Source organism: Oenanthe melanoleuca, chromosome 7 (assembly GCF_029582105.1).
Source record: "Oenanthe melanoleuca isolate GR-GAL-2019-014 chromosome 7, OMel1.0, whole genome shotgun sequence".
Taxonomy (NCBI): Eukaryota; Metazoa; Chordata; class Aves; order Passeriformes; family Muscicapidae; genus Oenanthe; species Oenanthe melanoleuca.
In genome coordinates, this window is record NC_079341.1 from 16,663,811 (window position 1) to 16,800,919 (window position 137,109).

Consider the following 137,109-nt stretch of genomic DNA (forward strand, 5'->3'; position numbering starts at 1 on the left):
GAAGATACAGGCAAAATATGACTACTATTTTCCTATAAGGAGATCTGAGTTGATAAGTGTATTGAGGTTTATGTTGGGTGGACTTTCAGTGATACAGAATCTTCCTTGATTGTTGAATGCCTTTAAAAGTAGCCCGTGTTTCTGCTGAGATCATGCAGAAAACATTAGCTAACATGAGAAGTATCACAGATAATTGCAGTGAAAATGGTTAACTTTATCTCAGATTCATCTGTGAAGTTATTTGGATTTTTATTCAGTGAAACACACAATGAATATGTGAGCCCTTATTTTTGCTCTGAAGTGTATTTTCTTCATTTTTAGCGCATTTTTAATGGGGTGAATCTGTGTATTTTAATGATTCTTTTACTTTGAAAAAAAGACGTGGTTTGTCTCTTTGCATAGTAAAATTAAGAATGCCGTCTCAAGTCTGCTGAACTAGGGAAAACAACTTGCATACATTGAAGCATTTTTTAACTTTTGTTTTCTGTAATAGGAATTAAGGCTGATTGGGATAGTAGTCACATACTATTTGTGCTAGTAGTACTCTGAAACAAAGAATGATGAGGACTGGAACTTGCAGATTCAGACAGGGTAAGTATGTTTCCAGTCCAAGAGTTGAGAAAAGAGAAGCAATCATTCAAGTTATTATTTAATGATGGACTGAAGCTTGCATTTGAGAAATGACTTCATAACTTATCCCAGATAAAATGAAAAGAGTAGTACCTTTTACCTGGAAGACAAAAAAAATAGTAGTATTTTTCTCAACCATCTACTTAAGAAAATTGGGTATAAATTGACAGAGATTGGTTATTGAAGCGGAGGCACCACTAAAACTGTGACTGATTCTATTAAGTCTTCTCCTACTTTGTGCTGTGAAACAATCTCATCTTTTCATTAGAATGGCTGGAGACAGCTCTGTGAGTGACTGTAGATTTCTTTTCCAGAGTCTGTAAATGTTTCAGATGCATCTATCAGGCCATACAGTTACACGTTAACATTTGCCAAGAATAATGACACTTCATTGCTACAGAACTAACATAACTCAGCTATTCTAACTTGGCCACCTACCTACACACATTCCAATCTGCAAAACACTGTGAGGGAAGAAAACTGAAGTGGGATCATCGTTTGGAAGATACATATCATAAATTAGTGATATTCCCAAGGCTTTTCACTGAAGCAGCAGTGCAGCTAAATAGCTATCACTTGAGGCAGTATGCTCACATTAAAAGGGAATGGAATAAGAAGAAATCATTAATACAAACATTATTAAACAGTCATTGATTCTTTGGAAGATAAAACTGAGAGGGACATAAAAGCATTCTCAGCTGTATCAAGGTGCCAAGGTAAGGAGTGTCAGTTATTGAAAGCTGCTTGAGTCAGGGCCCTGAGTGAAGCATAAGGGGTCATTTATGGCATGACAGCCTTTTTCCACCTGTTGAGGAGCTTGGCTGCCTGTGCTTGGAGCGAGACTGTCACCTGGGATCAGGTGCTGCGAATAGACCTGTGGGAGAGAGTCTCTTTGGGGACTTCTCTGTTGAGAGGTGTGTTTACACTGAGGTGTGAGCTTGTAGGTGTTCTAGTTCTGTGACCTTCTGTGAAGATCATGTGATCTGATCTCCAGTCTGGTGTCACTTGGCTACCTGGCTTGACCACACACCTGGTTTATCTGTAGTGTTTTTTCTGGCAGTGAATGATTTCTGGCTAATCTTGGTTGCCATTGCAAACCTGCTGTGCTCTTTTTGCTTGTGTGTTGTGGGGGAGCTGTTCCCGCTGGTCTTGCTGTCACCCTTTTTGCCTGGTTGGAGTTCTGTGGGTGGCTCACCTGCTCCAGGCCACCAGCTGTCCTGGTGAGAAGGAGACAGTGCTTCCAGCCCTTGGGCGGTTAGCTGGAGCCACCAACAGGGGCATTTCATTCACACTTGGCTTCCTTAGAGAACTTCAAGAAATTTCGATACTTGTATTTCAAATGGAAGGGAAACAGGACACATAGGAACCAATTTTTCTCTAATTAATACCACAAGACCCATTTATTTTGGTGGGAGAGACTGTAGCCAATTGTAAATTCCATTATAAATATTTTTGGAAATGATGGTCTACTTTTGCAAGCCTCTCCAGATCTTTAAGACCTTCAAGCTTTCCATCTGTTATCCAAAATGAAATACTAATGGATATACTTTTACAGAGTATATCTAAAACAAAGTAGTGCTGAAATCACTGACACACTTGGTTAGTGTTTTGTAATTAATATTTTTCCCCCTTTTAAACCACTAAAGCACTTTGTGGACTAAGTTACTGTGCCACTACTATCAAATAAGGTAGGAAATATTTAATAACCTTTTGATTCCTATTTTTACCCCAATTGATGTTATGGCATATTAACGATTTCCATTGTTCAAATTGGCGAACTGATGTTTAACTTTAAATGTCTTTACACTTTTGGTTTTCATCATGGATTTGACATAAGTTTAAATAATGCATGAAAGAAGGCAAATTTTTAATGCAGAGCAGCATAGTCACCAATAGCCTACAAAATACACTTTAAAAATCATGCTTTTACAAACATGGCACAGACTCTGCTGTGGCACTGTATGCTCTAAAAGCTGCTGATATATTTTAGAAAACACTGATGAAGCCATTACTGCTTCATGCATTTGTTCATAGTGTATATCATTATTCAAGAAATTTAAGAACCATAATGATGGAAAATCACACAGAAAGAAAAGGAACATGGACTTTGTCAGAAACAAGGGCTACATTTTTATTCAAGAGTCCCATAATGATGGAAAATCACAGTGAAAGGCAGAGACGAAACAGGGATCCCATAAAGGGACTGACACACCACAGTGGCACAAGTAGTAGAACCGTCATAGCAAGTGGATAAAAATAAAGAAAACAAAATTAACTAGAGAAGAGCTGGATTCAGGGATGAAGCAGAAAACAGAAACAAATCACAGTAAATGCTGAAGATTAATTTCAAAGAATCTGCTGAGAATGAGTGCAGAGACAAGTTCCATCAATATTAATGAAACTGAAATAGAACTCCAAATGACCATGAGTACAAAATGGCACACAAAGCATTTTCTTTTAAATAGGTTGGAGATTAGATCATAAGACCTTCCCAAAAATGATCGGAATACACAAAAGATGTTATTATGGGAAAAACTATAAACAATCACAACATAATTAATATTTCTATAGTTCTTTTTTAAGATCTATCAGCACGCGCATTTATTATAAAAGGATGTTTCATAGAAGAGATATTTAGGAACATAAGCAGAGAAGAGTATTTTCTCATGTCCAATGTTCTACAAATATCTTAAAGGCATCTTGTATAAGTTCAAATAGCAGTCTTTGACTCTTTGTTTAAAGCAGTCTAAAAGAGCTAGATATCTCAAATCCTTAATAATATGTTCCACTTTAGGTTTATATAATGCACAAGAAAATATTATTGCCTAGCTTGAAGTGAAAAAAGAATATCTGTTATATGTAACTTGACTGTCAAAGCTCCGTGCAGTCAGGAAATAAAAGTTTCTTCCTGCATTACTTAAGCTGCCCATTCCTGTTAGATAGCTGTGGGTACAGGCCATGGATCTTTCAGAGATTCTTTTATTCTTGACATTAAAAAGTTTTGCCCCACCAGCTGACAACTGTATTCACTTATCACCAGATAGCCTGGAAACAAAGGGTCACACTTTACAAACCTAATTTTTTAAAAAAGACCAACACAAATGTGTAATTTCTTGGATGATGCTGTTATGAATCCTGTAAATTGTGACTGGCGTGTCAAATATTGTAGAGTCTTTAGCAGAGTGAGTACCTTTTCTGATAAAGATTGCTCTTCCCTAGGAACGTTCATTGTGACAGGCAAAATTTCAGTGTCACAGACAGAGATGCTGTCAATCTGTTTCACTTATGTAAAAAATTAAACTATTGAAGGTTTTGTCATCTGTCACAAGAGTGGCCATGTCTTTCTTCTCATAGCAGGTCACTCATGTTATTTCAGTGCCTTGCCACAACTGATCAGCAGTAGTTCTTCTCCATTTTAGGGTTCTTGATGCGCTTGCTGCCAATGCACAAACCTTTCTTTTACATTGTAGTAAAAATGTGATGGTCTAAATAAAGCTATTGAGAGCAATAAAAATACTTTGTAAGGCAAAATTTTGGTTTAAAAGGGAGACTGGGATATAAAATACTGGAATAAGTGTAAAAATTGTATAGATTAGGTTTGGCAGAAAAACAGTTATTTGTGGTAAGCCATACTCTTGTGTTTCTTCATTGGGGCAGAAATTACATAATGGCAGCTAATAGTTAAACTCTGGTGGAAAATCCCTCCCCAGAATTTATTTGGGTTCTGAAATCCCTAGTGAAATCTGTGTCCAAGCAGTCATGCTGTTAAGTCAAACTTTGGCTGCACCCACAAAAATATTACAGTTGTGAGGCAACAGAATTTCTATGATCACATGTATTTTGTAACATGGTGATAGTAATCTTTACCACTTGATAAGTAATTTCTTAGTGTTTGGTAATATGGTTTCATTGTCCTTCCAGAACTCCTCTGCAGAAGTGTTCTCAAGCTTTGGCTGCTCAGCAAGCACTTCTGGCCTGCCCAGTCCTGTCCTGCTCTGTGCATCCTCCAGACCAGCAACCAGCAGGGCAGGGCAGTGACCTCTTCCTGATATGGATGTGAATGTAACTCTCCTTTAGGACAACAGGGCATGGGATACACTGGGAAGCTGACTGCTGAACAGGTTTGTATCAGGTGCACTGGCACCTGAACAGTGGTTGCCAGATGATGGTGGGTGCAAAGCAACTGTGACAAGGCACCTTTAGAGATGGGGACTGCCAAGGGTCTCTGCAATCACTGTGGACTCTTGGTTTATGCTGGCACCACCAAAAGTGTGTGTATACAGGTTGTTTTCCAAGTTAAAATATGGCAAATTCCACTTTTACAGATGACAGTACTGCACAGTTGAGTATAGAAAGAATAGAATAGAAATTGAGAATAGAAAGACTTTGTAGGTCGATTATGGGGAAAACGTTGGTATTGAGTGAAGCTTTGCTGAGCTTCTAAGCTTTCTCTGAGTAGAGAATTAAGAAATTACAAAGTAGCTAAGAGGTCCTCTCCTGAATGCACAAGCGAGACATAATTGCATTGTGACTTTTTCTTATAAATAAGAACACTACCATGAAATTAAAGAAAAATTATATATATGTGATCAGAGTTTTAAATTTAATTTTATTGGATTTTTGTAATATGGTAGCTGAGTTATGAGGAAGGATTGATTGGATTCTTACTATAACCACAAGAATGCAGTATCAGCAGTATGCTATTGGTATTTATATATAACTGAACTATTGTATAGAATAAATAGAATAAATCTCCATTGTATTTACAGAGGTCACTAATGCTAATGTAGAACAGAAACTGTCACCCCATCTTCTCTAGGAGTGCGGTGCTACCTGTGACAGTGTTTCTGAATTGGACTGAGGTGTACACTCATTTGTCCATGCTAAACAGTATAGCTTCACAAGGCAAAACTGCTGACTGAGTTGTAAACTCTTGAAATTTTCCTCTGCAATCCCATCTTGAAGGTATAGTCTGTATCCCTGTTACCATCTCTCTAGAGCTGGTGTGCTTTGGGGGTGAATGAATAAGCCAGAGGAACATGTCCCTCCCCTTTTTGTGCACCAGGCTCCACATCCAGCCATATATGCCATTTTGTGAGCACTCTGGATGACCTGGTAAAGGTTGCAGATTTTCCAGAGCGTAAAAAATTCTTTGCTATTTTGCAAATAGTGTCCTAACTATTTCCCACAAGTAACTCTTTTTCTAGGCCTCTAGAAATGTAGATTACTGTTATTAATCCCTTTTATCTGAACTTTGCAGGTTATAAAATACTTTACAATTTGAAGTTAAGAGGTAGAATAAATAAAATATGGAAAAAATTTAAAATACTTCCAGAACCTGGTGCATGATGTCCTTCAATGTTTTGTTTGGTTTTCATTTTTCAGTCGTTTTGCAAATACGTAGTGTATAAAATGTATCATTATCACCTAACTAACACACTTTATTAGGTATCTCATTTTGTTCTTCCATCAAAATAGAATGTATCTTATCAGGTTAGAATTGAACTGCTTGATCTGCATTAGATCCAGAATGAGGTTTGTGGCTTTTTTCCTGAGATCGTGTTTTTAAGTTCAACCATCCAGATCTCTCTATACATTTTTCTGCGGTGTTCAAGAAATGAAGTCATTCTATTTATCATAGAAGTTGCATCACAAACATTTTTGTGCCCTAAAAGAGGAAGATGAAATGTCTTTGAAAGCTAACAAGTCTGCTATTCTTGCATAGACATTTAATTTCACACAGTTAAAAATCTACATTAAATGCCAAAACTTACATTATTTAAGCTTTTGATGTTGTAACTTCAAACTTGTATCTCACACAATGTGTAGAGTTTAGAGACATTTATAGAGAAGTAATTTTATTTTCCCTAAAGTTTCTTTCTTGCTGGTGTCTCTCAGGCTGCTGAACATTGCTCAAAGATTGTAAAAAACTGATTCAAGAATAAGTCCTTCTGTGGGGTTATTCCTAGTTAGTATTCTTGCAGGGTGGGCTGGTTTTCAATTTTTGTTTGCCTTCTTTTTTTGAAGTACACAGGTATAGTCGAAATTCAGAGACAGAAGTCTCCCTGCTTGTAAATGAGAGGATCTTCTTTCATGTTCAATAATAGCCTTGAAGGCATGAGAAGTATTTAATGCTTAAATTCCTTTTTCATAGTTTGTTGTTCAACTATCAAGCAACTTGATTAATACATAATTCAGTGCTACCATCTACAACAGTAAGTAAAGTGAAATCTACACCTTTTTCTTAGACTACTACCATTAATTTTCTTTTAACAGTTCTTTCATGTCATATGGTTTATTTGTTGAAAACAAAAGGTCATGCTAGAATGGTCCTAGCCTCTTGGAGGCTGGAAAAACTGTAGTGTTGTTCACCTCATGATCAGTCCCAATTTATTTTTTTCTCTGTTTTTATCAGTATTAATCATAAAAAAAATTTTATTTTATAATGATACTCTCATTTTGCTAAAGTACTGAAATGTTTAAAGTAGACCTGTCATTCTTAAACTGAAATTTTATTAATTCAGTGGCAATTTGTCCTACTATAGAAGCTCTCTCTTCTTGGCTTTCTCTCTTCTTGTGGGCAAATCTCTTTCACTATTCTCACTGTGAACATCTCGGTATGCATTATGCCTGTTAGTGACATTCCCTATGTTATAGTTATGAAATTCAGCTGATACTTCCAGAGTTATGATCGAGAAATATTAATAATACGTGGCAGATCGGACTGTTCTGCACTAGCACTACATGCTTCTAGACTGACAAAGTCTGGGATGCCATGGAAATGGGTGAGACAGATGCTTTATGCCACCACAGCAGTCCTGACCATCTTTGGAGCTGCACTAACCATTAAAGCAAGGACAGTTATCACAATACAAAATAATGAAAATGCATAAATATAAAATGCAAAGGGTGGTATAAATATAAGTGTATAAAGACTGGAGTAAGTTTAGATTCTCTATGAAACCAAAACTATAACTAGAAGAACACTATTGAACTCTACCAAATATGATGTTTAAAATATTGTATTCAAGCACAGTTCAGCTGTGTGATGACTGCCTTTAAAGTTCACAGAACTCAATGAACACCATTTAGTTTAGACCATGCCCTTGAGTGGTGTTTCTTTTTAGTACTGAGTGTATTTATTACTGGGAGTCATCTGGCTCCCTTCAAGTGGCAGGAACCTGGGTAATTCCAAAATGAGGTGCACAAAAGCAGCTGTGTTCTTCTCACCCCCTGGCCTGCACTGAGTATTACCTGGTCACAGCAAGGGTCAGGGGCTGTCTTTATTCTTTCAGTTCTACAAAACTGATTATTTTTGCAGTTAATGGTGACTTTGCTGTAAATACATGTTCTGGGCAGCAGAAAGCAAAGACTCTTGGTGGCAGAAACAACAAACTGTTTTATTGCTGTCTCTTAGACATTGCTTTTAATCAGGTAGAGTTGCTCCAGGCTGTTTGGCTTCTGCACATGATCCAGCTGTACAATAAGCTGTGTTTGTGCAGTACTTCAGTGTTGGAGAGTTGACATTGAGATGATTGCTTTCTAGATGTTTGTGGTTTTTTCTGTTAAACTTATAAAACACATTTTGTATGTAATATGGTCAAGATTATTATGGTTTAAACTATGTATGCCAGTTTAAAATGAGGTTTTCAGCATTATGACAGATTTGGATAGAAAATTCAGCCAAATAAGGTAAACCTTGACTTTAAAAGCAACTTGACATCAAAAGCATGTAAGATGAAGTGTTACACTGCCATGAGTCGATTCCTAGCTGAAGGAATCAAATGCTTTGAAGTCCTGTATCTGTATTTAGTGAAGTGGCCATGCTAACAGTAAGTTAGATATAGGAACTATGGGGGGAGGGAAGGGGAGAAGTGGGCCATTATTACACTCTGTTAGATGAAGATCATAAATTAAAACCTTATATTCAAACTTTCACATTTTTTGTACACACAACACTGACTTCGGTACCATGTGTAGCCACCTTGAAGTACAGCAACAGAAGTAGGCAGGATTTAAATTTCTTTTTCACTTCCATTTCAGCTGTTTTTCACAACAGCTAAAATCAAAATTATACTTACAGTAGGCTTTATTATTTGTGTATGTATATATACACAAACACACACATAGTCTCCTTTACTTCATGTATCAAATTGCTTATGTCTTATGCCTGTATTGTGCTTACAAACTGGTAAGTTAAATATTTTTATTTTAAGAAGACAAAAAGTTAATCTACTAAGAGCTGTTGTGCCTAGGCTGGACAGCAAAGTTGTCTGACAAAACGTTTGGATGTGGGAAAATGTAATAATCAGAAAAGCTCTCCAAGAGTAGTCTTTCAGAAAGTTTGTGGCCCTATTAATAGAGCTAGGCAAATCCATCCTGTATTGTTGCTGTGAAATAGTCTTGCTAAATGCTACTTTCAGGACAAGTTAAGTGTCTTGAACTTTAGAAGTGTGAAAAGCTATGATGTTTTATTTTGTTCCTGAAAAGGAAACTAAATTTGGTTACTGAAGATTGTAATTTATGGATGTGAAGGATGCCACTGAATTTATTTATAAATAATTTCTGTTAATTTCAATTTTACTGAATGTTTGGTATAGTAATAAATTAGCTTTATTTAACAACTAAGTAACTGTATCTGAACTAGATATACTTTTTCCCCTCTTAAGTGTATAGCAATAGATTCTAAAACAGTAGAAAGACTACATAAATATATATAAATATATTGCCAGCAAGAACTGTTATTATCACTATACTAATAGAAAAACTCTGAACAGATACAGTATTCTCTTCCTCAATATTATTGTTGCAAAAATCGAATGTCACTGAAATATAAAAGTTGTAACAGACATTTTTAATGTATAATTTCAAATTAGGCTTAGTAAAAGTGTCCTTTCTTAAAGAATTAAAAATACATTCAATATTATATTCATTTTACTGTGATTGAGATGATATATATCTGATGATACTCTCACCTTGACTCCTTCACTCATGTTTTTCAAGTTTTGAGAATTTTATTTTATGGACTTAAAATAGGGCATGCTATAAGAACAGTTTTTAGTGCCTTCTCTCCTTCAATTTTCTTAGCAGGCAACACTTGATGGTACCTATCTTTAATGGTTCAGAGAAGCAGAGCCTGAGTTAAAGAAAATGTCTAATTTTTTTAAGAGTCCTGATCTGACTTCTGTAAGGTTTTCTGCAATTATTTTTTTCAGATTCTAAATGTTTAATCTGTTCTTCATAACCTATTTTATTTTTAGATTATTTTATTAATTTGCCGAGTAAATTGTTATAAATCAATCACAGTGTTTTTACAAGGGTCTCCTCCTGACCATACACTTTTTTATCTAGATAAGCATGCACAAAAATCTAGTGGTGTGCCTAAGCACCAGCACTCCTTTGAATCCAGAAAGCCCACGGCAGTTCTCTGGGCATTGGGTATTTCACCTTCCCAGTGGTTCCTGCTCTGGGGCAGGACTGATGGGTTGGCAAACAGGACACCAGCACCTTAGCCTGGAGAAGGCTGCTCAGGGGTGATCTCATCACTCTGCAACTCGCTGGACATGGTCTCCATCCTTCTTCAGCTGTGCCAGGGGCGGTTTAGGAATTTCTTCACAGGAAGGGTGGTAAGATATTGGAATGGGCTGCCCAGGGAGGTCTTTAAGACTGGATGTGGCAGGCAGTCCCACAGTCTGGTTGCCAAGGTGGTGTTTGGTCATAGGTTGATGACTCGATGATCTGGGAGGTCTTTTCCAGCCTCGTTGGCTCCGTGATGTGCGCGCAGGGTTTCCGCCGCCGCTCCGCCCGTGCGGGCCCGGGCCGCGCGTTCACGGCCGCGGGCGGGGCCGCGCCTCGGCCTCTCCCCCCGCGCCCTTTGCCCCGCGCGGCGCCGCCCCTTCCGCCGGCGCGTCCGCGTGCGAGGCCGCTGGCGCTGCCGCTCCGCCGAGGTGAGCGGAACCGGGCCCGGCCGGCACCGCCCGCGGGGCGCCCGCACGGCCCCGCCGCTGCCGCTGCCGCCGCCGCTGCCGCCGCGCGGGTGCCTCGCTCGGCTGCCTGCGGGGGCAGGCCCCGGCTGGGCCCCTGCGCCGTGCCGGGAGGGGACGGGGCGTGGAGGGGGCGCGGGGGTGTCGCGGGGAGCTCAGTGTGCCCTCCTCTGTGCTTGCAGATGCCCCCGAAAAAGGGAGGCGACGGGGTTAAGGCGCACCCGATTATCGGAAGGTTCGGGACGTCCCTGAAGATCGGGATCGTCGGGCTGCCGAACGTGGGGTAGGTGTGCGGGGCCGGGCCCGCGCTCGCCGCTGCGCCGGGCAGGGCGGGAGGCGCTCCGGGCGGGCGGATGCGGGACGGGCTGGGGGCGCGGGGCGCGCTGCTCGCCGCGGCACTTCACCTGCGGCTGGAGTACCTGCGGGTAGCCACAGGCAGGTGTGCGGGTCGGGACTAGATCGTAGCGAAGGGTTCAAAGACGGGAAAAGTAATAATTGCTGAGTTTTATAAAACACTGTCCTCCTTTGCATTTCCTTACTCCAGCTGTTGTGTATGTGCAGTGCGTGTTTTCATGCAAATACTTAGTGCACAACAAATTCCTTTTATATGTTGGGATGATGTGCGCAGGAAGGGGTTAATTATTCCGTGTCATTAGCAGGAAAGAGGACTTTCTTGAAACTTCTTCGGAGTTTGTAGTGGTACACGCCTAAGTGAGAGTTTGGAAGGGGTGATGGAATGTTAATAATTGATTTCTGTCATGCATCTCATCTGCAGTTGTTACAGCTGCTCGCAGGAGCTGTACTTAAAAAGGAGAATTGATTACTTACCTGGAGGAGATTGTACATGTGAAAGTTTTTGGTATTAATTTGTATATCCTATTTACTAAGAGAAGGTCTCAGCATTCTCAGTCTTTAAATCCTTAACAAATTAGAGGACAAGCTTTTGTTCATGTCTTAAAGCTGGAAGCATTGCTTTCTTATATTTTCATTGTCTTTTATTTTTCAGGGTGTAGCTAAGATATACTCCATAAAGGAAATAATTAATTGTAGGATTGTACTGCATGCCAGTGGGGATAAATAGCATTTTCAATTATGTTATGATTTAACTTTCAGAGAAAATTGTTAGTGACTTTTGAGATGTATGCATAGCAGCAACATGAAATGCAACAACCTGAATATTTATTGTAGAAGATTTGGGAGTTAATAAATGAAGAATTGCTCTTTTGGCCTATGAAATGCCACTTAACAAAGTCGTCTGTTACTTGGTTTGAGGGAAAGTGTTCTCTTTTTCCCCCCTGCTAGACTACCTGTAGGCTTGTTTCTGCTGATGTTTAGCAAAGATGAAAATTTAGTTTGGTGAAGTATAACTGTATCTTCATATGCAGGAGAAATTATTGGTAATTGATTAACTGATGTGGTTTGCTTTCTTTTTTTTCCTTTTCATTGTTGACTTTTATTGTTTGGGTGCTGAAATTGTGTTACAATGTAAATAAATCTGAAGGAACAATATACTTGTAGAAAAGGTGAGTCATGGCAAAACTAGTTAAAAAAAAGTTTCAAGCATCTTTACCTCACCTTATCTCACTGTACTTGCAGAAAATGAGAAATATCCACTAGGGCTGTGCAGTTGGCTTAATTTTTTTTTTTTTTTGTTAACGTGTGCGTGCAATATACTTAGGGGAATTTTAAAGGGGAAGGAAGAGAGGTAAACATCACTGGGCTTAAGTGAGGCATTCCAGATGCATGTGTCTTCTTCTGGAATCAGGGGAATGATCACTGCTGTTGAAGTAAATTGAAAGCTTGGTATCACTTTGGGTAAGAATAAGATGTGGTTTAATCCAGTACTTGTAAACACTTTAAGCTGAATTCCTTTAAGAATGTTTGTATGTCATTTATAGGAAATCAACGTTTTTCAATGTGTTAACAAAGAGTCAAGCTGCAGCGGAAAATTTTCCTTTCTGTACTATTGATCCAAACGAGAGTCGAGTACCTGTGCCAGATGACAGATTTGACTTCCTATGCCAGTATCACAAACCTCCGAGGTAATTCTCAATATTTTTCTTCAGTTGGGCAGCTGAAGTATTATTACTGAACCAAAACTTTTCATAAAAGTTTAATGCAACTGTAATATCTAGAAGTTTGTTGCTGACATCTGTTTTAGAATGTGAAATTATATGTCTGCCTGGATTGTACCTTTCTCATGCCCCCAATATGACCTTTACTGTATAAGAATGATGAATGTAGGAGCTCTCAGTTGTTGCTCAGCACCATTTGGTGCTTGGTGTTCCTGTCTTTGAATGTGGTTGCTCCTAGGTGGCTTGGAGGATCTTCTGAAGAGATTTGGAAAGTGAACAGTAGTGGACATACCTAACTTGTCATAAGGTTGCTCATTTGTAAGATTTCCACCCTATGCTTTGAAACATTCAGAATATTGCATGTGCTTTAGGTAGCTAAACAAATACCTGTTATTATCCCTCCATCTTCAGTTATATGGCAATAAGTTTTATGGGCAGTCTTTTTTGTCCCTAATTTTCTCTCCTTTTAATAGGCTCTGCTCCTTGTTCTGTGGTATATCCGAGGATATTCCTACCTACACTCTTCTGATTCTTTCATTATTCTAGGAGTATATTAATTTTGTCACTTTTTTTTTTTTGCTACCAACTGTAATCTGCTGTGTATATTCAATGTGGAAACTTTTTTTAAAAAGTTAAGGTGCTTTCAGAAAACAGAAACTTATATAGGGATTTGTGACTCATTAATTTTAGCTTGCAGTTACTTGCAGAGGTATCTTGATTCAAGTGAGTGTACATAAATCACAGAGCAAACAAGCATGCACTTGTGTGCTCTTTTTCAACTCTCAGGCCTCAGTTCCAGAGCCAGATCTCACTCACAGTTAAAAAAGATTGATTAGTTGCTTGTCAAAAATCCATTTTCTGATTTAATTTCCAGATCTAAGCAAGCTATTTCCATCTGTAACTATTGTGCAGTTTTTAAATACTGCATTAATATGAAGCTGTTTGTTTAGGTAGATTGTTATGACACATTATCTTGTTTTTCCTGCTCAAGTCAGTGTTAAGCATGATGGTTACTGCATGGATTTTAAAAACAAAACTGGTGAGTTAGAGCTTTCAGGCTGTTGACTGTGCAGAGATAGTGGTGTGACTTTTAAGTTTTGTTGACAGTTTTCTTCTTAGTTGTCCTGTTAGTGCTTCTTTGACCATGTCAGTAATCCTTTTTCTTCTCACTTAGCTATCAACAGCTACTCCCAAATTAATAGCTGAAGTGACAAAGAGATTATTACTTATCCCCTCACCCTGCCTTTGACCATCTATCTTTACAGGGAGTACTAAGATTGTAAATACTGTGTAGATACTGTAAATGGATGTGTGTTCTCTGACTAGCAAATTCTCCTTCCCTCCCTCCCCCCTCATCACTCTAAAATATTAATGAAAATAGTATATTTTCTAAACCTGTGTTCAGTAAATATACTGAATTTGATAATAAACTGGGTAATCAGCTTTTGTTTGAATGGTCTTTTGACTTTCTACAGACATTTGGTACTTAAAGTTAATGAATATGGGCATTAGTGGATATTTATAGCTACTGAGTTATGCTGCTTATATGATTTTTGTTTTTCACTGTAATGATGCAGAGATAAGTAGTGATAGTCCAGTAGGACACTAGACTTACTAAGAGGTGACTTACTGGGCTGTTGTGCTTGTCTGCCTGAGACTAACTCTGGAAAAGGAGGCTGTTGTCACAAAGATAGGCTACTGAATTGTAATTTAAATGTCCTAATTTCTCTGTATAGTCTTGATTTTGTTCTTCATCTTTATGTAATACGTTCTGTGGTAATTTTGGACTTGTTTGGATTAGTAGATGTAATCCATCTGTGCACACAGAATGTTTATAAACAGTGAATTCTCTTTAAATTGGACTCTTGTTTAGCCTCAAGATTTTGTCTTCCAAAGTCTAAAGGATTTGAGTTTTTATTTGCCATATGTTACACTTTGTCTTCACAGTCATTGTTGGGAGGTGGGGAAAAGAAAAAAGGGGTGACTGTCTGAACTGCAATAATGTGTGACAGGACAAAGTGATCTTGCCGTGGTGCCTGGTGTGAGCCAGGGGAGGGGAGAGGGTCATGGCTGGGCTGGCAGTTGCTGTCTGTGTCACTGAGCTGGGATTGCTCTGCTGCAGCAAGGCTGACTGTTACCAGGGGCATTGCTGGTATGAGTTAGTGGCTGTTCTGCCATTGGAGGAAGAGTTGGGATCTTCAGGTAGTTTATTGCTTGAAGATCCATTCCTCTCTTCAAAAGAGAGGAGCCTCAGCTTGATTGGGACTGGTGTGCTGTTAGCCCATGCTGAAGCTGACTGGTATTAATTGGAAATGAAATGTTTGTAAATGAAATCACGTAGGCAAAAATTTAGAGACTATCATCTGTAGGCAAATCTGTACTTAGTAGATTAAAGTACACTGGCAGAACTTGTATATAACCTGTGCTTTTTTCCTTTCTGCAGCAGTGGGATGTTATGTGACTGTTCACAGTAAATAAGTTGAATGATATAGACTGTACACAGAAGGTGGGCTCTAAGAACTTACAGTAAAAGCTGCTATGTTGTTGTGTGTGTGATATAGATGATTTCTTTGAACTTTAGTGGTACTAACTGCTTGCTTTTTGGTGTGAATGAAACTGTGGATACTAAAAAAAGAGAAATCTTTAATATATTAAACAATTCTGAATGCTTGTAAAGGTATTTGTTTTTATTATGTTACTAACTTAGTGTATGTATTCAAACTACTTATTTGTTTGTTACAAATGTCATACAGTATTCAGTGAGAACTCATTTGTTACATTGTGCCCATGTGTAGCTTTCTCAGAAAGGATATGGTTGATTTTTTTGTTCTGTTTTCCTCCTACCCCTGTTACTGCAGTACAGGTGCTTTCAAGCAAGGTTTTACAGACTAATGATTGGATTAGTTCCAGTTTAGTAACTAGAAAGAGAGTATTTTCTGTAGACTTGATTCACTTCAGCAGGAACTAAAACAGAAAGGTGTATTTCCTTCCACCTATCTATGAATACTAAGTAGGTAGCAGAGGATGATGTCTGCTAATTCTGTAATGGAAAAGAGATGTTTTTCATCTCAACAAGTGGCTCTTGACATGAAAATTATGACATGGAAGCCAGAAAGAGTTGCTCTGTTAACTGCAGTTACTATTTTATGGGACACTGTGTGTTTAGGAGTGATGGGTATCTCACATAAAAAAAGATCTGTGTGTAGAGTGGATCTGAAGAAATTTTAGTAACATATTAAAGGCTTTAATGAAGCTATTTTCTTGCATATTTTTTGTTCTAAATTTAATTAAAATGCTGCTTAATTACCTTACATGTAGGACTATTTTTTTAGTGTATGTCAAACTCATGTAATTTGAACATGATTTGTGCCCTAACTCACAAATAGCTTGAAAGTCTCTGGGTGAATGTACCCATCACTCTTAGCCCATAGGTCCCCCAACCTATTGCCACAGTTGTAGTGCTCTGTGCCTGACCAGGAGATGTGCCTCAGGTGGCACTGGAGTCCAGCTTCAAAATGATTTTCACTGAGGTGGTAGAGGAAACTGCTATTTCCTCTTTATTTCATTTATTTTGTGCTCCAGTAATCTCCTCACTGCAATTATTTGCATTTTTTCTGCTTTAAACTACACGACTAACTAGAAGAAATACTCAGGAAGAAACACTGTAAGTATAAGGTAATTAACCTACAACCTAACTGGAAGTAATTACACCAAATGACTGCATTGGCTGATAGAAATCAGCCTGTCTGAAAATATTAATAAAAAGATGATTTTAAAGTCTTATGTTTCTGCTTCCTCCCTTGCTTAAAATCAAAGAGATTTTAAGCAGGAGTGAGCTGATAGAAGGAATGAATCAAGCCACTTAAAAAGTTGTCAGTATTTGGTTCATTCCTTGTTGGCACCTGTGAGTTGCCTTGCACACGTATTCACAAACACAAAACTTATTGCAGCCACAAATGTTTCTATTTCACCTAGACTATTTCTAATCTAGCTTGGATTTCCTTTTCAAACTTAAATTTTGAATCAGTTTTGGTTATCTCAAAGGAGGATAATATCTAAATTGCGACTATCCTTCCTCAACTCTAGCACTATCCATTATGTTTCTTTTTTGTCTGTAGATTGTTTTTGATTTTTGTTGCGTTGCAGATTGATAAAATCATTCATTTAAATCTTTAGTGCTTAAGTGATTACTGATCTAAATCTGAGTAAATCCCACTGCTGTCTAGATCATGAAAGTCCTCTGCAATATTAAATGAAAGTTCCCTTGAACTCATTGTAGGATAGCATACTCACACACATCATAACGTTTTAAAGTCAAAATTATGTAATCAGTGCTGGAAAGCATTTAGTAGAAACCAGATCAGCAGTGGGACTTGCTGAGGGACATCATGTGGGACTTAGTCTGTGTTTAAGAAGAGCATTTGTGTAAATGGAAACCACCTGTAGTTTCAAAGTGAGAGATCAATAACTTAGCAGGCTGGAACTCTAACATATTAACATCTGTAAAATAATCCCATTTTTTTACAGAAAATTACTGGAAAATGGTAGCTATATCCTGTTGTTAATGTTCTTTTTCCTTAGGTGTTACTGAGTTTGCCTGCTCTTTGGTTTGTTCTGAGCCTGTGTATATCAGCTGGGCTGTGATACGTGTTCTAGCATTACTTATTTGCCAGCAGTGAATGAAAAATCTTAAGTAATGCTGACTTGAGCCATCTTTTCTGCCTAATGGGAGAAGGCAAAATTTAATTAGTTGTATTTTGTTTGTGTAATAACTTACTGAATAGTTCTGAGAGTGCAGGTATTTGATATGTACAGGACACGGAGTATATGTTGTAATCCACATTGAATCTCTTACCTTGTTTATAATTCATATCAGTGCAATTTAATTAGCAGATTTTTCACTTCTGGTTCATATGCCATTAGGTTCAAGTCTTGTTTGTCACTATCATGGATAAAATCCTGTTAATGAAATCATTCTTGCATAGAAATGACCAGGGTTCATCTGCAGTACCTAGTTCTTTGGAAGCAGGTTCCTTTATCTGCCCAGTGAGGAGTTTTGCTTACATTGGTCAGAACTGCTTGCAAGATTGATTGTGGGAACTGTAATAGGGAGTACAGTCTCCTGGAAGAGGGAGTTCCAAACTGTTCTGTTTGGAAATGAGCCAAAAATAGCAGTGGGGAGAGACTGAGAGTTGAATGGCTCTCAAAGAGATTGTCACAATATACATGTTCTCTTTCTGTGTTGCTGCTTTTACTTCAGGTCATTTGTGAATGGTAACAGATGACTCAAGTTTTATGAATTTTCAGGAAGGAGGAAGAATTTCTCTTTTCTGCAAAATATGTACCCCTATGGATGCATAAGCCTCTTACTCCTGAAAACACTCTAACCACCAGACTGCAAAACTGTACTTTGTCTGGCCCAGCGAGTCTTGTGCTCTTTAGTGCATGGTTGCTCACACAGTGAAGGTGGTACAGTAACACAAACTCAATGCTAATGTTTTTCAAAGCGAGAAAAAAAATCCCTACTCAAGGATTGTACCTGTGGTTAAAATATAGAGATACTTCAGGATTTGGTGCTCTGTTTCATGTTATAAATCCTTGTGACATGCTTTATGGTAGATTGGTGTTGCAGTGATGTTACAAATGATCAGTTGATGCCACCTGTTCCTGATGATCATTTGAGGCTCAGTGACATTATGCTAATGCTGACTAACGAATCTTAAGAAATGGAAATTAATTTGTTTAGAGGAGGAGGGGAAAAAAAAAGCAAAATGCAGTTAAGTCTTCGATAAACCATATTCAAGATACACTTTCCCCCATTCTGTGCAGCATTCTCTGTTTATTTAGTTTCATAGTGTTTACTCTTTGTTCTTCAGAGTACAGGCAATTGTGACTAGTTTGTGCCTTTTTCTGCTTTTCTTTACATCTTTCTACGATGTAACAGATATTTAGACCGGGGTAGGTGTCAGCCAATGGGGATAGTTTTAATTTGCCTGGAATGTGAGCTTTTTGGTACCCGAAGTGAAGGTGAGAAAGCGCCCTGGAAACCCATACACTTCAAAGGTCTCTTGCTTGTATTACTCAACTGTGAAAGAAATGTGCTGGGCTTTCTTTCCATTGTGTAGCAAATGAGGTTGATTCTGGTGATAGAGTGGCCATCTGCATGTGAAGATATCTGTCTTGCTGTAATGTGGCATCTTTGTAGTGAAAGTGTGAATTGTTCTGATGGCTGGCCAGGAGGTTAATCCTACCAGAAAGGTGAGAGGAGAGCATAGAACATTTCTTACGCCACCTTTGTTTTCCTTAAAACACAGTTTAAAATGACAATAGAGGAGTGCTTTAAAGAGTGGCATTTTCCTGTCTTGCTTCTGAGTAGCTACGTGTCAAAAAGCAAGGACTGGGAAGTTGCCTGCAGTTTCTTCTGTATGTTAGTTCTGTTTGTATCAGTGAAAAGGAGTTACAGGGTTAATGCATTAATATTTCCTGGCTTCTGTCTTCAGAATGTGAGTTACTCTTGGTATTGTCTTAAATAAGGATTTGTTCAGAGTTTGTGTACTGGTAGTTAAAATAGTGTGACAAAAATGTGAAATTTGCAAAATTGGTTTATTTCAAAATGTACATATATTCGTTCTTTTGACCACATTAATTTGCGGCACATAGTATCTGTTTTCCCAAGATGGGCCCTTCTTTTCATGGGCCTAGTGAAGTTTAAAGTCACTGTTGTGTTACCTGAATTTAACTAACATACTATATTGTGTTAAATAATTACTTTTTTCTAAGTACATCACAAAGATATTAATTACATTAAGCGTGTCATTAAGCTCCTAATTTATTATATCTGACAGGTTTAGTGGCACTTTGAACTTCACCTTAGTAAACAAAAAGATTTTGTCCAGATCTTGCATTATAAATTATTTTATTTCAAAGAAGTAATTTTTCTTTGGAAGTATTAGAGCAAGATTGAAAACAAAACCTTTAGGTCACTACTCTTCCAGAAGTAATTGGTGCTCCATGCTCAGATTCTAGATTCTAGATCTCTCCCCAAATTAGAGTTAATTTGAAGTGTGGAAGCACATCTGCAGATTTATTTGCAGTAAAATTAAAGTGGGGTAGCACCAAAGAAAAAAAAGTTGGAACTGTGTTTTGTTCTGCCTAAGTCAGTTGCTCAGAGCAGAGACAATGATCCATAAATTTTTGTAACTACATTTTTTTCTATCTGGGTTATAGCTGCCATATCAGGTACTGTGATGAGAAGGGTGGTTTTCCTGCTGATGGAGTTTCCTGCTTTCACAGATGTGACAGCAGTCATGTTGTCAAATATTTCAGTATTTGGAAAAACATATTTATCAGCAAGTTGTCACACCAATAAAAATAAAACTCAGTTTGGGCTGTGGACAATGAAGATTTCAGTAGTGTAATACTGCCTAAAAGATTACTAGCTAGATCATCCCTAGCCCTCATTCCCCCCTTCGTGGTTGTTTCTGTCTGTGGGCAGCACTTCAAAGGTAGTTTTTTGGAGAAGGCATGTTAAGGTAGACCACAGAATCTCTATCTTTGGATTTGAATCTGGTGTTGGAGAGCATTCACCATAGAACAGAACACTCTCCACTTTCCACATCAGTTCTTTTCACTCATGCCAACTTCAGGATGGTCAGTCCACTCTCCTTGGGGCTGTGAGAGCTCTGGATTTGGGTGTTTGCTGCTATTCTTACTGCCACTAAAATAAATAAAATAAAATATATAAAATAGAAATGAAATAAAATAAAATAATATTAGTTCTAGCGTAGTGCTAATGAAATATGATGGTGATGAAGTGTTTGATGGGAATGAACTACTCTTCCAACTATTTATTTTGGAGCCATCATGCTGGAGATTTTGAGACTGTGGTGTGCAGTTTCTGGTCTTTTGCAGGTGAACAATTTGCAGCATTTCAGTGTGGTTCTGTCTCTGCCACTGTTCATGATGATGATGATGTTACTTGCATAGAGCATGTGAAGGTACTTTTGGTCAACACCTTATCACAAAGTTTTGGTGGTTTCTTGGGGGGTTTTTTTCCTGACTCAGCTGGATTTTGAGAAGTAATTTGGTATGAAAAGTTTAATGCCCATTAACTTATTTATTCATTTTTTAACAAGTTGAGAATTTGTGGAGGATGGAAGGTTTACAGTTTATAAATCTCCCATAACTTTAAAAGCTTTTTTTTCTGTTTTTGTCACCTGATTTGAACTTAATGACTGTTCTGTTGTTGCTGTATAAAATGTCATGTGAACATGTCTTCTCGATCCTTTGCTGCTCACTATGGTGGAAAACATCACAGCTGTTTATTTTATAATACCATCTCAACTTACCTGCTTTTTTTCCAAACTGTTAGCATAACCTGATCACTGCTAATTTTAATCAGCACTGTATTAAAAAAAAAGTGCTCTTTGAGGAAGTTGAATAACCTACTGAACTAAACGGTAACTTTGGAGGTGTGCAGTAGCAGAGTGTGTTGTATCCCTTTGGTCCTGTGAAAATTGTCCATTATACATGACATATTTATGCCTCAGTCTTCCAGGCCTGCTTGATTACTGTGTACTTGTCTGTATGATTCCACACTTCAAAACTAGTTTAACTTAATTTTACAGAAATATTTAGAGACAACTTAAAATATGGATGTTTTATGTGGGATGGGGGGAATTTTATCTTACGCACTCCATACTGTGATGTTTAACTTGTTCTGGAAAAGAAGTGTTGGATTTCCATGTTCTGAATTTATTTCTGTGCCAAAAATTTTGGCTAATATGCTTTAGTAATGAAACTTCTGACTTTTATATTTCAGCAAAATTCCAGCATTTCTGAATGTGGTGGATATTGCTGGCCTTGTGAAAGGAGCCCACACTGGACAAGGCTTAGGAAATTCCTTCTTGTCTCACATTAATGCCTGTGATGGGATCTTTCATCTGATGCGTATGTAAACTTACTAATCTATTTTCTCTAGCTTAAGGACAGCATTGTACTGTAATTAATAACTGTGGTGCAAATATCCATTGCAATTTAACTTATACCATTCAATTCAAAGCCATCAGGTCTTGAGTTTTTCTAGCCAAGACAATCCTCATCCTCTGCTATCTAACAGGTACACCTTTCTTCATCGGCCTTGTACTGAAGACTTAAAAAGAAATTGGGTTTTTGGAAATCTGCAGTAATGATGTGTCATTTTCTTTTGCCGGCAGTGTGTGGCGGTTTGTTTAATTTCATGAAGAAGGAGGAATGGAATGTGTTAATAAAAGACAGAAATGGAAGTAGAAATCTGCTTTTGTAAATCCTTAAGCTTTGCAGATCCTGAGGGGAAAGTTTCTTTGTTGCATTTTACCAAGGTTTGGTCCAAGTTTCTGATGAACTGTGTATCTTTGGGAAGCTGTGCCCTGAAATCAACATGTTGTTTTCAGCCTGGTGAGTGGACGCTGAACACTGAATCTCTGCCATCACAGTAGAAAGTGGCTTAAGAAGAGCCCAGGCAGGCTGCTCCTGTTCAAGGGCAATAGGCAGGGGACTGGAGGGTGTATGACTGTATGCCAGCAAGCTGGAAAGGAGGTGGTGTTGAAGATGAAGAGAAGATAACAATGATAAAATGTTGGTAAGAAGAGCTGTAACAGGAAGTGATTTGGGAATTGTGTATTTTCAGAGCATGGAAAATTTAGTGTTTGTTTTCATTTTGATTTGATCTGGAACACTTTTTTCACCTTTGAGCACTGAAAGTGTTGCTCCCTGTCTTTATGCTGTTGTGGTATGCACTACTACTGCCTGTGGTAATGGCCAGCATGGGAGGCAGAGTCCTTCAGAGAACTTTTTCTTTTTTTGAATGCCAGGCAGGAAGTCAGAAGCAGGTCATTGTGGATTTGGACTCATGCCTGAGTATATTAAAGAAAAGCTTGTTAGGCTTTGACTTAACTTGGTTCAGTTGGTAATTTTGCAGAAAGCAGTTTGAGAATTAACCAAGTATTATTAATAAAGATAACAATAGGTAAGAAAGTGGCTTGATAGAAATAGTATTGAGCATGATGAGACAAACTTGGGTAGCTCACCAGAGGTATTGTATAATTCTAGGCTAAAGGGTTTGATCCTGTTCTCTTTATTTACTGAGGATGTGTTAAACTGCATTTTCTTTAGGACATGCATAAAATGCATTTTCTTTTTTAGCTGCCATAACAGAATATAATGTTGTTACTTCTTTGTGTTTTGAGATGTTTTTCGGAGGAGGCTGTTGCCTATCACTTGATACACAAGGTACACAGGAGAGCTCTTACATTGCATAAAGCTGAGGAGAAATGCTATCTGTTTCCACCTGGCTAATTCTCTACTTTTTTACTTCATTTAAAAGGAGACAATAGCCCCATCTTGAAATGGCTGTGGATTCTCAGCCTTCAAACTTCCATATCCTTGTTAGACTGTTACTTTTCCTGAGATATATGGTTTTCATTAAATCAGTGAAAACATTGTTTATGTGTCTAAGGTATGTTTTAATATATGCAAAGAAATAGGCAACACATGGTAACCACACATGATAGGGTAACAGAACAAGTAAAAGGAGAGGTAAGTTTGTGTCAAGCACCGCTATTTTTTTATACGTGATTAGTGACAGTTTGAAGTAGATTCTCTTAGCTCAGCAAACAAGACAATTAAGTTTTCCCCTGCAGAATAGACCAATCCATTCTTTGTTTTTGATACTTTCTGTAGATTCTTTTTTTTTCTGTAGAAGTGCACAAACTGAAAATTATTTACTAATATTTATACTAAACCATTTGATCTCCATACACTTAAAAAGAAAACAACATGTTCAGATGTTATCCCGGTTTCTTGCGGGTAGGGATATAATTTACTTTCGGTCACACACAGTTATGAAAACCTGAGACAGATATACTTGCTTACTTACTGGCTGAACGAATGGGGATTTAATTTTCAAGTGGTTGATAGTGGTGGCTGCAGTCCCATAGTAACCTGACACGTGCTTTAAGGTACTTGCAGCTTTGTTCATCTTCCAAGTTTCACGGTTTAATTTGAAACATTTCTGACAGTTCTGTTCTCCATCTTTCAGGTGTACTGCAGTTTTAACCGAGGCAGCAGTGGTTTTTGTGGTGATAGAAGGCAGGCTGTTTGAAGGTTATCATAGTGTTTCTTCTCCCAGTTTAATGGCTTTAACCACCTTTCAACTTTTATGGCAGATTGGTCACAAGCACTTGTAGAAAATTACTTTCTTTGTATGGTGAGCTATAAATGGCAACTTTGTTACAAGTGTAAATTTGCACATTATGCTTAAACAATGCTTCAGTGAGGAAAATGGTAGATATCAGTATTTAGTCCCTGCTATATCTCTCTCAAGTTTTTGAAGGTACTAAATGTTAAACAGCCAGACCTCTTCATGTTTTTGAATTTCTCTTTCCACTGATATTTTGCAGTCCTAGATTTCTAGAAAATATATTCCACATTTTCCTCTTTAGTTTCTTATTTTAGTTTCTTTAATGAAATCCAGTCTTTCTCTTCAAAGATACAGAAATTGAGAGGAAGCTTCTCTGTAAAAGTACTTTGCTATCAAATAGTCCTTTTCAATTAATAAAAAAAATACTAGGGTTGGATGCCCAACGTTTAAAGTAGGGCAGGTAACACTGGGTTTTGTGGAAGAGCATGGGAGCTCAGCTGTGCCATGCCCTGGTCCTGCAGAAGATGGTGTGAGCTGCCTGCGGTGGCTCGGTGCTGGGTGAGTGCAGGCAGGGCTGGGAAGCTCCTGCTTTGCTCCTCTGAAGTGCTCTGACCTCACAGCAGAGGAGCTCCAGCTGCCCTTTAGCAGCAGGATGGGGAGTTTGGTAACTGATAATCCGTGAAATCTTGCTCTTTGTGATAAGAGTGAAAGAACTGTGAAGCTAGGTAAACATCCCCTGCGGTCCTACGGAAGTGACTGGTGTGACCAATGCAAATGGGTTCCTAGAAAGCTTTAATTGCTTTTACTCCAGTTTTATGTTTGTTAAAACTGGAAATGTTTAGTCCACCCCCTGATTCTGCCTCCTTTAGGGTTTTAGGTAACTTCTAAAGCTGTTTGTCATTAAAGCATCGATAGCTAAGAATCATGTCAGTTGAGCGTAGTTTCTTACTTGAAAAAGGCACTAATCAAAACTGAGTTTCACAGTATTTTTGCTGATTTTTGCTCAGCATTTAAAATCAAGTTGACTTAACTTTTATTTTTTTTCTAACATGAAGGTTAATGATGACTTTTAGTAATATTACCAGTGTTCTGATTTGCCCACAGAAATCTAAGTGGTGATAAAGTTATTTAGCTGAATGAGATACAGCCTCTTTTTTCACTTATTTTTTTGACTTCCTATAAAAATGCATTTTCTACATAAAGATGCTAATCATTGGTAGTTTTTATATAATTAAGACATGATGCATTTTCCCCCCATGTTCTCTAAAAAGGAACCATACCTGCTGCTCCTGGAATCCCACTGCTGCTGAGAGGAGGCATGTGAGGATATCCCTTAGCCACACTCCACTGCACTAACATTTCAGTGACTAAAGTATGACTTGCATCTTGTCCTTGCAGCATGTGTGTTCTGTGCTTTGGGAATCACAGTTGCTCAGTTTATGCAGGTGTAGCTTATTCTGTCACTTCTAATATCTGAAGCTGTTTTTTCATCTTTATAATGTGTCACAATTCACCCTGAAATGATGTAAACATATCTGTCTTAAGAAAAATTGTGTTGTCTTTGACATATTTTGTTTCAATTTTTTGAAGATGCTTTGGTTTTGTTTTATATTAGTAAGTGTAACTGACACCTGTTAAAAAAGAGTTGCCTGTTTACAAACACAAATCTTTCACTGCTGAGCTACCAAAGTTTAAAATGGCCTGCACATATCAAACTTGTTAGTATTACACAGTCAAGATATATTGATGTATGCTATTGAGTAGATGATAGTTCCTATTGAAACTTTCTCATTTATTGTTAGAGCAACTGAATTAAAGTTTAATAAAATATTTGCAATGGCTCATATTTCAGCTAAACTTGCAGTTGGCTTTCAGTAACTTCTCCTTTATAAATCCAGAAATTGGGAAAGCTTTCAAATTAAACTGGCAGTCATATCTGTGTATTAATGTAGTGCTTGTGGGGTTTTGGTTTGTAGATTTGTTTGTTTGGGATTTTTTCAGTTAGATATTGTGCAGTGTTTTAATTTTGAGAAAAAGTTTTGCATAGGAGATTTTTCTGATCACAGAGTTAGGAAAATGGCATTCCTCTACTCTTTATCAAAATCCTCCCCAAAAGTGAAATAATTTGTATTTACAACTGGTTTTGCATTGCATGTTACAGTTTCAGAATGTCAGGTTGCAGAAAAAACCAAACTAGGAATATTGTCACATTATAAAATCACCTTAATCTTCTGTTTTATTGTTGTTTCTTTCCTTTCGGTGTGCGTACATGAACAAAATTTGTGAGTTTTTAGCTCTAAGCTGTTCACAGTATTCTGTTTGCAGCTTTGTCTCCAGCAGAGGAGTGAATTTGTTTTCCTGGGCATGTGGGTGCAGATTGTGGAACAGGCGCTGGAAAATTGTCATCACTGCAGTGAGTTAGCCTTTGTCTTCATTGAACAGTAAATTACATTGCCAGGCTAAGTGATACTGATACCTGAGCTTTAATTTGTCTTCCTCTAAGGCCAGGTAGTTACAGTTTAAAGCAAAAATAAACTCAGATAAGTGTTAAAATAGGTTTCTTCTCAAATTTCTTACAAGTAGTTGTTCTGAGAGCTGAATAAATCCTCCTCAAATGTATGGATATTAGGAGCAAAAATTTATATGTATCATACTAATCTGTGATAATTAAATAAATGTCTCTCAAGAATATACTTTACTTTTTCAGATAGATTGCTATTAGTGTTCAAACATTGTTATTAATCAAACAGTCCAAAATTTGTTTTATGTTGAGGTTGCCTCTTGATGTCACAAATTGATTTTTGATTGTATAGTACCTAGGCAGTTTCAGTCTCAAATATTGTGAAGTCTGTAATTTTATTTAATTACTTACTCTCATTGAGGAGGGAAATTATTGTAGTCTTGTCTAGCCTTTATCATAGTTTGATAAGGCTAGATTTGTTAGTATCATGCTAATTGAAGTGACAGTGGATTTTGGAACCCACTTTGTTATTCTTCTTTATCATAATATCCAGTTTCTTTTTTGTATCAGAACAGATGAAAACATAAAATTTCATGTCTAAAGGCCACCACCCTTGCTAGAGTAGCAGCATCTAATGCTGTTCTATTTATAGATAGAACTTGTTAAGTTTCCTCAGCAGGGACTTAAAGCTATGACCTCGTAGGCCAGAAACAGGAGAGCTACCTACTGAGCTACAAGGGCAATCTCTCAATTCTAAAGAATACATAGAAAATTTCTAATATACTGTACTGTGAGTCATAAAGTACTTGACCAGTAAACCCTCCCTCTCCTGAGAATAAGGACCAGGCAGGCTATCTTTACTGAGTCATTGCTATTATTTGACCTACAACTACTTTTATTTTAGTTCTGTGTGTGTGATTTGGCCATGTGTAATTGCTGTTTAGGCAATGCAGATGAGTTTTTCCTCTGTAATACTTCAGTGAAATCGTCAGTGTGTGATAGAGGTGGGGTGTTCAGGTGACTGTTTCTGAAATACGTTTGCCTGTTTGAGTGGGTGTCTTTGCTGACTTTTTAAAAACAATGATAGTTTAAAAATTTTTTAATAATTTTTTATTTGCTGTTCCATGGATTTTCTTGAAAGCTTGAGGGGAAAAGTGCTGCAGATGGATTTGTTATTCTAATATGAAATGTTATTTCCTTCCTTTGGTCAGAGGGCAGCTACCTAAGAAAAGGTAAAGTAACAGTTCTTTGCAAAAAGATAAGTGGCTGAGTGTTTTCACTTTAATAAGCTGCATGGTTGTTTCAGAAAGGTGAGTAGTCTGTAAACTGTGAATATTATAGCATCCCTTACAGGAAGCTACATTTGGGAAAGTGTTTTGGTTTTTTTCAATGCAGAGTTTTAAGGAAAACTTTAAATTAGAGATGTTCCATGAAGCACTTGTTTCTCAGTTGAATCGTAGGTGGCTGTGCTTCCTAACACAGCTGAGGGCAGGGGCTGCCCTGCATTTGTAAACAGCTGTAGGAGTTCCCTGTTGCTGCACAGGGGCTGTTTATCACTGTCCCTCATTGTTTGGAGTCGAGTATGCAGGTAAGTCAATACCAGGTGAGCTTAGGTGATAATTTCTGAGGCATATGCGACTTCAGTATTAAAATAGACAAGGAGCAGGTTATATATCTGATTGAACAGTGGAGCAACTACTGCAAATGAAGATCAGGAGGAACCTGGCTTTGGCTTTCTTATTCTGGCTGTAAGTTACTTGTTCTAGACAAATTAAACAAGGCTTCTGCATTAGTTGTGCTGTTGTAAGACTTAATTTGTACCTTCTTTTTTTTTCTGTGTCAAGCAAATTTGTCTGACATCCTTGGGTTGTCAGTTTAGAGTTCCTTTGTCTGCCTATGAGAGTTTGAGACTGTTTAATAAATTGACAGAAAAACCTCTGGTTCAGTTTTCTTTCAGAATTGCTTTTTATTGGAGCAGTCTGGTTTCTACAACAGCCAAAATGCCACTTTTAGAAAAATAGGTGTCTGTCCTTTTCCAAGTCATAACCTGTGCCAGACTTGTATTCTGGATGGGAAGGACTTCTGTGAGCTGAAACTGCTCCATACTCCATCACCTTTTGCATGGATTTGCTGCCACTTTCTTCTGTGGTCATGAACTGATTGTGAAACCATGTAGTAAAAGGGGTTTTGGGTCTTAAAAATAACTGTATTATTGTTGCTGGGTTATTTTAAAAATAGGTCGTTTCTCTAATCAGATTTAATATGTAATACAGCAAGCAGTCATGCTGTTCTAGCTGAGGGAGCATTAGGCTGAGATTGGTAAAATGAAAAATGTTTGTAAAAAGGCAGCCATGGGAAATATGCCAGTTGCATCCTTTGTTCTCCCCCTCCCCCCCCTTTTTTTTTTTTTTTTTTTTTTTCTTCTAAATTTACAAGGCTTAGGGATGTTTTCTTTCAAACCTTGCATATTGTCCTCTGGAGTCTGAAGAAATCTGACTTTCTTATGACTGTTATTTATGCTGAGATGTTATTGAGATGCAGGGTTTGGTTGCAGATGTGCCTTTGTGCTGTTGTAATGCTGAAGTATTGATGTGGAAATCTGCTGACTTCTTTTGGTGAGCCTTCAGCAAAGATAGTTGGTATGTTTTCAATATGCTTTCCAGACTTTCTCTTCTGTCCTGATGAAGTCCAGCTTGACTTTGGCTGAAGATGAAGTTTTGCTTTTCTACTTAGGTTTACAAGGAATTGTGTGTTAGTCAATTATCAATGGCATCTCAGCAGAAATTCTTATGGCCTGATTTTTTTTTTTTTCTGTTTGGAACTTGTCACTCTTGTGTTTGCTCCACTCAGTTTTTCCCAGCTATTTTTTAGTGTATTTCAAGAAGAATTTTGATCCTGGTATCTTCTGCGGAAAGCAGAATTAGCAATGGGCTGGATTTAAATGCTGGATGTTTATCAGCAGTAGTTGCAAGAGCTGATTTGGAAACTGTTGCTTTAGTTTTGATGCCAGGAGGTTTCTAGCCTCAAATAACACCCTGGAGCCTCCGTGCCTGGAGACAGTTAACAGAATATCAAGCCAAACATTTATTTGTTTTTGTGGAATACCTCAGAAATGCTACTTTCGGTTCTTGTTTTAGGTTTTGCGGTAAAGTGAAGGTTCATTTGTTGTTGATAAAATAGCTAGAAGATTCTTCAGAACCTCAGTGCTTATCTTTGGATATGTAATTATATTTCTGTGCATTCAGGTAATACATGATTAATTGCTTTTCTTTTCAAGTTAATTTAAAATACTTTCTTTACAAAATCGAGCAACATCCTTTCTTCCTTCTCTCTACCTTCATTTATCCACTCCATTATACAGGTTTTTCTCCCCATATGGATGATGGCAGAAGCTTTTGTACCTCAAACTCACTTTACTAGTTCAACTTTTAAAATATGTTTGAGCGTAGATTTGCATTTCAGTACTAGCCTAGATAGCTGTTACTGAAATAACAGTTCCTTGACACTACATATTTTTATGCACCCAACTTTGGTAATTTGATTGAAAATTAATGTCTCAAAGCTAAATAGCAGTAGGAATGGGAAGTCGAGTGTGTGAAAGAGTTGCAAAAGGGAGGAAATGTAGAAATATGGGAATGCATGCTACCTGAGAGGGATTGCTTACTTTCAGACAAAATGTGGAAAAGAGCAGAGAGAATCCAGAAGTTAGGTGATATAAGACACTGGGTTGGGTTCTCTGAAGTGTCAAAAAGCTGCAAAATTAATCCAGTGAGCATCATCATAGAAATTGTGTTTGTGTGTGTAGTGAACAAGATAAGAAATATTGATGTCATATTTTTAAATTGTTAGGGATGGATGGTGAAACTGCCATGCAGAGGAAAAAATCTAATATGTTGTATGAGAGGTTTAATTTATCCAAACTAGCAAACACTAAAATGTTTTAATCATAAGCAGATGATTATTTCATAGTTTAATTACAAGGCAGAATATAAAGATTGTTTTGGTATTCTTATTTCATTTTTGTCTTCTCAACTTACCTTCCAGTTTTTAAAAAATGTAACAGAATCTGTGAATCCCGCTCTAGATTATTTTATTTTAGTTTTTTAATCTGAATTATCTCAGTGTTTATGGTGGCTTTTATTTTTCTTTGAAGTCCTTTGCACTTAAATGCAAATGTAAATGAGGTATGTTCCTCCATTCTGTGCAGCATAGCTGCTTTAATTATTTTTTTAATAACTCTCTGTGTGCGTAAAGAAAACAAAACTGTTCATTGGACAGTGCAGTATTTAGAAAAAAACACATTGTTTCTGTAATGCTGCTCTCGGCCCAAAACTACATTAAGCAACAACTGAAATGCATCACTTTCAGTTGGTTTTAAGACTTGAAAATACAGTTCCAGAAATTTCCTTCCAAGTGTACCACAATATTCAACTATTGTTGAGACGGGTATAAAAAAGACCATAAGAAAATATAAAATTTTTTGTCTTGAACTAATTTTAATTTATATATTACAAGGTAGTATTTAATTATTGAGTGCTTTGTGCAATTACAAAACGTACAGAGCTCAAGTCAGTGAGATCCAGAACCTTATCTCAGTTTCTGCTTTTAGCAAAATAATGGATAATTTTCCCTGAGCCATAGTTCATCTTTGTATTTAATATGTTGAGCTTTTATTTGTAGAGATTGTTTAGTCATTATGATAAAACATATAAAAATTTTGATAATGAAGAGTTAAAAAGCTCTTAGTGTTTTCTTTTTATAAGCCACCTGTTGCCTTAGATGCATAAGTATATGAATTTGAACAAAGTGCTCATCACTTGTCAGCCATCAGTGGCAGCATAAAAATTACTTGTGGTGCTTGCTTTGCAAGAAGTTCTTTTGTGTTTGTGACATCAGCTTTGTTTTATACAATTAAAGTATTACACGCTAGAATAATCTAAATTGCAACCACTAAATGGTGATGTAGTTCTTTTTTCATAGAGCTGAATTTGTTTACTGGTTGTATACAGCTATTGACTACTGTTTAACATGACATGTCCCTTTTGCCTAGAACAGTCTTTGGAAAAGATGTTTTTTGTGGCCTGTTCTTGTCTCCCACCCCCTCCATTCCTCCTCCCGTCTCCATTATGGAGAGCTTTTCTCGTACTTTTTTTAACAAGTAGATAAAAATACATGTTAGGCTTCAGGGTTTGTTTTTTTTTTCCAACTAGCAAATTAACGGCACATGATGATATTGTAACAGAGAAAAAAAAAGCCTTGCAGTGAGGTGCTCTGGACTGCAGGAGATGTTTTGTTCCATCTGAACACGTTTTGATGTGAACAGAATAGTTTTTGTTTGTACAGTTTAAAATAAAACCCACAAGCAAACCACATTACTAAGAGAAGATACAACCATTCAGAATTAATTAATAATTTGCTTTTAATGAAGCCCCCTATTTTTAAAAATAGTGTTAGATGTTATTAAATTTTCATTTTTCTCCTATATGGTTAGTGTAATGTTGCCATTCTAAGGTATTTTGACTACCTCATTTGGGCATTGTTGTTTAATAATATGATGGACTAGACACTTCTAAGTGTAAATATATCATAATCCTGACTCTCCTAACCAGCCAGGATTTTTGTTTCCAGGATGGAAACGAGCAGCTTGCTGGTCAGTGAATTAAGGGAGCCAGCTGAGTCCAGAGGAGTGATGTGTCTGAGTGGTGTGTGGATGTGTCCAGTGTGCTTCCCACACTGGTGCCTGGGGATGTGTCTGGGTTCCCTGAGCAGGGGATGAGCTGATGGCTACAGGCTCTTCCTTCCTGTGTGCCCTGCACTTGGCCCTCGCTTTGCATGCTGCAAGACTTCCTTGTTTTCAGCTGCCCTTGTGCTGTGAGCACATGAGGCTGTATTTGGGAGAGGGATCATGGGCTCTCAGGAAGAGTGATGCTGGGAAGCTCTGCCTGGCAGGAGCCCTCAGCTGCCTCTCTATGGACAGTGTGGAGCAGAACACCAGCGTTTCCAGCTCGTGTGCTGCAGTCATACAAGGAGTCCCTTCATCTGGTTCCCATAAGCAACATACAAATTCCCTCCCTGCTGGAGAGAAATGTTGCTTTTGTCAGCTAAAAACATCAAGTTAAACTTTTCTCTCATTTGTTTTTTTCTAGAATGCCTCTGCAAGTTGTTTGCTGATTTGAGGTTTTTCCCCCCTTCCCACTTTTGTTTTCTTGCTGTGTAACAGCAGGGTGAAGTTGGTTAACAGGATTTTGTACATCAGTGGTACTATTTACTAGAATGTTGTTAATTTACTGTATTTGAGCAGTGAAAATATGAGAAACAATAATTCAGTTCTTGAGAGCTAAAAGCTTTTTGACTGGACAGATATCTCTGGGACCTTTGCAGCTATAGGAAAATGTTTTAAGTTGAAAAGTTAAATTTGCTGAAATTTGGTAAGTTAGTACAAGGCAGTTTAAATCTCACCCGTAAAATCACTGTGAGCTTACTTTTTTTTTCTGTTGTAAACTTAGCTTTGGAGAACAAATAACGTTTTTTGTTTCAGAACATGTGTAATTATGTGGAAGTGCATTAATTCTATATTATACAAGCACTGCATAGAAATATTCCATGTAACTAGGCTGAAATATTCAGCATTTCTGAGAAGGAAGAACCTTTTGGAAATCTTTTGTAAGGGAGAATACTACTTGTATTTAAGTGCAGTGTATTAAATTTGAATTTTTGATGCAGTTTGAATTCATAAATCAGTATCATATGCCACCAGTTTTCATGTCTTGCTGGAGTGAGTAAATGGGTAAGCTGGGCTTTGGGCTGGCAGTGTGGGGAGCAGGGCAGATGGAGCTGTGTCCCAGAGCAAGGCTCTGTTCCTATGGAATGCAGACAGGGTCTCACTGCCTCTCTTAGAGGAAGGGATATTGTAATATTATCACCAATGTTGTATTGAAAATTGGAAACAAGTAAGTGAAAGCACATTGTAAAGAAACAGATGATTTAAATGATTCGGAGAACATTTCTAATGTTAGTAATCAGCAAACCACAGAGAAATTTGCTTGTGATCAGAGTTCTGATTTTTCAGCAAAATGGAAAGTCTAGTCAAGGGTAATCCATCTTCTGTTCACTTAACATGTTTTTTCTTAGCTGCCTACCAATTTACTTAAAGAAAAATATTTCATATGTGTATGTACTATTAAAAAATTTCAGAATGGAAACTAAATAGCTTTATAGCTTTTTGGAAGTTTCAGTCTTCTGCAGAAGCATCTCATAGAATTTAGAAAACTTGTATAGACACAAGTTGTTTGAAAAATAAGCATAGTTAACGTTGGGTAGCTGAAAAAATGCATCCTGTTTTCATAGCATTGCAACAGCTATGCTTTCTTCAAACTTTTCTTTTTTGTTTTTTGTACCTGAAAAGTCTCTTGTTGATTTCTTGTGTGTTTCTTCCAGACTTTTTGAAGTTTAAGCATGATATTTTCAAAAGATCTAAAATAAGGTTTTCCTGCCATATCAAAAGGAAATAGTAACCCTTTCATTCTGTGTTATGTGATATAGTTGGGTTTTTATTTTAATTCCTGATCTAATTTAGGTTAGAACATTATATTACTTTAAAAGTACATGCAGTATTCTGTATCAAGATTGTTATAGAAAGAGAAAAACAGTGAACTGTATTTTTATAACAAACTCATGCAGAATCATAAGGTTACTTTAAAATAGGATGTAACTTTTAAGGAATCTTGTTTTCTGTCAGGTTCTCCTCCCTGAACTAGCAGGAGTGTGAAGTCAGCTAGAGCAATTCTGGCCTTTGGCTTGCTCCTGTCAGCTCTGTCCTGTGGACAAAGGCTGTGATTTGAGTGAAACTGCATGGAGGGATGGTGATGCCTACATTCATGTGTAGAGAGTTTTGAGAATTGGAGTGCACCTTTATATAAGCACATCTCTTGGGTTTCAAAATTTAAAGAAACCCTGCATAGAACTGCCATGTTATAGTGACTAGGAAACTAATACTGCTAAGAAAGGCAGTCTGCCATCAGTTTGGTGTTGGCCACATTTTTTGCCATGCACTGCCCTATGCCTGTATGTGAGCACAAAATTAGCTGTGATTGTGTGCCAGACTTTATGGAATACTAACCAGCTACTCATGTAGCTGTAATCCTTGTGTTTGCCCATCTAGTCATAATGAAACTGTGCTAAAAGATAATATATCTGCATATGCACTGTGTTTGGAAAGCTTGGCAGGAGACTTAAAATAATTCCTGACATTGAACAATTCTGTTAAGTGGTAACAATATATTAGAACAGATCCGAATATATCGAAGCTGGTAAGTAATGGTGAGATACAAATAATGGGGAAAAAAAAATCAGAGTATATTTTCATATTAAAGTGTTGGTCTCCACAGAGACTGCTTGCTAGAGCTGGGTGTGCACTCAGTTTTACCTTGTAAGCATTTTTAGGTGTTGCTTTTAATACAGACAGATATAAAACATGATGTAAAAAGTAGAAAGTGGGTTTAAAAATAGCATGTAGAGGTAAAATATTGGCGCTGTTTTAAAGTGGTAATTTAATAGCAAAGCAGAAAATAACTATCTAACAAAGTCTGCTGCTGTACTTGCATTGCAAACCAGTGTGTTCAGAAGAACACAGAGACTGTCTGGCAGCCATCCCCTACGTCCAGCCCACTGTGCCTATCCCTGCCACAGCCTGAGTCAGCCTTTGCTGCTTGTCCCTAGCTGCAGTTCAGATGCTGTGGTGATGCCAAAATATTTCCTTTGGCCATGAAAATACTGCGACTGTATTTCTTCAACTCTGCATGAATAAGGTTGGGCATGTAGAGTTTGGTTATGTTTGTGGATGGTGAGCTGTCCTGAGGGACACAATGGTTTATGTGAAGTCTTTGCCCTACATGAACCATGTGCTGCAAGGGTAGTCCCTAAATGGCTTACCTAATCATATATAACCTGCACTGACATTTTTAATTCATGAGTAAACGGAGTGTAACTTCAAATTCCTAAGTTGAAGCTTTCAGTGTTTTAAACAAAAAGATTCATAACAAACTCTTCCTCGTGCTATGGTATTTTGTATAATCTTTGTCTTTTTCCAGCATTAAGAAAAGTGTTTCTGTGATGTTAATTAGCTAGTAACTGCTGTTTTCAGTGTGCTTTAATTACTGTATGTTGCTTGATTATATGTTATGAAATAAACTTAAGGTTATTCTAGATTGTTAAACAGTGAGCTAATATATAACTACTGTGCTTAAGATGAGGTTTTTCAGATATGATGGTGGGATTATTGGCAAGAGGAAAAGCTGGAAGTGCAACTCTCATTCTTAGAGACATACGACAACAACTTTAAGAATTGCCTCCTAGATTTTAAAATTAATGTTTATGAGAAATATCTGGTAAAATACCATGAAAACACATTAAAACATGTGCATAATCATAGACTAGATTGTAAATATGTAACTCTAAAATTATTTGCATGTATTTGTAACTAATAGGCATCCTTTGCTGACAATCTAGTTGTACAATGCAAGATACTTCTAATTTACTGTCACTGAAGAATTTTTTAAAAGTGCTCCTGTTCAAATTGCACTTAGCAGTAACTACATTGCAAAATTACATGTATGTAGTTCTGTCTACACGTGTGGGTTTTGTTGCAGTGACATTTGTACTTTTTAATTAGCAAGACATTTAATTAACTTGGCTGTCATAGGCAGTTTTATTTTCAATTTCAGCTGGACCAAATGCTGAATGAAAAGTTGTACATGGTGGTTATGTTATGTTTAGTAAACAGACAAAAAGAAGTAAATTAAGTGTTATAGATGACTTAAAACATCTGATAATGAAGATATTTGATTGCCTTCCATATGAAATAAAAAAAGTTGACCATTTTCTTAAACTGTAAGTATTGTAAAAGGTATCCTGTAACTGCTTTGTCTCTTTAAAATATATATGCAGTAGTAACTGATCTAGCATTGGAAACCACTAAGAATTTTAATATTGTTCATATGTAATTGCTGTAATCTCTGGTCTTTGCAGGAGATGGTACTTAGCCTACTCAAGGTTTTTTCCCATGGTGTTGCTTTCTCAGATTGCTAGAATAAAGTCTGTGCTTATTTCAGTCTATGGTACATAGAAATAAGCAGTTTACATTTTTAGTTGATGCATAACATTTTTATTTGCTTTATCTTAAATTCTAGCTTCATCCAAAGTTAAATTTTGTGGTTATGGTCACATACTTTCCCTCAGATCTTCAAGTAGTACAATATAAGCAGCTGTGTACCTCTGATCACGGGCTACTTTGCAAACACTGAAAAATATATGAAAATAAATCGTGTATTGTGCCAATTTATTTCCCCAAAGATTTTCATCATCATTTCTTGTGCAGTAATTTTTCAAAATTACTTCAGCAGTGTATTAACTCTCAGTAAGCTACCACTCAATAAATCATGTACTCAAGATCTTGCAGTTTCATGGGTTATTTTAGTAAGTTTCTAATTTTTAAAGAGTTTTTCTTTGAAGTAGTGTAAGAGTAAGGCTCAGCAGTGCCAATACCTAGGAGAATAAGGTCAGCAGAGGGGGAGGGGGTTGTTCTTTTCTCTATAGGCTAATAAAATGTGGCATTTTAAGTGCTGCAGAGAGTCTCAATTGTGGCTGCTCTCAGTTAAGTAACTACTTAGGGATGCTGAATATGCATTTTTTTCATTCAAAGAAAGTAAAACAATTAAGTGTTCCTTCCTCTATGAATGTTATAAAATATAACATATATGTTAATTTCCCTTATTTCACTATTCTTAGTGGATACTGGGGCTTGGGTGCAGGTGGGGGCCTTCTCTTGCTCCTTTTAAGTTTGATGCATTTTACAGCAGTTGTTAAGTATCAGCATCTCACTGTCAAGTCACTAAATGGTCATTCTCAATTTTTTTTAAAAAGTAAACTTACTGCTCATTCTATAAAAATCAATTAGTGGCATTTTGGCATATGGAAAGTTTGAAGTCTTCTGGATTCTTTAGTCACCAGATAACGATATTAATAACATAGTAGTGTATAGCAGTATAGTGGTGAGATTTTAAAACATTTGAATTTAGCTTGTATTTAAATTTGATAAATATGAATGAATCAGCCTGGGCTTTTAGGTGAAAATATTTTCAAACTTAAAGCTCTTGTGCCCCATGGGATTACTTCAGTGGTTGACTGAAACATTCAGGAGAAAAGAAACATTTCTTTAACTCAAAACAGAGGGAATTGAGCTGGGAATTGGGAACAGAAAAAAGAAAAAAAAAATCCCCAACTTTAAACATCCCTCTGATTATCATTATCATTCAACTGAGCTTTGCTTCAAGATTTTAGCCAATGCTGTGTTTTCATAATTTAATGGGCATTTATTTTCTGAGTTGAAAGTGATTTGTATTTCTTAGAGGATGCCTATAAATGAACTGGATCTATCAATAAGTAACTCATTTGCAACATTATTGTACTCAGTCATGAGAAGTTTAATTGCAGTTTGCTTCTATCATTTTTCTTGACAGCTGTTGAAAAAAATAATGTGGTAGATTTGGATTTATACCGACTTTCAAGGAGGAGATATTTGTTCAAAAGCAGTCAGGGAGTGCAAAGATCCATGCCAATATTCAGAATTCGTATTTCCCTTGAATGGAAGGTTGTGATAAAATGGTACATGGTGTGTTTTCATTGCCTGTTGAAAGACTTTCATGCAGTTAAAATAAGCATTTTGATGGTGGTTGAATTAAGAGTTTTTGTCAGTCTCTTCTCATCATGGATGATTAGACTAAAACGTCTGCTTGTCTTGACTTGAGATCACCACAGCTTCAGATAACATGCTTTGTGATTGAAGGTCGAAATATTTTGAATTCTAATAGGCTGCCAGATGAATTGCTTGAAATAGACTGTAAAATTTCAAGGCTTCCTTTTCCATCTGCTGTGAAAAGAACCATTGGGAATGGTTGAGCTTGATGATCATAGAATTACGGGATGGTGATTCTAAAACCCTCAAAGGGAAGTTGCTATGGAGATCTAGTTCCAAACTGTGAAATGATTCACCTCTGAAAGGCTTCAGGGTCTGAGAAGCTGAACACATCATTGTTCAGGTGGTCATTGGTTAGGAAATTGCTGGTGCCTGTGTAATCAGCACTCCTGTGGTAGTTAACGATCTAAAAAGGTTTGTTCTGAATGATGTGGGACAACAGCAATGTGCATAAGATGGCTTCTCTCAATCATAGTTTGCTCAGCCTGGTGCTTGTAAAAATACAGTGAGCTAAATGGCAGGGAGACGAACTGCTTCATTGAGGAGGTCTTTTAAAAACAAAATTCTTTTCTGTGATGGATTTGACATCTAAGGTAAAAGAAGAACAACTGTTTCAGCTTAAAAAGCTGTGGTTAGATGGTGCAAAAGTATCATATTTATATATTTATTTTGCTAGGAGCAGAACAGCGGGGCTGCGTATTTGTATTTGCTTGCAGGCTAAAGGAGTAATACTGTTGGAAATAAAGGTTTCCACCCAGTCCCAGCTCAGGAACGTAATGAGGTAGCCTGGATGTATTCATATTATTCCTCTTCCATCCCCCCTCCCCAGTATTAGGGCCTACAAAGCACTGTGCTCTGACAGATGTGGAAAAAACACCCTGTGTATCCAGGCTTCTGGTTAATCAAAGCATATGTTTTCTTTCTTAGCTTCTAATTTATTTGTGTGTTTTGAGGATGGGAAAAGAGAATAACCGGCCAGTGTTTGCATACATGCATAAAACAATGCATTTTGTCAAGTGTTATTAAAATTTTTGCCAGCAGATTCTTAGATTGCTTGAAAACTCCAACACACGCACAAGTATTTAATGTACTTTTTCAAGGAAGTCAGAAGTCATTTGCACAGTTGTTAGTGTAACAAGTAGTTAGTGACTATACCTGTCTACCTAATTCAACATGAAACATTTTCTTGACCATATGATGTTCAAGAAGTCTGAGTTACTATTCCTTGCATACTCAGTATCACCCTTTCAGAATCTCTTTAACACAATCTGTTAATGGTTTCTAGTAAAGAAGACGCTAGTGGCTACTAGATGGTGCCAGATAGTTGCAGAACACGATTGATATGTTCCACAATACAGTTGCCATTTAAGTAAAATGTTGCTAGAAAAAAAGTGAGTGTGTGAGGGCTAGGGATTACTTTACTGAAAAAATGTACAAAATGAGTTCTTTACTTCCAATGTGATGGGCCAGCCAGTCTATACCAAGCACTTTATTAATTTTTTTGTTGGGAATTTTTTTGATCATAATAGAGGAAGAGACTTAATATCCAAAATAAAATATTAGTATCAAGTTTAATGTGGTCAGCTGTTACATGAAGATTTGAACATTGAACAGGAAATGTTGCAAACACTCTTTATCAAGTTTAAGCATTTCAGATAAGATGCAAGATATATTACCTTGTGTTTTCAGTATTTCAGATTCTGTTCTAAAAAGATAATTTGATAATTCTTGTAATTGCAAGCCTGTACTGTTATGTGAGGTCCTAAGAACTGTGAAATCTCTTAATTTGTAGAAAAGCAAACATGTGAAAGATAGTACATGAAAAATAATTTCTTAACCTAATGATACAGCTAAAGCTAATTATATATTTTTAAAATTATTGTTACTAATTTTTATTACTAGAAACCCATAGGTAGCACTTTTCTAAAACTGGAATTGATTTGCAAAAGATAAATCTGGATTAATAGAATTGCTTATTTTGCATTAAATTTGTTTTACACTATGAATGTGGCTCAGAATGTCCAGAGGGAAGGCTTTATGGTGAGGCACATTTTTGTAAGGTAAATTTACTGGGAGGCATTTTGCTCTTGTTTTAAAAGCTATTTTGTTCACTTAGCAACACTGCACTTCATTACAAACTTAAGGCATGTGCATACCAAATGACACTAATGAAATAGTGTTTGCTGATCTAAATCTTTATCAACTCTCATTTTTGTTTCACATCTATGGTCTTCCCTGAAGTATGTTTATTCCTCCACACCTCCATTGTGCAATGAAATAGATCCTCACAGGAGAAGCATTGAGATAATGGAGAATAAGGTTCTTTGTTAACATGCATGGGCTGAGTTTACAACTCCTTATAAGTACTCTTCTTCTAAATACTCTCTTACTCTTCCGCTTAACAATGACTGCTCTGTAAACATAGCTTTCTTCTCCCTCCCCAGTCAAATTCTATAGTCCATTTTTATAGCATTTTTGTAAGGCACGTTTTTGCAAGGAGTTTTGACAGTTTTGGAGGGCTGTTGTTTTATCATAGCAAAAATATCATTTTAACTTTTGGAATATTTGGAATCTTCTTGGATAATTAATTTCTTGTAGCTGAAAATTTCTGAGTTTATTTATATGTCTTAAGTTATTGCTTTAAATGCTTTCGTAGAGAAGTTGCTGTATTGAAACAATTTTATACTCTTTGTTGTGGGTTTCAGGAGGGTTGTAGTTTTGCATTCTGTGCTGAACTGAACTGAACATTCTCTGTTCATTATTTTGCAAAGACCGATAACCTTCCTGGTTGTTGAAGAATGTGGAAGAGGGAGCTGAGCTATCTCTGTACAGGAGTCAGAGTGGGCTCAGCAGAGTTTAGTGGCTTGGACCTTGTTGTAGCATTAGGAATTCAATGTTTCAGTAGGAGTACAGTCATGTACTTAGCATGGTGACTGCTAAGTAATGCTATTCCAGACCAAATAAAAACCTCAGAGCTCAAGTGGGTTTTTTATACTACAGCATCTTTGACAGAATCAATCTGTGATCCAGATAAATAGTCCATGAATAATTAAGATGTTTCTTATATATCTGGTCATTCAAGGCCAGGTAGAGCTGCGCTGTGGGTTTCTGCTAATGGCTGCTAGTTGCTGTTCGTGATCTCTGTACATACATTGTCTTAGAAACATAGTTACTGCTAGCAATTATATTTTGTTATGGTGACCCTCAGGGATTCCAGATCAGACTGGCACCATAGAGCTTGACACTGAGTATTCCTAAAGAGAAGACCAGGATGTCTGAACTTCAGAGCAAAGTGGTAAAACACAGCACGGAGATAGGGTGTTTCTGGAAGTAGTGTGAATGCACAGTTATACATATAGGCATATTTCTACTTTCCAAATGGTTCCTGCTTAGGAACCATGGTTTTGTACAGTTTAGATTCCATCAGATTGCAAAGATACGAATTTCAGTCTACTTTTGAGTAGGAAAATTGTCTGGGTATGTGGTACTCAGAGGCATGTTAGAAGTTATCTACTGATGTTTGTGGCCAGACCTTCCTGTGTGCCATATGCTTTATGCAGGCAGTGCAGCTGCAGAACACTCACCAGGGAGGAGAGTTCTGTGGAGAATCCCCCTTATTCCTGTTTGCTTCTCTTTTCATGACTTCAACTCAAAAAGGGAGGTTTTTGGTCATTAGACCAAAAAGTAACATAAAATAGAACAGGACTGAGCTCAGGGTGACAGGAACACTTGTCTCTGAGGCAAGCATATACATTCTTCAGGTATTTAGGATTTTGACCAGGCTGAGTTCCTAATCTGCCCCTTCTTTCAGTTAACAAGGATGTGTTTTGTAAAAATCTCAACAGACACCAGTTTTCCTTAGGGAATTAAAAAAAATTCATGTGGCATGCCAGCCATCTCAAATTTTTCCTTTGAGTGCTGCCCTTCCCAAAGTGTCTTCTGATAGTGAATCTTGTGAATTACCCAGGTAATGTGTTGCAAGAAAGGAAAATAAGGAGTGTGTCCCAACTATTGGGTGGGCAGTGCAGTGATAGAATTTGAAATGCATTATCAAGGGCAGTCAGCAAGCCCTTGCAAACAGAGGGTCAAAGGGCTCAAAGATTTATTGCTTCAGCTGTCAAATAATGTTCTTTACCCAGTATGGCCAACTTGGTAACAAATCTCAGCAGGTAGAAGGTTTTGCCTGTGCAGTGATGACTACAGCCCAGTGGTGCCAGGATGAAAGAGTAGTGGCAAGTAAACACGTTTTACATCTAAAATAAATCACTAATGTTTGTCAGACACACTCAAGAGTGGGGGCACTGGAGGAGGATTTTACAGATAAGCTTATTGGAGTGACTGTCTAGGAGTGACTTCTCTGATAAAACTGCTTCCATCAGGAACTGGATTGTGGTTTCTTCTGCCATCTCTCACGTCCTGAAGTGAATTGCTTTGCCTCAGTGTTTCCCGGGGAGATTATAATTTTTATCTCTGACCTTGTGCAGTACTCGCTTGATGAGTACTTTTATGCAAATGTAAATTCTTTGTATGCTTAAGAAGTTGATACTAGAGTCATTTAGAATCCTGTATTGCTTCTCCATGCTCTCATTGTGTGTCTGCTGGTGCAGAAATAGATGTGCCCTTTTTTGTGAAATACTCCCAATGGATTTGATATTGAAAGGGCTTCCATTCAGCTGCTATTTCAGACTTTTGGGGAGGGTTTGCTCTCTTCTGACTGGTGTGGTATTAGGACTCAGCAGGGTAAATGTAGCTGCTTATCTTTTATATAGGTGAGTAATGAATTAAGTCCTAATACTGCACCAGTCAGGAAAGCCCAAAGCAGCTGCTTTAACCATCCTGTGTCTGTATAGCCATATAGTACACATAAACTGTAATGTTGTGTTCAAAGTCATTAATGCTGCACCTAATACTCTGAACTGTTTTTTTCTTGCTAAAAATCAAGTAAACCTGAGAATAAAAACAAGTGTTTTAAATGGAAATTAAAACCTTTTCTTATATTTTTACGATGCAGGTAAGACAAAATAATTATTGCCAGAGTGACTGCTTGCATTTAAAATAAATTTATACATATTATTTTTAAAAAAATCTAGTTAACTTTAAAATATGTAAGTTTTCTTGTCATTTAGGGTTCTGTGAAGCTGATCATCAAGAGGGTTGCAAATCATTGGCGGTTTCTATTTTCAGAGTTCCACATCCCAGAGTAATTTGCTTTAATTTCACCCAATTTAACCTATACTTCACACCATCACCATTCAGCTTTAATAGCTATGTTCTATGCATAAGAAAAGCAGATAAATGTCCACAATTAGACTGCGAGTGATTACAACTAGTTAGGGCTTTATGAAGACAAAACTTAAGGGGCTGTAGCACAAAACAAAGCCACAAAAGATGTCTGAAAAAATTCTTTCTTCAGAAGTCAAGGTTTACTACAGCGTTTTATTTAATGTTTTTTGTACTTGATTTTGCTTATGTTAAAGATGTAGGCAGGTGCATCTTCTTCAAGTGAAAATTACTCTGCTTAAAGAATATTAGGTTTGTGTTACAGGTGATTAATTTCACTTGAAATTAGCTTGCAAAGGAAAACATGCTAAACCTATTTTATTTTTGGTTCTTTGTTAACATGTGCTTTATTTAAGGAGCTGTAAAATGTTGTTTCTGATGGTATTATTTTGTTCTTCTAATCATAAATATGCATAGTAAAATGTACTATCATCAAAGTTTAGTACATTCTGTAATGTTAAATATACCTGTACCTCAGTCAGAAATAGCAGTATCTTTTACTGTTTAAATCTTTGGAATGCTGATGATAGCATGTCAAGCCAGTCTAAGTATAGATATTATTTATAATTTAAGATTTTTTTTGACACTTCTTGTCTTGTTTTTTCATAGCTCAATGAAATACCCTGCTTCTAGGTCCCCACTCAAGTTAGTGTATTTTAGTTTGTTTTGTTCTCTCCCCCATTCCCACCAGTAAGTGGCCAGAGAGACATTATTGCTCATTTATTTCAGGGCTTGTAACAGGGCGTGTGTATCGTGATGTGACGTGCTCGTCTGTGCCGAGCAGCTCTTTTTGATAGCAGTCATTGAACATATGTGGGAAAGGAAGTGCAAGTACCAATTATTCTCTAGGTTTGGTTTGTGGTGGTGTTATTAAACATTTCCTTATAGTTTGTTGACAAAAAACGCTGGTCATTACCCTAAATACCAAAGGGAGTTTCAGCTTGTGATACAGTTCACATTCTGATCAAACTGTAAATATCCCCCTTAATTACAATATAACATGTACCAATATACTGTTAACCTTTTGTAAATGAATGCAAGATGCCAGAATGCCATTATGTGAAGCTTAGCATTCGCCATATATTTGGTTACATTTTACTTTAAGGGTAAGGATAATTAGAGAAATGAAACGACTGGTATATAAAAGATAAATTAATCTTGAAGATAATAATTAATTTCCATAATTGCAATTAGGAGCAGAATAAGATAAGTTTAGAAGTATTTTGATTTGGATTTTAGCGTCTCGGTGTCAGCTTGGAGCAGCTAGAAACAATAAAGGTTTAGGCTATAGGCAGCTTCTTCATTTTTATGTCAAACTAGTTTTATATGCTATATCATAAAACTTTCAGTCCAATCAGCAACTACATTTAAATACTGCAAATTGTGGCAGCAAAACAATAATTCTGCTGATTAGCCCTTTTCCATTTCTTGTAAGTGAACTGTTTATGCTGTTGAGTACCTTTTGAAAAAAGAAAAAGCCAAAACAGCCTTGATTAGTCAAGGAGTAATTGGATGACTTGATTTTAGCAAGAGAATGAATTGGTTGATGATAGCCTGTAACTAAGTGTAGTGGTTCTGTTCAGATGAATACATAACATACAGTCATCAGATCTTGACAGGTATAACATAAGCAATGCAAAAATTTCTGGAGGCTGAGAGGTAAATTTTGTCAAAGGAATTTTGAAGCTGATTTTTGAAAGAAATGGGAAGAAATGTGCATGCCATTAGATGAAATAGTTTAAAAGTGACATTCGTTATGTCTGTCCTGTATACATATTTATGTGCTCTTATTTTTGCTTGTCAAGAACAAATGTAGACTGTGTGTCCTGGCTGCCATCAAGACCTTACAAATTGACTTTTTTCCTGCACTTCACAGGAAAAAAAGAGTCAAGTCGCATATCTTCTCTGTCCATTTATTCTTGTGATAATTTCCAAACTCCTTACTTCTAGTAATTTCATCTTATATCATTATTTTGGGGCTGTTAGCTGGCAAAAATGAATCTTGCTCCTGAATTATGCTTTACCATCGTCCTGTCTAAATACTTGTATTGTTTTAATAGCAGTACGTGGATACTGTTAAAATGTTATGGGAATTTTCCACAGCAGATTACTTGCAGTGAGCTGATGTTTCTAGCTGTGTTCTTGTACAGTAAAGGAAGTGACAGGGTTTTTCAAGAATAGAGTGCAAATCCATCAGGATTTTATGAGAGACTATTTGAGAAAACTTTTATATATAAGATACCTTAAAAACATGGGTTTCTGTTCAGCTTCCTTTTGACAAACTTCTGATGAAATTATGGTTTACCTCTGCTTTATGTGAGAGATGCCAGAGAAGTTTTTAAAATAATTAAAATTACCGATTAGAGTTTCCCAGTTGACCTTCCTGTTACTGCTGTGTGATTAGCTTAGCTGTTGACAAACACATACTTCCTTGTGGAGGTTCTTGGGTAAGTCTATTTTATGTATGTATATTTTTCCCCATGTGACAGATTGGTTCCTTTCTCCTCTTAGAGTAGTATGCCATAGGTTCCTGCAGAAGAAAGAGGGCAGGTTTGGAGCCCAAGGAAGCAGTCAAAAGGGTGGTGGAGTGGTTTGGGGTAATGTTTGAGAAATGCTGAAGGCTTATGTTTCAAAAACAAATGCATTGGTGAAGACATGTGAAGTACAATGGATTTTCATTATATTCTTTGGGGAACAACATTGTCCACAGGTCATACTGTCTTCAGAACACAGTGGTGTGGCTAGTTTTGGAGATGTTGATTGTAAATACACTTTTAAATTAGTATTATTTTAAAATAAATGAAGTAGTTAGATCAATTTGTTGTTTGTTGCAATTCCAAAACATCGCAACAGCTTTTTTTAAAGATTAATTTTTTAGTACAACTTTGAAAAATTGATTTCTTAATGAAAACTCTGGGTGCTAGACCACAGAGCTCAGCTGCCAGTAGCCTGGCAGGTATGAGTGTACTACAGAGGATACTGTGTGAACAAGTTGCTAGCCTTGTAAATGTCCCTCCTGTTTGCAGAAATTGAGGCCTCATTATGTCAATAAGAGGACAGACATGGTTTGTTTGAGGTTCTCCATATTTAAACTCACCTCATTGTCAGTAGGGCATTTACCTCTGACACACAGCCATGTTTGCAGTCTCTGCTGTTTTACAACTGTCCCATTCTAGTCCTTTGCTTCCTCACCCGGGTGCCCTGTTAGTATAATTTTGGGGAACCTTTGCTCCTTCCTTTTTCTGCTAAGCTCTCTCAAGCTGTAATCAGGTTGAGATCAAAATAAGATTACCAGATGTCTGTTTTTCCTTCTCCCCATTATTTTCTCATAGATTGTTGTAATGAGAGAGCAGTATCATACAACACAATCTAAGGATTTCTTTCTCAGGGTTTTTTAGTATTTTTTTTGTTCAATGTCCATGAACTAACTGATATTGGGGTTTTTTTGCCTGATACCCAAGACAGTCTTACCTGCTCCTTCAGAAAAACAAGATTCTCGTTTGTTTGCTGTCATCTTGTATCTCAAGACTCACCTCCCATTTTCCATATTCTTTCAGTTCAGCAGTTTTTATTTTCAGCAGGCTGCTTTTCTACATAGTGCACGATATCAGCTGCAAGTCTAGTGCGACTCAGTGTTCATAGCCGGTGTTCACCTTGTGCATCGTGTTCATTGTACAGCTGTTGCATTATCTTTAATTGGACAGTGATGGCATTCTTTGTACCCCATTTGTTGCATTTTAAAATAAAGCCTTTGGGTTTTCTGTTTTGCTGCTATGTATGCTACAGGGAAGGTGAGGCTATCATATAATTTTTCCTAATAAAAGAGAGATAAAGGCCTTGCTTGACAGAGGTATTCCACACAAAAGCAGGAAGACAAAATAATAAATAGCAATATGCTGTTAACAATCTATTTCAGGTAAGATTTGTAGATTAAGATTATAGTTCTTATTGTTATCATTAAAAGTTCTAAATAATATGCACATTTTCTTGTATGTCTTATTTATAAACTTAGTTTTACAACTCCATTTTTTCCTACTACTTTGCATTTTTATATAGGCAATTTTTTAGATCAGGTACTGGGTAAACATTTTTCTAGTAGTTTAACTGCTAGTTTCTCAGAGCTGTACTTTTTCCAAGAGATCTCATCTCTTGCCCAAAGCCTGATTCCTAAGGTTACCACCAGTTCTGGCTTGCTTTGTCTGCATGCAGCTCTGCAGACCGGAATTGAATTCCCTAGAGTGCTCAGTGTGATTTGTACCAAACCATCACTACATAGCAGGCTGGAGGCTGGCATAATAAATTGTTCAAGATACATCCCACATGGATGTTGAGACAAAGTTAAAACTGAGGCTCTTTCATCATAGTGGTGTCAGTCTGCCTTTTCCTTCCCTTCTTCTTGAGTATCTCCCTGTCATGTCTCTAGCTAGGCTGTTGGTCAGAGTGTGACCTGGTTTAGGTTGATGACTGAGGTTGACATTTGAGAAACTCTGATCAAGAGATTTCACAAAAAAAGCTCAGTGCCTGTTGCCTTGAAGAATCTCTGATTTGTGCCAAGCTGTGGACATTATTGCCAGTTTGGTCTTTTGTGTATATAAAAGAAAATCTTAAAGCTACCACTTGCTTTTGGACTGTGTCTGTCTAAACAGGAATTCCTCTAAATGTAGAATTGGAAATTTAAACTCACAATCCAGGCTTTAATGGAATATACAACTAGGGTTCATTCATTCCATGAGAAGAGTCAAGCAACCCAGGGAGGAGGAAAGAAGGCTAAATGGTTGCTTCTAGTGGGAAATCATCACCTCAGTAAGAGCGGCTTCTTACCCAAGCAAGCAATCTCTTGCTGTGGAGTTGCCTGAAAGAGCTGCAGGATGGCTGCTGACACAGGCACGGAAGGAGGAAGGAGGAGACTTGACAAAAACTCTGGCAGAACATTGAGGAGTCCATGGGTTAAAGCTTTTAGTGGGCTGAGAGCGAAGATGACATTATAGAGTAAATTTTATAGGTAAGGAAATAGACTGAATTAATGTGGTTTGGATGAATAAAAAATAATTTCAGCTTTTTCAGAAAAGCTTCATTTTTCCTTAAGACTAAAACAAGCTGTTTAATTTACTTTTTATTTTTGTGTTCTAAATGCAAGATCTTCATAGTCGTGCAGCTTTTCTCCTGACTTGATAGTGTGGGGATTTTTGTTGCTTTTTAAAGCCATGGACACCAGATGCAGAAGGATATGAGAATATATTATTTACATGGTAATGGAGGCTTTTTCTCTTGATACAAGGAAGAAAGTTAAACTTTTAGCTGAATGTACGCTATGTATCTGTTGAGAAGGCTGAGACAAGTACACTTTTTGTTGATCTGTGTGGTGACATCTTCCTACTTCTTCCCTTTTTATTCAATATTTTTCTTGCAAATTAGAATAGAGCTGTTAAACTGTTTTCTAGTATTTGCTCATCTGAACAGCCTGTATCTCCTTCGGTCAGGTGTGCAAGTAAGGATTTATAGAAGACCAGGGCTGTGGCATCTCTTCTGTGATTGCCTGGCATTGATACAGGTTAGAGTGGAGTGTTTCCAATTAACAGAGCAGCCTGTTCTCCCACCATGGCCAGCATCAGATTTGGATCTATTGCTGAGGTGATTTTGCTTATGCCCAGGGAATTCACTGATCAGTTTTGGAGAGAAACAGTTAATGAGAGAGGAGGGAAGTTCTGGTAGCCACTGTTTGAAGGACTATTCACAAGTTTATGTGAAAATCATTTTGATATTTGACTGTGAAGAGCATTTTAAACCTATGTGCATCAATGTAAGAGCTTTGTTGTTAAAACCTTGGTTTTCAGTAAGTTAAAAGAGAAGATGAAGTTTAAGATGTGCTTAATGACAACCCCCACAACTTTCTATATATCAGTTGAGGAATTGTTTGTTGTTTACCCTGCTTCCTGTATTTTTCAGTATGAGAAATGTCTTGGATTTTTTCTTTCCTGTGTAAGAAATCAGTTGATTTTAATTTTGGTAATGTTCAAATAACATTCTTTTCATGGTTGTTTTCTCATTTATATCTTTATTGTTACAGTTTAGGCGTGCAAATACTCTGAAAATTGATCCAGGAAGAAGTAATAAACTCTTTTCAACTGTTAATGTTTTTATTTTTAAAACATGTATTAATTTTTTGGGGGGAGCAGGATTCTTTTTTTTTTAAGTGATGCTGCTTATCTGATAATTTCAATCCTAGTTGAATTATGTTGCCAGATTGTCATCAGAAGGGCATGAAGTCAGCACACATGCGTCAGTAATATCTGGTTGTTTTAACCTTATGTTTCCAGTTGGCAATTTGAAATTATGGCTTCAACTGCACTTTAAATATGTGATAATAGCATGTGTTTCTAATAAGGGCCAGCACCATTTTGTTCAGATTCTGTGAATGGTTGTCACTCATATATGACAAATGCACCTTCATCTGCTTCTTTGATGGCCCCCTAAAAACCATACCCTCAAATCAGGCCGATGAAATTAGCTGCTGTGTAAATTGTGTGTCTGAGTGGTTCATTATCTAATCACCGTCAGAACCACAGTGATAAAGTAGATTGAAACAGGGACGAGGTCTGCCAGATGATTTCAGGTTTTTTTTCTAAGCCCTGTTTCCCTTGGAAACACTAAGAGTCGTTCAGAACTTCAGAATTCTTTGTCTAGAACTTCTTCATTTCTTAATGCGTAAAATTGGTCAGCCAGTGAGGTCTGCCAAGGTGATTTGTAAGGTTTTCTTTCCATGAAACTTGCAGTCATTACTGTGTGTATTAAGATGTTCTGCAGTGTTCATGTTTAGCTACCATGTTTGCTACTTCTAGATTAGATATTGTTAAACACACAAGCTATATTCAGGAAGCTGTTTTAGCATATTGCTTTGTAGGAGAAACTCTTAAATGCTTCAAGTGCTGTCCTGAATGGCAAAGTGCTGTGCTTTGTATATAGAGAGGAGGTTTGGATTCTGGAGTTGATATATAGATTAACACACTAAACCAGTATGATATAAAACATTGCACGGGATACTTGTACGTGGATGGGATGACCATATTGCTTTTCAGTTTCAAAATTTTTGACTCATCATTGTATGTTCTAAATACGTATTTCTTGTCTTTTTAGCTTCATAGCTAATTTAAGTGTTCTTTTGTTTTAGGAGCATTTGAAGATGATGATATCACTCATGTTGAAGGAAGTGTAGATCCCATTCGTGACATCGAAATAATACATGAGGAACTTAGACTTAAGGATGAGGAGCTGATTATGCAGAGCATAGATAAGCTTGAAAAAGTAGCTGTAAGAGGAGGAGACAAGAAATTAAAACCTGAATATGTAAGTACATGACCTATAAAAGTAAATCATTAAGTCCTCTTGGCATTGAATTGAAATATTTGTATTGTTGGATTTTCTTATTGATCCCACATGTGTAATAAAAAACACTACTACTATTTTTATAAGTATTTTAAAGTAATTATTATTATGAGTTGAAAAAATACTACAATGACTGACTGTGCTGTCAGTGTAAGATTTTATAGATGTAGCTAATTGTAACTTTTGAAATTTAACTTATTTTCTTGCTGACACAGCATTGTATGAGAATTGCCAGTCCTTTGCCAAACTTACATCAATGTCTAGTTGTAATTCAAAGTTACTTCTGACTTATTCCTGCTGTTAATGATGTTGATATTAGTATTCTTGCAGCCAGCAAGTGAATGTATTTTTTTTTGTGTGATTGCACTTTGTGTCTTTTAGTGCATGTTAAATAAAGGCTGCTAGTTGAAATTAATTTTAGAATGTTGTTGTGGAAAGCTGCTTAAATGAGCTCAATTATCACAGGCTAGTAGTGGTATTTCTCCGTAAATTAGTAACGTGTAATAATTATCAACTTCAAAGTATATTTTTTGCAAATTGTTGTTTTACTGCCACTTATCTTTTGAGTCCCCTGCACTTTGCCAGTAGTCTAGTTACTAATTTTTCTTTGTCATTAATATTCTATAAATATTTCAGGTGGTATATAAAATGCATTTATTATTACAGCATTTTATCAGTGTGGAAATAGATTATTTATGTCTAGCAAGTAAATATTGTTTTCTCAGATGGATTTTTCCATAGCAAGTAGTAAGAAAAACATTGTTATATTGGTACTGCTAGGTTAATTTATCAGTACTGAAATGCAGTGAAATTTGTCCCTACCTAATGTTTGGAAACGGATAGGAGCTGAAAGTGAACATCCCTCTCCAAAATATTCATCTCCATGATGTAGTGTTAGAAAGCACTTATCTGGTAGCTTTTGTTGGTGAAGAACTAGTCTTTATCTGGCATGAAATGTATTTTATTTCTCGATTTGTCTAGGCCAGAAAAAATAGCTATTGTTGGATGATTTAAAGGCTTTCATATAAGCCCAGAGAGAGAATCTTCATTTATGGACCTTCATTTAAGGTCTGATTGTCATGTGAACCCAGCCCTGGGTACATGTGGGCAGTGATTTTTATCTTTTACAAAAGGTTTCACATGCTTAGAGGAACAGTGCAGTTTTGCCTACGGTTTCAAATAGCATCCACACAGTATTTCACCTTTTAATTCATGTTAAAGAAAGGGGCAAGCAAAAATCCTGTCCATAGTGAATTCAAAGTTCATCCTAAAGCTAAATTTTGCGTTGGTATGGCATGATGAAAATGAGGAGTGCTGTGATGCTTTTCTGCCCCTGCCTCGAGCTCTTCTCACGTACTTTGTTGTGTGGCTGTCTTTGGAAACAGCTTTGCTCAGCTCCTTGTGGTGGAACATTCCTGTCTCGTTTTTGAGTGTACCTCTCTGGATGCTTTGAGGATTTTTGTATTGCAATCTGTGTTCTTCCTGTGCAAGGGAAGAAGTTGGCACTTCTGTGATTACAAAGAATCATAACTGAAGTGTGTTTTAAATAGAATTTGTAATGGTAAACTTAATGGGTGGTAGGTACAGTTATGATTGTGTGACAAGAGTTGCACTAATGTTTTTTAACTACAGGAAGTTGGTATGTATTTGAAAACAGAAAATGTCAGATTATTCTCAAATTGAGGGAGACACTAAATAAAAACCTCAAATCTAGAAATGTAATTTAAATCAATTAGAGAAAAAATTCAAATCTTTGTTATTAATTTGTCTTTACCCAGCTTCACTTTCTCATCCATTTATTTGCCTTTTCCTTCAGTCTCATTACAATTACTTCATCTGTAGTTCACCTGTCAAAGTGCCTTTGTCACTTTGCATTTGTAACGTACACTTCCTGTCATTTGTTGTGTTTCCTTAATCCTGTTTTTATGAACACATGCACAGAAAACATCAGGTTCTTGAAGTCATGTTGCTCTGCCAGTTCTGTTCCCAATAATAGCTGTTACACATGACCAGTCTCAGCTGAGTTTGTCAACAACAATAGAGGTTTCAAAGGCGTGAAATTCCTTTGTTTTGTGGGAAGGGGTGGCTGAACAGAGTGGGGAGGCACAAATTAATGCTTCCATTGAAACAAAGCCTGCACATAAGAGCCATAGTCACTAGGGAATCTCTTCAAGGAAGTGTTGTGGGGCATAATGCCTGTGAATCTTGCTGATCTTGGACCTTCTTGCTTGTCTTCCCTGTGACTTGTGTGCTTGAATTGTAATGTATATAAACTAGACTTCGTAAAATGGACTTTTTTAATGGTAAATGCCTGTGAAAGCTGTTTTCATCTCCTGGTAAGTCAATCCTTAGGTCCAGTTACGCAGCTTCTAGAAACAGGTTTGTATAGCTGTAAGACTATAACAGCAGCTCTTGGGCATTTCCAGCCACTACTGGGCTTTAGATGTTCATGCCCTGGGTTGTGAGGCACCTCTCTTGCCTTGCCTCTTTTCCTTTCATATTTGTGTTGCAGAGAAGACCTGTGGTTGCATTCTATATTATATACTCTAGTACAGCATATACAGTATACAGAAGTAAATGACTTAGATTTACCTACAGGTCTGGGAGGGAAACCATGTGGGATTGCTGAGAAAAGCAGTTAAAGATTATTCCCCCTTCCTAAAGTGGTAGCCAAATGTTAGGAGTATATTTTTTCTGCTTAATCAGTCTGGGCTTCCCAAATCCATTGCATTCTGCATTTAGCTTGTCTGTCCTGGAAAGAGTTCCCTGTCCAGCACAATTAGTAATGTTTCCATGCAGCTTGCGGCTACTGTTCAAGGCTTGCTCTTTCCAGGCAAAAAAAAAAAAAAAAAAAAAATCATTAAGAGATAGTATGGCCTGAAATTAATACTTTATTCCAAACGTCTTCAAAAAAAGAGCATTTGACAGGACTGGGAGAGAATTTCTCGGGATTTGCCTTTTTAAATTATTTGCCAGTATAATACTATTGCTAATACTATTCTTCTTCTGTAGCAGAGATGTGGGACAAACAGCTCTTGTCTATGCACCAATTCTTCCCAGTCATTTTTTCTTTCAGGAAAACCAGGAGGTTAAAAAAGAAGGAAAAAAATTGGTATTCATAGGTTGTTTTGTTTTTAAGCACGATGTTAAAATTTTAATGTCTCTCTTTTTTATTGTTTTCTTTCCTCCATTCCTTTTGGAACAATTCAAGGTGAAGAATGTCTCAAGAATTTCAATTGGTTGAGAGTTATAGAAGTCATTTGTCTTATTTTATAAATATGAATTGTCTGCTTTAGAAGATTCGCTTTATCAATAAGACACCACAATTGTAACTTGGTAGTCTGAAATCTCCATTTGGTTTAGGAGGAGAAAAATAAAAAATTGACAGTGTATATCAGTCAACAGTACTTAAATCTGAGATTTGTACTCGATTGCCTGCCTTCTGGCATGGTGTTACAATTTGTTAATTATCATTTTTCCTCTCTCTAAGCCCACATTTCCTACAGGTGGTAAATTCACCTTTGTGCAGTGACCTGGCTTGGCAGTTGAATAGTGTTAACTGTTTGTCGTGTCTCTCAGAGAATTGATTTCTCAATCCCCTGTCAGCAGAAATAAAATAGCTGACTGTTGTTAAGGAGCTATCAATGAAATAATTTTCAAGTTCTACTTAAAAATCAATGGTACAATATGATCCAAGATCACCAACATGTAATATTGACATAAGCTTGGAATAGCTTCCTTTACACATGTATTTTCTGTTTTGCAAGTATTTCCACTGCCTTCTCAGAAATGACTGTCTGCTATTACTAGGGGTACTAGTATTTCAGACTTGATATACCTTTAAATATAATTTTGCCTATAACCTTCTAAAGAGATATAATTGAATAAAAATGCTCCTGTTATTTGCATGTATTAAAACAGTGCAAATATAATTTCAGAAAGCAATCAGAGTACTTTTGATTTTATATTTTAAATCTGTCTGGTGCTGGTATATGCAGACATATGAAATAGATATTGCGTTAAACTTTATTATTAGCATCTTATTCATCTGTCATTTTGGATAGCAGGGGATTTCAAAGTAAAATTCAAATACATAGGACTTTATAAATCAGAAGATACAAATGATAAAATTAATTTTTAAAAATATTTTTTAATTGGTGAGATTTTTCAATCCTGGAGACAAGTCTTTAAGCTAAGGTAAGTGAATGTTGTTGAGGGTTCTCTTCCAGTGTCCTTCCAGCCTGATTCTAGTCCTTAGAAATTGATAGCACTGCAACAGATAGCTATTCTTTCAGCCCTTTGTTAGTGCCCAAAATCTTGAATCCCAGCACACAAGAAATCTTATGGTGACAGTATTGAGATCTGACGTATCTGACTACAAGGGTATTGTTTATAGTTGAGTTGATGCAGATTATTTATGTTAGTGATAGGAAGACACAGTCACTGGTCAGAATCAATGTGCAGTGTTTGAAATTCCAATTTTCAGTTGAAAGGTGGTTTCTACAGTAGATCAGGATCAGCATTCACTGGATTTGAACTTCCAGTGTTTGTTTGAATGGGATACTTTCACAAGTCTCCATTGTAAAATCTGTAATTTTAAAAATAAGATTCGTTTATCAAATCAAGCACGTTTTGTAACAGGAAAAGTAATTGCAGCTGTGAAAAGAGCAGTTAGAGACTTCTTTTTAGTGTAAAGGTACCAGAACCACGTAGTGTATATTCAACTTAAAGGAAAGTCATCAAGCTTTGTTTTGTTACTGTGGTGGGCAATGACCTAATAATGAATACTTAGGCTCTGCCTATGGTCATTGTATTTGCCAGCATATATATACTATGAAGAGTAAAGGAAAATCTTCCTAATGGTGGTTTAAGTAGCTTTAATCGCTTCCATTCTCCTCCTTTACATTTAATGTTTTGGTCATGTCCTGAGAATATAGTAACTGTTTGAAAGATGTTCTTTTGTTCGTCATTTGCTGTTAAAATCACCAATATGGTATGGGAGATGCTTCACATACAGCAGAGAGCAGGTAGATTCAGTTTTTTCTTATTACTAATATACACTGGATGAAAATCTTTCCTTCCTGCAATATTCTGATGAATGGGATGGTGCCAAGCAGAATTCGCTGACCTCTTGCTGCAAGCACTTGCCAGAGCTCTCACGGATGGATGAACTCTTATTTCCTCTAACTGATGATGTCAGTTGGGAATGTTCACCTTTCTTTCATTCCAAGTTGAAGATAAATACAGCAATGAATTGTATACATTTTTTTGCCCGTTTCTTTGGTCTCCTTGTGTGAGAAGAGTTTGAGAGGCCAGAAATTTTCCAGAGGAGAGGGAAAGAAAGGAGCAGTGTACATATACACTGTTGACATATTCTCTGCTGATGGCTTTTACAATTGCTAACTTAAATCATAGGGAATCGAGAAAATATTTATATTCTTAATGCATATAATTATGCCTAAAATCTTGAGTGGACCATTTACTCTGCTTAATGTGGTATTTAGAGAAAATTAAAGTTCATTCTAGAGAACATTTTGAATGTAGCATGGCAGATGTTTGTGAATTGATTGGTAGTAAAGCCTGACTTAAAAGTACATAATGTGTAAACACACGTTTGGATTTTTTTTTGTGTTATCCGTAGACAAAGAGAAGTCAGTGCTTAAATACTTTCTGTTAAGGCTGATCTTTCCTGTGAAGATTGGAAAAGTAGCTTAAAGTAATTAATTTTGTAAATCATGCCTCTCTGCCTATGTCTAGATCCAAGCCATTTTAAATTGTATGTGTATATGCCAAAATAACACTACATAAAAATAGCTGTATTCTGAAAAAGACACCTTTTTCATTTGGCTTAAATCTACAACACTCACACAAAACTACAGCAAATGCATTCACACATGGATTTGTTTGGAAATTTTTGTGGATTGACTAATGCAATAAGAAAAAATTAGTGAAACTGCGGAAGATATTTCATTTTACTTTTCAGTGCAATTTCCCTGTTCTGAATTTCTGAATTGCTGGGAATAATCACTTGTAGATAGACTGCTTTCTGTATTCTTGCTTGCTTTTTTCTTTGAGAAGTGACAAGTGACTGAGTTGTTTCATGTATAATGCTGTAGAGCCCACAAGGATGACACACACAAGAGAATTGGAGATTATTGACATGAATTATGTTGCTTGGAATGCCTGTAGGATGCTTTAGTTGAAAGTGCTTGTTGTGGTTCATAAACATTATTAACATCTAGTTCTAAGTAAATCTTACATCGTGTACAGCTTCTACTGACTCCGTGAGAACATATCAAATAGAAGAAAGGGCAGTACACTTGTCCTACATCTGTTGCTTGTCCCATTGTATTTTTATTAAAGCCAGTGAGCAAGGGAATTGTACGAGATTAGACATTGTTTTGTACCACAGAGGAGCGTCTTGTCACTCCACTTGATGCAGTACCTGGCTTGTTCTCTTTCCTTCATCTAGCTGCTACAGCTTATTTAAGCACTTACCACAATTAAAAAACATAATCTAGCCTTTTCTTTAAACTGCAAAATTTGTCTTAATTGTCCTTTAAAATAGCGTTGTTTTTAAACAATGTTTTTAGAATAAATTCTTACTATGTCACTTCAGCCTCAATCCTCTAAATCACCAGAAAACCTCCAGGATGAGTGGAGAGGTTAGGCTATGCTCAATAGAAGTGAAAGATTTCCGTGGAATAGGACTGTGGGCTTGGTGCACTCCATACACCTCGTGTTAACAAGGAAAATTGTGTGTACTCAATAAATTGCTCTTGGTGCAGCACAGTTAAACTAAGAGTATCTCAAATAGCATTGTTCTCTATCTGTATCTGAAAAACCATTTTGAAATTTTGAAGGCCAAATGGGATAGTAATTACTATCCATCCGGTTTGATCCCTCACATATCCCAACTAATTCTTACCACTGTGGTTAAAATTAAATGTATCTCTTACGGGAAAATTAAACTTTATTGAAATATTTTCTGGCTGGATCTTGTATAAGCTATGCCAGTAATTAATTATCTTTACTGTTTAGAAATAAGACAGAGTTTTAGTCTGTATTTGTCAAGCTTTAGTAATCATGCTAGTGTGAAAAACCCTATGTATGATGCAATAAGAGTAAAAGCCTAGAATTTAAGAATATCAAGTCTTCCTGCATAAGCACTTTTGAAAAACCTCTTTTTTTTTTTTTTTTTTTTTTTTTTTTTTTTTTTTTTTTTTTTTTTTTTTTCCCCAGCTTTTCATTATTTCAGCAGAGATAAGTGTAGAATTATTCCTGTTGGACATTAGGCTATTTATATATTCCAGGATTGCATTAATCTTCTAGTTACAATACAGTTCATTTGCTGGTGACCCTCCAGGCTTCTCAGCCGCTCTCACAAGAGCGAAGTCCTCTGTTGGTAAATACTGTATCCATCCTCCCTTTGTCCCCTGCCCAGCCGTGTATGAACTATGTATTGAAAAGTGTGGTTTACTTTCACTAAAGCTGTGGGGCAGTTCTGGTCCCTACATGGGTTCCCCTTGTTTGTAAGTGACTATTCTCAGAATGTGTGTGTCATTAACATGGCCTTTCTGGGCATCCGGAAGATGGTAACCAGTGAAAGGCAAAGAGTTTGTTTGGGGTGCCATCAGAAACACACACATTGGGGTTGGTTTTATTTACAGTTGAGTTCTGGGACCTACTGGGTAGGTGGTGTTGACTTCATTTAGTATATGCAGAAGAAGAAATACCTTCTGCCACAGAGCCAGATTCTTTCGAGAAGTCAGAATACGTCATTTATACACTATCATCTTCGTTACTCATATGCAATGGTGTTGGACTTGAGAATGAAATGAGAGGAGCTAACTAAGAGCTGCAGATAATGTTTTAATACTCCTTTTATCTTTTCCAAGCAGAAGAGCAGTGTAAATTGAAGCATTCTAATAAAAAATATTTAAGTGCTTTTGAAGCTCTTACAGGAAGATGCTAAGTTTTTACATCTTGGAAGTTTTGAAGGGAGTGAATAATGTGCTGAAAAACACTCCATACTTCCCTTGGTGGGGGAAAAACCCTGCTGTACTTACTGTGTGGTAGTGGAGACTTTTGCACTGCCTGCAGGCTCATAGGGAATTCTCTTGCACTTTGAAGTGTGAAGTGATAATCCTCACAACTGCTTATTTCTTTATTAAATTTGCGGAAGTTAATTACATGCCCTGATAATTTACAACAAAAAAATCACAATTCTCTGATGCCAAGTAGGCAAGTGAGTTTTCCAAGCTTCAGTTTAGTCCCTCATGCTGTAAGAAGAGTTTGGCATTGGCACACATTATTACTATCATTCATCCAGAAAGTCTATTAATGTATGCACATTTTTCTACACAGTAGTGTCTCATGAGTAGGTCTTGGTAAATCTTCTATATGCAATTTATATGTATTTCATTGTTTTATACTGCTGGACTTAATGTCCTGCTTAGCATTTGTGGTTTGACTACTTGTGGTCTTTGGAAAATGAGACCAGGACATAATTAAAATTACTGTATTTCATATGGCTAAGTATACTGAGTATTCATATGTGCTAAATATATTGCCATGCATATAGTCAGAAATTAACTGATTTTTAAAACAGTAATATTTGGTATTCATTAGGTTTGCTGTATTTCATATGCCTTGACAACTGTAAGCAAACTGGAATTTGGATGGATTTTTAGTGGCTTTCTGAATGGCTCTGTAATGTTGCTAGCTGGAAAACAAGAGTACCCCTCTCATCAAAGAGAATGCAAAGTGGATCATTCTACCTCAAAGGGTACAACTGGTGTAGGCCAGCTCTAATAAAACAAAGCAGATCATTGTTGTGTATTCTGTTATTAAGCATCTCAAAGTTAACTTGAGTAGTGATTAAATGCCTTTAAATGACTGGTAGAGTGATAGAGAAGATAAAAAGATCAGGTTATACTCTTTCACCAGTCCGAAACAGAAGCAAATAATTAAATATGGTGCTACGTGAGAAATAGCCCAAAAATGCACTATTTGCATGTTTGTTTAGAGTATTGGGGCAGCCAAGTTAAAAAGAAGTAAGTGGAAACATGTGCCTTTCTTCACATTGTCATTTGTGTTTAACGATTTCTTGTTAAGGATTCAAGTCTGATTTCAGTGAACCACCACCACTGATGTAGGGGAATCGAAGTTCACCTGACCCATTTTTAAGTTTCTGGCCTGTCTACCTTAGTTTTTGTGTAGTGTGACTGCTGCCCATAAAGTCCATCAGAGAACTTCTTTGTGTGTCAGTGCTCCACCAGCTTCATATAAAACTGCTGCATTTGCTTGCAAGTTTTCATCCTTTTATCTAAAGCAAGTTTTCCAATACTTTGCTAACTTCCCTGTAAAACCAAAATAAAATTTCAAGGTTGTCAGTTCTCCCCAGCACACTCAGCTGTAGACCAGCCTTACCTGTGGAAATTGTCCATGCAAGCACTGCTTTAGAACAACAGCTGCAAACAGCACCAAGTCAGATATGTAAATAAGAACTTATTAAAATTAGGTCAGTGCCAAAATGGATTTAGACTGTGTGTCACTGTAAGAATGTGGAAGAGAAGTTTTGATTGGCTGCTCTGTGCTTAGATAGGCTTTAGAAAGGCCAAACTTTATTTGCTGTGTTGATGCTTAATTTTCTGGAGGTCCTGTGTTATGTAGCTCCCCTTACAGTGTGATTACAAAGCATTTCATATCTGCTTAAGCAGAAACTTAAACGTTTGGGTCTGGTGACTTCTGCCATAGTGTTTTCTTTTCTGTCAATTTTTATTAACTCCAATTTATATGTAGCAATGTGTTCCTATTGTGGGAGAAACTGTAATGCTGAAAGCCATATGGTAGGTACCTACAGAACTAGTTCAAAACCCAAAATAGTGTGTAACCAGAATTCCTTCACTGCTGAGCAGGAATCTTGGTGATTGTGTTGATTTATATATATATCTATTTAAAGAGAAGCTGAGGACAAAGGTCTTAAGTGAAAAGTACTTACTGGTGGAATTGCTTCCCTTATCTTGTTTATACTGATTAATTAAAAAATAAAAAGCGCATAGGGTTAAAGATAAGATGGTACCACTGTTTTCTTCTTTATGTGTAATCTTGTTGCATGTCTCTACATAAGCTGTTCTGGCCACTCATCATAGTAACCAGCTGGGCCATTTCACCTGCTGGAGCCATTAAAGAGGACTCTCTCCCCCTAGATTAATCCCCTCCGACATTAGTTTTTTGCTCTGACAACTGGAGCAGGCATTCAGAATTTGCAGGTGGCCAGTGTGACGCACATAATTGCCTACAATTTTAGGCAATGAATAAAAATGGTCTACATTACTTGTCAAAGGTTGTATATGCAGTGCCAAGTGAGATCTATGGGAAGCCTTTTAGGGTTTAAAGAACAGTTAATAGCAAAGCTGCACAGTGCTTTTTTAATCATAATGCATTTGTAATATAGCACTTTGATCTTCTCCTTGTAGGAAATGGTGTTATATTAGCCACTTTTAAACATTTATGAGTGAAATTCAGTTATAGGAGAGTAAAAGTGATTATTCTTAGGCAGAACATGTTAGATTTCATTAAAAGTTTTAGCTTGCCCCTTCCTTGTTAAAATCTGTGGGGAGTCCTGTTCCTGGAGGGTTTCAAATCAGGATCTGAAGATTTAGAAGAGCTTTTTCTTTTTTTTTTTTTTTTTTTTTCTCTCCACTAAAGCTACTGCAAGACTAGAAAAGATGGTAGTAAATACTGATGTTATTTGTGGTTGTTTATAAATGTACTTCAACTGCATAGCGTTAAGTGCAAAAAATGTTGTGTGCTCAACAGTTCAGGGAATGTTTCCTTGTATTTTAAAGATCTTAATGCTCAGTTGCATCAATTACAACTTTAAAAAAAATGCATTATTTAAAGCATGATCATAAATTATCTACAACAAAAAATAGGCGACTCTAAAATGTACTACTCCTAGAAGAGCAGAGTTTGACCTTTCAGACCCAAGAGCCTTTTATTAACACCTGCCTGTAAGGAAAACCGTGCCACACGCAGCTTTCGGATTCACGACCACAAAACTGATGAGGAAAGGCTTGAAGGGTTCAGTTTGTGTCACTTGCTGTTTGCCGTTTCCATTTCACAGATGATTAATCTTTCTGTGAAGAAAGGCCAGAGAAACAAAGCACATTGGGCTCTTCCTGCAGTTACTCCTTCTGAATGCACACTAGCTTGCTAACTAAAAGGCCTTTAGATTTCCTGCCGAGAGAGATGTTCTGAAAGTGAATGCAGCTGGTTGGAGGTCACCAGTGCAAGGCTCTTGCCATTGTGTAATGGAGGCTTTGGCAGGTTTCATTTTGGGGGGGGAGGGAGAAGGTGTTGGCGAAAAATTAATGCGGAATAAAAAGGGCTTTGGCCGTTTGAATTAATTTCTTGAGGGTGGATCATCAATAATAGGCTCCATTTCTTTTGCTCACAATTTAGAAAAAAAAAGAAAAGATATTTGCTGTGTTTTGTCCCACCCATTCCCTTTTCTTAATGGCATGTTTATATTGTACGTGGTCTCTCCCGCTGGATGCTGAAATGTTGCGTCTTACTGAGTTAGAAAAGCAATCTAAAATGTACTGATTTATCCATATATTTTATGAGCTCTGATGTTTTTGATGATGAGATGATAGTTGAGTATTGTGTATTTAACTTTCTAATTGTGGGATTTGGATGACTTTAATAATCCATATTGCTCTTTATTGACTTTTACAGCAGCAATTTCTGTTTTTCTGGGAGAGTAAAAATTTGTTTCTAAAAGGTATTATCTAATTTTTAGGTTGTGTGTATGTTTTGAATCTTAATGGATACTTGCCTTGTTTATGGAAGAGAATAGTCTTGATATCCAGCTGAGTTTTTGACTTTGGTTTTTTTTTTTTTTTTTGATCTTGCGTAGGATGTAATGTGCAAAATCAAGACATGGGTAATAGATGAAAAGAAAGCTGTCCGCTTCTATCATGATTGGAATGACAAAGAGGTAGGCTATAAATATTACTCCATGAATTGACTTCTAATTTTGCTACCTGTTACTGGTTCTTTTTAAAGTTTCTTTTTTTTAAGGTTTCATATTCATAGTGTACTGAATGTTAAATTTATTAGCTGAACCTGTGCTTATCTGTGATTTATGTATTACACTTGAATTCTGTAGCCTTCTCAGATGTGCCATGAGGAAAATGATCATAAAATTAATTCAAGTTGATATAAACTGTTTTTAAAATTCTCCCCCTCTGTTCTCACTTGCAGATTGATGTTTTGAACAAACATTTGTTTTTTACTTCAAAACCGATGATCTACTTGGTTAATCTCTCTGAAAAAGACTACATTAGAAAGAAAAACAAGTGGTGAGTTTGTGCAGGTTAAATGTCTAAATTTATATTTCTGTTTCACATTTTTCAATGGTCACTAATTTCTTGCACATTTAGATCACCAAGGATATTAACTAAAATAGCTATATGAACTAATCTTGCACTTCTGTTACATGTTATACTCCCATTGCCATGCTGCTTGAGTACAGTGCATATGGTGAAACCTTGACTGAAACTGCAGAAAAGAATATGCTTTCCATCCTTCATGTTTTAACATGAATCCATTAACTTTGAAGAAAACAGATTTGATTTAGAAGCACTAATTTAAATAAGCATATGGCTTTATTATGTTCTATAATGCTGGTTGTCTGAACAACATCTTTTTCATTCCATAAGAATGAATTGAATGCCAGAAGACTAAAGCTATGTGAGTTGCACAGAAGTTTTTCAAACAAAATTGCACACTGTAACATTACTCTTCTGTTTGCAGTTGGGTGCCTGGTTTACTTGCCACTTTTTGTGTGTTGCTTGTGCTTTACAGGCCTCTTTTGATGGGCTGTAATGCCATGAGCATCTCAGTTTTAGTCAGGTATTTGTGACATCAATATTGTGACTCAGGTTCATGATGGTTACAGAATCAATCTATCAGACATTCAGTGAACTGGATGAAGATCCAGTCCTAACATGGTAGACATATGGTGGAAATCCACTGTTGAGAAGTACAACATTTAGCATGTCATTGGAATCCCTAGATGGCATAAATATTGCTCTGTGAAGGAGGGAACAGATTGGGTAGTTAGTATATGATGAAGGAAAATCTATAGCAGTGTGTTTAGTTTAAAAAAACCAAACCAAACAGCAAATCTTTTCTTACAATTCAGAATTCTAAACACTGTACTTGTGAGATGCTTTGAAGATGTATAAATGTATGTTTGTGAACAGATATATGCATGTAACTCATCCAAACAAATCAAAAGTATCTAAAGCAGAATATCTGAATTCTCCTAAAGTACACCCTCTGTTTCTCCCTGTACTTCATTAAGTACTTAGATGCACATGGTTTCAATTTTCCATTAAAAATTCTCATTTCCATATGATATCAAAGAGTGAGAAGGCTTTAAACTGAAAAATAAACATTCATAGACTGGAAGCCAAAACAATAATTAATGTCAGATGGTTAACTCCAATAAATCATTAGAATAAATTCTGTGAAATTACTGCAACTAAAACTGTCCTTTTGATACTCCAAGACATTTTGTGTTGGTATTAAAGAACAAAATTTAATGTATTTTCATAGCAAACCCTCTCAGTCCCAAACACAGACTTCACAATAGACTTGACAAGCAATATAATAAGCTCTTCATATTTTGACAAAATTTATATTTTAAAATTAATTCTTTCCTCTAAATATTTTTGGATATGACAATTTAAATATAAGAAGTGGTTCTACCCAAGGAGATATTTAAAATCAGGGTAGTTGTATTTGCTCTGTTATTGTAAGGTGACACTTTTTTCAAAGTACAAATGCTGTGGTTTCTTAAGGTTTGCTGTAACAGTACAGACGTGGAAGTTTATGTGAAAATGGATGAGTTGGTTTGCCTGTCCAAAAAAGGATCCTCACACCTGTGTTTGGATGATTACAGGTAGAGCTCAGTGGCTCTAATTGTACAGTAAATACCATTTCCCAGACCCTAATGGTAGCCAGACTGCTTAGGCGACGCCAGTCTGTGATTTAGCTGTCGCCAGTCACCCCATGTTTTTTGTGAGACTAGTTGTGATGATGACATAGTTAAACGCAATTGAAAGCAAATCTTTGGATAAATTGCAATTCTTAATTTGTAAAAGATCAGATGTTTGAGTTGGGGAGTCATATAATGAAACAGTTTAACTGTTTCTATTTCAATTAATGATTTAGTTTTTTAAAAGTATACCCAGATCTCATGGATGTGAGTGTAATTGTAGCTGAAAGATCAAAGCCTGGGTATCTGAGTGATGTTCCAGAAGAGAATTTACCACATAGCCATTTTCAGTACAGTTTCTGCCTCCTGCTGTTCCTATTTTCCCTCAAGCTAGCCATTGACTACCCCCTGTGCATCCCTGCTCGTAAAAAATGATTGAGGAAGTATTTGTCATGTATTTATGAGTGGGAAACATTGTGTGATAGGGAAAGGCATCTACTAGAACCAGAAAGATTGCCATTTCCTTTCCTTCAGCTACTCTGCCACAGCTTTAAATCCTCTGTTTATGCAACATAGCTTTTATATTTTAGAGCAGAATAAATGTTTTCTATGAAGAATGCTAACGGTAGGCTTCTGTCATTTATGTGCTGCAAGCAGATGTAAGTGATTAGAATATATTTTACTCTTAGATGCCACTTTGTGATTTTTGTTACTATTTTGAGGGGTAGGTATTCATATTTGAAATACAAGCCACATTTAGTGGTAGTCACTCTTCTCAAGAAAGTTTATTTCTGAGCTTAATTCATAATATTACTATAACAAAGGTAAGGTTAATGCAGGAAATGCTCAGCCATAAAATGTTTTCATCAGACTTTTTGCAGCTATTCAAGTATTTAAAACAGTAAAGGAGAGGAGAGGCTTTTTGATTTTGAGTGGAGAGGAAAACTAAAATGTCTTTGTTTTACTGGGTCACTCTTTCAGAATTAATGAACATTTTAATTGTTAGTTAAAACACACTTATATTTAAGTGCCAATGTGTTATTTTTCAATCCAAGAAAAGAAGAAAACACTGTGAAAGATAGGACTATTGTGTGTTTGAGGAGGTATATTGACCTTTTGAAAGATGTAAAAACTGGAATGGCTCCAAGCAGTTACTTGCTGGTTTTAACAATGTTGAATTAGTCATTCAGTTGATTTATGATTAAGACCTAGCCCCTGAAGAGAAGCTGACATGGCAGCTGTGTTAGTTGCACTTGTGTTATGATCAGATGACAGTAATCTTTATGTTTATGGGGGAATCCACTGAAACCATTCTTAATACGTACTGCTGTGCTCTAAATGAATATTTAAACTCTTCTTTTAGTTAAAAAATCTGGATCTAGTACCTTAACCATGGTATACTATATTTGAGTTTTACTATGAAAATACTCAAAATAGAAATAATAATAATAATAATAATCAGTTAAAACTGCATTCTGAGTCACAGGATGTCACATAAATCAAGGATATCAGATCTATCAGCCCTTCATCTAATTTAAGCTTTACATTTTAGTCTTGCTAAAGAGCATGTTTCTAGTGGCTCATAGGATGGATTTCAGTTATGAAATATATTAATGAGTGAATGTAGTGGACCATGCTTAGCATCATGTTTGGTGTGGTATTTTTGACTTACTTGCAGCATGCACTGGAAATACTGTGTATGTTAAAGCCTCATAACTGATCTCTTGATTCAGCTTCAGGTCCAATAAAGTGAATTTCATCCTATGCCTAGACTGTAATTCAAAAAGCCAGTTATGCTGCTGAAGATTTTCTGGTATCTTTAGCATTGTGGCTCCATTGTCTGAGACTTACTTATGGATTTCTGAACATTGTTTTCTCTAATATCAGACTTATTGAATATCCAAATGTAAGTTAACATTATTTTAAGGGATTGTTTTTCGAAATGTTAGGGTAGGTGTTCTGTTAAAAATGTTGATCTGTGTTGATAGGTTAAGGGTCTTAGTGTTTTGCTCCTCTATATTTATTTAGAAAGGTGACATATATGTCATAATAAACAAAATTTTCCCCATTAATTTTCATAGCATTTTTAATGTTCTTAAGCTAGAAGAGGTATAATTAGGTCAGATGAAAGTCCATTTTTTTCTGGTATCATGTTTCTGACAGGCCACTAACAGATGTCCAGGGAAGATTATGGGAAGAGATTAAGCAAACAGAGTATATGCATCCAGCTTCTTGCAATCTGTTATTGTAGAACTGACTAAGCCAGATATGGTATACTTTTGGTTAATGCATTTTGACTGATTTTTATTCTATAAATTTACCCATTCACCTTTTGAACTCAAGTATACTTTTTGGCATCCCAATATCCTGGAGCAGGGACTTCCACAACTTAACTATGTGCTATATGTAGAAGTACTTCCTTATGCTTGTTTTGGATCTGCCACATCATAATTTCATTTGATGCTCCTTAGATCTTGTATTATGAGGGTGAATAATCCTTTTCTATTCATCTTTTTCATATTGCTTCAGATGTTGTGAATATTTTTTTAAAAATGTAGGGGGTAGGGAAATCTGACATGAAGAAAGAAATATCAGGGGTCAAGTAAAAGGAACACTCTGTAGTTTTGAGTATGAATTAATCTGTTTCCCTCGGTCTTTCACTTTTAAACTATTTAGGAAATAAAGTTATAAATGGAGTTATTTATTACCATTTATGGTAATAAAATGGAGGCTTGGAGTTCTTGGTTGTATTTCTGCAGATATGGATGTTCAGGCAGCTACATTTTATTCTGATAAATTTATTTGAGAAATTATTTGAAGGAATTTTAAAATCATAAGTTGTAATGCCAAGGGGGTGTTGAGATGTTTTCTTGACTTAGCTGCTTAATGATTTTAAGGTTGTCTTCTATGCTGACAAATTTGGAAAATAATATTTTTAAAAATATATTACAGTTCTTGTTCTTGCCTTGCAACTGAAGTGCTTTAAAAGAATTTTAGGCGATGATTTTTGTTATCTGGGTATGAGTAAAGTTCTGCACACACAAATTGAGAAGTCAGATACTCAAAGCTAACCAGACCCAGAAGTTAGGCATCCTGCTACATCTTTACTGCCTGACTGAGAGAGAGTATCTTACAGCTCAGGTTGTTGAAGCTAGAGAGTTGCATGTTCTTCCTTGAGCACTTACCTAGTATAGCAGGGGACGGTGCATGTTGTGTGCTTAATAAACAGTTACTCTTTATTGTTTCTTATAGAAATGAATTAATGAATACAAATTAATTAGTCATCCATCAGCCAAATGCCCATCTGTTTTCTTTCCAGCACCATGTCCTGACATTGTCATTGACTTCTTGTAGTCTTCCATTTTACTGATTCCAGTGACTTTGTTTAGTTCTGTTTATCCCACGCTATTTGCCCCACCATTTTTCTAGCTGGTGTGTTCTCCATGGGTCTTTGCCAGATTCCCTCTCCTCTGATTTCATTCCATTCTTGCTGGCTTAGTTCCAGTCCAGTCCTTTGGTCTGGATGATTTCTTTCACCAGACTTCCTGCTTTGCTGTGCTTTTTTTTGCCTGCCCCTCTGGAGTCCCCTGTCTGTTTGAATGTGAATGTGTATTGTTTGGGTAATAGCAGGTGTTGGGGACATGCCTTTAAACCTGGAAAGATGGGTCCCATTCTCAGCTTCAGTGTGTAACCCCGCTCCAGATGCAAAAGCACCTTCCTGGAGTCTTCACTCCAGTGTTCACCTTTCATCCAGGTGTGATGGTTTATCTCTGATAGCAAGTTTGCTCTGTGCCAAATGTCTTGGTTCCTACATATTAGGACGGTAAAATTTTTGAAGTTGTTTCTGTATGTTTTAAAAATGGGCAATGTTGTATGGTGATGCTTTTTCCAAAAATTCTGATCCACCTGGTTATGACATGGCACTACTAAATAGCTGAAGTGTAGGTTGCAAAGTTGGTAAATCAAACCTCAGTAATTTGCTTAAAATATGTTGACTCTTGAACTAGTAAAGAGAGGGGTGGTCAGAGTAGAAGGAAACCTTCTGGGTTTTGGGAAGACCTGTATGCTTAGAACTCATCAAAGGCTACAGACTGTAGAGAGCAGGGTGGGCGGTGAAATGAAGGACAATCTCTCCAGTGTTCTCAGTGACATGTGACAGCCCAGCATCCCACAGCACCAAAACCAGCCCAGCAGCCAGGACCCACCAGGCTTCTCATACTCTGAGAGCATAGGAGCAACTTCTCAATTCACTGCTGTGTGTATGGTCCCTGTCTTATCAGCTGCATGTCACCCAAACCTCCTTTTGAGCAGTTTGGCATTGCTTCCCATCCTCTCTTCCTTTTCTTCTTCTCTGTGCTGATGCTCTTCTCAGTGTTTTTAATTTTTTGTGTTGGCCATCACCACTGTAATTTCTGATCTGTTTATACCCAGTTCTGTGGGTTTAGTTGTAATGTTGAACAACTGCAGCTATGGGTGTTTGGATGCCCTACCAGTTCTGTAGTTGGCTTGTGTAGTTTTACCAATTGCTTTCTGCTGATGGTACTTCTTTTAATCTGCCTGGCAGGTGAGGAATAAAGTAATTTATATGGTATTTTATTTAAACTCTTGGACTTTCATGGGCAAAATCTGAAACAATGCAAAATCTAGTACTAACTTGCAACAAGCAAAAACTTAACTTAAAAAGTTTCCAAGCCTGTGTAGGGTAAGAAAGGGCTTCTATAGTAGTATATATGTCTGAAAACTTTTGAAGCTTTGTTTCTCCCTGGTCTTCATTGGGATTGGGACTGTGATTAAATATTTTTGTCTCTTAAATAAACACATACTGCTTAAGATACAAAATACTAAGGGAGAGAATAGTGTTGCTCAAGATTCCAAATCAGTTAATTTCGCAGCTTGGATTAATTCAGTTTATAAATAACGTGAGTAGAAGATAGGGACCTCCACAAAAAATGTTCTGAGGTGACATTCTCAAAGACAGTGATGTAAATTTTGTAATTTATTGCAATGTGATGTTTCTGACTCTGGATGCCTAATGAGGTATAAAATCCTTTTTGAACTTAGATGCCATGTTTAAAACCAGAGAATGCTTAAACTACTCAGAAGCAAACCTGAGATGCAGGAATGTCTTTTGAATATAAATTTTATTACTGTGTGGTGGGTAACTGTTCTTCCTTCTTCCCAGTATGTTGTATAAAGAGCTTCAGTTTTGTGCTGCTTACTTTCTACTGTGGAGAAACTTGTTCTTCATGCCTCAGTTTTCTTCACTGTTTCCCTGAAAGTGTTGGTGCTGGCGAAATTGCAGAAAAAATTTTTTGGGAAATGTTGCCTGCTTTAAAATCAAGTTACCCAACGAAAATATTGCTATTGTCTAATAATTGAATTTTTTTTAATGTTATCGGTGGTTTATCTCCTGAATGATATCTGCAAAGACACTGTTCTGTCAGTCCTCTTTTTCAAAGGCCGTCCAAATGTGCTCAGTCATTTAAGTGCTTGTTGCATTTAGCTGTGGTCCCTCACTGAGCAATGCTGTCACTGTCTTAGCTGGCTAAGCAATGCTTCTCTTGTATTTACGATAGCACTGTTTTAACAATGTATAGTTTAATATATGTTTACTGTATTGGTTTTACTAACAACTAAATGAATTTGGGTATTTTCTGTAGCTTGATACCTTTTTTAATAGTCTTTAAGAGAGATTTTTAGCTTTAGAGTGTCTCAGCTTGCTTTTTATGTCCTAAGTTTTTAGATTCAGACTAGCTTATATTTAGGAGAATAGGCCTTTCTCTTTCATCATACTTCATGACACTGATGTCCTAAACACTGAAATGGGAAAAGTGAAGGAGAAACTGTGCTTTACTCGTATTTGTTACAGAATGGAAGAAAAGCAGGAAGGTAAGCAGAAACCAGCTTTCATATTGGGGACCAGATTCTGTGATTGGCGATGTGTTTCAGTCCAGGGCTGTTCATCCTGAGCATCATCAACACTACCTCTTCAACAGGTCCTCAGAAATGTTTGGAGGAGAATGGGGTACTAACCACAATATCAGTGCTGACATCTCACTAATTGTATCATTATCTCAGATGCAGATTTCAAATACTACTTTAACTGGTAAATAGTTTAGTAGTGAATTTCACTCGTACTTGTTTTGGTGTAAAGTGGTTTGATTGTGCATGTAAGCCTGTAGATACTCATGTCAAAATCTCTTTCACATTTGGAGAACCTGATGAGAATCATCATTAGTAAAGAGAAATAGAACAGACTTTGTTTCTTTTGGGTTGTTGGGTGTTAGAAGCACAGTCACACCTTCACTGCACTGACTTGGCTATAGTAGTGATGAAGGAATGAGAATAAGTAAGGTGAAATAGTTTCCTCAATTAAATTTCCCAAGGATTAGGATTATTCTTTGATTGCAGATGTATCTGAATTTTCTTGGAGTCTGAGGTTTATTCTGCTGCATTTTTCTGTTTATTGTTGATGTACAAAAATACTTTGTGATGCAAATTGCAAAAGTCCAGTTACACTTCTGTCCTTTTTGTTAAAAAGCTATCTCCCAATATGCTCTAGTTTGTCAAGTTACCTTTTTCTGCATATGAGGGGAATTTTGGCAGAGAAAGAAGCTTAAAGACTGATCTGCATATGCCATAGTTTCTCTTATGAGCTCATTAATGTCCCATTAATGGTCTTATCCTAGAAAGTAGCATTTGGGGTTTTTTCATAGAGAGAATTTTTGCCCTGTTTTGCTTTACAAATAAACTAACAGAGATTTTTTGCAAGAGATTATTATTCTTGTTAACAGTAATTTATCCTGAAATTACTGAATATTAAGTCAGTTATTTCTTCTTTGTATTAATTTATAAGCCCTGTGTCTTTCAGAATGAATGAGCATTGTTAGCTTGTCTTTGTCTACTGGACAACATAGAAGTTGTGCGTAGCCCTTAAAGAAAAATGAGTTTCTCTTTCAAATTGAGGGGAAAATAGATACTCTGAGTTTATGTCCTGATCTTTTGGGTCACTGTTCCTGTATCTGACATGGCATTTAAAAACCAGCAGTTGCTTTTGGGAGGGTCTCTTGAGAATCAGAAGATGGAGAGGAAGCTGTTGGATGACTTTGGAGGTGAGTGGCTGTGGTCTCACCTGGTGTGATGGGAGTAGCTCCTCCTCTATGTGAGGATCTGATACCTCCTTGCTGTCTGTGGCTTGTAGATTTTGAGAGGAAAACTCGTATTAGGCACATCAACAGTTGTAGTAACTGGCAGATGAGCTTTGATTTTAGACATTTTTTAAAGCAAAAAGCACTTTGATAGTATTGTCTTTTGTTAGGAAGTATCAAGACAATACACTCATATTGCTTTGGTATTTTGGATTGGGAACTGCAGTCAGTATTGCTCTAATACCACCTCTTGAACAATGTCCCAGTAGATAAGCATTTCTTTTCATGATGTATTACTCAGTATTGCGGTGTTTGATTTGCAGGCAAGTATACCTGTATATCCATCTAAAATTCTGCTTATTTAATTCATTTCTTGAAACATTTTGTGCTGTCACTTCCTACAGAATTGTCTTAATATCTTTAAGTTCTCGTAGTTAATTTTATTTCACCTACCATTATTTCTCTCATGCATGGTGTTTGAGATACCTGTAGGGTCTGGAAGAAATACTTGTCTTGAAATTGTTCTTCATGAATGGTCTGCAACACCTCCTTCTCTGGGGGAATATGTTCTATAACATTGTTCTGTTTTCTATAAATAGGGACTACATGGGAACATCAGGCAGTCAAACATTTATTATAAATAGAAAAATAATATTTGAGGAGGGTGATTCTTTTATACAATTGGAAATGTAGGTTCCTGTGGCTTTGGTACCCTTCTTTTGAGTTTCCTTTTTCTGACTTCTTTGTTTCACAGTTGATAGACACATTTTTCATTGATGATTATTTTGCAAATCCAATACATTTTTTAAAAATAGTTTTTCTTTTAATTTTATGGTTATTTACAGCTCATTCTTTTGTATTAAGTATATGGAAATATGTTTTCATTTAACTGCTTATTTTTCCCGAGAAACGTATCTTGCCTTCTAAAATTTTGGCATAGTATTTTATTTTCACTGCTAGAGTTTCTTCTAATGACTAATATGGATGACTAATGTTCAGATGTTGGTATTCACTAGTCTTACAGTGGATGGAACCATGCATTCTTGTCAGGAAACCAGGAATAGATGTTTTTTCCTGTTTAAATTGGAGAGGAAAGTTTGTACATTATATATGTTTAACTGAAGAACTGTTGGATGAGGCATTGGGTATGAGTATCTTATTATCCTTTATTACCAATGCTTGAGCTTAATTTTTGTTAACTTGGAGAGAAGTTAAATAGAATATAAATCCAAATAATGTTTGGGACTTATTGTGCTCTGGTGTTAGTTTCTAAAGTCTGAAGACATGTTTAGAAGATAAATATTTAAAAGAGATTTAAGTGTATGTGCTGGTTTTGTACTTCATTTGGTTTAATCAGATTCATTGTATGTTGAGTCATCTTCTTGTTTTCATGCATTGGCACAGTAGTACATTCCTGAAGCAAAAATGTATTTAAATCCAAATGGCTTTTATTAAAGAAAAAAAATAAAATAAAATCTTACACCTAATACGTTGAAAACCTGCACAATGTTGCCGATCTAAAACATGTGATGGTACTTCCAGCTTATGTTTTATTTCAGAGGCTCATTAAATGCATACCTGTTTTTTATTTAATAAAATCTTTATGTCCCAGGATATTCAGATTAATGAAGTGTGCATGCACGTGCATGTGTGTTCAGTTTCCCATAGAATTTTCAAAAATTATTTTTAGTAGTATTATTTTAAAAAAAACTTTATGGAGGATAAATGTTTGTCTTTGGCTCCCTCTATCTGCCTGTCTCTTGTCTTTGTGAACTAATGTTTTTTCATAACTTGATCCATCATATAGATTAGAATAAGCAGATAAAATATCTATAAGTATTGCATATAGGCATTTGGTTAAATAAATAAATAAGTAGAAGTATGGTAAAGAGACATGGAGGACTGGTAAGAAATTTAGCTCTCAAGCTTAAAAGCAAGGTTAATGTCTTTGTGCTAAGACAGTATCATGTTGAAGTAGATTTCCACTCCACTCAGAGTCTAATTTTTGTACTAGGCTTTTCAAGTACAGTAAATAGAAACATGAGTTCAGCTGCCTTTCTTGCAGTAGTGTCTGATAGCCTTTTGTTTCTGGTCTCTGGTTATGTTAGTAGCCTATTGACATAGAAGGTAACTAGATTGTTCTATTACTGATTTCAGACAAACAGAAATTGTTTGATATGCTAAAGCTATTTCTGACAGAAGATAGAAAGTTTTGACAAACGTGCATGGCACAGCAAGTGTCCAATTCTAAAGAGCAAAATAAATGCAAACCACCATTATGGGGAACACAAACAGCCTGAAAGCAAGTTATCAGTAAGCAAATAATTGTTGAACTGTTATGAATGGAATAGGATGTTGAAATAGGGCATGATTGGCTGATGTTACATATGTCCTTGATTACCTTCCTTGTGCTTTTATCCTAATAAGTGACATTCTTTGTATTCCCTTGGATGGCTAGACAGTCTGACACTGAAGAAGAATAAATATTGCATGTGGTACACATTAAGCTGTCATCTAGGACAGCATTTATAAAAAGTAACTAGAAAAATTCATAAGAAATTCTGCAGTGCTACAGTTTCCTGGCTCCAGTCATAATTGTCAAAGTTCTTGACACATTCAGGTCTTCTGAAATGATTTGGGTTTACAGCTACTTGGTGTATGAATAATTACTAAGGATTCATTTTTTTCTGATAATTCAGACTGTTAATGTTCTCAAAATGATGCATTTTCATTGAAGACCATGGAGTGATAAAAAACCCCACAGTGTTGTGTATATAGCTTGTTCTCTTTCAGCAGTCACAACTGAAAGATGTATATATATATGGAATAAAATCAAGTGATAAAATTAAGGAGTTTATTTTCAAATGCTGTTTTTTAATCTTCGTAGAAAATCCGTTATGAGCTCATGTATTGTTACAATTATTGTAATTTGGAAATGGACCTTTTTATGTAAAATATTAGCCTTCAGTTTTTCTTCACTGACTTGAAATTAAGACTCAAAAGCTACATAGCAGGATATCATCATCTCTGCAAGGGCAATGGAGAAAACCCCTTTTGAACTATCTAAGCTGATGAGTTAGTGTTTGAATTGTAATTAGTTTACTCTTTAATTTCAAGAAAAGGGAAGTGTAGGAATTACATTCTTCATATTCTTAAATCCATCTTAAAGCCATCCTTTTGATGGCTTTTACATTCACCAAGAAATATTTAATGGCTTGTTTGTATTTCCATGTATTTTTCTGTTGCCTAACATAATACCATGATACTGCAGTTTGACACTAAAAATCATGAAAAATATTTTAAAGGCTTCTCACAGTTCTGTCACTGACCGTGTCATTGGAACTGTACACTGTATTCATGGTATAGCGTGGTTCATATGAAAATATAGCCTTCATTCATTATTGTTTAGTTCATGTGACTGGGGTTTTTTTTACTATTACTATTTTTAATGAGTTAAGCATATCCCATAAGGAAGAGGGGGGAAAAAGCCTATTACCACCTCATCAAGTTACTTTAGGATTAACCTAATTTTATAGGTGACATTGTGCTTATTCTCATTCCTCTTCCAAGCAGCCTGTAACTTACAAGATCTCATTGTAAGCAGCTTGGAATGGGAAGATAGACCCATTGGCTCTTTCATAAAATTTGCATCTAAAGTTAAAATAAAATCTTAAAAGAGCTCTTAGAAAAGGGTTGGGAAACAATTCTGTATTCATGTGAAGGCACAAAGCTGAAACACCTGTTTAGGCTGAAAAAAGTTTTCTCCAAGTATAACACTGCTCAAATGTTACAGGTAACTGTTAACTCTGTGGACCACTACAGAGCACAAAATATTTGCCCAACTGGTAAATTGAACTGTAAGCCCCACTGTGGGAAATTGCTTTGCTGTGCTCCAAACAGCAGTTATCTTAGTAATTGTACCTGAATTCTTTTGTGGCTAATAGACAGTTGATGTCCTTCTTACCACGACAGAATTAGTTTATTGCAATATTTTAATTGTAAAAATTTCAGGTAAGCTGTGTTCATGTAGTTTGAGATGGGCTGAGTATGATTTTTAATTGGTGCTCTGAGAGCACTGGCGTTTGAGTTGGGAATGTGCATAACCCCACATTTCACATTCTAAACCGGCACTCGCAACAAGGAGCTTATCAGAGCAAATTGTCTAGTCCATCCCCTTCCTCACTCAAAACCTAATGACCCTTTATCATCATGGTTTAGATTGCTGGACACAGATGTGAGAAAATACAAGTAATCTACAGGTAACTACAGTAGCTGCACTGATGTTCTCAGAGAACTGACTGCTGGGAAGATAAAAAGCTTCCCACAGAGCCTGTGACTTTCCAGCAGCAAAGCACATCATGAGCTCATACATGAAGTTTTATTTGCTGAAGATTCACAATAAGATGCATTAGGACATTCAGCAGGGTCCCTTCTTAGATGAGCACAGGAATTCAGTGGGGTTTTAGTTGGTGCACTAGTGCATGGCTTCACACTAAAACTAGAAAGTGCAACAATACCAATAACGTTTCTTTTTGAGAACACCACAAACTACAGTTCTAATGTATTGATGTTAACATACTTTGTTCCTTGATAGTAAGTCATCTAATGTCATTGGACTTTTTGTCTTGTTATGGAAAGTATTCAGGTGTGAAGCAAGTGTTTGTTAGGAAAAAAAGCCGCTGGCTGCTGAAATACAGTTAGCAGTGCATGTGAGATATGAAGAAGTAAGGTAGCAGTAAAGTCTTATGTGAAAAGACTTGTGTATAATTAATTACTGTATTTTTTACCCAGCATTTTTTTGTTGTAATCACAAAGTAATGATCTCTATGTTCAGATACTTTGCCAAGGAATGGGAAGGAAATAAAATATTCTTCAGATAAATTTCACATGCCCTAAGGTTAATAAGGTATGATCTTGTTTACTATTTTTAATTTTTAATTTTTTTTTTTTTTTGTAATTCAAGAAGCAGTTTTTAGTGATTCATAAGGTTGAAATGTATCTATTAAACCATATGGGAATGATCAATGTGAATCAGTCTGTCTGCACTTTATTTCTTTTCTAAAGTAACTTAAGTATAAGCAAGTTACTTATGTAGGAAAAGATGAATATGGCTGCTAAAATGGTTTTTTTTCTCCCCTCTTTTTTAATCATCTGTAAATTTAGAGGTTGTGAGGAAAGAGAGAACATGGCATGGGAGGTACAGGTCATCCAGAAACGATGATTCACCGAGGGTGGTGTTAATTATTAGCAGGCAGTGTGCATTACAGTGGTCATATTTGCAGAAAATGGTAATCTCTCGAATATCCTAAAATGCAAGCCTAAGAAAACCTGCAAATGGCCTCCTCCCACCCAGAAAGAAACAAAATATAAATCCCACAAACAACATATCCCTTCCTCTGGTATTCTGAACAAGATAAACTTTTGACTGCTTTTTGAGTGAAGTCCTTCTGCCCCATTGAATCATCCTGAAAGCTTCTGTGGTCTTAAGGAGTTGCTCCATGTGCAGTTGGTGCTGTCAGTGCCAAGCCTTTGGGCAATAGGGCTGGCTCTAGGGCTGTGCCTCTCGAGCTGAGCCCATGACCAGAGCAGCAGCCTCCTTAATTTTCTGTCCTAGTGTTGTTCCTCCATGCGAGTGAACTCCAAGGCACTCTGAAAACTATATAATCTCTGCTCCTCGTTCTGTTCTGCTTCTTTATGCCCATTTTCCAGCTTATGCCAACCTAAATGGTAATAAGCAGAACTTCTTATTGCAGAGCTTAACAGACATGCTCTAAGAAATTATTTTCTGTAATTACACATATCTTTTGGTTCACAGTAAAGACATGCAGAAATGTTTTCTCTTGTTCACTAGCACATAGGACCTATGGGAAAAGAAATATATATTCCCTTGTTCTGTTTTGTCTTTTTATTGAGGAAGATGAAAGAAGTAAAGGGCTATACATTCTGAAAGAATGATTCCTCCCTTTTAAAATTTTAAATGAAATTATGAAATCCATGAACAAATCAAAGCAAACATTTAATATATCCTTTTATGATACATGCTGTGTTTCATATTCAGTAGTGGCTTTAATTCTCAACCACAGTAGACATACAGAAAAACAGAAAAAAACGTTGGCTGTTACAAAGTTTTGTTTGAGCTTTTTAAACTGAGTGATTAGCAGAAATAATGACCCTGTCAGCCTTAATCACATTAAAATGTGGTTAACATCATTTAATTTTTTCCACTTAATATGCGAAAATTTCCAGTAGATTTGCAGTGAAGGCCATTGAAATTCCATTAGAACAAGAATAAAAATTTCAGGCATCATTTATTCAGAGAGGGAATAAAGGTCTCGTCTGAAAACTGCTGAATCTTCCTATTAGAGAAACTATGAATCATTGCATTGAGCAGTACCTTTAGCTTCTATAGTACTGAATCTGGGTTGCTTCTGAATGAGTGGATTGCATTTTTACCATTGTGCTTTTCTGAAAATTGCAACATAGAAGTTTTTTTTCTAATTCAGTAAGAGCTTTCTCTGTAAAGGGTTATTATAGAGCTGGGGAAATGCTTCTGATTTAGGCATCTCATCACTGTGAAGTTCCATACTTTGCATTATTTTTATTAAAACATAAAAAAAAGATGTTCTCTTTCTGATTGATTCATAATGTATAGTTGGGCTTACTTTGTGGTGAAAAGCAAAATTGAGGACATGCAGAGCTTCAACTAGAATATTGTCATATGAAGTCTTTTGCGCTCCTGGCATTTCTTGTTTCAGACTCCACAGGTTTGTACCAGAAGAACAGATACAATAAGACTGTGCTGGAGAAACTATCAACTGCATCTTTTTCTGAAATTTTTGTTTCAAGGAAAGATATAGTATTGCTTAGTGTTACTGTGTTTCAGATTGCTATATTTAGATTCCCTTTTTTTTGTCCTTTTTCTGTGTAAGAAATTTCATGTGGTAAGTGGAAGCACTAACAGTACAACTATATGCTCTGTGCTTTTGTAGACTTTACTGAAGGAGTTGTTCTAATATTTCTTTAGAATAGATATTACTGTATATATATGGGATATATCTTTATTGTGTCTGGTACTTAAACTGTACAGTGAATTGTTTGTTTCTTTTGTTTCTTAAATTAGTATTTTATACCTGATCCTTGTTTACTTCAGCCTATTGCATAACTACTTTGTCCTATTTTTAGTGGAAAAAATCATCTATATGTGTTGGATTTTTGCAGAACAAATTTCCAAATGTCAGTATTTGTACAATTTATTTTTAAATGAAATTCTAACAAAGTACAGTGGTAGATGATTAATGCTAAATACTGTGAGATACATGGTGGTTAAGGAATTTTTCTTTGAAATAGCTGTTTCTAAATTTAAGAATTGAGCAGAAATTTGGAAGTATCTCAGATATACCTCAGTATGTTGAAGCATGAAGGAAGCTGAGCAGGAAATGTGTCTGTGTCCAGGACCAGAAGTGGTAACCCTGCAAATGACATAGAAGGAAGTAGGAGAGTGGGAGTGACCAAAGCAAGGGTAGGAGGGAGATGTGAATTCAGTTAAATGTCAGTTCTGTGGGTCCCATTTGGAAGCATCTTGCTAAAGAGCTGTTGGACCAGGATGGAAGGCTTTCAAGACTGGAGAATAACACTGGAAGAAGAAAGCAGAGTGAGCAACAGAATGTGAAGGTCTGTTGGATGGGAAAGTGGCCGTATTTTAGGGAAAAGGATCAGAAGAGACTGTACTCGCTAGATTTTTCTCCTTGGAAACCATGGCATGAAATTCAGAGGTACTGTGTCTCTGTTTCTGTGCTCTTAGCAAGTACCTGTGTCACCTGGCAGCACAACAGCTTCTGGTCTGTTGGGGGGAAAATGCTCACTGTAATTCCATTAGCTCAAAGACAGGTTTGTGTAATGGGTATTTAATGAGTATATTCAGATTAGAATTCAGCATGTTTATTGGTTGCTTTTTTATAAATTGGAAATTAAGTGTCTTAATGCTGTAATGGGACACATTTCAAAGTCAGAAAATGTCACAGTGAAGGTTGTCAGTGCAATTCAGAATCAGTGTCCTGCCCCAAAGGGTTGTCTGCTTAGGGGTGTACCTTTCCTTTATGGCCAACCTTGCTCCATGGAAAGGACAAGCTTGCTCTTGAGGATGCAATAGGGTTGGGTAGGTAGAAGACTTCTGATGATGGAATTCCTTTTTCTGGAGCAAAACTCTATACTAATATGAGGCTGTAGAAGGAAGGCATTAAGTTAAAGGCACATGTCTGGTGATTTGGTGATGAGGGACTGGATTTTTCTTTTGTCTCTTTCAGATCTCTGTTTGCAGGAAAATCTAATTTAAATTTTTTGCACACTTTAAAAGTACAATACTCTTAATTTTCTTTATTTGACCAGTTAGTCTAATGAAGTCCAGTGCTATTATTAGTGCTGTTTTAAAAATTGTACCTTGTCTAAATTTTGAGATGACTTACTGCCAAGCTGTGATGCAAATACTGCAGCTACCTCTTCTTCTTTACCTATGCTGTCCTTGTGAGTGGTACTGGTAACTATGTGTGGTATAATGGACTGCTTCTGACTTTATGCGCATTTTATTTTGGAAGAGCAGAACTCATGAGGTCTGGTTGTCCAGGAGTTTTGAGTCTTGTTTCCAAGTTTATACTCCTTTAAAAAGCAGTGACAGCAGGCACTGAACACAGGTAGCATCAGTCTGACAGTCCTCCTGGTGCTGTCAGCTGGCCAGCACTAGCCAAGTTGGGTATGTGGGGGTTGAGTTCTTTCTGTCTTCTTCCCAGTGAAGGCATTGGCTCTTACAAAAGGTGTAGGAACTTGATTTGTATGAAATTGAGACCTCTTTGTCTTCCTGTGTATTTCTGCATAGCATTTAAGTACTTCTGAATTCACAAAGTGTAGTGCTTCCTTGTAACTATATGGTAATCCCTAAATTACTGTAATCCCTCCTCTGCATTCAGTACAGAACCAGTTATTGTTGGTAGCTACACAGTATAATGACTTCCATAAATTAATTAAGGTGGTGATTTGTTGTGGGGTTTTTTGTTTTGTTGTTTGATTTTTTTTTTTTTTTTTTTTAGCAGTAGCTGATTGTTCTGCACTTAGTATTGGGAGGCAGTTCACAGAACCTTGCTGCTGCCTTGGGTTGAAAATGTTCTGCTAATTTCCAGCCTGTTTTTCAATGGCTGGCTTATTTCATTGGTGTTTCAGGCACCTTTGTCCATAGACTTAATAGTATCTTATCTAATTGGTGTTTACCTCCTGTACTTACTTAAAGCAGGCATTTTGAATTTTCTCACTCTGTCATTTAATGAGGTTCCCATCTCTCTGATAACCTGTTCTGAATGTAGCTGACCCCAGCTGCATGTAGGGCTCCATATGCTTTCAGGAATACCTTATATGCAGATATAATGCATCCTGGTAAGCAAAGGGAAGCATGTCCAGTAGGATCTGTAGATGATATTTGCTTTTTCTCTGTTGCATTGTCTTGGTAGCTTAGAATTCCTTTGAAGAACACTAACCTACTGTGATCTCCCTTCTGTGTCACTTTCAGTTGATGATGATGATGGCTTTCCTTGAGGAAAGTGTCTCCTGCTCATGTATTGAACATAAAATTTGCCTGCAACTAATGTTTGTGTCAAGGTCATGAATGTATTTAACATGATCAGTCCTAAGTTTGATCCTAGTGAAGTTTGATTTAGTACCCTAGAAGATTAATTTGTTCTCCTTTTAGCATGTCCAGTGCATTGTTCAGTTCTCAGTCTCTACAAATCCACTTTACCCCTTCTCCAGCTGAATGAGTATTTGTACATACAACACACTATCAAATACTTTATAGATGTATTTCTCCTGCACAGAAAATCATATGTCATACCAATGAGAGAATAAATTTATCAGGACAGTCTTTATTTTTTCCTTTAAACCAAATTACTTGTGTTTACCCAAGGTTATTTTCTGTCATCATTTCTTCTTTGATGGTGTCATTATTCAACCAAACTAAGACTAAAATTGCGTTATGTATGTTGATTAAGTGACTCTTTGGTGGGAAAATGCATAGACTATCATGTCCCAGAATAACTGCCCAACATTATTTTTTTAGTGTTTTTCCTTTGGCTAGGTCTAGTTTTAACCATCTGTTACTTACTAGGGCTCTGCCCTGTTGAGCAGGTCTTTTCCAAACTGTGCTTCTTCTAAAACAGAAAAAAACATGTGAGCATTAAAATAGGAACAGTGCTTTTCATTGAAAATGTCGTTGAAATGTTCATGGTTACTTAAACATTTCTCCAACTGTATGTGCTAGAAGAGTGTAGGTGATTTTTTGAAGCAAATAAACATTTCTTATGGTAAGAAAGCATCTGGATGGAAGTTGAATGATTCACAATGTCAGTAGTGCTTGGATGTATTATTTTAGTCGTCACTTGCATAATCGGATGAAGTATTTTCAACTGCTGTTTTGGATAGCAAGAATGAATATACAGGAAGTAGAAATCATTCTATAGAGGTTGTTAGAAGTCTAGATTTTTTATTTTGCTTGGGAGATGATTAATATTTTACATCTTTAATGACTGCACATTTATGTCATGGTTTTTCTTTTCAGTGTAACTGTAGATCAGATCACATTCCTTATAGTATATCCCATGCATGTTTGAACTACCTTGAAAAAGTGAAATGATGTGATGTTTAGCTACAGAGAAACGTCAAAAACAATGCATTTATATGATATGAAAGATTTGCAAGTGCAAGCTAGCAATTGATAGTAATATTATAATTAGCTCTTTATAACAGCCTGTTTTTTATTCATGAACATTTTCATTTATGTTGACAACTATCATGTTTGCCACCACACATGGAGCCTTTTCTTTACTCAGAAGAGACTGAACATGAATTAGTATGTTTTTGGGCTTATGTTCTGACTTTCTTTTGGAAAATGGTTTCTGGGCCAAGTTACAAAAATAAAAGTAGCTTGCTTTTTAGGTTTGGCTTTTTGATCCTATTGTTAGTGCTAGTGTTCGTAAGGGTAAAGCATACCACAGAGCACTGTAACTTCAAGGTGGAGTTCTTTTCAGTCAAATTGTTTTTTTATTGTTGAAATTGTTGGAGGTGTTGAATGCTTCCTAATCCCATAACTGATACAAAAATGAAGGCAAACTTACAGTTTTATAACAAATAAAATTTTAGTTTTGTACTTGCAAAAAAGCATTTTGTGCACATCCACCCACAGAATAAGATTATTTCCTTCTGACAGAAATTTACTTTGTCATTCCATTTTCAGCCTTAAAAATCTGTGTTTAGTGGATCCTTTAGTCTGTCAGATAAATGAAGCATGACACTGATCCAGATACTTATTCTGGCTTCTGAAAAAAATCAAAGTTACTGCTCCCCTAGGACAAGTATGTTTTAGTAGATGATTCAGACATGGCTAATTTTTTTTTTCATTTCAGCATAGTTTAGACAGGTAAACAGACTGTGTCTGTGGAATTGAGCATTTTTGTGACAGCTTTTCAAATTAGTGAAGTAGATTTCATACAAGGCATCTCTGCACACTGTGAAAATCCTGAACTCGTTTAGTGCTTTACTCGGACATGGACATGTTCATTTGACAGTACAGTATATGCTGTTGTATTTATTAGACATTACTTTGGGGAAGTTTGTCAGCAGGAGGCAAGGCCAAGGCAGATCACATAATTTTATGTGAGTGTCTTAGGCATATAAGGTGAGGGTTAGTTTGTAAAGCAGCTATGAAAAGAGAGAGGGGAGATGCTTTAAGAAGAAAATGAGAAAAGCAGCCCTAATTTAAGTACTCTGAATTGCCCTCAGAAGAGCCTCCTACTTCATTAACTATATAGGGAGCAGAGTGAGATTAGGTGTCTAAATCAGGGTCTGAAATAAAGCCTTGTATTCTTGGAGATGCTCTAGGTTGAGTATTAACCCTTCAACTAAACACTTCTGTTGTTATACTGAGAGTTTAGGGGAGTTCTTTCTCTGGATAAATGCCAAAGTTAATTTCTCTTTTATTGAGTGGTATTCCAGCCTAATAGCAAGTTTGATCTTTCTTTCATCAAAAACCCCACAGCTTAGCACAGTGTCACCAGCTTCTGTGATTCTTTTTATTATCTCATTAAAATTGTTTCTTAAAACATAGAATTGTAGTATTGTGTGATCTCAGAATGTAAGTAGTTATTAATGGCCCAAGGATACAGGGGGAATAAGCAGGGTTTATTATTTTAAATCAAATATTCTTACTGTAGTAATAGTTGACTCTTGCAATTTTAATACTTAGGGTAATTTTTAGCAACTGATAGAGGAAGAGAATATTCATGTGAGTTCTTTGGTCTGGAGAGGCTCTGCAGTTAAGATCACACAGGCTAATTCTGGAGAAGTGAGGAAGACATTTCCCTCTATCTTTTGTGAGGAGAGGATATTTCAGTAAGAGAACTAGGGGGGAATACGCTGACCCAGTTATTTATGTTTCATTAAATTGTTGTGTGACTTTAGTGAAAGCCAAAACTAACAATTTCATAGTCTGCATTTGTGTTACCCATTGCAGGATTTTAAGTTAACAATAGAGAAATACATTGCCAATTAGTCTTTATAGTATTTTATTTTAAGTATTGTTAGTATATCTTTATTTCCTTACATGGGATTTTTATGTAGGTCTTACATTTTTCTGGGAGTGTGGCTTGGCATTTGCTTGCATGCACATAGTACATAAAAGAAATAAATAATAAAATAAATTTTAAAGTAATAATAAAATAACTATTAAATTTAAAATTACATTGACTATTGTGTATTTCATGTAAATTTTCTCTTGTTAAGGCATCACATCTCTGGGGTTTATTTGTCAATATTCTATTTGTGAATGGCTCATAACTTTCTATTAGTTTATATTTTTGATACTTAACTATGATAGCATTGATATGAATTGTCTTACTTTGTACAGGACTCTCAAGAATAGTTTTCCATATGACGTAAAGAAGTCCTGTCAAGAGAGAAAACTTAAAATTATCATGCCATAGCATAAGCCTGACTGTGGAATAGGAACTCTTTCTGCTCATCTGTAATAATATCTCAGTCATTATCAGTTTGCACAGAAGTCTTGTGACTGAGATTTGCTCCTTCTGCTATAGTTTAGGAATGAGTAATTGTTAAATTATTTGGTGATAATTTTCAAGATAACTATTCTAAACTATCCATTTTATAAATGATAGCAGAAAGAATGACAAGATGTGACTTTGAAAGCATCCTTTTGGTCCAAAATATATGTGCTTAAGTAGGGCTTGCTGTGCCCATAACTAGGAAATGTAATATGCACAGTTTGTTGCAGTCTCTGTTGTTAGGTGAGTTCATCATAGTTCAGTCTTGACTGTTCTTGATCCTTGCCACAGCTATCTCTTTTTTGTCTTTTTAGTTGACAGAATTAGTGTTCACAATTGGCAGACCAAGGAGAGCTAGAGACTGTAAACCTTCCATGTTCCAGCAAGGTGCTACAGTGGCAGTGTAGTACCACTTTATTGTTTAAGTCATAATTGATTTTGGTTGTGATACCAATTTATGATTGGTTTCAATTGTCTTAGTGAGGGCCATAATTTGGGTAGAGATGTTACTACAGTCTTGAAAATTAGATCAGAAATGAATGTTCTAAAAATGGATTTTAAGATCTTTATTCTTCATGAATGGTGCTTCTTACAAATGTTTAAAACAGGGTTACCTTGACCGACTTTTTGTTAGGTTATGTAAGCTGTATAATGTACTGAAAAATCTTTTCTTCCTGGGAGCTGTCTATATATATATTTATATATATATCAGCAGAAAGTGTCATCCTGGATTATTTTACTTCTTTGTCATTCTGCCATCTTAATATTTTTAAATTCAAAGTGGTTGTAGGTCATGAACTTTATTTTTCTGTTATGTCTGCTTTATTTCTTCTAGATACAGAAATATTTTGTCCATTAACTACTGTCTGTACTTGATTTACAGATTCATGTTCACTGGCATTATTTCTTTCACAGCTCCCACATTTTGCAAACCAAAAAAGTTTCATGTCAGTTAAGCCAAGTCTTTATATGAAATACTTTCAAAAAGTGGTTGATCATACATATAAATTTGTAAGTGAGGTGTTGTGACCTTATGTGTTTTTAGCATACCATTGACCAGCTAATGTCTCTGAGTAGCTCTCTAGACCAGGTAAGCTGAGAACCCTCTGCTATTACCATATTATGTTAGTTTGTTAACAGAACTATATCTTGAGGGCATAAAGTCCTTTGATAGGGATTTTCAGAATATTGCCTTGATTTTTTAAATTCTCTTGTCAACCAGTGTTTTCTGCCTGGAAGAATCCATTTATAAGTGATTTCATATAGCATAATTTTTACTCAGGAGTCCTGCCATTTATAAGTATTCTTCATTAATAAATAAATAAAATAAAATATAAAATAATAAATAATAAAGAAATGCCTGATTGAACTTGGCTCCATGGTGTTTTTTTGGGCTGTAGGCCACTTTAAGACATCCTGTCCTCAGTAGTCTTCACCTGTTCCTGCAGCACCCTTCAGTTATATTGGCACAGCCAGTTCTGAGGATATGTGGGAAAGTGAACTGTCCATTTTAAAAGGCAGTGGCTGGAGCGGGGGGCTATGAAAGAACTAAATTCTCCCTCCAAAAACTGCTTTTTTACTGGATTATTTTTGTTGGTGAGCAGCTTGAGTTTGCCTGCAGGGAATGCTCGTAGGGGTCCCCCTTCATGTGCTGCAGCTGGTAGCAGAAAAACATCTGGATAGGTAAGGAGTGAGATGGGAAGCTCATGTCCAGGTTCTGAAAATATTTCTTTAAAATCTGGGATGCTACTTGAATAAAATAGTAGGTGCAGTACTAGTCACCCCATCTAACAAATGATTTTGCAGTTATGGGGGATTTAAGTTAATGGCCATGATAGAGATCAAGGCTTTGGAAGAACTAGCTTTGACACACAAGGCAAAGAACCTGGGATTACTTACATTTCAAAGGGGAATGTTAAGGAGTTATAAACTCATCTATAATAAATGTCAAATGGCCATGTTGGTAGGAACCTCTAAGATGGCTTTTTTTGATACAGTGTAAGTGGAAATTACAATTGAAATTACAGGTTTAAAAATGTGAAATATGGATCTGGTAGAATGAGATGCTCTATGTGCCCATTCTGTAATAAGATTCCTGTGATCATGGGATGTGTGGCAAGTCCCTAAAAGGTAAAGAATTTTAAGGTCTGTTCCTGTTTTGAGGCTCAAGTCAATCTGTGTTAGGAGATGGGAGTGATATCTAATATGTGAGGTGGGTTCTCCACGTTGACCTGTTGTAAGGTTCAGGTGAATGCAGTGTCTGAATACTGGAGGTGATAGGGACATTGGACTATGGGAAGGAGCTTACAGCATTCAGGATGTGCAGGATAAATGCAGTGCTGAGTTCCTCAAGCTCTTGTCCTGAGGGGTTTGAGAGGAGGCTCTTGGCTAGAGAGCAGCCCAGTGTCTGGAGGCAATGCTTTTGTTCTGAACTGTTACTAGAAAGCATTTGCAGGTGAGGGCTGGAAAAGGGCTTTTTGAAATTAAAGGATTGCTGTGTTTCATTTGGCCAGCTGAGAAGAGGGAAGAAGAAAATAAACTTATAAGCATCACTAATGATTTAAGATGTGGTTGCCGAGGTCAGTAACAGGTGCTCCCATACCTGCTGTAGATTTGTCATCTTCATAAAAAATGTATCATGGTGAGGAAGAAGGTACCTTTCTACTACTTAATGTTCTCCTGTTTTGTCATCCTTTCTCCTTATGTAATGCAAGAAGAAAGGAATACTCAGAGAAAGGAGGTAGCAATAAAGAGTTAGCATAGTGCTCCAGTACAGTGGAGTGACAATCACCTGTGCTTTCCTCTTCCTCTTCTTCACTTCTGCCACAGACCATTTCTGTGATACAGTCATTAAATGCATTTGTTCTGTTATTTTTACCATCCCATCCTTCGTTAATTGCTGAAATTTGGAATGAAGCTTACCAAAGCTGTGACTGTTTCTGATCTCTGTAAAATACATACACGTATTGGGACTTGATCTCCGTAGAGTCTGTGCACACTACCAGGACAGAAGGGGAGGACATCACCCAGGCCCTGTGTCATGCAGTATTGGTGCTTAGGTAGATTAGGTCTTCCTCTCCCATCCTACCAAATCAACTAAACATAGTGGTCCTCACGGTTTTGGGACGTGGCAAAAGAAAGAATTCTTGCCTAACTCATTTTAGATAATTTGTGGTTTCATTTGAAACCTCATAATAGATGAAAGAAATCCACAGAGGAGAGAAGAAACAAGATATTTTTAAGGCCATGATTTTTATTTTGATTTCAAGAACAATGTTTGAACAATTCAACTTTTTAATCCCCAAAAAACAACCCAGTTGTCTTCACAAATTCTTGTTGACAGTTCATTACTTGTCTAGGCTGTCAGGCAAGTCTTAATATTTTGTTTGTGGTAAATGTAATGGTCTAGCAAAAAAATATACTGCATATTGGGATTTTTTATTAATCCTTTAAAGGTTTCAGTGCCTTACAACATTCTCATGAACAAGATAAGAAATACTGGCTAGATGGAAACTACTGGAAGTTGAATGTGCAAGACTGGTTGGAGGATAGATAATACACAGAGCATGGTTATCAGTGGTACTTCCCAAACAAAGAATATTGCATTATGAGATCTGCAGAAGCAGCTACTGGTTGAATACTGTTACATATTTCCATTAATGAGCTGGGTGGTGAGCACTCTTGTTAAATCTCTGGATGACCCCCAAACTAGGAGATGTCCATATATGTGTAGAAGAAAAATAGAACTTAGGAACATCTCAAGAAATAGAAGAAATCATTAGGAAAAAACAGCTACGATTCAGCTCCTGAGAAGGATTTTATACAGGAATAATTATGCAAACATTGTGTTAAGAACAGCTAGTCAAATGGGGTCACGCAATAAGTTATAACCTGAGCATAAGATAATGTTGCAGTGCTGTCACAAAAAAAGCAAATGCTAGACTGGGTTTAATAAACAGGAAAATCACCTGAAAATTAGTTAATCCTCTAGCTATTTTTAATGTTTATAAGCTATTATTATTGAAAGCTTTGAGAAATGCATCAGATACTGTGTGCTTTCAGAAACTTTTAGACCAGTTGAAGAGAGTCCAAACAAGAAGGTTGAAAGTTAGAAGTCATATATGACTTACAAGGAAAGCTCAAAATAAAAACTGCCTGAAACTTTGAAGATATAAATAGGGAGTGTATATTCTTGGTCCACAGCCTATAGGCTAAGTTTAAATAAAATAAAGGTGGCTTAGGCTCCACCTATGGAAAATTTCAGCAACAGGGAGCAAGCACTAAACAGATTGTTTAAAAGCCTTCAAAAATTGGTATTCCTCAGAGCTGCCAACAGGAAGAGCCTGTTGGAATTTCTAAGTCCTCTTGATCTCATTCTTACCTGTGGATCTTTTTTTCAGTCTTTTTAAAATTTTGATCGTTTAGTTTGATCTTACCTGCATTTGTTTTTTTCCCTCTTGTGCTGCCTGATATTTTTTTTTCCCTGCTGTGCTCTTTTGTTTCTGCCATTTCCCACTCATAGTTCAGGTGTAGAACAGAAAAACAATTGTTTCTCTTCCATTAGTTAGATGGTTTTTTTTGTCTTGCTTGTACAAAAGCATACTTTCACAAATCACCTTTCTTCTCAGGGGTCAGTTTTTCAGATCATCTTGTCTTGCAGGTGTCCACTGAGCTTAAGCTTTCTCTGCAGCTTCTCTTCCATCACTACTTCAGATTTCCATCTGAACTCTGTCTCTCTTCCCAGCTGGATCTCTCATGTGAAACTCTCAAATACTGATTTGTAGGTGATGTACATTCTGCAACTTTTATATGTTTTTATTTTGGTTGGCTGCAGGTTTTGGTTCTTTCTGCCCCAGTAAGCTCAGCGTTTTAAAGTGAAGGCACTCCCATCTGTACAACTCCAGTTTCTGGTGCTCTTTGTTTATTGGCCTTCTCAGTGAGTGCCCTCATTTTTAAGCCTTTCTCCAAGGTCTTCTGCATCCTCATTTAGGATCAGGAGTTAACTTTGGTAGTTGTCCTGATCCATCTACACTTGAAGTCATTGGCACCTGTGGTTTACTAGATGCACTGATAATCCTGCTGATACTCCTTATGTACTTATCAAATAGTCAGAGTGTTAGGTGGAAATGAGCATCTGAATTCCTCTTCAGTGTTTTCCCTGATCAGAATTTTGAGTGCTGTCTTCACTTGCAAGTTGGTGAGGTCTGATTTTGCACTTGCCTTGGTTTTGTTCTTGTGTCAGGCTTTTACACAGTCTGCTTGCCACTGCAGAATGAATGGATGTCTTGCTGTCTTTTGAGTCTGTATTTTTTTTCCAGAAAAGATTTTTTTTCTGTTTTCTGGCATCAATCAGGCTTCAATTGAGGAACCCTCCATAGCTGCTGTTGGCACACTCCTCTCCACAGGGAAGGGAGGAACCAAGCTACCCTAGTCGGGAAGGTCTGTTGCATGTCGCAGAAATCCCGCACTGTTAAACTGTTTTCACTTAGTTTTTGGTTTACTTTATTAAAAAGGGTTTTCATCTCAAGCAGTTCCTTGTTTCTTAAAGTAGTTTCAGCTGTTAATCATGGTCATTGGTGCTGCCAGTTTTACTTTTTGTTTTTTTATTTTTCATTTTGTTACATTTTAATGTGCAGTGGGGGTTTTTAAGTGTCAAAAGTCTTTAAGCATAAAATCCAATACTCTTCAGTATTCATTTTCAAGTACAGCATGAAATAACAGAGAGATACTCCAGTATTTGCTTATCTTAACAAAGGCCCAAAATGAGTGTACTATTGCTGTGCTTTTACAGACATACATAATTTTCTTTGGAAAAATTATGTGCTCAAGAAAACCCAGACTTTGACATAAATTTTTACCATTTGTTAAGACCATTTTGTTCTTTTTGACACACTTGGTTATCCCTAATAGGAAGGCATATGTGCACTATTATTTTATTGATTATTACTTAAGCATTCTGCTTTGGGGAAAATGTAGATTTGAAATATATCAATATTTAAATTTGAGTGTTTACTTTTGTTTATTTTCTTTATTTTGATCACATTTAGGGGAATTCCTTGGCACTTTTTAGTAATTCCTGTGACATTGAAAGTCACAAAAGTAAAAGACTCGGGCAGAGAACCTGACTGTCTGTACAGAGTGGGGATGCAGTACCTTATTCTTTTAGTGAGGCTGTAGCAGGTCTGATGTCAGTCACTTCAGAGACCTTTAGACCTCAGTGCTCATTTATTGGTAAAATGTACCAGCTCTGCTCCTGCATTATGAAGATCGTCTGTCAACACTTTGAGATATTCTCCTTTGTTATTAAGCTTGTGATGCTCTACACTGTCAGGTTTTTTGCCAATTATAGTTAAGGTACAATGGTGTATTCACTGGATCAAAGTCTCACACTGGTGGTAGAGGAATGATTTGTAAGTCTTTATTCATCTGAATCGTACAATAGAATACCTGAGGAATGCAAATAATCCCTCTGAGGACTCAATAGAAAAGCTGTTAAAATGACAGTCTAAGACTATTATTATTCTGAATTGGTGTTTTAGCCAAAGTAATTATTTCTTATCTTGTTGTTCCACAATAGTTCTTAGTTTATTAGTTATGATGACCATATTTACCAAACAGAATTTGAATCCAATTTTTGACATTACTTTCATGCTCATTTCACGTTTTCAAGTTTACACGTTTCGGTCCATCTTTCTTCACTTGACACATTATTTAATTAGTCCAGAGATCTGTGTTAGATAATTCCTTAAAAAAAATCTATATCGGATGTACACACATATCTTGAAGTACACTTATGAATTGTAGATTCATTTTGTGATATATTTTCTGTAAAATGTTGGCATTTATAAGCTCTGACATTCAATACCCATTTTGTTAGACAAAATAAATTAGTTAACTACAGATGTTAGTTTTAGAAATGCTGTTAAATGTCAGATGTCATGTTGAGAAACACGCCTTAATTGTGATCTTTGGTTCAGATGTTTCTGAAGGCAATAGTGTATCAGTATCAGTCCTGGATACCAGACTATGTTTTCACTGGACACTGGAGGCAAGAAAAGATTAGTATAATGAGGATTGAAAAACATTGATGGGGTATTTACATAAGTAAATGATAGAAGACCAGCCTTATATAACAAATGTGTGAAAACTGTTGAGTGAACTTCTATATTCTTTGTCCCATCTAAAACCCTACTCAGTCGGCCATGCACTTAATCTCATAATAGCTCTGATCCCCTGCTATTTTCTTTGACAAATGTGTGTTGATGAACTTGTGGTTCAGTTCATTTTTTTCTGAAGTGACATTTGCATTGATTATTTAAAGGTTTGCAGGCCACAGTTTCAAAGCACTTTAGTATAATAGCAGCTAAAACCTTAGTCTAAATCTTGCAGATTAGCAGGACTAAGAAAAAGAACTCAGCAAGCATAAAGCCCTGTGCTGTATGGTGGGTGCTTCAGGTCTGAAACATCGCTGGCACCCAAAGTGCTGTGTTTTGTAATTTGATTATTCATGTACAGGAAGTATTCCCATGGCTCCTGTGTTTGCTTGCTGAGCAGAGAGCTGTCATTCTTACCATTCATATGTGTTTAGAAATAGTGTCCTATTATCAGTAGTGAGCTCCTCCCAGGTAATTTATAAATGTCTCCCTTAAAATAAATACTTGCAGCCATGAATATGATGCTTGTGTGTAAAGATTTTTTTAAACACCATCTGCTGCTCTAAAGTTTTCACAGAATCACAGAATATTCTGAGTTGGAAGGGATCTACAAGGATCATTGAGTCCAGCTCCTGATCCTGCACAAAACATCCCGAAGAGTCACACCATGTGCCTGAGAGTATTGTCCATTGGGTGAAGCAACTTTTTCAAGCACTTGACTTAAAGCTCCCCTGACAACTTCAGGCCATTCCCTTGTGTCCTGTCCTTGGTCACCAGAGAGAAAAGATCAGTTCTGCCCCTCTTCTTCCCCTCTAGAGGAAGCTGTAACTGCAGTGAAGTCTCCCCTGGTCTCCTCCAGGACGAGCAGACCCAGAGCCTTGAGCTGCCCCTCATACAGCTCCGCTCAAGGCCCTTCACCATCGCTGTTGGCTTCCTTTGGACACTCTCTAAGAGCTCTATAACCTTCTTACATTGTGGTGCCCAAAACTGCCCCCAGCACTCGAGATGAGGCTGCCCCAGAGCAGAGGGGGACGGTCACACCCCTTGCTGGCTGGCCATGCTGTGCCTGATGCACCCCAGGACAGGGTTCACCCTCCTGGCTGCCAGGAGGCTGCCAGTTCTCTTAACCTTAGTAGGGTAATTAACATTCCAAAACTAACACTGCTGTAAGTTTTTAGCTCTAAATCTGTTGTTTCATTCATCTAAAAAAAATTATGAACGGCAAACTGTTGTAAATGCTGCTAGTTATTGAAGATGAATAGGATTTTTTTTTTCTTTATTTCAAAATAATAATAGTATTGTAGCCAGAAGCTGTGTCCTGGGACAACAGTAGAAAGATGGGAAAAGCCAGTAGAAACATGGTCCTGTATTGATCAGCTATGGCATACTCCAAGATCAATACACAGAAAAAGCAGGTGCAGCTTGCTATATAGGAGTGTAGTGTTCTTTTCTGTTTGCTAATATCAGTAGGGTACTGAGATTTTTTTTTTTCTTACTGGAGGCCCTCAAGTTTTACCACATTTAATACATATAAATCTTGGAAGTGCATTTTGCTCTCAGAAAGTTTTCTTCACTTTTTATATTGCAAGTATTTAACCTCTACCAAACACCTAGTTATTGTCCCAAATTATGCCTATTTCTGATAGATTAAATGCCAAACAGAAACCAAGAAACAGTGAAATGTTAATGGAGTACACCTGAAGCAATTGCTGCCTGTTAATGCCTTGACCTTGGAAAGCAATACACAAAAAGATGGCATCATAAATCCGTGCAATTCTTATGAATATGTATGTGCTACTTGATAATAATGAATGTGGTACAGCCATGCATGCACTACAAGATAATGTTGTGCCCTTTGTTGTCTACAGGTTGATAAAAATTAAAGAGTGGGTGGACAAGCACGACCCGGGTGCTTTGGTCATTCCTTTTAGTGGGGCCTTGGAACTCAAGTTGCAAGATATGAGTGCTGAGGAGAAACAGAAGTATCTGGAAGAGAACATGACACAAAGGTTAATTAGCATTCATTTTCCCTACACTTTATTATCAACTATTTCCTTGCAGTAATTTAATTGCTTGCGCTGATAGAATAATAAATGACAGAGTAATTACCATTATAAAGAGAGAATCTTCTCCTTTCTTTACCATGAGACAGAGTGAAAAGATTTATTTTAAATTAAGTTTTTAACTGTCATCTGTCATCTCTGTACAGTGTTTTAATTATAACATAGGTATTAGTTATGTATATTTTTGAGAGGGAGCGATCACCAAAACTGTTTCGTCATCCATGGGGAATAAGGACAGTGGAGAAAATTTTGCCATAATTTTCTGAAGAACTATAATAAATTGTTTCAATATTGAATTTCAGTCAAACAGATACGCTTTCATGACCTGGAGTCCTGAAAATTGCATGAGACAAGAGTGCTGCCTGATAGGGTGATTTGTATTTATTCCATGTTTCTGTAGCCTGCCAAATAAACAAATCAAAATACTATCTTTGTGATTTTGTAGTAAAGTTCTTCTTCTTAAGAGAGTTCAAAGTAAAAGGCTACTGCAATTATTGCTCTGTTCAAAAGTAGACCTGGTATCTTCAAAATATGTGATGTCTTTCCATGTAAATTGATTACTTGGCGCATTTAGCTGTTTTATGTGTACATGCTGAATGAATTGGATTCCTTCCCCTTTTTTTTTTTTTTTTTTTTCAGTGCTTTAGCAAAGATCATTAAGGCTGGATATGCAGCACTCCAACTAGAATACTTTTTCACTGCAGGCCCAGATGAAGTGCGTGCATGGACCATCAGGGTAAGATTCATACTTATTCATCAGCTATATCCAGTTCCACACTATTGAATTCAGATTGATATCACTGACTTTGAAGTTTGTCATGGTGGCGGTTAGCTAGTCATTACAGATGAGGTTTTTGTCCAGGATAACTTTAATTATTTGTGAGCTGCTGAACAGTGAAAGTGGAGCTGCATTGATTGAGGCAGGTAACAATTGATTCTGCCTATTACATAGTCTGAATTTCTTCATCCTGTAGAATCTGTCTACCCTCCTCCTGTGGTCAGAGATAAGACGTACCAGTATTGTGCTTGCTTAATCTGTGTGACTGGGTTTGTCTGCAGTGAAATTGATGTTGCTTTTCATTTTGTATTCACTAAGTTTGTTTGGGTTGCGGATGGTTCATTCCTCCTGTGCTTTGCTGGGATTACATTTTCAGCAATAAAAGCAATATAACGTCATTATATTCCTCGTGGATACACACTTGGGCTCCAAATCCTAAAAAATCAGTGTGCAGTAATTCAGGTCTTTTACTGACTTTAGTATTTAGACCTAGCTTATTTTGGTAGTTTTATATGTTTATCTGGGAACTTATGTAATGCCTAAAACTATATTATTTTAAATATTGATGTAGAATGGTTATAGCCATGGACATAACTAATTTATTCCCATAGGACAGTAAGAACTGAGCTGTAGTGTTTTGCCTTTGAACGTAAAGGTGTTGTAATATAAAGATCAATATCGAAAAAATATTTTGGAATGTGTACAGTTGCAAACTCTTATCTTAAAAATTACAACAGTGCCAACTTTTGGAGGTGTAGTTCAGTCTTTGAGCTCCTATTTACTGCATCAGTGTATTTAGGGCTGTGCAATGAGTTTCAGTGCTGTATTTAATTTCATTCACTGGAATTAATTTGTTTTCATTAATCAACATAATTTCCTGTAAATTTATATTTTTAATAGTACTGCTACAGATGTTTGTGTATGTGTTTTAGCACATTCAACTTATTTCCTTATAAGCATATGTGGGGTTTTTTTAGCTTTTTCTTCTCATCTCTGTTTACATGATCACTGCTTGCTAAAATCCCTGAAATAGTGACCAAAATAATATAAAAGCAGGAGTTTTGTTCTGATTCTTGCACAGTTTTTGAAAGCACATTGTGAAATTCTAGTGTTTTCAGTAGGAGAAGTACTTGCTCTTTATTAGAGAATTTGAAAGCTGGTTTATCTTAAGACTGATTGTGAGTATCTTTGATTTAATGTGCAAAGATATTTAGTCAGGTAAGCATCAGTGAGTAGCCATATTAACCCAATACATCTTTTATTGTAAAAACTGTGCTTTACAGTGTCAGACTCCTTAGCACTTTAGCATGCTTTATTAAGCAGCCTTTAGGTCACCATTATTGCTTGAATTTCTCTCCATGGTTGTATGTGCACAGAATGTATGTCCTTGTAATTTAAAGCATGCAGCTATAATGCATTCTTCTCTATTGCATAAACTTAAATTATCGTGTAGTTGTCTGTGATTTTTTTTTTTTAGTGATTCAGTTGTTGATGTTTTGGCAAGAATACTCAGTTTGTTCTATATCAAACTTACTAAAATTATTCTGAAATAAAAATAAGCTAACGTGTACGGCTTGACATCCATACATCATTTCTCACTGCAAAGGTTGTTTGCCATGAGTGTTATCTTTAATTGAAATTATTTGGATGTAAGTGGAAGTCTTAGTAATTCAGATTTTAAAATTATTTAAATATCTTTATCTTCCTCACTTTCTGTGCAGAAAGCTAGGGGTCGAAACAAATCTCACAACAAAACAGAGTCATAGCTTCTAAAATCAATACTGCTGCTGATACCTATTAGGAAAAACAAAGCTGCTGCTCTTTAATGTCAGTTGGTTTATCTGTGACGAAGGCACTCTGTGTCCCACTATTGAGCATCGCCCCAGCTGCATGTGTGACATTTTAGCTGATACGAGACAAAGTTTCAGCAGAACCTGAAAGCATATAAAAAAGGAGAAACCTCTTTCCTGCAATCAATCTTCTTAAATGCAATTAATTTTCTTCTGGTCTTTCCTTTGACAGAAAGGGACGAAGGCTCCTCAGGCAGCAGGGAAGATTCACACAGATTTTGAAAAGGGATTCATTATGGCTGAAGTAATGAAATATGAAGATTTTAAAGAAGGAGGTTCAGAGGCTGCTGTCAAGGTGAGCTCCCCACTTTTTCTTCTCTTTCCAGATGTGCCATTTTTCCATTTCAAATCTGATTTTTCACTGGAAAAAAGTTCTTCATGCTAACTGAATCTTCAGTCACCTCTACCAATAGACCAAAATCCATTTTCGTATTTACTTAAAGAGTTCAAATGCATCAAGTTACTGGACAGGAATGTGACTATTTCAGTACCCACGATATAACAGTGCATGGACTACATGTCAGCACTAAGACCAAATGTTATGCTAATATGTTGGGGTGTTTTTCTCTCTGTTTACATATTTGTGTTCAGAATTTAATAGGCTTTAAAACTGACTTGTTTTTGAAAAATCAGATTTTTAAGATGAGAGAGATTTTAGAGATTTTTTTTTATCATTTCTAAAAGGGAACATAAAACAAAGAAAAATCTGTTTCTTCTAAAAATGTGTCATGTTTTGAATAAAGGTATTAAAAATATCAGATGGTAAGAAAATACTATATTATCAAATTGTACCCTTTTTTCAGGGTTAGTGGGTTCCAATTCTAGGCTCCAATAAGCATAATTAGGATCTTAAAATTTACCATTTCAGTATTTTATTCGATTGCCCTTTGATGTCATACTCATAAATGCCATGCCTTACTTTGATCGTCCAGGGTGGCTACTGTGCGCTGAAGAGACAGTAAAGATATTTAATGGAAAACTTTTTTCCTTGAGCCTACGCTTCTTTGTGGCGACACTTGTATTGAGAAGCATTTCATCTGCTTTCTCAACACTAGAGGGCAGAGATTGCTCGGGTGCCCAAAGTTGTGCCCTTTTAGAGCTGACAAATTATATCTGATTTGACGTTATTAACTATGAAATGAACTTGTACGTGGCAAAAAATTTCATAAGGAAAGCTGTTCTTCTCTGCATTGCTAATGCATTATTTCCTTCTCCTTTAGGCAGAAAAACTTACCTTTATTTCATACACATTTGATCTCTGGTTTGGCATTTTTGACATTTTCTTAAGATTTGTATTTTATGAAATTGCAATTACAAATCACATTAGTTTGATTTACTCAATCTCAGTATTTGAAGGTTCCTACACACAATAATGTGTTAAAGAATTTAAAAGGTTCAGCTTTATTGTTTGCTATTTGATAGCTTGAAAGGTATGCAAAACTATGATTTCAAATTCAGCCTATTCTCAGTGGTATCACTAAGGAAGATCATACTGAGCAGCGGGACTTTAATAGGTTTGTTTGAACCCCAGGAAGTGAGAGAAAAAAATCCCATATAATTGGTTCGTTGCGGCATGTGAACTGCTTTATGAAAAGGGAAGTAGAGTTGTAGTTGTAAAGGGAAACCACAGCTATAAATAAATCTAATATTCTGCAGTCAGAAACCACTTTACGTAACAGATTAAAATTTTGCCACCATCAGTTTTTTATGCTCAAATATGAGTGTTTCCCCTGAGAGGCTGCATCAGTTAACACCTATTAAATTAATCAGTATTTTGCTTTATGTTTTTATTTGCTTTTCACAATGTGAGATTCTAAAAATCAAACTTCCAGGCCCAAATAATATTTAATGATTAAATTTTTACTGTTATGGCATAGCTGTAAAACAAACAGATTTGCACTTCTTACTCAGTTTTAAAATCAACGTTAGGAAAAAACCTTGTTCTTAGAATAAAGTGTCATATTCCTCTGGTCTTCTCTAATTTGCATTTAATACAATGTTTCATGCCATAGACAATGCTAATTGCTTTTATATTGCTGGTAAATTTCAAAATTAAATTTAGGCGCTTTTAGGAGTCATCTTAAATAACAGTGGTAATGGGAGTTGCTTGCTTTGTATGTTATCAACTTGATCGATTTTTAAGTTTGATTTTGTGTGTGTTTAACACCAGTACAGCATAACTAATTTAATGCCAGTGCTGTGAACTATACACTGAATAGCTCTGTGTGGGCTTTGTAGTCTACAGGGATATCACATTATTAGCAATCATATCTGCTTAGGCAAAGCTGGCTTCTACAGATGGCTGCTTTCAAGTGCAAATGAACTCGTTAGACGTGTCTTGTTTAATACATACTCAAGATTCACAAATGGGTATTGATTTTTTCAACCAGTGTTTCTGATAGCAGTGGAAATGGATTAAATGGTCTCTAGAGAATTTAAAGGAACACTGTCACTTTTAATTAACTGTAAACTGGTAACAAAAATACATAAACTTACAGTAGTGTATCAAAATGTATTTAATTAAAGAAGTCTATGCCACATTGGTAGTGTGCACTACTGTAATAGTAATAGTAAATACTGTAATAGTAAAATAATCTGTTGTGTTACTTTGTGGAGGTCAGTTTTTTCTACAAATATTTGTGAGTAATAAATGTATTCAACTGAAAAATGTTTCTGTACCTGTGCCTGCAGCTTATTTTTTCTGATGATTTTTATAGCACTATTTTATTAGTATAAATGCCATCAAATTGTGTAATTACTCTTGACTTTAAGCATTATTAGGATCTTCAAAGGAAAGAACTTGGAAGGAAACCTTTTACAGACTAAACATATTTCCAGGGGAAAGAAATAGGAAAACATTTGCAAAGTACTATTTCTTATGTATCAATAATGTCATGTGGGGTAAGGTCAATTCCTATTTCAGTACATATTTATTGTTGGGGCTATCTTAGCTGCAGTTTTCCATGGGCTGACATTACTGGGAGCCACATTTAAATAAGGAATGGCAGCAACAAGGTTATCGAGCCTGTAAATTTCTAGGCAGCAATATGGGGAAATGGGTTGCTTTACAGAGCAGGTTTTGTGAAAGAAAGGTGTCTAAGTTAACTGTGTACCATTAATCTGATCTGTTCTACAGCAACTAAGGTCATTAGTTAACAGCTTTCCTGTAATGGGATCTTAGCATGCCACCACTGTGATAGTGTCATTGAGAATAATGGCACAGTGAGGTCTTGCATGGAAGCACTTTCTCCTGCAAGGGAAAACTTCAAAACAGGAATGGTTATTGAACTAAAGCAGAAGCTCTCAACTTTTCCATATTGTAGACACTTTTCAAGATAAATGCTTCTGCAGACCACCTCCCGCCCAGCCTGTCAGGCCTAATGCCACAGCCTCTGTAATACTGGGTTTAATTACGATGAGATAACAGTAGAAAAATATAATAATAAATTGTAATGCAGAAAGTACTGATATTTAATAGATTCCTTGCCTATTTTCTGCTCTCCTCAAGTACAGCATTTTAATAATGAATTTTCTTTTCATGTCTTTGGTCTGTATGCCTTTTCCTGTATCCCGGTTTCAGAGCCTGTCTGCTCTTCTCTCTGTCCTTCTGAAGCGAATGCCTTCTAAAGGAAATTCCTGACACAGGAGCTGAGCCCGCGTTTTGTGCTCCTCAGCCCTTCATTATGTGGGCACGAGCAGACGAGAGCCCCCTCGCAGCCCGAGCCAGGCGTGGCTGTGCCTTGTGCCGATGTCCCCGCGGCCCCAGGTGTCCCCAGGGCCCCAGGTGACAGAGTCCCCCTGCCAGCGGCTCGGGGAGCCAGGCAGCCATGGTGTGCACTGACCAGCCCTTTCCAACCCGCTTTACATTCCTGCCACCAGTGCTTGCCATCTGCAGGGTTTTCAGAGGAAGGAAAGGAAAGCCAAATTGAAAAAGGAAAATAAAATGGAACTGTTTTAGTGTCCTTTATCTTGCCAGGCTCCACCACTATATAATGCAGGTGCACTTAAAGCACTACAGATCCAGTGGAGGCTAAATTACTTTTATATGTATTGTATATGTGTGTCAAACCAAGTGATGTCAAACTGAGGAGTATTGTGACTGTCACACTCTGAAGCTGAAGTATTACCATCTCTTTACCAAAATGTATTTAAATAATTGCTATTTGAAAATACTGTAAAATGTCTAATGAAATAACTGATTTTCCTTTTGTCTGTTCCATTTACAGGCTGCTGGAAAATACAGACAACAAGGCAGAAATTACGTAGTGGAGGATGGAGATATTATCTTCTTTAAATTTAATACACCTCAACAACCCAAGAAGAAATGAATATCAGATGTTGTTCGCTCAGAAATGAACTGTGCTGCTTCAAAAAGCATATGAATTTTTATTTGGAATTGGAATATCTGGAAACAAAAAGCATACAGTTTCTACCTAGGGAACCTCCCTTCCCCCCAATGAAATTATTCTTGTTTGTTTTGAATTAAAATATGGCACCTCCAGCAAACATGCAAGTTCACTAAATGTGAACAGCTTTGCATTTCAAACGATTAAGACCCTACTCCAAATTGTAGAAGCTTTTCAGGAACCATATTACTCTCATGATACTTCATTAATCTCCATCATGTATGCCAAGCCTGACACGTTTGACAGTGAGGACAATGTGGCTTGCTCCTTTTTGAATCTACAGATAATGCATGTTTTACAGTACTCCAGATGTCTACACTCAATAAAACATTTGACAAAACCAGCCTTGGTGTGTTTGGGGATGTCTGTATTGACTGACTGTGGTGTGCTGAATGCGATACGGCACCTGGTGGATGCTGATTACAGAATTTTAAGACGTGTATGATACAGTAACTGGCAGTGTGGGGCAGCTGCAATTGTATCTCGAAAGTGAGTCTTTCATGGGAATCAGAAGATTAGGATGCCAATGATTTGTCTCAAAAAAGTTAATGAATTTGTAGATGGACATTCACTGAAAGATGATACTAAGGATAATAATGATGGCAGCATAAATGATTTTTACCAGAGAGAGGAAATATATGTAGAAAAATAATTTATTTATGAGACTGAAGCTTTTTCATTGAAATAATTTTGAAAGAGTATTTTATTTTTGCCTTGAAATTAATAAATCAGTCTGGAGCAGCCTGATGTTGTGCGTTGTCCTCTCAGGTCTGGTTTTGAGGCAGTGGAGAGTGGCACAGTGCTGTGAAGGAAGAGGTCACACTGTGCTGGATAGTTGTTCTGCTGAAATGAGGCTGCAGCTGGGGGTACCTTTTTACCTCTTTACAACCATGAAAGGGAGCTGGTCATTCTGGGTAACAGAAAAATAAGATGTTGGCAAAAACGAAGCCAACTTTATTCTTTTAATGTGAGGTGTGGAACTGCCCTTTCTCACAGTATGTTTAGTGTGTTTAAAACAGCCTGGCTTTGTCTGAGTGCCCATGTGCCAGGAGTTTCAGCTACAGGTTCAGCGGGGTCAGGGCTGGGAGAGACGCTGCTGTTACCTGTGTCTTGGTGTGCCAGGCCTCTCGTGTCATGGTGATAAATTCCCTAGCTGTGAACTTGGAAAAGGCAGCTTGCCACTGGCTGACCCCCCTGTCTGTAGGGCACTGGGAGCGCTGGCTGCACCCTGCTCTGAGACATTCCCTCGAGATGCTGCCTTTAAGCATCATTGCTCATTTCTGGGAGAGTAAGACGTGCTTCAGCCAGAGCCACGAGCCTGATTGTTGAAAAGTTGGCATCATGCCTTTAATTGCACTAAAGAGAAAGAGGGAGGGTAGATGACTTCAATGCATAGTTGTTGATTTTGTTTTAAAGAGCATCTCCTTTTTGTATGGTGGCAGGAGCAGGGACAGTATTGTAGAGCAGAGAAATTAGGGCTTCAGATGTTTTGCAATCCTCAAAATTCTCTTTTGTATCATCTCCCTGGTGCGGCAAGTATTTGTTCCTGGCGTTATTTTGATGTTACATAATTGAGAAAAGATTAAGACCATCAAATCTTGTGTTAAAAGTCAAGTCCAAAAGAAAACAGAGCCTACCTGTTTCTCTTGGAAGTCAGCGAGGTGCTAGTACCAGAGAAGGGCTCATGCTGGGTTTTAGACACAATGAAAGGTGAGTGAGAAGTGGAGTATGTGTGCTGCTGAAAGAGAAGTAACCTCTTTACTGCACTTATACCCACTGAAATGTGTTCTCTTGTCCTGGCTGAAATTTGTTCTGGTTTCCAAAATGCTCCCATGGCCCTGAATTGTTTCTGTTTCGTTGTGTGTACTTCATGATACCTTCCTGTTCTAAAAATAAAAACTATTAAAAATTAAACTAAATTGTTCATGGTAGACAGGGTTCTTTGAAGTTGCTACACTATCCTGAATATGGAAAATGATCTTAAAATGTTTACCACATCTTAAAAAATATATATTCTATAATGTTTTATGTTTCAGTTTATTTGCCTGAGTAGTTATCTCTTCAGCTGTTTAACCAGTTTCTTTTAACTACTGAAGCTCATAAATTATTCCAGAATAATCACGAATTTTATTAAAAGAAAGAATAATCTGATAAGCTGTTATTTCTATCATCACTGACTTGTGACAACTGCCGTGTTAAATATGTGCAGCCCATGTTCCTCCTTAGTGGGTTTATGTATTCAAGATGTACAACTCCTTAAAACGTGTAGCTCTATGTAGCAAATGTAAAGCATTCTGTTTTAAGTAGAATTGTGATTTAACTTAAGCTAAGCACACATTATTTATGCATTTCAACCTGCACAGGGTACTCCAGGTGCAACATATCCATCCTACCCACATTTGCTATTTAAGAAATCTGTCTGCACACTTCACTGCCACAGGTGTGGTGGCAGTGGGTAGGAGACATGTTTCTCCAGCTGGAGGATGAAAAACCACTGTGGGCACTGCTCTTCCAAAATACAGAAGGTAAGGAATTTTGCAAGGGAGAAGTACTAACCCTTCCTCTTCACTTGGTGTTCCTCAGTGCCTAATAGCTGTGACATTGATGGTATGTATCTGGGACTAAACACACACTAGTGGTGGAACAGGGAAAAGGCTCCTAAGGAGAGTGCCCAAAGTGATGTGGAGATGGCAGTGAAAGTGGCTGTGCCTGCACTGCCCTTTGGGTTTACTCTGTAGGAATAGGTCTGGAGAGTGAGGCACTTGGCTGGGGGACCTGGTGCTCCCATGGCATGTGTTTGAGGGGCTGCTTGGGCTGGTGGCAGGCTGCTCCTGGGAGGAGTTACAAGGGCAGTTTGCACTTCAGGCTCAAGAGAACTAGCTTGCTCTAAGATACCCAAGGAGTAGCCAGTTTGGCTGTTGTGAGAGCCCTGTGCAGTGCAGAGCAGGCAGGGAGTGTGTTTGTGTTGAAGAGGTGTGATGAGGAGGTTCACTTTTAAAGGTATGTTCCTGGTCAAATAAAAACTGCTGTGGACAAGGGCTTACTGCTGTTGGCTTTTGGAGAATCAATAGCAATAGCAGGGTGAATTGCTTAGGAACTCCAAGCTGTGACATTTCAAACCATTAAGAAGGATAAAAAGCACAGAAATTTAACTTTTGAAGACTACTTGTACCCATAGGTACTTAGGTGTAAGATGCAGTTTTCTGTCCTAATAGGCATTTCCTAATAACATATGGGAAGTAGGTTTTGCCTTTCAGATAAAACATAGAAGTACTGTCTTCATGTCTATTTGTTCTTTTCTTGACTGTGTCCAGCCCTGTAGAGATTGGTGGAATTGCCACAGTTGTTTTAAAGGATTTACATTTCCTGAAGGATCCTTTCTTACCTGCTGCAGTTTTCCACCTGCCTTTTCTCTTTCATCACCCAAGTTCACCTTGATCTGTTCCCAGCCCACAGGGCCTGTCAAGGATGGCAGAGTGCCTGCTTTGAGAGGCTGTGCTGTAAGCCACGTTTTCCTTCCCTCCTTTCCCACAGAACAGGCTTGCAGCTGGAGTGGCAGCACTGCAGCTGGGTCACTTTGCTGAACACCTCCTGGCACTTTATTGATGCTGTTGCCCCGTGACGCCTGCTGTGGGCAGGGACAGCCCTGCTCAGGCCATGTGTCCCCAGGCTAACAGCCCAGTGACTGTGCCCCTCTCCCTGCTCTGCTCCAGCAAGCTGGCAAATCACCCTTGTAGCTTCACAAACGTCAGGGAGGTGCATTCCTGGTGCACTGTTTCGTGTTTTGTGGTTGCCAGGCTTGTTCAAGCTGCCCTTGTGCAGCTCTGTTGGTCCTTACTGAGGTAGGGATGCTGCATAACCCATTCCAGTGGGTGGTTTAAACACCATTTATTCTACCAGCTGCAGGATAGGACCACAACATTGCTTTTTGAAGGATAAGTGTATCTAGTGAGGTTTTCAGTTTGAAAAATATTTGCTAAATTTTGCCATTTCTCTCCACTCACAAACACAACTCACGGAGGATGAAGCAGGGAAAGTGTTTAGAAATTTGTAATTGTTTCAAACTAATAATCACTTATTTTACCTTTTACTCCCTCTATACTAATTCAAAATGTTTGATTACACTATTCCACAATTTCACTTCAATTAAAAGAGGAAAACACTGGAGGCTTTAAAAAGAAAATCAAAGTAATGATATTCATCATGGTATCCCTGTGGATTGAAATAGCAGAGTGCTGGTTTGGCTTAGAAAGTTTTAAAGTAAATTTTGCATTTCAAGGCTGTCTTTGGAGCAGTTATTTATTGGCTTCTCTGCATGAGTAGTGCCCATTCCAGATCCATGGGAATAGACATATATTGAGGAATGTTACACGTGTGTGTTTGCCATCAGGAGCTGGGTTTGGGTCAGTACTGCTATCAGAGCTCCTTGTGGCTCTGTGCAGTTAATGCCTGCAGTGTTTTATTTTCTACATGCAAAATGTGTGTGCTCAGCACAGAAACTGATAAACCACACAGCAAATCAAATCTGCAGCTGTTGGGAGAGGGTGTGGGATGTGTAAGTGAACAAATACACGCACCTGAGTCTGAGAAAGGCCGTGCCTGGCAGCCCGGGCGGGCTGAGCAGGAGCAGGAGTTCCTGCCCTTGGCAGCCCTGCAGCTGCGGGAGGGGAAGGGCTTTGGCTTGGGCACTGCCGGGCCCTGAGGGGCAGGAACTCTGCACTGCAGGGAATTGAAAAGCCTTGGATTGTGCATGGGGATTTCTCCACAGATAAAATAACATAGCAAAGGCTGCTTTGGTAGGAGTAGGGGTGGAAGAAATAGAGCTCTGTGCATGTTTCTATCCCAGTGACCCAGGCCCACCGCAGGCAGGGCCCCTGCAGCACCTCCAGGCCTCGAGGGACTTGCGCTTGGAAGCTAAAGAGCTGAGGTAAATTATCTTTTAGAAGGGCATGTAAGGACAGAACAAGGGACAATGGCTTTGATCTGGAAGATGTTGAGGTTAGATATTGGGAAAAGGGTCACTGTGAGGGTGGTGAGGGCTGGCAGTGTGGATGCCCCATCCCTGGGAGTGCTCAAGGCCAGGCTGGCTGGGGCCTCGAGCAGCCTGGGTGTGAGGGAAGGGTCCCTGCCCGAGGCTGGGGGCTCAAATCCATCTTTGAGATCTCTGCCAACCCAGCCATTCTGTGATTCCATGAAATCCTGCACTGCTTGTACCTCTGACACCAAGTTGCTGTATTTTGGTGTAATGAAGGGGGAGAGGAGGAGGGAGGAAGGTTTGGGTTTTTTTGACCCTCACCTCCCCATGGCCATGGCTCCAAGGAGCTGCCTGCCCCCAGGTGTGAGGGGAGCACATCCAGCCCAGGTTTGGTGCCTGCACCTGGCTACAGAGGGAGGTTCAATGTGCACAGGGTTCATAGGGCTTGGTTTATAGTAAACATGTAATAGTGTAAAGGCTAAAATAGCTCTTTCTCAGTAATGAGGAAGGCTGTTGCCCACATGAAAGGGTTCCCAGGAGCAAGCCAGGGCAGTAGAGGCTCTGAGAGAAGACCCTGCAGCCTGGTGTGTGAACTCTGGGGGACTTGACCTCACCGGGGCACTGCAGCTGGCCCCAGGCACAGGCAGGGAGCTGGTGCTGCTGCTCTGGCCCAGGACTCCCTCCCTTCTCTTGTTCTGTGCTAGGAGCACTCACCCATGCTGTGTCAGGACAGAACTTGCTCTAACCAGGGCAATGGTTAAACCTTTCATGCTGCTGAAGGGACACCTTGCCAAATCTGCCAGCAAAAGATTCTTTGAAAAGTGCATGCAAAACCCTCTGGTTGCAGAAGAGTTAAACTTCCCTGTAATATGAATCATGTGCGAAGTATCCAAATTTGGTTATAAATCCTGTTTAAGTTTCAAAGCACAAGTGTTATTGGAGGTAGCAATGCTAGCACCAAACAGCCTTGATAAGATCAACAAATTACTAAGTATAATTGTTTGTGCTGGGGTGTGTGCAAGGAGATAAATAACTCATAAATTAAATACCAGTGCCTGAGGGTGAGTCATTCATGGATTCAGAGCTGTCCTGACACTCGCAAGCAAAAAGTAATTTTCTCTTAGTTCAGTAATTATGCATTTCAAGATATAAGATCAGCAATCTGTGCTAGGTGTGCTTGCAAAGGTAGAAGGATATTTCAGCTATTGGAGTTTCCTATACACTGATTAACAAGAAAAGCCTGTTGCTTTTCTCTGTAGTGGGGAGTATTCAGACTGAGGTATGCTTCTTCAGAAAGATAATGACTAATAAAGGGATTAAGAACAGATTGAGGGTCAGATTTTGCTGTTATAAATTCTCCTGCATTCTCCTGGCTTCAGTAGAGCAGTACTAGCTTATATTAGCAGTGAATCTGTCCCAAATTATTAAAGAAAATCAACAGCCCCCCTGTGATAAGTGCTGTTAGTCATCCAGGCTAGTGCCTGCTTCTGAAAGGCACCTGGCCCCTCGCTGGCTGCGCCGCAGCTCACGCGGGGTCATTAGAGCCCCTTCCTGACTTATTCATAAGACCCCATGAGGATCTTGGTCTAATCAGGGTTTTCCTGAGGATAGGGAATGGTAATGTAATCTGTTATTGTAACAACATCATCTTGATCTGCTTTTATTTACCAATGTTTTGCCAGCCATTAAATATTTTTCTTCCGAATTCAGACAGAGATCACACTGAGAAATCATATTTTTGGAAATGTGGTGTAAATCTCACAGCTGCTCAACAATAGTTGCTGCTGGGATAAACTCCCAGCCTGCAGGAGACAATTGATGTGTAAGCTACACCCTCCTGACCAATCGGATCTCACATAGCCTTGACCTCGTCAGTCTGTGGAGTTTTGTGATGGGGGAAGAGTGGTGGGAATCCTGAAGAAGGACGAGAAGTCTGTGACAGTCTCTGATGGGCTCTCAGTCCTCAAGAGTACTAATAGTGCATCAGTTTTCATCCACAGATATGTAGGAGAGATGGAAACACAGCTGGTTTACAGTTACAGGTGTGACATATCATCTCCTTTAAGTGATGCCATCTTCTTGTGGCACTTCCATCCTTGCACTCAGCCTGGCCTCTGAGGGCTGCCCAAGTTTTCTGTGATTCCTACCAGCCCAGCAGTGCAGTCCCCTGGTGCTCAGGAGCCTGTCACCAGCTGATAAGGACACTTCTGCTGTTGCAAGCTACCTTTTTCATGCTGTGCTGCAGGAAACCCTTCACCTGGAGGAGGTTTGTGTCTAACACCAGGTGCTGGTTTGGGATGTGCTTGTGGAAAGTGTTAGAGGTCATTGCTGGCTGCACTGGCGGATGCCATTCTGGGGAAGAAAAAGAAATGTTTAATTTATATTTACTATTTGGGAAAAAAAGCAGTAAGCAGACCCATTTATCCCAAAATAAAAATGATTTAATGACTGGAGTGTTTAGCCCATTGGGGATGTCATTGTTTTCAATTATGTGCCATTCTGATGGGAGAGCACAGATTCTTAGGCTGAATGGAGATTTGTGCTCCAGCTATTTGTGCCTTTTAAAACATTTGCTTTACTACTTTAAGAGAAAACTGTAAAATGACAATAATGACATATTATTACAAGTAAATTACACTGTAAAATAGCATTAATATTGCAGTTGAAACCTAGAATTTGAAATAAGATGGAAATATTCATTTGCACACAGCTTTTGTTCTTATCAAAAGCAATTTGGATTAGGAATGAGATTTACTTAGTGCCTGCACTCGCAGGCAAGCTAATGCTCAGTCACCTGGACTGAGCAGACTGTCAAACTCATCTGTCACCAGCCACCACAGGAGCCTCAGGCAGAGCCCTGCACTCCTGGAGTGGCACAGAGCACCATGAGATGCTGAGGGAGCAGAGGTGCTCAAATGCAGCTCAGAGAGGCCCCATGCACAGCCATGCTGTGGGCTGGGCTCCTGGGCGTGGAACTGGGCACCTGGACACAGGGCTGGGCTCCTGGGCATGGAACTGAGCACCTGGGCATGGAACTGGGCACCTGGACACAGGGCTGGGCTCCTGGGCATGGAACTGGGCACCTGGACACAGGGATGGGCACCTGGGCATGGAACCGAGCACCTGGGCATGGAACTGGGCACCTGGACACAGGGCTGGGCACCTGGGCATGGAACTGGGCACCTGGACACAGGGCTGGGCTCCTGGGCATGGAACTGGGCACCTGGACACAGGGATGGGCACCTGGGCATGGAACCGAGCACCTGGGCATGGAACTGAGCACCTGGGCATGGAACTGGGCACCTGGACACAGGGATGGGCACCTGGGCATGGAACTGGGCACCTGGACACAGGACTGGGCTCCTGGGCGTGGCGCTGGCAGCCAGGGCTCCCATGGGAGAGGGTCAGCCTCCGGTCTGTCCCTGCAGCAGAGGAGGTTCTGTACCACAGAACATGAAACACACTCCTCTCCCACCTAATAGAGAAGGACTAACAGGAATTAGAAATTAATAAACCCACAGTGGGTGCAGGGTAGCAATTGGGGACCTTGTGCTTAGGGTGAACACTGAGCAATTTAATTCTCCATTTCATGAAAATTGTCCTGAATTTTACAGCTCCATTCTTTAGAGGTCAAGGGGTTTGGGCCGTATTTTTCCTCTTTTCCATTCACAAATAGGAAACCATCAGAACCTGGAAGGGCCACTTCTGTACAGAGCAATTTTGCTGGTGAGGACTGCAGAAGAGCCTCTTTATAGGGGTGTGTAGAAGGGATGGGGTATCATACTGCATTTAATTGCTCTTTTTTGGGCTGTGTTGGCATTGAAGTTGATTGATCTTTCAAGTAGGACATGCTATTGTACATTAATTAGGATCACCAGCGAGGCTCCACGAACAGCCCATGGCAGTGGGTCTTAAGTCTTCCCCTCTCTCCATGCTTCATTCCCAAGCAGAATGGACTTCCCCTTCCTCACACCTTGGGCAAGGCCAGTGTACTACTTGGGCACAAGTGGGCACCTTCAAAATAAGAGAGCTGTTTTCTTTTTGGGGCTCTAAGACCAGCCCAGGAGACCAAAGGCACTTTGATGCTTGAGGCTTGCTGGGGGCCTGACTGAGGATCCCAGTGCCTGGCAAGCATGTTTGTTCCCTTAGGAGCCCCCACACAAGGGGGGCAGGAATGAGTGTCCTTTATCTGATGGTATTAAAACCCCAAACCCAAACGTCAACTAGTTAATTCATTTTATGGAAAGTATCTCTAACAAGACAGATACTCTAAGGAACTTTGACAAAGCTACTTCATTATCATAATGACCAGAAAAAAATAAAAATAAAAAGAAAAAATAAGCAGGAGAAGTCCTGAGATAGGAGGGAGAAGATGCTTTGTAGGTCTCCCATGTTAACAGAAGAGTTTTTATGCTTTATATCTGAAATAAACTAAAAGGAAGGCCATACCTAGGGCCAGTCCTGTTTTTGTTTTCAGGCAAATGCAGTTTTAATCATAATGATCCCACTGTATCCAGTGAAACTACACTGAGCTTGGAGTTACTGATGCGCCTATCCTTGCCTAAAGACAAATACATTTTTATAAGCAAATTAAGGGTAGTCATGCTTTAAATCTTTGTTATCCCAGTTAGTTAAATTGGCATCCAAGGAAATCTTTCTGGTCAGAATCAAAATAGAATTCTCTATCTTAATTATCTAAATATTTTTAACAGATTTGTTATTTACCAGTGCTCCAGTGATGAGTGGGTATGTGGGAAATGCAATGAAATAATAAAATGTTTATGACATATTCTTGCACATTTAAAGATTTGTGGATTTTGCTCAGCAGCTGAGTTTATGAGCCTACAATACCAACATTTATGCTTTTGCTTCTTCATAAACCCACGGAAACTTTTCAGAAAAGTTTTAACTACAACAAAGGAAAGGCTTATTTTGTGTATATCCTCTTTACCTCAGGTCCATAGTTAGACTCTGCATTACAGCTTCTGGATCTCATGAGCTCAGTTTGTGCTTTTGATCATGCCACTCTTTGCACAAAGCTGAGAGAATTTCTGCTTCATAAAGAGGAAAATACAGACACGTTTTGATGTCTATAGAAATGCATGTTTTCTCTTGTTTTTGAGGCAGGGGAACTTAGGGTTTAACATCTCTACAGTTCTTCTTAGGTTTCTGTGCCATCAAAGTTTCCAAGAAGGACTTAATGGGGAATAGAAATCATTTGGTTTTGGTGGTGATGGTGTCCTTGATATGTTTTTCTTTAAAGGTTGTACACTGATAAAAATAGTAAGTAACCCAGTCTACTCATAACCACTTCATCTTTAAGTTCATGCAAGTTTAGGGAGGTGTAAGTGACTAAAAGGATGAGTGGCTTAAGATTCACTGAGTGATACTGCAAATACAAGGGCTGAAATACCAAAGGAGTAAAGGATATATAGACCTTTGCCCATTACATCAAGAAAATGAAAAAGTTAGGAAGGGGGAGGGGGGGGATTCCTGTGCTATATTTTTCAAGTCCTACTCCAAAAGGGGTAACCAGCCCATTAGTATAGGTGCCAGGAAGCTGCTTTTGTGACATCTCACCAAACACACCTACTTGCACTGGACCATAGAAAGATCAATCCTGTCTGAAAACCACCCATTACCTAAGACACCTAATTTATATTAGAAGCTCACTAAAAGGCACTGTCTGCCCCCCAACCTTCACTGCCAGTGATAAAGAGGATGTTTCACACCATATGTGACACTTAATCAAAACCGATATTCTTTAACAAACCCTTAACCTCTAGCACACAGGAGTCATATGAGGCCAAGGGACAAGACACAGATCCAGCTCAGGGTGGCATATCCTTTGATTAAGATGATACAGATTTCCCATTTTTATCAGGGTTACAAATTCTGGATATATCCCTTTTTGATTTGTCAGCATTAAATTTCAGTAGAGGTTCAAGCCAAAGAGAGACCAAGACTAGTTCTGTCTTCAACTGTGTATTAGGAGATAATTTCTCTGAATCCTCTGCAGTAATGATCCTCTGATCTTCTCATCTTTCTGTAAGCAAGTTTTCCTGGGAACCTGGATTTAAACTATGGCACAAACCTTGCTTGCGTCTGGGTCCTTTCTTAAGGAGGAGTATCTAAATACTCTTATTCTGTGAGCCCTGAAATGGACCTTTTTTTTCTTTCCTTAGGTCTTTTTCAAAGAGGCAAACCTTCAAGTGAGTTCTTTCACCCTCCCTTGGATTTCTGGGGCAGGAGGTTTTACTTAGGGAGTATACAGTACTTTAGATGAGGATTGCAAACTTCAGGGGGTTAGAGAGTTTTCACTACCTGCAGTACATTGGAATCTCAGTTATAGTTGACTTTACTCCTGGGTGACTTCCCTTTCCCCCCAGTTTTTTGGGTAAACCTTTATTCTAGCATTTACATGTGGCTGGTTTGGGCATGGAGAAGTCTCTCAAACTCCTCATCACAGGGGTAAATCTGGCTGGGTTCCCCCTTTGTAGTCAAATTTAACAGCTGGAAGTTTAGATTTTGTTAGGAACATGGTTCCACAGAAATGATTTCTAGTCACTATTCCTTGAAAATAACATGCTGTTTTATTATTAATGTGTGAAGGAGATTTTGGAAAGGGTTTTGCTTTTCAGTTGTATGTTTTTAAACACTGAACCAGCACATCTGCTCTGTGAGACTCTGTGGCTGGCTGGAGGATATGGGATCACTTCTGCCAAGTGCACAATATCCTTGCCCAGCACACAGAACTGTTTCTTATTTGGACTGTTTTCATTGTTATGGTTGTTACATTTATAAGCAAAGTTCTCTCTGTGAGGAACTTTCTCCTACATTTCCATAGGAGCAAGGAAGCCCCTCTACCCTCACAGAAAAGCCAAAATAATCTACAAATTTCTCTAGCAAATAAAGGACAAGATTTTGCATGAGTTTGAGATTCCAGGAAAAAGAGGCAAGTAGGAAGCAATGGCTCTCAAACTTTTCAGATCTTCTTTTTTCTTTACACTCCATGAAGGAAAAGAGGCAATATATGTAGGCTACTCCCTTTGAGAGAGAACTTCAGTCACACAAAGACCTGTAATCATGTTAAACTTTATTCAAAGGCAGCTTCTGTTTCATAAATGCAAAGCTGACAAACAGAAATCTGGAGGACTGTTTCTAGTTTATGCCATATCACATACATCAAAGGTCAGCTTTTTATTCTCCTGTACCTTGGTTTTTAAAGCTTCTTTAATATACAGAAGCACAATCAAGGAAGAAAGACTTGCAACACAGCTGCCACTCCCAATTTCTTACCCATCTTGATTTCTTAATCAGAAAATTAATTGGCCCTTGGAATCTTAATTTTTCTTAAATCTCTTCAGATTTAATCAGTGTGTTCTGCTGGAAGCAATCTTTCACTTAAGATTTCATAGCGATGTAGTAGAGAAACCATGTCATTTCCTGCATCTAATACATCAAAGTTATGTGTGTTGGGGTTTTTTTAACTTTGTCCCATGCTTCAGTTTTGGTCTCTTTGCTCTAAGGAAAGAGTGTGTTTTATTTCTTGTTTCTACTGGGGGGTGAATCTGCTCTACTGCAATGCAGTCTAAAATTAATAAATTCTCAGGAAAAGAGGAGCAGATGCCTCCTCCTGTGCAGTGTGCTGGTACAGGAGCTGACAGCAGTGGCAGGGATGGTTTTCACAACCAGTGCCTTCTCTGTTGCACGTGGTATGAAGCACAGCCTCTTGGTATCATTATTTAATTAAAAGGCAGAAGGCAGACCATGCTGTGACCAAGCACTGCCACTATTATTTAATAACACTTCCCAAACAGGAGTACTCTCACAGCAGCGAGAGATGTAGCCTCCCTTATCCCAAACTTGGGCATTCAATTTACTGCTCCTGGTGTCCCAGAGAATACATTGATTCTCTAATGGGATGGGAAGGTAGTTTGTGTTTCAGATTTAAAGCTTGCTGTTGCAGAGATTTGGCTCTGGCATTTGCAGGAGGAAGTTGCCTTGGGGGCCAGAGGGCTGCATTACAGCATTTAACAGCCTGCTCAGGTTGCCATCACATACGGGGTCAGCTAAAAGCAGTGCAGTCCCATGGCAAGGTGCCTGGTTTGTGGTTTGTCTTAAATGGAACCTTTCTAAAGAGGCTTATGAATGTTTGGAGAGAGTTTTCCTTTCTGGCTTTGTTTAAAACCCAAGATTTGGCCCCAGAGTTAAAGTTGTTGCCACATGCAGAGATGAGTCCTGCTTGGCTTTGCTGCACAGGTGCAAACCCCACTTTTCACTCCTGTGCATGCTGCAACTTGGAGCTTCCTCTGCTTCCTCAGCCTGGGGGACTCCTCAAGGGTGGGAGTCCCTTTGAGGCTTGGTTAAACATGAATTCAGCCCAGCTGAGGACACAGCCCAGCCAAGGGTGCTGGAGTGTGGCTCACCCCCACCCAGGTGAGAGTCTCTGCATCTGTCCTCTCATCCATTTACCCCTGGCTGACCTTCCCAAGGGCTGGTGAATCTGAGATGTGGACACTGCTGTGTTGGAGGCACCTGTTTCATCCCAGCCATGCCTGACAGCAGGTGCTGGGTATCGAGTGGCTGGAAATTACCTCGTGCTCTGTGAATGGGAGCTGCTGTAAGAGGGGCTGTTGGACTCCAGTCCCCTTCTTCTCTAGTGTCAACAGGAGCCAGCAGCAATTCCCTGTCTCTTCCCTGTTTTCCTCTCCTTGTCAGCTCTATGAGCTGCTCAGTGATGGGTATACACAAATGCCTGTACCTGCCCTCTGCTTTGCAGGATTAGGAAATAAGTAAAACACCTGCTATCTGTGTGTTCCAGAAATCACAACAGCATCCACAGAGCATGGACTTTGGTTCATTATTTTAATATTTTAATATTATTAAAAAAAAAACCTCTTTCATATTTGCTTGCAAAGTGATCTGGAGCTTATTATAGCTGCATGCTTTATGGAAGCTTTGTAAGTGGTGAGTACAAGATACCTGGTAAAACTTTAACAACAAGTAATGACATCCAAGTTGTCTATTTTCTGGAAAATATATTGAAATTGCCAGTTTTGGCCCTGGATTAGTAATACAGGATGCTTATAGTTTTGAGAAAATTCAGGAGTGAAAATATAAAACAGCTTGACACAGACTAATAGAAGAATGGAAAAAAAAGGCTATCTTAAATGCTGGTGGCAGGCCAACATGAGTATTTAGAAACTAATCCTAAATCTGATTTGGGGAGTAGCAGCAGCTAGTGGGGAGTGCTGCAGGGGGCAGTTTCGAGGTCTGTGTGTGTCCTGGCTCTCCAGAGGCTGCAGGCAGGTGCTGTCCTGGTGTCTGCTGGCAGCAGCAGTGGCAGTGCCAGCTGGGCAGGGAGTCGTGGGGGCTGCTTTGCCCTTTTCACCCCAGATGGACACACTGCGCCAGGGGCAGGAAAAATATAAAAGCTGATGGCTGTGGAAGGATGAAATGCCTGTTGATGCCCAGTTTGGCCATGTAGCTGCAGCCCTGCTTTTGAAGAAGCTGGGGCCCTGTACACTGGCTCTACCTCTCCACAGGTCTTGCAGCCAGGTCCCACAGACCCCTGCATTTGAGGAGGACGAGGATTTCAGGTCTTGCAAAACCAGCCACGAAAATAATTTAGAGCACACCTAGAATGCAGAATGAGCTGGTGGTTGGATGCAGGTACAGAGCAGTATCCTAACTCATTTCATGCAGACACATGCTGTAGCAGACACAAGGGTACAAAGGCAATGTCACTGCTGTCCCGGAGGAGGGACGGGGCTGCCGAGGGCCTGGCACACCTGCGTGCCTGAGGTCTTGGCTGCGAGGTTCGCTTGTTCCCCATCACGTGCTTTCTTTCACTTTCACTGCTAATTGGCACTTTTTAGCCATTTTTGCACAGGATAGGGTTATTATCAAATTAATTAGGAGCTCCCTCCAATTATTCCTGCTGCGCTGCCGGGCTCTCCCCGCTCCCCGAGGGGCTGATTGGCGACCACAGCCCCGGTGGCTCTGAAAGCCGGAGCGGTGCCGCGGGCTCATCTGCCGCTGCCAGCTTGGCTCCCTGGTGCTCTGCAGCCTGGCGGGGCCGGGACGCCGCTCCCAGAGGCGAGGGCAGCAGCCCCGGCTCGGCCCCAGGAGCTCAGGCACGGCTCCAGCCCGAGGGCGAACTTCTCCTGGCACAGGTAAGCGCGGGGGTTTGGGGCGGTGCCAGCCCGGCTGGGCAGGGCACGGCGGGACGGAGAGTTCATCCCAGCTCCAGCCTCCCTCCAGCGAGGGTGAAGCTGCTGAGGCTCTGAGGCAGGGGACAGGAATTTATACGCTGAAACTTGAAACATACAAAACTGCAAAAGCAGCTGAAGCCAACCAGCATGTGGACATTTGCTTAATTGAGAAATAAGCACATAGTTGTGGGTCAGTGACTATACAGCTGATTGGCTGAGGCTATTTTATTTTGGAATAATTTACAGTTGTTAAATGGATTTGGAAAAGCCTTAATAGTGGTTATTAAACTATTGACTTAGCCTGACGTGTTCAGTGTAGTAATCCGTGTTTGTGTTTGTGGCTGTGACGAGGCTGCTGGAGCCGGGAAAGGTGCGGGAGCGCTGTCAGCCCCGACAGGGAGCCGGGAAAGGTGCGAGAGCGCTGTGAGACCGGACAGGGAGCTGGGAAAAGTGCGGGAGCGCTGTCAGACCGGACAGGGAGCCGGGAAAGGTGCGGGAGCGCTGTCAGCCCGGACAGGGAGCCGGGAAAGGTGCGGGAGAGCGTTCAGCCCGGACAGGGAGCCGGGAAAGGTGCGGGAGAGCGTTCAGCCCGGACAGGGAGCTGGGAAAGGTGCGGGAGAGCGTTCAGCCCGGACAGGGAGCTGGGAAAGGTGCGGGAGAGCGTTCAGCCCGGACAGGGAGCTGGGAAAGGTGCGGGAGAGCTGTCAGCTCCGACAGGGAGCCGGGAAAGGTGCGGGAGAGCTGTCAGCCCCGACAGGGGGCCGGGAAAGGTGCGGGAGAGCTGTCAGCCCCGACAGGGGGCCGGGAAAGGTGCGGGAGAGCTGTCAGCCCCGACAGGGGGCCGGGAAAGGTGCGGGAGAGCTGTCAGCCCCGACAGGGAGCCGGGAAAGGTGCGGGAGAGCTGTCAGCCCGGACAGGGAGCCGGGAAAGGTGCGGGAGAGCTGTCAGCCCGGACAGAGAGCTGGGAAAGGTGCGGGAGCGCTGTCAGCCCCGACAGGGAGCCGGGAAAGGTGCGGGAGAGCTGTCAGCCCCGACAGGGGGCCGGGAAAGGTGCGGGAGAGCTGTCAGCCCCGACAGGGGGCCGGGAAAGGTGCGGGAGAGCTGTCAGCCCCGACAGGGGGCCGGGAAAGGTGCGGGAGAGCTGTCAGCCCCGACAGGGAGCCGGGAAAGGTGCGGGAGAGCTGTCAGCCCGGACAGGGAGCTGGGAAAGGTGCGGGAGAGCGTTCAGCCCGGACAGAGAGCCGGGAAAGGTGCGGGAGCGCTGTCAGCCCCGACAGGGAGCCGGGAAAGGTGCGGGAGAGCTGTCAGCCCCGACAGGGGGCCGGGAAAGGTACGGGAGAGCTGTCAGCACAGACACGGAGCTGGGAAAGGTGCGGGAGAGCGTTCAGCCCGGACAGGGAGCCGGGAAAGGTGCGGGAGAGCGTTCAGCCCGGACAGAGAGCTGGGAAAGGTGCGGGAGCGCTGTCAGCCCCGACAGGGAGCCGGGAAAGGTGCGGGAGAGCTGTCAGCACAGACACGGAGCTGCGGGGCCGGGGCGGGCGGGCGCGGCTCCTCCTGAGCGGGCATCGGCAAAGCTCTTCGGATTTTATCTGGGTCACAAGCAATGCTCTGCTTCCCCATAGTTACAAATTCACCATGTGCATCTCCATCATCATCTATTGAAACTAATTTAATATCAAAAAACCCTCCTGTACAAAGAGTGACTTTTTTGCACCTGGGCAGAATCAGATTCGTTTTAAACTGTTTGTGCAATGAATAACTTCAAGTGCAGCACTCGTCGAGTTTGCCCTTCTGGCCAGCAGTTCAAACTGTTCACATTCATTTATATTACGGTGCAGGATACATTTGCTAAGGACTACAGAGCACATATTTTACGATGCGTGGAAGAAATCCCTCTAAATGAATTAAATATCTCTCCTACTCATCATGTCTCCTGTCCACAGGTGATTTACAGAGCAATTCTTATTTTCTTTTTATTGTTTTCTTTTGTATGATGGTTACAAAGGCAGTGGACAGATACTTAAAAGACAAACCCTCTTTTTTTTGCTCTGTTTAACCCCTAAAATGTGCACAGTACTAAAGGCTGGTTTTGCCTGAAACACGGTTCTGTGGGATGGCAGCTGTGTGTTAGTGTGGAGGCTTTGCTAGAAGGAATGGAACTCTTGAATATTTTACAAAAAGATTTTTTTCTTCCAAATTGTCAATTGATGACCAAAGCCTAGTAGACATCAGCCAGGATGAAGGAATGCTAAGCAGTCAGATTAAAAACAGGAAAAAAAGTTTCCCCTCCAGATTTTGGCTTCCCTGCCTCAGACAATATTATTGTTTCATTAGTTGCCCAGTTAGCCAGAATCCCTTCTGGGAGAGATGTTTCAAAAGGAAAACAAACAAATAAACCATCCTGTAAAACCTTTCATCTCTGTTAGTTTTCAAAGAAAATATAATTCAAGACTCTTTTAAAATATGATACAGGGCAGAGGAGGTCAGAGGCTCTGAGGGTACCTTTGGAGGTCACATCAGAGGGCTGCTGTCTGCAGCTGGTGGCTGCAATGTTATTTACTCCCCATCCTCTTTTTAAATCTCCACCTTGGAAGCACACCTTTGGTGTGAATACCTTGCTAGACTGAAAGCAGATTTTGAGGTTGCAGGGCAGAAGAGAGCCCCACCCATTCAGCAGCAATTACAGAAATGGTGCTGCCTGTTGCAAGGAGTTCTGGCATGAAGTGTGACCGTCTTCAGTTTGGGCAAACCCTGACCTGCAATGGGAAATTCCCTGCTGGGGCTCTTTGCTGGCCAGGGCTCCTACACCAGCCTGGTTGCCAGGCACACTTGTTGGTGTGCAAGAGATGGTGCTATTGCTTTTCCATTTCACAGGCCGAAGGTCAGATGAGAAGGCTCCTCTTCTGGCAGCATTCCCGAGTTTTTTGTGTGCTTAGCAATGCAAACCCAGGTAACAGCAGTGACAAAACTCCACACGTCCCTGTCTGGCCACTGCAGTTCCATCTTGATATATCCTGGTGATGCAGGAGTTCATTTGCAATATGCAGCCAGGTGAGAGCTGTTTTACTTTACTAATTTTTATAAAATTTTATTTACTAATTATTTTTTAAACATATCTGGTCATATGTTCTTCCTCTTGCCTTTTTAACAATGGTCACTAGTATTTCTACTTTAGAAAGACTATGTTCTCATTTAAATTATTCTATAGTTGTTTTCTAGCCTTAGAGTTGAGAGGTATTCCTGTATTAAATATACAATGCATGGGTACACTCAATGGATATTAATGCAGTATTTCAAATGAGAGTTGCTACTTTTCCCACATACTTAGTTATCCAATAGGGAAGAACAGCATGAGAATTTTCTATCATGGAATGAAAAGCACACATAAATTTGGGAGCTCCATGTATTTCAGAATTGTGTAATGTCACTGTATTTACCTCCAAATACTCTGTGAAGTATCCCGTGTGAGGGCACTAACCTAGATTATGTAAGACTGTAGAAATTCAATTCCAGAAATGAACTTCGTATCTCTAGGAACAGCTGGAGAGGCTCAGGTCTACTCATCCTGCTCAGAATGGACACGAGGAATTTGGATTAGATGCAGATGGAGTGGGGATTTTGTTAATGACAGAAAGAGAGGCAAACATGTTGAGGCATAACTGCCTGAACACAATCACAAAATAACTGTGTACGCATTTCTGACTTTAAATGATGAACACCATAAATATGCTATCATGCAACAGGCAAAGCATATGTAAATGTAACAATATCCCATTACCTCGCCAGAAAAGAAGAATTTTCATCACTCACTCATATCCCATTGAATCAGCACAAAGATTCACTGCTGGCTCTTAATTATCCTCTACAAAGACCTGGTTATTGTGTTCAATCTTAGTAAAGGCACGGTTGTTATTGTAGAGTACATAGAGAGAATGGTACCTCAGGGAGCAGGGAGGAGAGAAATATGCTTGTGTAGAATTTTTAACTAGGAGAGTTCTGAAGGGATTCATAGGGTAGGATTTTGATATGTTCTTCAGGAAATTAAGCTTTTTCAAGACAAAAAACCTTGCTGTGACTTTCTGAATATGTGATACCACTCAGCATCAGCCACTTAAAATCAGCTTGCTGTTACTTAGAAGAATTTCTAAGGCTACTTTGACTGAAGGGTAGACAGAAGGAACTGGTCTGTTTTTCTCTAAAGTCTGTGACCCTCCAATCACATCCAGCAAAGTGTATGCAGGAGTTCACAAGGCCCATTCATCTCCCTGGGGTTTTTGAGGGGCACTTCCTCCCAGCAGCATGGTGGAGGAACTGGGACCTTACATAGGAGCTTTCTTGGCAGGACCCAGTGTCACAGCAGGACAGCTCCAGCTGGAACCGCACTTGGGCTGGATGCAGTGCTGGGGTCACCAGGATTCACTGGAACTCAGGAAAAGGAGAGATGGGAACAATGGTAAGGCCAGGGAGCCATGCATTTGTTGCACTGAACTACTGCAAACACTGCAGTTGCTTGGTGCTTAGAGGGTTCAGCAAAGATCTGCTGAAGGTGTTATTTTAGAGGGTGAGTTCTTTCCCACCTGCCTTCCACCATCTGAATGTTAGGCAGGAGGAGGCAAAGCCTGGAGACACTTGTGTTGCTGAAGTCACTGCTGCTGGTATGAGGCAGGTAGGTGTCTCTAGGCTCATGTGGGAGGACTAGCCTTGCTCAGAGGGAGCACAGCAGCTGCAGTGAATTCAGCCTCATTCTCTGTTTCTCATTTCTACTCAATGTCTCTCTTCTCCTTGGCTGTGCAGGGATAAGTCCAGAGTTCACAGAGTGGCTGTTTGTTCCAAGAGTGCAATTTGAAAGGACAGGAGTAAGCATGTAACCTTGGCTGGAAATATTGAGAAAAATAAGAAAACAAAATAAAGCTGAAGGAAGATAATTAAAACTTCAGTGAATGCTGAGAATAGCTAGGGATGAAGGGAACACAAAGAAGATACAGGGTCAGGAGAGTGAAGTAAGAACTTTGGGGTGGAATATAAGAAACCACAAGACATGGCAGGATGATCACTGGTGGTCACTGAGGCACTGGCCATGGCACAGCCCTGCTGAGGTGCCTGTCCCTGCCACACCACTTGGATATGAGTCCTGCTGCTACCTGCTTGACTGGACTCCAGCAGAATGGGACAATTTCTCTTGCAGTCTCTTGTAGTTAATTCAATATAGCAGCTAAGAAATCAGCACCAAAAGGCACAGTTCACTTTAGAGATACTTGGATTCTTGACTTGCATTGCAAAACAAAGACCTGTGTAGCTACCCCCAGAATGCCACACTTGGCCTGATTCTAACAATGAAATAGATTGATTATACCTTCTGCCCATCTGTCAGCACTGTGATCAGCATTAAATCCTTTCCAGCTTGGAGCAGCTACTTTTCATTGCACCACTGTAATGGGAAGATTAGTATTGGATCATGCTCAGAAATTTCCCACTCAGAGCAGCTAGAAACAGTTCATTAATGAAGTATGGTGCATTGTTTCCTTTGCTTCTTTTGAGTTCTTTGAGAGAGGGGTGGGAGATGCCCACTGCCATATGGCCAACAAGAGCTGTGGAGCATCTCTCCTATGACGAGACCTAATATTTAAACCTGATGTTTGCTGCTCAAATGATGCCTGTGAACAAGCAGGATACCAATGCATTTCTACTATTCACAGCCTGGAAAGTTGCAAGACCATTTTTGTCTGTGTATCTACTTGTTACCAGAATCATCTTTTACATTTTGGCATACCCCTGGGTCACAAGGGAACACTGTAAATATTTTTTGGGTTTTAATAGTGTTACTACAAACTGTGTAGTATTCTAATAGCTGCTTGTAAAGTTCCTGTTTATTTAGGAGAGACTTTTATACAGATGTGATACAGATGTGTCACATATGTATAATTTTTAATGTTTAATATTAAAACATCTTGAGAGGATTTTAAAGATTTTTTTCCTATTGCTTTTTAGTGATGAGTCAGAAAGTAGTTTTGATGCCCCTTCTGCCTCTGATTTTCTTGGCTCCCAGCTGTTGTCCTGCAGCTGGAACAGATGCACACTGTACCTCCCAATGTCTCACTGGCAGCACAAGGGGAAAATAGCCCTCAGCAAAATTCTGTGGGAGAGATGCTGTGTTCCATGTGTAAAGCTGATGGATCAAAGATGTAAACTAGGAGTATGTGGGGTTTTCTTTCAGTTCCTGCAGAGGGGCAAGACTTGCCTAACTAGATTTACTGTGTAGGAATGCAAAGTCAGTGTAGAAGAACACTAGGTCTTCTGGTTTCCTCAATGTTTGGACTGTTTTTATCAGCCTTATAATAAAAAATACCGAAATTAATGTGCAAAATGTTGCAAGAGAAATGGTCAGCTGACCAGGATCTAAGGGATGTATTTGTAGTCATGTCCCAGAAGTTCAAGAGTGATCAAGTTCAGGTGCTCTGTTAGCTTTTAGGCACAAGTTAAAGAAACACCAAGGCAAATGTTGACTGAAAGTCTGAAAGCTGTTGGAGATGAGCTGGGACCTCTGAATGTTCAAGAAAATGCATATCAAAATCCAGAATACCTTATTAGAGTGGTATTTGTGATCTTGCTTTTCCCACTTTATGTTGTGGCAGCAGAAGGAATTCCCTCAAAGTCATTGTTTCCTGGTGGATGCTGTGCCTTAATGGCATTCAGGGCAGCACTGTTGGAAAGGAGCAAATCAGCTCAGCTTGGACAACCAGCTTTGAGGGGTTTGGACCCCCACAGCAAGGCCTGGATCAGCCCAAAACACCCATGAAGGACACACCTGAAGAGAGAGAAGTCTAAGCAGTGCTGGGCCACAAGGTAGGTGACTGCAGCTTTGGGTTGGTTTGTGCTACATAACAGAGCTTGTTTGGGACTTCAGCATGGAAGCAAATGTGTGTCAACTGCACAGGTGATGGATGGATTTTCTCACAAGATATGTGAGAAAAACACAGAGATTAGATCAGCCACAGGGGAAGTGGACCAGAGGTTGGGTAAAAATGAAAAAGAAACAAAAGGAGGGGGGAGTTATTCCACCCTCTTTAGAATCATAGAATTATTTAGGCTGAAAAAGTTGTTTAAAATCAAGTCCAGCACTGCCAAGTACACCACTAAACCATGTCCCTAAGCATCACACCTCTCTGGGAAGCCTATTTCAGTGCTTGATAACCCTTTCAAGGAAGAGATTTTTCCTAATATCCAATTTAAACCTCCCCTGGCACAACTTGAAGCTGTTTCCTCCTGTTCAATTGCTTGTTACCTGGGAGAAGAGGCTGAGTCCCAACTGGCTACACTCTCAGGTAGTGCAGAGTCATGAGGTCCCTCTCAAGCCTCCTTTTTTACCAGGCTAAACACCCCCAGCTGCCTCAGCTGCTCTTCATAGCACTTATTCTTTAGACCCTTCAGCATCTTCATTGTGTTTTTATGGACACATTCCAGCACCTCCATGTCTTTCTTGTAGTGAGGGGCCCAAGACTGAGCACAGACTTTGTGATGTGGCCTTACTGGTGCAAACTACAGGGGGAGGACCACTACCCTGCTCCTGCTGGCAGTTTTTGGGACTAAAATAATAACCCAGCAATAAGCACTAAATCAGAAAGGTTTTCTTTGTGTTGAGGAATCTAGAATGTTTTTTAGATCAAAAACTGCCCTTAAAAATGAAAGTCTGCTTCCCAGGATAGGAAAAGGAAGCATATTCAGCATGAAAGGGGTTAAAAAGTAGCAGGAGGGGCTTTATCCTTCTCCTACTCATTCTTTACCTTTTCCTAGGAACGACATTTCCTGATTAAAGGATCTGTCAGGTAAACAATCCAAATAGTTTTTTAATATCATGATTACACTTCAAATGTAAAAACACAGGTGTTGCACTGGGCTCTTTCTGGGCTTCTCCATGAGTGAGTGTGTGTGCCTAAGGCTTTGCTGCTGCCTTACCCCATGGCTCAGCAGGGCTGGCATTGCAGGAGCAGCCAGAGAGCAACAGGGCAAAACAGGGGCCAAGAGAGCACTGGGTGCCTGGCACTGGAGCCCTGGTGGGAGAGAAGCTGGCAGTTTTCTATTTGACAGAGACCAAATGGAGAGAAACCATTTTTGTAATGGCCAGATAAGATGGCAGCAGGGCCAACAACTGTAAAACAGCCAGTGCCTCTGGACAAGACACTGCTACATCTTTGTTTTGGTTACTTTTAATATCCTCCTGTGATTAACAAGGATCCTGCTGAATCCTTCCTAGATGCAGGCAGGCTGCTGGACCCGTCACACAGCTGGCAGAGTGGGAATGCCTTGGCACCCCTGGGAGCCGGGGTGGATCTCAAATATCAACAGGGGCAAGGGAAGGGAAGGTCTGTATGGCCACCAGGTCAGCCTGTGGGGGCATTTTGATTTAATCACATCTCATGTATGGCCAGGGGTATCACGGTATTTTTCAGCTTTGCTGTTTCCAACAGTTTTAGATACCTCATGTGGGGAAAGTAGTATCTTTTAAAGAATACATTCTATATTTGGTGGTCAGTGATTTGAGGCATGAATGTGTCTGAAGGAGAAAGGCTTTTCAAGCAGCATGCTGCTGGCTCAAAGGATCCCACGAATTCTGCTGGGCCTGCCTCTGAGTCGTGCTGCCCTCTCACAGCCTGAGCCTTGAGGAATCAATTCGGGAACTTCTTGAGACCCTGCATGATATTCTTCAATGGTCTCTTTCTACTCTGAACAAAAAATACAGGGACATATCAGAGAGAATTAACAACTGAGATGGGCAGGTGGCAAGGCTTGAAAACGTTGCAGAGATGATTGAGAGAGGAGCACTGTCCCACAAGGAAACAGCTACTAATATTGCACAGATGGTGGGCCTGGAAAAGTAAGTTTTGGGGTTTTATTAAATACAGCACAACCTTAAATAAAAAGATGCAAATCCAGATCTAATTTGTCTTCAGCCAGTATACTGGCAGTAGAATTAATTGACAAAATTAGGAAAGGCCTCTATTAACATTCATGCTGAAAATCTCAAGTTGGTTCTAATGCCACAGGGCTGTAAAGAGACACTTGTTGCACACAAGCCTGTGCAAAATGGTCCAAAGCAGAGAGCACAGGCCAGGCAGCAGCAGGATCTGGGGATTCAGGATTTCAGGCTCAGGATTTGAAGCATTCAAGAGTACACCGAGATGCTGATAATTCAGAGCCTCTCTCACCATTAATGCCTCAATTTGTTCTCCTTCTGCATAACTGCAGGTGCATGGTAGAGGCAGAACCTGGGCTGGCTGAGTTTGGGAGCTGTGTGTGCACTTGTCTGCTGCTCCCAGAATGCAAACCAACGCTGTGTGGCAGCACCTTGAGAATTGTGAAGGTATGTGCAAAATCTACAAGAGAAAGGAGAAATGTCTTCCAAAGAATAGAATGGAGCACTAGTTAAATTAGATTCTTAGTCAGAAGACAGGACAAGGAAGAATGCTGATCCCTTCTTCTTTGAGATAGAAAGATGGTGAAATGGAGGATGAACTGGGATTAAAAAATGGGAATTTATTCCTTGGTTCTGCCATAAGAATTCACATGTAACCTCTGGCAAGGCTCTTAATGGTCTTGCACATCTCACTCATGTCTCTGAAATGGGGATAGTCTCTTCCATGAGCAAAAAAGATTTTATTAGGACAACATCCTCAATGGTTTGAGTACTCAGGTGGGGAGGTAAGGTGGTATCAGAGGGAGTTCTCCGATTTCTTTCTATTATGGGCACAGCTGAGTTAGATAAGAAATAATCCAGGATTTCAAACAGTTTTGGAGTTGAACAGTGTTGGCATCCAACGAAGAGTAAATGTTTTTTATTGAGAGATAAGGATATTTTGTTTCTCACGGTGTAAACACAAGAATATTGGTCTTTGTAGATTAGCTGCAGCAATGAAAATACTTTGCACAGTCACTAGCTGGGAGTTCTTGGACTTAGTTAATGCATCCTAAATGGTGTGGTACAGGTTGGAATGGGGAGTTGTATTAAACACATGATACAGGGCAGTGTGAGGCTTTTTCACTTAGGGTAAAGCCAGCTCTGTTCTCGGTGAAGCCTCTGCTTATAACCCTCATACTGGTGACCACATAGCAAATGTGGACAAACCAATGAGGAAATGGGAGAAAGGACCATCAGATCACTGTCATGTTGGTTACCACTGATTTTTGATGAGAGTGGCTGCCTCTCTGACCCATGGGAAACCCTTAACATACTCTAATTGCTATTGATTTCTATTTGATAAAAGGGGTATCTAACTCACGTTTACAGAAGTCAAAATTTGAGGTCCTTTATTCTGACATTGACCTATTAAATGTCTTCTCCCCACGGAAAGCCTTCAGGCAGATTTCAAAGTTTCACAGATCATTTGCAAACCCCTAAAATCATTGTGGGTTTTTGGTTTTGTTTTGTTTTCCTGTGGCCTTTAGCAACCTACTTCCCAGCCTGCCTCCTCCATTGCCTGAAAATCATGGGAATAAGGAAATGCTTGCTCACTTCCAAATATGAATTATGATAGAACTGTGAGGGTCTGGGTCCCAGAATCTCAGAAATCAAGCATGTGTTTAGCTTCTTCTGCAGGTCCTACTGCTCTGGGGCCTTGACTCTTTAGAGAACAGTAAATAAGAAAAAGGCAGCTCTATCCCTGTGGACATACAGAAATAACTTGCAGATGTAATTGACTTGTTTTATTACACGTTTATGCTGAATTGTCCTAGTACAGAGATGGTATAATTCATCCAGGAAATAAAATGGCTCCAATGACTAACTCAAGTGTCACATAAAAAAATCAATGAGTACTGCCAACTTTCTCAGGTTTTATAATACTCTTCCCTTAGACTGTTAAAATCAGAGTCAACTTGTTAAATATTTACTTATTTTACAAACATGCTGTTTTAACTTCCTCTCTATACCCCTAAGTAAAGAATGACTAAGCACAAAAAGAAGGCTACTCACCTAGTTTATTTTAGATTAGGAAAAACAGGGACTGCAGGTATAACATACTGAATAGAATGGGTATTTATATTCCCACAAAATTGCAAAATGTAGCTAGTTTAGAGTAGTTAAGAGTTTAGAAGACTTTATTGCTTCAGGCCCTTGGAGATTCTTATTGCCTTGCTAGGTCATTATTATTCTCTTAGCAACGAAAAATTAAAAGAAAAGTTAATAAACAATCTCAGGATAAGATCACAAACATGTAGCAGCAAGAATAACTATGCTACACACAGCCCTTTGTCACCCAGTGACAAGAACGAGCGCCTCTGTTTTACTGGAGTTAATCTTTTTGGGAAGAAGAGGGGAATAGCAGGATTTGGCTGTTGAATCTTTTCATTATCTTTCCTTCGTGTGGGGTATGAAGGACAGTGAATCAGAGCACTGCTAGATATGGCCACAGGCATCAAAGGCAGCCTAGGTGCATTGATTGCTTCAGCACCTAGAAGCAGGATTGCTGAGCTTGAGAGACAAGTTTTCATGTTACACAATATGAAGAATAAAAAGTTCCTGGATTGTATTTTTAGAGATGTAAGTGTGCTTAGCAAAACAGGGTCTGAGGTATACAGTGCAGAAGAGAGGGATAGACGAAAGCTGAGTTAGTGTGACTAGAACATAAAAAGGCAGTCATCCAGAAGGGATTGTGAATATTGGAGTGCCAGTTTGTCCCTGGATGTGTTACTGACAGGTAATGAACACAGAACCCTGGGATGAAGTAAACAAACCTTGTCAAACACTGCCAAGCTATGAAGAGAGAGAAATGTGACTGAGACAAGCACTAGAGCAGGTACATGGTTTCTGGAAGATTGTGTGTTCCTTGATACGAGGCGCAGCACTGGGCCTGTTCTCCTCTCACCATCAGCTTCCTTCAGCATCCACTGAGGTGCCAAAGAGGTGTGACACTGGCAGGGGTGTCTCTGATAGACCAGCAGAGTGGGGGCCCTGCATTGCACTGGGAAGGGTGAGCAGTGCCAAGAACCCTGACTAAACTTCCTCCAGCTGTGTCTTCTGCGTGGATACCACACAAGTGTTGCAGAAAAAACAGCAACATTTAGCGACCCAAGGTGTCTGCCCCTCACCAAACTTTGAAGAGTGGTTAGACCCATGGACATCAATGATGTGACAGATCAGAAAGTGAGATGAGAGGCTTTTTAACAGCCCTGGTTCCTGCTACTTTAAGATCAAACTCCAGGTTGCCAGGGCATGAAATTTAACTCTAGTCTGCTGTGAAGTAGAAGATGCTGTTTTCTCTTTGTCTAGTGTGTTGCACATATAGATTCTTGTGAGGGTATCCCACAGGGTCTTTAAGAACAAAATCTGGCCCTTCTTTTCATGCTGGGTTTCAGCTCATCAGGCTGGAGAAATCTGCATGAAAAAAAAAAGAATTTTTTCCCCCCCCAAAGTCATAGGGCAAAAAATGGAGTATGTCATCATCAAAGCTGGATAGCAATGGATTAGAAATCCAGCACAGACCAGTAGTCCTGTGAGCTGCAGATCTGATGGGGCTTGGTTTCCCTTGGGCAAATCTTGTTTGGATTCTCCTAGGTCTATATAGCTGGAAGCTCTGACTGCAGCTTTTCCTGTGGGTGGGTATTCGTAACATCTTTCATCTTCACAGCTTTCCTGGTGTTTAATAAGGGTTTAACTCAAATTTCAGTGGGTCCCCTTTTACTTAGCAGCTTGTTCTTATGAAACATATAGGAATTTTTCAGCCTTTTCTTGCTGTCAGATGTGGTTAAAATTGGCTACTGTTTGTTCTTGCTCCTTCTCTCTTGCACAACATGCATGTACATGCACGTCTGTGTACACAGAGATTTATTACACATATGAAGAGATAATGATCTCAACCCCATTTTAATTTCTGTAGGAATCCAGGCTAGGAAAAAAAGTATTGCAATTCCTTCTTTGGGAGAGGAAAAGGAGAATGAGCTAATTTTTTTCTACGCAGTAAACAGAATTATTCAATTACCACTTTGCTTAAACACAATACGTGTTGCTGAAAATCTGGCACTACTGCTAAAAAGTAAAAGATGTAGTAGTGTCCTGGAACTGCATAGTCTGCTTGTGCACAGCACGTACTCTTTGCCTCCAGTGCCAGAGTGGTCCTGCTGAGACTGGAGGAATGCATGGGGAACAGAGGCTTGCCACAACATCCCGTCCCCATTATGTCTTTTGGACCTCTGCCACGGGAAAGAAGGAATTTTACCCTTCATTTGTAAGTAATTAAGATGATAGTGGAGTTTGAATTTTCCAACTTTGTGAAAACAAACTAATAGCAATGATCCACTTCAATAACTCAGATACTAATTGACACAAGAGAGAGAAACAATACATTAAAAAATAATTAACTTTTGTTAATTAATTTTTAGGAATAGGAAGGGCACCTGCAGCACATGCAGATGTTTGCAAGTGTCATTAGACTGGGAAGGTTGTGCAGTAATTTGGAAATTGAAACAGGTCATAAGGACCAGGAGTGATCTGCAGCATTGTTTGAGAAGTAAAGTATGTGACTGCTAGAGAGCTGAAATAAAGGTGAAGATGATGTGCATTTTTTAAGGATGTTTATAAAAGCCAGAGGTTAATTAACAGTTTAAAAGCATCCACTTATGTTTTATGTGAGCACCAAGAGTATGTTCATTTTAATTTTCAGCCTCAAATATGCCTCTTTCAGACTTAAGCTGAAACAGATTATTGATTTTTTTACTGAGGCATTTCTTAGATAAATTTTAATTAGTAACTTTTCCCCTACCCCCAGTAGTTTTCTTCTATAACCAGAACTGGAATTTCATCTCATTCGGCTTTCTCTTCCTTGGTATTTGTGATGCAGTTCGAGTCTTACCTGTGGTAAAGCAGGAAGGTAAGAGATAAGGGAAATGCATGTTACCATGTCTTGTCCAAATAACAGAGCTGGACTTTGCAGAAATGTAGACACAGAAAAATGTGAAATAAACCCTAGAACTTTCCACCTCCTTTTTCAAAGCTAGTGAGTAGAAAGGCACAAACCTAATTTGCTCTGTTCCTCTTAATGCTTTTGTCTACTCTAATAAAATGATACTTCTAGGAAAGACCACAGAAGTTTTACATGCCACTGTGAAATGCCAGAACTCTCCTCAAGAACTGGGGTTCCTCACAGGGAGAGCAGGGTAGGCACTCTGGGAGCATTAAAGTCCCCAGATTGAGAGGACACGGGCTGTGTGTAATCCCCTAGCACCAATTAAAACAAAATGCTGAGAACCTCTACGAGATCAGGTTGTTCTTTGTATAAGACACCTCTCAGGGAAGGTTCTCATGTCACACAGACTCCTGTCCAACCCTCTTCTGCAGGTTGCTACCCACAACTTCTTCAAGGATCCTGTCAGGGATTTTTTTTTCCCCTATGAAACAAAAAACCTCCCTCGCCTGAAGATATGTAAGAATTCAGAACTTATCTACAGGTTTCCAAATGACCTTACAGGGACATTCATTTTATCTCTCACTGTTCAGACCACACTGTGGCCTTCTGGCTGCTGGAACTCAGACTTGCCAGAGAAGCACAGGGTGTCCTACAGCCCCAGATTTCCTTCTCCTAGAGGGAGCCACAGAGTCTTGCTTGCTTTTGTTTCAGGAATGGGAATTCAGATTCACAAAACTCAGTCACCTCATTCCTCTAGAAGTACTTCCTTTCAGAATTTGTAACTCCTCCTATTTTGTTTTCCATATTTCAGAAAATATGTGCACACACATATAAATTGATAGTCTCCTTCATTTTGCTGGCCTACTTTTCTATCAGTACTATTAAAAATATAATGCCAAATTCTAAGAAAGAAAAACAAGATTTTTTCCATTCAGGTGATTTTATCTATGTATCTATTTAACTACTTCCATTCTGATTTTGTGATAGGTTATTACAGATTCTGCAAGTTACAGTTATACGGCCTCTTCCTCTGAACAATTTTTCTAACCCCACCTCATGGATCTACAATTTTTTTCCCAATTATTTCTATGATTAGATTTTATCTGTTGTGATGACCTTGAAGAGCAATAATTAATCACAAACAAACAGGATAATGATGGGGACCAAACACAGTAACTGTTAGGAAACTTGAAAAAAGACATCTATTTCTTATTTAAGAGAGATGAAATGAAATAATTATGAACTTGATAGATGGCAAGTTTTCAGCTATGTACAATTTGCTTTTTCCTGTTGCTTCTTCCCAAATGGGGGGAAGACTAGGTGACTTTGTTTCATGTTCAGAAGAGATTTTTAAATGAAAAATATTCTTACTTAGATGGACTGTGCTGCCAGTTGAATAAAAACCACACATATTTTACAAGGAAGATTTAACTAATATAGTCTTTATTGATTTCTTTATGCAACTAAAACCAAGATAATGAAATTAATGGGGGGGGGAAACCCTTGGGCAATTATACCGAACTTTGTTCCCTCTTGTAGTGACACACTTTTAACATAAGAAACTTTTCTCTAACATTATTAAGAACAGATCCTGTTAACTGGTCAAATACTAGATGTCTCCAGTGATTCTGAAAATTTGCAAAATTCACAATAATGTATCAGCTGGGGAGAGTCAGAGCTGTAACAAACAAGGAAGAATTTCTGATTAAAAAGGAACATGACTTATTTTGTCCCAATTGCTCAAAAAAATTCATAAATACAATGACTAGGTTGAAAGCAATGTTCTAGAGGTCTGTCCTCACATATTGGTGCATGCAGAGCTTGGATAGACTTTCTGTTGGCCCCATTCCTTGAAGATCAGTCATCTGTGTTGGTGAAGAGTCACAGCCTTTAGATTTGTTCACTGGGTTGTTAGGTTTCAGACCTTCAGTGAAGTGCCTGGAGCTGACATATTCCTGATGTGGCTGCTCACGAATTTGCTAGGCCTGCCTTTATCCCATCAACAGCTTCTACTGCATGCGAGCAGACCAGTGGAATCAAATGTCTCCCCTGCTAACAGCTGGATCCAGGTACCACAGACTTCTCTTTGACCTTTCTTTGAGGAAGTTGTTTCAAGCAGAGACCAGTATTTTTAGAATTGCTTCTCCATTTAAAACAGAAAAAATGCTCTCCTAAAATGCAATTTTGCTAAATATGATTTGTCTTTCATATGGTTACACCATCACACTTATGCAGCAAACCATACAAATGCCTTGATATTTCACATGCTCTCGGGTACCATTTGTGCTCCTCTAAAGGCTTGAAATCCTGGGCTGCTAACAAGACACTTTGCACAAAACATAGCCAAAAGCAAGTTCCTGTGTTGTCCTGCAAGTTTGACACCCTGAATTAACCTACTTGCAGCTGCTGAAGGGAGTCTTAGCTCTCATCTACTCCCACCCATGGAGCTCTGCTGCTCTTTGCGTCTAGTTTGACTCAATTTAGCTTGTAATATCAGATGCATATTTTTTAAGATTTATTTTCTTATGGCGATGTCCATGAGCTGTTACATGAGCTCAGCTTCTGGGTAGACCACACCTACTGCTAAAGCCTGCTTCCCCCCAGCAAAATTTGTGTTCTTATAGCCAAAGAACAGGGAGGATGATGATGACACAATGCCAGCCAAGACTTTTCTCCAACCACTGCTGATTTTTTACCAGGCAAGGGCTCATTTCTCTATTTGATCAACTCGAGTCATGCAACTATCTCAACTACTATGTGCTGACTCACAAAACCTCACAGGTCAGCTTCCTGTCAGTCCTGCCTGTGGCCCTATGATGACCCAATATTCTTAAGTAAATGGACCAATATGGAATGTAGAAATTAAGAGTGCAGTATCCAGGACTGGTAGCTACACTCTTGTTTTTGTCTGCTGACTTTAACAATTTGCAAACCTAGGCTGAAATTCAGAATGAAGTGGAATTCTACAAAATTTAAGGGGTCTGATTCAAAACCTTGTCATTATCTCGGGTTTTGTAGTACCATGTAAACGTTTAGCACTTAGAAAACACATGGCTTTCCAAATTCCACTGAAATTTTAAACAGATTACTAAAACAGAAGGCGGCATCTCAAATTCAAAAAGATACCTCTCCTGAATGGTTAGTTTTTTTGGTGTTCTAGTTATTTTCTGAGGTATGAGATTTACAGATAATCCTGCTGGTTGTCCCTCCAGCAAAGGACACATTATAAGGCAGAAGTGCAATGGAATCCCTACTGATTCTTCACAGGCATTTCAGACCCAGCCTTCCAAGGTAAAGTGACCCGAGCCTGAGTTTTCCTGGTGTTACACTGTCATGGCAGAATGCATTCCTGTCTGTCTTGTCCAGCTGCATTCTAGGCTTCAGCATGGCAAAACCACCACTCTACAGAGGAATGGAGTACTACAGCCATGAAAACTGAACTGGACCGCATACCAACAAGCATTCAATAATATATTTCTTTAAAGAAATGCTGGCTCCCCAAAGCAGGGACCACTAAATACAGAAGTAACATGTCATAGCGTATAAGTTTCAGAGACTATAGAGACAGAAAAGCTATTTCCAAGTATAGCAGACACTGTGCTGGATGAAAGTTAAGACAGTGCACTTCCTTCTGAATTTGTACTGAGCTGACACTGAGCTCCAAGACTTAAACCAATGAGATATAAGTTACAGTGGACAAATACAGCATTGAGCTTACAACAGAAATACAGGGTAGGTATTAAGTTTTAGCATTCTTTCCAAGCTGCATCTTGTTTCATCTGTCAAAACCTTCTCTCAAGTTTCATCAGAAGCTGGCAGACATTGTTTCCTCTCCCATATTATTTTGCTACTTACCCCAAAGGCTGCACATCAGTTCTGAAACTTCTGCATTCTGGTAGCTGGTAGAGGTATTCTTATTATTTATGGAGCAGTATTATTTTCTCTGTATCTACACAACTCAAATTACAACACACCATTTTCAGCAAATTGACCAAGTTAACCAGGAAGTGCCTAGAAGCAGGAGGCAAGGTTAGAGGCAAGGCTCTTTAAGGAAAAACTGGTTATGGTGAGTTTATTCAGATCACATAGGGATAGGGTACATCTGGTGGGCAAGCTCAAGAAAGAAAACAATGGCTCCTCTAGCTGGACATGGAGCTCAGTCTCTGGGGAACTGCCCCAGTGCTAACTCTGCAGGAAAACCAGCACCACTGGAACTCAATGTCCAGTTCTGACACAGCATCTCCCTCATGTATCCAGCATTTTTCTCATGAGTGTCTTAATGCTAGTATGTTGATAAGCAAAAAAACCTACAAGTAATGTATTTTCTCATTTTCTTTTTAAATTTGTTTTTCTTCTCATGTGTTCTTAATCTCTACTGGGAATTGGTAAACAGACACATGTGATTTCTATTACCAAGCAGTTTATATTTAACAATTCAGAGTTTCTTTACACCTCTTTTTCATATGAGCATATATTTTTTTGCAACTTTCTTGTAATTTATCTTGATTTTTTGTCTATTTTTAAAATAGTCTATTAATATTCTGGTTTAGCTCTTTATCTGAATTCAATATATCGTAAGTGTCCCTCCTAATTTTAGATACTTGACTAGAAAAATATGGTCCTCTGCTAGTGTTAAACCTGATTATATCTGAGTTTTATTGCATTAAAAAACTCTTTTATATATCCCATTATTGGTATTTCAATTTTTTCTGTCTTAAAGCACTGCAGTTATGTCCCACGCCTGCAATCAGATCCATGCAGATAAACTACATGGTAAATTGACAACATCCCCCCCTAAGTTAGGCAGCTCACAACATGCACCCACCCAGCTGCAGAAGAAAGAACAATTTTCATATTTTAGATTAATTGCTAGACAATATGATCTTCCTAAAGCAAAATGCCATTGTTAGTTTGGCAATACCCTGCTAAATAGCAAGGGACAGTTTTTCAACATAATTTTCCTTGTCACAGCATCTTAGCAGGAATTTACATCAGTCTTTAAATGAACAGCTCAGTTATTGAAAGTTTAAAGGGGTTCCAGGATGACAAACGCTCATGCATTTCACTAGCAAATCCTGATACTGCCAAACAAACTCCAAGTTCTATACTAGCTGTATAAGTCTTTTTTTTTTTTTTTTTTTTTTTTTTTTGTTAAATACTGCAATAGTCAGGTAATTTTGCATTTTCATTTTTTTTCCTTAAATGTCCTTATGTCTGTATAGTGATCCATTTTTAAAGGTTGTGTATATTAGCTTTCAATAGCTACAAATTATTTCTGACACTGTTTAAAAGTAGTTACAGCTTTTGCTTATTAAAATAAAAAATACAAATTGCAAAAAACCCTTCCTTCTTTATGTCTGTCTTATCTACCTTGCCAACAATTGATTCTGAAGTAGAATTACAAGAAATTATGTAAGCAAATACAGCTATTTATTAAACAGAAGGGTTGGGCTAGTCTTTTTTTTAACTACCTTGGAAAAAGTTAATTGTGACAAAAAGACTGGGGATTAATTTATAACTTAATAGTAAGTCACCTGAAGGTACTCTCAACATTCCAGCAAAAGTAAATTGGTTAGAACTAAGACTAAACATTACACAGTAAGAACAATATTCCACTGACAGTGAAATACTGCTATCTTTGTCATAACTTCCTAATATTAAATTCACATTTTCTGAGCACGTTTTTTCCTGTTCTGTAATAGTTTCTAAGTTAAGCTTGGGCAGTTACTGCAAGGTCATAGCACTGGGACTGATTAAAAAGCACTGTTTATTCCCTGCTCAGAGAGGCTGTGAAAATCCTGACTGTACTTCTGGATTTCTTAGTTACTAACTTTGCCATGAGTTATCTAAGGAGCCTGGGACTCCACACACTCAGCCCAAGTGTGGACATATGTGCCCGCTGTACCTCCTAGCTAACCTCAGCTCTAATTACATTAAAGATTGTAGCAGAAAAGTAGGTTTGAGGTTTCTTGGCCTCATTCAGGCTCCTTGGAACACCACACTAAGGGTAACCACAAAAAAGTAATTTTCTGGGAGAATTTGCAAGCTAGAGGTCAGAATCGGTGCCACACTGTCCTATGACCCTGCACATGCACTCAGGCGTGACGGAAGGCTAAGCCCAAAGCGTTCCCCTTTACAGGAACCCGTCACAAGCTAAGTGGTGTTACAGAGAAACAGGCCCCACTAATAATCATTCCTGTATCATCATATACTTATGTAACGTTTTAAACATATTTCCTGCCTTAGTTTAACAACCCCAAAGCTCCCAGTTTCCTCTGCGTTGCGTAACACGAGACACAGACCAGCAACTGACGTTGAGGGGAATCTTATTAATTCTCCTTAACGTGATGCAAATAAAGCCTGCTGTCACAAATGCTCGATGGGGGCCAAGGCTCGGGTGCCCAGCTAGGGCAGGCAGCCCCGCTAAGATCTAACTCTGGACGGGTTTTGTTCTGCCTCAGACACAGCGGAGGTTTCGGGCTCGGGTCAGGCCGGTGCGAGCCGCCACAGCGTTTAAGCAAGGGCGGCGCGGCCGCGCTGAGGCGGCGCGGAGCCGGTGCCCGGTCCCGCAGGGGCGGCCGGCGGCGGCCTCGGGCAGCGCCAGCCTCGGGCAGCGCCCGCCGGGCGGGCCGGCTCCCCCGGGACGGCGGCCGACATCTTAGCGCCGCAGGGACAAAGCGCCGCGGCGCTGTCACTCGGCCGGGCGCTGCTCGGCCGCCGCCAGCCGTGAGTGACAGCCCCTGCGGGGAGACTTCGAAAGATCGCAGCCCTG

General features: G+C 38.5%; 1 protein-coding gene and 1 long non-coding RNA gene across 2 annotated transcripts in view; both read left to right on the forward strand.

Moving 5' to 3' along the window:
* The window catches only part of LOC130255820 (uncharacterized), a 5,045-nt gene extending 317 nt beyond the window's left edge, over nt 1-4,728 (forward strand). The window contains exons 2-3 of the long non-coding RNA XR_008840999.1: nt 494-591; nt 4,552-4,728. This is a non-coding gene — a long non-coding RNA (uncharacterized LOC130255820). The remainder of the gene's footprint in view (nt 1-493; nt 592-4,551) is intronic.
* A 5,670-nt stretch (nt 4,729-10,398) lies between these two features.
* On the forward strand, nt 10,399-101,593 carry OLA1 (Obg like ATPase 1). Its single transcript, XM_056496854.1, has 11 exons — nt 10,399-10,577; nt 10,796-10,896; nt 12,512-12,655; nt 21,510-21,637; nt 50,529-50,704; nt 62,670-62,750; nt 63,017-63,114; nt 94,022-94,162; nt 94,856-94,952; nt 97,017-97,139; nt 101,071-101,593. The coding sequence occupies exons 2-11, from the start codon at nt 10,796-10,798 to the stop codon at nt 101,170-101,172; spliced, it is 1,191 nt and encodes a 396-aa protein (XP_056352829.1). The 5' UTR covers nt 10,399-10,577; the 3' UTR covers nt 101,173-101,593.
* The last annotated feature ends 35,516 nt before the right edge of the window (nt 101,594-137,109 follow it).

What these genes read in the sequence shown, in the direction of transcription:
- OLA1 (XM_056496854.1), top strand. Translation starts at nt 10,796, where the DNA reads ATGCCCCCGAAAAAGGGAGGCGACGGGGTTAAGGCGCACCCGATTATC. An exon ending in TGGGATCTTTCATCTGATGC is followed by an intron (nt 21,638 to 50,528) that starts GTATGTAAACTT and finishes CTTTTGTTTTAG; the next exon opens with GAGCATTTGAAGATGATGAT. An exon ending in ATGATTGGAATGACAAAGAG is followed by an intron (nt 62,751 to 63,016) that starts GTAGGCTATAAA and finishes TCTCACTTGCAG; the next exon opens with ATTGATGTTTTGAACAAACA.